Here is a 144,179-nt window from a genome sequence, read left to right as displayed (position 1 = left end):
TGAGAGAATGAAGGAAAGTGAGAGTGAAAAGTGTGAGGCCATGCGTTTATGTCACCGTGGATTCTTTCCTTTCTTTCAGTGCGCCGTCAGTGGTCCGACGCAATGATGGACACCTCCTTGGTTTTCCTTTACGTGTCCCGCTCTTCTTTTTCGGCGCTTCTTACTTTCCCTCTCCCCTCGCTTAAGCCTCGCCTAGGAAGGGAATGAGTGAGGCGAGAGATAGGTAGGGAAAGAGGGGGCAGGGAAAGCAGCGTGAATGGCAAAAGAATTCACGCGATGCTTCGTCCTAACCCCCCCCCCTCCTTTATCTTCTTTCTCCCGGTTCGCACATGGGATGTGGATTGTTTGTTGTCTGCTTTCAAAGACGTACCGCTACTGCCGCCATTTTGTCGCCTCGCGACGCTGACAGGATTTTGACGAAGCGCCTTCGATGTTTCTCCGTGGACGCTCGAGCCGAAAATGCGCGACAATCTTTACGGTAGCAAACTTATAGATAAGGCCGTAGTTATATTTTCGCCAGAAACGGTAATACGTTGGAGAGAAACCAAGAACAAAATACATTTTATTGCGGAGCCCCTGGAAAATGTAGGTTTGTCAAGCCGCCGAAGAAAAGACTAGAAACAAAATAGTATCCAGAAGAGAACGAGCAGGAACAGAAAAATAAAAATAAAACTTCGGTGGCTCCAAAGGAGGTTCCCTGTGCAGCCGTTGTCTTTATCAAATATGTACAGGTGCCGTCAAAAGTAAATGGAAGGAAATATTAACGAAAAAAAATTAATCATTGTCCCCCCAATTCATGGATCCTTGAATACACATGTGCAGCCTAATAGTGATTGGGCGAATTGCACTGTGCACCAACAAACATGCTTTAGAATTAAAGAAATTAATCTTTTTGACAAAGTCTCCTTCCATTTACTTTTGATGGCGAGTGTAAATGCACTGATTGATGGTTTATAACAAACTGATTCTGATTCTGACAGAGCAATGTATTGGACGTGGTTTTTTTTATTTATTGCTCTGGTTTTTCTTATTTCTTGCGTTTAGTTTTTGTTTTTTGCTCTAACTGCTTTTCCTTCGTAATACAATTCAGTTCGCAATGTCGGGCAGGTTGCGCCTCTTCTTTCGTGCTTGGTTCTCTCTATCTCTGCCCCGCCTGGAATGATGGAGAGAGTGAGGGAAGTCAGCCGGCGCGTCCTTGGGACAACGATTCTCCCCTGTTTTCGCGCTAGAACAATACAAAAGGACTGTTCACATACGCACCTACACATAGATTCTATAAGCCAACCAAAATGTTCTCACTGCAAAATTACAGGCGCACTTAAGGAACTTACGTGCGAGTAATGCAAGATCATTGCAGTTGTACATCAATTCTATTCCAGTTGTATTCAAGTTCTGTTAACATTCTATTCCAATTCTATCTCTTTGTAGTTGGTGCAGTTGTAAGTACTGGTCAAATGTTTAGGGGAATCCCCCAAGGTGGACCAACACTGTTCCCACTTCGAGTTATTGATCAGTTCGCTCTCGTCCTACCATAAGCTTGCCGTCCCGGTTAGCTCAGTTGGTAGAGCGACTTCTACGGTGAAGCGGTGGTCCCGGGTTCGAACGCCGGACCAGGACGAATTTTTCTTTAACTGCGAAGTTTCTGAGAAAGCTGTATAGCTTTCCTTTGGAGCCGTATGGCTGCGCTTAGGTGGATGCCAATGAGTAATTACTCTCTTATTAGTTGTAAGTACTATAGTACTGACTATTACTGGTAAGCACTTGGTATTTTCCCCCGCATTTGATGACGTCACAGCATTTTGACCAATCGCGAGTTTGGTAAACCGCTGCCATTACGGCGACGCCGCGGACTTCCTCTCAATGAGCCATCTATAATGCTTTCGCATTAATAAGTACCCGACTTTCGAGAATCCCGTCCAGGAATGTCGTTACGCGCAACGCTCGGTGAGTTCTTCATTCATCCATTCATCCCCTGGTGCGCTATAGAATAGACTCAATCGCCTCCTGCGCAGAATTTTCAGCACGAGAACATGATAATATTAAGGTGTTTCACCTAATTTTACGCAGTTTTTAAAAATCGGCTTTTTGTAGTCAGAAGAGCGCGTTTTTTGGCATAGCATTTCCAGTGGTGTAGCACATCAGAATACAGCTACGGCATTCTAACTAGCAGGCTGATACACTAATATTGAATAGTTAACTTTTTAAGTGTGTGTTTTTAACTGTGACCATTCTGTGTTTAAATCAGCTTTAACTACCCTCCTGGCAACATAGTACATGTAACTCTGGCGCACTGCCGTTTATTCTTTTCAGCTCATGTGGTAGTTCAAACAGACTTGGTCTTTTTTTTTTTCCTTCACAAATTCTGCTGTTTAAGGGCATGACAGAATGTGTGCACCACTGTTTTCCTGCCATTTTCAACAACTTGCTCCTTGTGTTTTTTTTTTCTGCGTGGTATGTTTTACTTTTATTCTTTGCTCATAATTTCGTGTTAATGACTGTTAAGTCGTTTGATTGTATTTGCTGTAACCTACTAATTTGCGCGAGCCATATTTTTGTTCACATTTTGTGTTGCTAGTGACTGCTGTTCTTTTCTCATTTTGTCTATTGTACCCTACTCCCCTCTGTAATGCCCTCGGGCCCTGAGGGTACTGAGATAAGTAAATAAATAAATAAACTGTTACTGTTAGGCTCCTTAATTATTCAGAGGAGTGTAGCCCACCGTAAATAATATCCCTATCAGACTTAACAATTTCGAAAACGCGGTTACCCTCGGCGCTGTGGCCCAACAAATCCTTGCTACATCGCGCCAAAATACATGCGCTTTTGTGAAGCTTGCAGGCAAAGCATCCTCTCCAGTGCGCGTAACTCTTCGAAATAGGCAAAATTTGTTGGTATACTGAGCCGAAGGTAATCTCGTTTTTTAAATTCTAAAACTTATATGGATATTACTTTCGGCGGGCTGCATGTCTCTCAATAATTAAGGAGCCTAACAGTAATCGTTAAAAAGTTGACTATTAAATATTAGTTAACCAGCCTTATAGTTTGCAGGCCTATTCTGATGACTTGCAGCGCCGAAAATGCTATGCTGAAAAAAGCGCTCCTCTAACTCAAGAAGCCTATTTTTGAAAATTGTGTGAAACATCCTGTATAGGAACCTAGTTTTCAACCAACGTGGGCCTGTTAAATAAATAGCGTTTAGCACCTGATGTTACCGTCGCCATTGACTGAAACACTGTTTTTACACCTCACACGCTCGAACGAATAAGCATAAAATTACGTAGTTTCACTGAAGCTGCGCTGTACGCATAACGGGATCATATACATTGCGAGTACCATACTGAAAACGAATTCAATTCTGCAGTTGGTTTAATGTTTTCTGTCCGTGCGACAGTAAGTTTTCCTTAAGAAGCGGTAAGAGACGCAGCCGGAGTTCTCTGACGTTGTTCTATTTTATAAATTGTGGTAAGTGGATATGACATGCTGTTCTCACTATCTAAAGGTAAAAATGATCAGAATAACCACACGGCTCTGGGACACGCTGGAGCTAGTATCTGACGAAGGGCATTCCGATCGCGCTCACTTGTTGGCCCACAACGAGGGGCGCGAATAGTATGGTAGTTTTGTTTGTTTTTGCTTTTGTTCAACACTCCGAAGAGGAAACAGCATCGAAGAAAAACGTATTGATCAGTGCCGAAGTTTCCATAATGACTCGACATTGGTAGACCTCGAAAGAACAGAAAATCGATATTAATTTCGGCGCCAGTCACCATGGCTGATTACCTTTCGGTGTAGCTATGCAGGAAGCAGTGAATAAGAATGCAATAATAATTACATTGAATTACTTTCACAAAAAAAAAACAGACATTTAGGAAAGAGGACACATTTTGTCAATGTCATGCAAGAGTATTATCGAAGTGATGTGTAAATAGCACTGCAAACGTTGTTCAACTGTGTTGAAGTGTGTTGTATATTGATTACTTTTATTTTATTATCGTTATTCGCTCATTCCTATTCCAAAATGATGCCTACTGATTTTGACCAAATCATTCGTGCTGTACAAGCCACTGCTCTGCAGTGCGTTAGAGCAAAGCAGAAAGCAGCTTTCTGTCATGCCATGTCTTTTAGTGGCGCAAAGTAAACGTCTGCATGGACGGGTTAATTAATTAATCGTTTGACTAATTAATTAATTGACTGTCTGACTGTGACTGATTGACTGACTGTGTGACTGACTGACTGACCGACTGACTGTGACTGACTGACTGTGACTGACTGTGACTGACTGACCGACTGACTGACTGCGACAGACCGACTGTCTGTGACTAGCTGTGACTGACTGACCGACTGTGACTGACTGGGACTGACTGACCGACCGACTGTGACTGACTGACCGACTGACTGTGACTGGCTGTGACTGGCTGTGACTGCCTGTGACCGAGTGACTGACTGACTGACCGACCGACCGACTGTGACTGGGGCTGTGACTGACTGACTGACTGACTGACTGACCGACCGACCGACCGACCGACCGACCGACCGACCGACCGACCGACCGACCGACCGACCGACCGACCGAATGCAGTGTGTGTATGTTTACAGCGCGTGCAGTAGTGTGCGAATGGCTGCAGCCGGCTGAACAAACATAATAAAAATATGATATAGAAAAGTAACAATTGCTGACAGCTAAATAGATTGCAAGGCATCACAAACAACTCTGACGAGAATAATTTGACCCCTCTTTTCGTGCTTGCAAACATTACGAGGGTGCGAGGAGGATTGAGTCGTATAAGTACGCCCAACTGCCCCACGTGGACATGAAACAAGAGAGAACGAGAAAAATGGACAATATTTGTGACCTCCTTGCGTGCTTAGTTAATTAAAAGACTAGCGCATAAAACTAGGACAAAGACAGAGAAGGAGACAGGACGAGCGCTAACGTCAACTAAAGGTTTACTACACCAAACATGTACTTAAAACAATTCAGTGGCACATGCGCACACTGCGTTACAAAAAACTAATCAAGAAGTGGCAAACTGTTTCGCAGATACATGGTTTCTTTCCTGGTCAGGGCAAGTGACGTAGTGCTTACACACTTGTCACCTTCCCTCATAATGTGATAAGCCTCACAAATCTCGCGACCTAACCTTGTGCCTCCCCTACCAAGCACACACGTGGCATCAAACGCCGGCACGCACCCGCACCGCTTACAATGCGTAGCCAAATGGCTGCCCCCCGCCAATGAATCCACCAGCGTGCGATGCTCTCGTAGCCGTTCATTTAGGCAGCGTCCAGACTGTCCCACGTAGCATCTACCGCATGAGAGGGGTATGCGGTATACAATGCCAGCAGTGCACGGAACGAACTTGCTATGTCAAACTATGAATTATCTATGAATTAACTATGTCAAACCAACTAGCCCAGCTTTCCGCCTTGATTCCTTGCGTGCGCCAAACCACCGAATTGCCGGTCACACGTGCGTAATTTATGGTCGCTCCATGTACGACCAGCGGCGTGGCCCCGGGTGTCGTTGTCGTTGCAGCGGCTGATTCAACGAGCGCGCGCTTCGACTCCATGGATCTCGCGGCTAATGGCTGGAGGAAGTGTTGTGTACGTGTGATGCGCTGTCCGTGCGCCGGTACAGCATGTGGAGCAAGGGCTTCGCGGGTATTTGCACAGTGGTATATATCGTCAGGCGTGAGGAGTGTTTCTTTCATTTTCGTTTCATCCACAAACCATATACTCCATCTCAGCATAGTTCCTTGCAGCAAAGCTGCCATAAATGCAGAGGCGACGTACTAACGCGGCGGAATGTAGTGCTGGCATCATGGAGGAAGGAAAGGTCATGAGTGGCCCTCGCTATCCGAGCTGCTCGCCAGAAAGTTTGCCAGAAGTCACGCGCTTTCGCGAGGACTGCTGGGAGTCTTTGGCAGACGGCGCAGACAGTAGTAACGCCGGACGCAGCGGTGTCGTCTGCTGCAATGCCTTCTGCGCATGCGCAAGCGCGCCGCGACGGCGGCCAAGCAAGGGGGGGGGGGGGGGGGGGGGGGCTTCTTCAAAAAATGTGACGTAACGGCCTCTCCCGAGTTCTTTCCTCCCTCCATGGCTGGCATAAAAGGGCATGTGGGCATATGGGCATATGGTCAAGGGCGTCCGCAGAATTTTTTGCAGGGGGGGGCCCCGTTGGTGCCCCGGGGGGGGGGGGGGGGGGGTATGTTCGTAGCAAAAAGGCGCTATTTGCGGAGTAAATTTATTTATTTATATATAAATAAAAATTAAACAAAATGCACACATGAAAGAAAAATTACAAACAGCAAATTAAAGCGCGGCTAGGAGAGGTACATTGGAGTTTATCAACTAAGAAACAACTAAAATTAATAAAAAATGCAAAAAGATGCTATATCACTTCGTGGAGAAGAGTGCTCAGTCTTCCTGCATACGGGTTCTCGACTCACCCGGATTGATGACCAGCACACAGCACAATATGTTCGCAAACACGCAACTACAGTCACTCAGTCAGTCTTCCTTGAACAGCAACTGTAGGCGCCTGGGATTTTTCTGGGCGAATTGCGTAATTACACGTGTGATAAATTCACTTCTGTGCTTCATTACACGCTCTCGGTGCACACTCATCATACACATTGATTGGAAAAACTGTTGAACGCGTACGTTGAAAACAAAAGATGACTATATATACAACGAAAACTTATTTACAAGATAAATGCACGCTCGCAGCTTCATACACCTCGCTCCATCTTGCTTGCGCATCCGCACAGTCGAGCAACCCCACACACACTGCTCGCCGCTCGTCATTTTCTCGTCCGCTGTCTTGGTTGTTCTCAGCTTCGCTGACAACCGGCCACTAAAAACACCCAAGCACAAACACAGAGGCGCGCACACGTGCGAGGGCTTACTTGCCGCAGTATCCCCGAATGCGCACTTTGGGGGTGAAAGGAACGCCGCGCAACTTCCGAGGGGAAGGGACACTCCCCACTCCGGTCGGAAAATTTGTTTTTGTGTTTTATGGGGTTCAGAGCCCCAAAACGACTCAGGCTATGAGGGATGGAGTAGTACAGAGTTCCGGGTAATGTCGACCACCTGGGTCTCTTTACCATGCACTGACACGCACAGTACATGGGCGCTGTTGTGATTTGAGGCCCAGCCAGAGGTGACAGGCGAGCCAGGCAGGCGCCATCGGGCTGCGTTGACCAAAGGCGCTGGTTTTCGCAGAAGACGCAAAGAACGCTGGTGTGGGGGCGCCTCGGGAGACTGCGTCGCCGTGAACAAAAGCAGCTAATCCCCTTTGCCGGAGATTCTGAAAGCGGCGCTTCTACCGAACTGCGCTACCCGTGGATCGGAGGAGACAGCGAGCGGCGGCGGCGCCAACTCATCGCCCGCTTGCCCCTGAGCAGCCCGACAAAGCGGGGGTGGACACGGCTGATTTGTCCTTCCCTCCTTAAGAATTCATCGGTGACCGGCGTAACGATAGGCGAAAACAAGATGCCCCGTGCACTGTCTGCCTCCGTGTCGCTATCTCTCTAGAGATCAAAGAAACAGACACCCATCTCAAGGCGGCTCGAAACACATGCTCGCCGGTGCCGCTGTATGTCTGGAACAGGTCGCCCTTCAGTAGAGCTAACGATGGCGTGGTTTGAAAACGGCGGAACGACGCACGCCCGGACGCGGCATTTCGCAGATGTGACCATGCGGGGCTGCTTTTACCCTTTTGACTGAGCGCACCACCGCCCCTGGCGTGCGGCCATCACTCACGATTCGAGTGAGTGATTTTCCAGGGGGGTGCAACCGCCCCCCCTTGCCCCCCCCTCCGGACGCCCATGCATATGGTATAGCGTTGTTTAAAGTGCGCATGCGCCAAAAAAAATCGAATTCAGCCTGAACGCACACTCCCGTTACGTATACGCTATTTTCCGAGTTAGCGTTAGTGATGCAAAACTATTGGAAAATTGACTATCGATAGTATCGATAGTTTTTTTGAAACTATCGATAGTATAAAAGAACTATCAATAGTAGGGGTGTGCGAATATCAAATTTTTCGAATACGAATCGAATACGAATACTTGGTTCCGAATATCGAATCGAATATCGAATAATCAAGGACAGACGCATTTAACCATCACAAAACATTTATTTGAGCACCCAATAACATCACAGTTCAACTGTCAGTGATAAAATTAGCACAAAGATGTGCGTGGCTGCACAAAAAGTATCAAAGTCTGGAACATGATTCTGAGCAGAGTGGATTTATCAGAGAAGATGGCTAGTACACAGCCTTGATTAAGGCTAGCTCGCCATAAGCACAAAACCGCGTTGCTGGGATGAACATATAGGGTTGTCGTGAAGGAAAACCGGCTTCTCCACGTAGTCAGGCAAAAGTAGTTCCCTTCTAGCTGAAACGACTTCTCCAGCCACAGAAAATGCCCTCTCAATTGGCACTGAACTGGCACGTATTGCGAGGTATTTCGTGCACAGCTCTGACTATACCAGCTTCGCAGGTATAGCCCCAAAGAAGCTCACCAGCGCAGTCAGCTACTGCATGGACGAACGTTACGCTATATTCTAGACACTATAGTTACGCATTGCTCTGGGCGCCGCCATGATGTTATGTCTCTGTCGATAGGACTTGCGGACCGAAATGAACACCGGTGCTCGCAATAGAATATTCGGCTAGATACGACTATTCGCGTCTGGTCGAATATCCGAAACAACACGAATACTTGGATTTCGAATCGAATACGAATACTAAAAATATAATATTCGAATTATATTCGAAAATTTCGAATATTCGCACACGCCTAATCAATAGTTCTACTATCGATAGACTGTCGATAGTATTATCGATAGTCTACTATCAATATTATTACTGTCGATAGTAGAATCGATAGTATTACTAGCGATAGTACCGCTATCGATAGCAAGAGTATCGATAGTGAAACTGTTCGGTGGTAAGACTATTGATAGTAACAATATTGATATTATCATTATTATGCATTTGCTGGCCTGCAATGTAACCAAAACATTTGCGATACAAAACATTTGTGATACTTTACGTAGGGAACGTCTGCAGAGCTCGGTGACGCGGCTAGTCCTGTCAGTTACTCATACCATCACCTCCATACCACACACTCGGGAAACCAAGTTTAGTATGCATTGGGTACACGTGGTTGATTTTATAGAATCGATAGTACTATATATAACTAGTAGTATCGATACGGCTATCGATAACACTATCAATAGAGCTATCGAAAGTACTATCGATAGTGCCCTATCGATAGCACTATTGGTAGTCTTTTCTACCATCGATAGTTCGATAGCGAATCATCTATCGATAGTATCGATAGCACTATCGATAGTTTTGCATCACTATAACTTAGCGTGCACGACTACTGCATTAGCCACATAGTTTCATAATGTTACCTACAATGACACTGCCCAAAGGAGAGCTGTAGAGGAATGCCTGGTAGAGGGGGCTTCGTATTTGGCTTGGCTATTGCTGGGTTTAAAACGTGGATTCAGCAGCCACTATACGAATTTCCTCGAGGCAAAGTTCGGAGAAATCCTGTGAAAGTTCTCATACCAGCCTGAAACTGAACTTTCACTTGCATTTAATTTACTGAAGAAGTGAAAAACGCGCTGTTGAAATAATTTCAACCGCGCACAGAGGAGAGCATAGCGGCGCAGCTACCGATTTCGAGCCAGAATCTACGTTTTCGGCCCTCCTCGAAATCGAGTTCACCCCCCCCCCCTTTCCGAGGTACAGTAAATTGCTTTGGGCCCATCCCGAAAAAAAAATTGTGGCTACTCACCTCTTTCTCTTTTTCTGCTTTCACTCCCACCTTCCTGCCTTTCCTTACAGCACGGTTCAAGTGTCCACTGAGATGTGAGATAGATACTGCGTCATTTCCTTTCCTCAAAACCCAATTTCAATTTTAATTGATTGGTTTGGTTTGGTTGGGGAAACATACGTGGTCGAAAAGTAGGCTTCAGCATGGTTTTGCCACGTAAAAAATTTCTCGCTTTGTAGAGGGAGAGGGGGGGGGGGCGGTGTCGAGTTACAAAATTCCCTCGCCATTCGTTAACCACTATATAGGCCAGTCTCAGAGTTGTTTAAATGAGCGACCAATGGAGCATGCGCGCCAAGTTGGGAACTGGCGAGTAGGATCGCTTGTCGGTCACCTTATTTCGTATGAGTGACGGAATTTTAAGCCTTTCTTTGAAAAATGTATTGTAATAATAAAAAGCAAAGCTGAAATTCATAACTTCCTCGAAAATGAACCAACAGGCCCCACAATAACATTATATTTATCACTCAATAGGGCTCCTTATATCACGCCAGTATCGTACGTCTCAGCGCACCGATCACTCGTTTCAAGTTTCCCGCCTGTGAAACACATATTAGAAACTTTGGCCGGCGAATGCGGAATGCGGCTCAATACGTCTGGCAACAAGCTAGCCGGCCAGATTTCAATCCAGATTCGAATCCAAATCCATATGTCCGCGCTGTGGCTGAAAATGGCAGCTGAAGGTATCATTCTTGCGCGGTGATATTTGTGTTACCAGTAAACATCGGTCGTCATGGCTGAGGACAGCGGTTGCAGCGTTTTCCCCACGCGCTGCTGCAGTCCTTCTATTGACGCTCAGCGTTACAACGATGATGGCCACCCGACAGCTTCTTCCGAAGAGCAGGTATCATTTACAAGTGACGCATTTGTTTTGCCGGGTATCGCCCGGTGTTGACGCCCGTTGCAATGTACTGCTGCCTGTCCTGCCTGTTTTGTTGCTATAATTTTACTCTCATACTTTTGGCATCGCTTACTGCGGCTGCCAGAGCGTCTAGAGAGCTAAGGACTGAGACGACGTATAATTATTTGGTTTCACTGACTATCTGGTTGTGCACGATTACATACCGCTCAGTGATTTGGTGTCGTTTCGCTTTCAGAAAAAAGTGGAGGCCTCCGTTGACTGTTTCTTCAAAGGTGCTCGGACCACAGCTAGGGTAGAAGAAGGGTAAGTCGTCTCCTGATGCGCCCGCACTGCTCCGTGTTTCGCTGATGTGTTAAAATCTCTCGGCACTGGCCCGTGATTGGCTACTTCGTTCGAAGAAGATCAACTCTCCCGCTTTTTCTTGTCTGGATTAGCAGGAACCTTGAGGTCCGTAAAATATCTCAGTCCACGCAGCTCGATTGAGCCAAACACCCAAAGCGGAAGCAATGAACGACAGTTTGCGCCTAGTACGACAAAAAGAGATAAGCTCAGCTCTGTCGACGTTGCAAAAAAGGATCGCCTAAGCTCCATTTATGTAGCACTGTAATGGTATGCAGGCCGCGCTGCAATGCTTCCAGCTATTGAACTCTCTTGCGAAGTTTCCTTACGCTTTAGTAATATTATCTGCCGTGAATAAGCTCCCAGGGGGCTGCGCTTAGTTCATGTTCAGCAAGCTTAAATTCAATTCAAGTTGCGATTTCGTCAATTTTGAAAGCTGGGTGATATTTGGCCGACATGCATTATGACTGCTACGAAAATATTGCACAGATACGACCCTTGCTTGCAGTAGCTTGTTGTACAAACAGCATTCTAGTTTCTTGCTGACACTGTAGTGCATGCTGCACAAACTTTGTTTGGAGCACTTTATTTGCTGAAAGAGGGCTGTGAGAGCATAAACTGTATGTGTGAGAGTGTGAAAAATCAGTCAGTCACTGCTGCTTTCATGGGAAAATATCACGTGACCTTCTGTAGCCAATCGGAGGCCACTGCGGGGAGAATTTCGCCGAGGAAATACTGCTGGCTGCTGACAGAATCGACAATGCTTTTACAGTATAGTGCTTCCGCCTTCCTTCTACAGTGGAGAACTGTTAGCTGACTCTCAGCGCAATTGTCGGTGCACATAAACTTGAGACTGAAGACTGCGCATGTTTCTGGGAAAACAAAAACAACCTCATGAATAGCGTTTCCAAGGGTTTCATTAGTGCTGCAACGTTAACTTCATTAATTAATGAAGTGTTTAACACACTACGGGCTTTATGTTTAAGCACCCTAGCCGGAAAGGATAAGTGGTTCATGTTTGATCATATGTAGCCTTTTATGAGCCTAATGAATTTCATTCTCAGTTGCGCCGCCGCGGTGGCTCAGTGGTTATGGTGCTCGGCTGCTGACCCAAAAGATGCGGGTTCGATCCCGGCCGTGGCGGTAGAATTTCTTTGGAGGAGAAATTCTAGAGGCTCGTGTACTGTGCGATGTCAGTGCACATTAAAGAACCCCAGGTGGTCGAAATTTCCGCAGCCCTTCACTGCGGCGTCTCTCATAGCCTGAGTCGCTTTGGGACGTTAAACCCCATAAACCAAACCAAACCTATTCTCAGTTGCACTTTATTTTTAAGCCTTTCTTTCGTTGTTTCTGAAGGTTTCGCTTATATAATTTTGGCTATGCACAGAGAACAACTTTACCTTGAGCAATGCTCCTTGAGTGAAAGACTTTAGGAATAAGTATGCCTGTAGTACAGACATAAGTAGGCTTGTCTAGAGCGTTGGAGTTGTTTTCTGTTGAAGAAAAAGAAGAGTGAGATCTCTTTCAGGAGCGTGGAACTTGTGCCTTTTGTTGTTCACATATCTGTGCCTCTACACTCAAGTGCAGAAGTTGAAGCCCTGCACCTGCCTTAACCCTTTCAGGCGCCATTTTTTGTTTTGACTGAAATGAATTATTTTTTCACCTAACTAGTATATTCTGGCCTGAAGAAAGGGAATTTGTTAGTTTTCAAACGTGAAAGACCAGCAGGTAAGTTTTTACAAGAATGTGGAGAATAGGGGATATTCAAAATTCCGCAAGTGCGCTTTCCCGCATAACAATGTTGCCCCTAACAAGATGGCCGACTTCGTTATAAAGGAACTACATGGGCTTCAGGACAGGCGCTAAAGGTGTGGATAGAATGTAAGAAACGTATTTTGGAAGAATCAAACAAAAAACCAGTCTTTCTTGCTTTGTTTCAGCTGGAAACGCATGGTCCGCCATCTTGTTGGGGGCAACATTGTTATGCGGAAAAGCGCACTTGCGGAATTTTGAATATCCCCTATTGCATACAAAGTGTCAGATTTGTTAGAAATAATAACATCAAAATGTTCTCATGAGTCAGGTAAACACCCCAGGCATCATGGAATCATTTTGTGTTTCGAAGATTCACATCACTCGAAATTGAGCAAAAACAATTGATGTTTTCACTCGCGGCAAAATCTGTCTGCACAAAAACGGCGGACAAAGTGCTACCTGGCTCACTCTTATGTGAAATATTATTTACTGCATTCACTACATGGTACAAAAAAGCATCTTATTTGCAACAAGAAGGGTGCTCAATTCGACTGAAATAATGAAATCACTGCTAGGTGCACCAGACTCTCAGAAAAAGCTGCAAGTTTGCCTCTTACACAATTGTGTACAAAGCGCCTGAAAGGGTTAAGAGTTAACTTCCTTAGCTTGAATTACTTGAATGCTGGAGACAAGTCTGTTGTTGTGTGTTGAAGGTCTAAGGTAGGGAATTCAAGATGTAGAGGCTACAGCAATGAAATTGGATTTGCCTCAAGTAATGGTTTAATCAGACAGAATGGATTTCAGTGATGTTATGCTTACCTTACTCTATATAGGGCCCGCTTATGTCACGCATACCTGTACATGATGCATCTTTCCCTTTTCAGATTTCCTCTTCTTCAAAGGGAACGACATGTTGCTTTTCTCATGAAAGGCCTAAATCATTTGCCACAAGGATACCAGGTGTGTAAGAAAGTGCAGTCAGCTCTTTATATGCCATTATACACCAATTTCTCTTGGGCGCCGCCATCTTGAAAAAATAGCGCCATCTAGTTTCTTGGTTGGTAATGACCGCCATGCCGGCTTGTAGGGCCGGTCACTGGTGCATTTGGTGACAATGACACTGGTGACAATGACACAGGTGACACTGGTGACAATGTGTTATACCACGTTTGTCTGCAGAGGTGACCCAATAGTTGGGCTTAGTTTCATGTCTTTATAATATATACTAAGTTAGTACTGCATTTTGCCACCCCATGAGCAATAAGGTGATGTTTACAGACATCATAAACAACTGAGAAGTTCATGCTGAACAGCTACCCTAAAGAAACTGCTGTGAACCCAGGCATAATGGGAGGGATTTGACTTACTTATTCGTTCTTTGAATATGTGTTCTTTTATGTTTGTTATGCATTGCACTACTGGCAGTTGTCGAAAATTTTCATAGATCATCACTTTTGTTCTTTAGCATTGTTGTTAATACTGCTACTTTCCGCCTGAATTCCCTGTGAGGGAGTGCAGTAATATGTGCAAATGAGTATATTCATAGGCTGCCATAAGCATCCGTTGATTCATCCATTTCAGGACCTCGATGCAAGCCGACCCTGGTTATGCTACTGGATCCTGCACGCCATAGAACTTTTAGATGTCCAGCTTTACTCAGAAATGAAACTAAGGTAATGACTTGTATAGTATTTATAGTTAGTAACCCTGCTACTTATTTTTTGAGGTCTCAGAAATATCCTTGTGGTCTTCGCATTGAAATCTATTTATGTTGTAAGTTCGCAACATTGGGGTTGAGTACACCAAACCTGCTTGCTGGACGTCCATACTTAGGATTCACGGAAGCTAAAGTCTCATTACTTGTAAGTATTGCCAGATAAGTGTGATGTCAGCTTTAAGAATTTTTGGTATGTCTTTTAACTAGCTTTGGTGTAATTGGCTCCATTTGTCACTCGTTTCATCAATTTTTTTTCATGGGTTGCACTCATTGCAGGGCATGTTCATTGCGTAGCAGTTTCAGGCAAAGTTGTATTGACTGCACAGTGCAAAACACACAACAACAGGATGCAAAGGAAGACAAGGGTTGGCGCCTACAATCAACTATCTTTATTCCAGCATACTTACAGTGATTTTTAGAAGGTCACCTCCTCAAGAGGACAGAGCAAACATGTTATGGCAAGAGGCTGAAGATAGCTTTTTTTTGTCAGCACTTAACGATCAACATGGTGTAAACTGCAGAGTATAAGATAAGACCAGAATGTGCAAAGGCGTGAAGGCAACCCTGACGTGGACTTGGAAATGAGCAGGGCAAAGCCACGGTGATGAAAGCCAGATTGGATTAGACTTGAATATACCAGAAAGAACACTTTACACAGGTAAATGTTAAACCAGAAAGAACACTTTACACATGTAAATGTTAAATCGAGTGAAGAGCTTTAAAAAACTGAACTGAGTTAAGCAGGGGAAAAATGTAAAGCCAGTGACAAAGCAGAAAAACACATATGGCTGAATAGCGACAGATTTGCAAGATAAGACAGATTTGCAAGATAAGACAGATTTGCAAGATAAGACAGATTTGCAAGATAAGACAGATTTGCAAGATAAGACAGATTTGCAAGATAAGACAGATTTGCAAGATAAGACAGATTTGCAAGATAAGACAGATTTGCAAGACAGATTTGCAAGACAAGACAGATTTGCAAGACAAGACAGATTTGCAAGACAAGACAGATTTGCAAGACAAGACAGATTTGCAAGATGAGACAGATTTGCAAGATAGATTTCTCAAGGTAAGGTAAGAAGCAGAGTCTAAATAACATCAACAACAAAATATAATACAACAGAAAGGTGGTAAGGGGACATAACGATAAACAAACTAGCCTAAACCAGTCTTCTATTCAGCTGTTGCTTCACCACTGGTTTTACTGTTTGCCCCTGCTTAGCTTAGTTCGGTTTGTTAAAGCTCTTGGCAGAGTTCAACACTCGTCTCTAAGGTGTTCTTTCTAGTTCGTTCAAGTTTAATCTGATCCGGTTTTCGTCACCCTGTCTTCGCCCTGCTTATTTTCGAGATCACGTCATGGCTGCCTTTTTGCTCTCTTGTGCTCTCGACTTATACTGCCTTTCTGCAGTCACCATTATGCAAAAAGGCAAAAGATTGCTCAGTAATGAAAACAATAAATCAGTCTTCAGCCCCTTGCCATATCATGTTTGCTCAGTTGTCATGACAAGATGGCCTTCAATAAATTACTGTGTGTATGCTTGAATGAAAGTAGTTGACAGTAGGCACCAGCCTTTGTCGTTCTTTGTATCTTGTCATTGTGTGTTTAGTGCTGTGCAATCAACATGTAGACTAAATCAAAGTAGACTAACTGGCCGAAACTAGAACTCTGATTAGGCAGAGGCACTTGCCATCTGCAGGGCAATCTGCAAGTATTTCCTATCAGTAGATAGCAAAGGCTAATTACCACGATGTTGTAGCAACATTTGGCTCATGATAACCGAACACAAGACCGAACACAAGGATAACCGAACACAAGGCAGCCTGCATGAGTGGTATCAACGATGAGTAAATGGGATTGAACCACGATTATGTCTCAACAGCCAGCACTCATCATCTGCATTACCTTGCGTGTAATCACCACTAATTTTTTTAATAGCAACAAATGAAAACTGGGCTTACAGATTCTCTCAGCTTTAACACCTGCCTATGTATTATACTGTTTCAGTGTTGCCAACTTTTTGGGGCGATGTCAGCACCCAGATGGAGGCTTTGGTGGTAAGTTTTGACACTGCATTCTTTTATCACTTCGCTGTATTGGCCTTTTTGCAGATTGGAATTAAGTGCAGAGTGTAGGTGTATAAAACTGACGTGTCAAACAGTTTAAGGGGGACGCGGCTTTCGGAACAAACTTTCTTATTTTGGGATGGATTTAGATGAAATCATTTGTTTCATCTCAGTAATGCTCCCAAGACTGAGTGGCCAAAATTTTAGTGTTATATCTCGAGGGCCTGTTTTTTCTTCTAAACCTTGTGGAAAGCCTGCAGACTTGACAAAATGTGATAGAAAGGTGGTTCATCCTTCGCTGGATTTCTGCATGTATGCTACGTGTCATGACGATCTTAGATTTTTTTTCGCAAACACAAATTTTGAGTAGCCGTTTTTTGCAGTTGTAGTTGCAATAGATTTATGTAGAGTGCAAACAAAATATCATACCGAGAATTCATCAAGCTCGAAAACTAAGATTGTCGCTGCAATTGGTGTGGTTCTGGGAGTGCTACAAAGCAAACGGGGTCAAAATAGGCAGAACAGTCTTGAAGGAATCATTTCCACAAGTTGAGCAACAGGCTAGAAAAGCAGTATTGAGAAAAAGGCATTTAGAAGCTCAGCGCCATGTTTACATCTGAGGGCGGCACTGTTGTAGCCCTTGGTGTTGTTTTAAATGCGCATTGCTTGACTACCTGGCATTTGGCCTGTTGCTCTTTTGATGACTCCTTTCTCCACGTGGCATGCTTTTGAGCTTCTTTTATTAGACTGTTGTGCAGTAGCAACAATGCCAAAAGAGCTCGGCTGTGCTTCCGCGACTTACACCACGCAGTTTCCCCCGCCAATCAAGCCACCTTCCGTGGATGCGCTACCAGCGGATCCTGAAGCACTCACATGTGCGGCTATGATGACCTCTGAGATAAATTTGCTTACAGTAGCCCACAGAGAGGTCTTCTTGCCATTCTTGGCCATTGATGGCTTTCGGCTGCCGTAACAGTGCACCATTGTACTTCTTTTTGATGAAGTGTCAGTTCGGAGTGTCGGTGAAGTTCAGACGCAGAGCAGTGTAACACAAGACGAGCTTCATAGCTAGTCAAGTGCAACAGCTCACACTGCACCATCGGCTGCAGCGTAAACTCCATTGCTTGCTAGTGGCAGCCACTGAGGAGACCAGTGCCAGCGTGGGGCACTCAAAGTGGCGAGACCTTAATACTGTTGCTTTTTATGTACTTGCTTGTGTGTGTGGATTCGAGCTGTGGCACCAGATTTGAAGGTGGAGAAACAAGCTTTCTATCGAGCAAAAGATAGAGCCACTCGGTCGCGGCATCGTAAAGATGCAGGAAGTTTTAAAAATGCCTATTTTTCGGCCGCCTCGCAATATGCAGCACCACTGCGGTTGATGAATCAGTTCTTTTGGAGTACTTTCTGGTAGATTTCAGCAATGAAACTTGGGACTGCGTTGAAGATGGGATACTTTGATTTTTAAGAAGCCGAATTTTTCGCCATTTTTTGCGATTTGAAAGCTCCGTTCCCCCTTAGCATCGTCTAAGAAAAACCAGGTAGCAGGACCTCTTAAAAAAGTGTAACAATGATACTGGATATTACAGCTGTAAAAACCAGTGTAGCATTGATCTCCTTTGTATAACATTAGATGGTACGAAGTTATGAAATACAGTGCATTTATTGCTCAGGACTACTCTCAGTGATGATATCACAGATTTTTTATTTTCTTCCTCGTTCTAGGTAGTCAAATCATCACAAATTTGATTCAAATGTCTTCACGATTGGCTAATAGTGTGGTGTACTGACATCTTTTCTATTTCAGAGCAGTACTTCCCACACGAAAGCAAGTTATTATGTTGGAATTTGTTACAGTCTCTCAAAGCTACCAATGTAACAGATTGAACTTTGTCGGGAAACTTAAGGCTGGAACCTAAGATGATAAGCAGGCATTTGGCTCTCTCTTTTTATCCTGCGACACGATTGCTTAATGGCATTCTCGCAACGTTTCATCACTGTGGCATTTGCAACCGTCTAGTTTAATTTGCTGAGCGAAATGAGCTTTTAGTTAAGCCTGTTATAGTTTAGCTGTTGACCTTGCTCCTTTCCATTCAGGTGGTCCTGACCAGCAAGCTCACCTGGCCCCTACGTACGCAGCTGTGAATGCACTCTGCATACTTGGCTGTGAAGAGGCTTATAAGGTCATTAATAGGTATGCCAGTGGAGCCATTACTCCTCATCTAAAGTATCCAGGCCAGTTAGCACTGTTATCTGGGTAATGTCGTGTTGTTCCCTAAAGTGTCAGCGTGCTAGATTGCCACTAACTGCACTTTTTATTCGAACGCATAGTGTATGAGATGCTGTACCACTAGGAATGTACAGTTAGTGTTGATGTACAGGACACCACAAGGGATGTGAGTAGGCAGTTGTAAGCAGAAGTTCCTCGATAATGGAGACAGCTTGATGAACACTAAGATCATGTGGACATATGTTGCATGAAGCCATGCATTTGCCATTAGTTTAATTTAGTTACATGCATGACGTGTTGGCTGCCAGTAACTGTTAATGTGCAGTCAAGACTACTTCGAAAGGCACCAGCTGATGTGTGTTTAGCTAAAGGTAATTTTTATAAAGCTACCTGTGTAACATGCTGAACACATAGCAGTGCACAGATTACTGCTGTATTAGCATTACATTGGGTGTTCGGGACTATTGATTGTTTGTATTAGTGCAGTTATTAATAGACGCTTGTGACTCCTCTGTTTGCGGCCCTTTGCTTTGCAATGCTGTAAAACACAGGCATTCTACTTTACATTTGGAAATCAGCTTTCTGTCGGATGTCTTTGGCTTCCTCATTCATGCTTACAGTCAAATCTTGCTCTCATGAAGTGGACAGAGACCAGGAAAACTTTCGTTGTATGAATAATTCCATTGCTTTTGAAAAAAAATGAGAAATTAGGTTGGCTTCATTTGACTGCCAAGGATCAGTTACATTTGGGTGGTTCTGCATTCTCATTACCAGCAGTGAGGTCTGCTGTTTGTAGTCGGCAAACACTGGCATTCTGATGTCATTGTCATGAGTTCTGATGAAGCAGCGTGCTGAGTCAGATGTATCCATGACCTAATTGCAGTCAGTGATGTCGATGTGTTCCACATGACATACTATGTCATCATCGGACTTTTTTACAAGATGACTCATCACTGAGTGGATTCAACTGTGCTTAAGCTTGGCTCAGTGTAGCTTACCTCCCATTTGATGGCTCTCACAAAATGCCCGACTGCATTGTCATCACCAACGAATGATGGCATTCTGCATATATTTTGTGGCTTTTAGATCAAGTTGGCAACCACAAAATAGATTACATTTTCACGAGTATCCGTACCTGAAACCATTAAAAGTAGTCATCATGCTTATTTCACTGAAAGCTAAGCTGCGCTCCAAGCACAATTAGCTGAATCGGACGAGTGTTCAAATTCTGAACGGCTCATTGCTGAAGGAATTTTGATTCATTAACATCTGTGATATGCAGGCAGAGATACTGAAGAGGTACCGTATATTGCCGCTCTAGGTCGACGCCATTGTCATTTGAAACATGCAGCGCCATCTATCCTGGCCGGAACGAACCGGCACAGAGCGTACTACCTGCAGCTTAGCTGAAGATACCTTAAACCCACCAATACGCTGACTCCGCATGTAGATCAATCCCCTTATTTCGGATGTTTTTTTTCTAAGAAAAGGTAGACTTATTCACCTTAATTAGTGTATTCACGAAGGCAGGGAGTAGATGGGATTAGGAAGTTTGGGCAGATAAGGGGACCACCGCTGGCACAGGACAGGGAGAGGCCTTTGTCCTGCTGTGAGTGTAGTCAGGCTGTTGATAATACACATCAGTATGCGGTAATATGCTGCCCTGTTGTAGCACTCTTTGTTGTAGTGTAGATATTCATTTGTGAATCTCACAAGAACATTTTTGTTTTGCTTGCAGGAAGACACTGTACAATTTTCTGAAGCGAATGAAGCAGCCTGATGGATCCTTCATTATGCATGAAGGGGGAGAATCTGATGTGAGGTGAGTGTGAAAAAAACAAAACAAATACATAAATATTCTGCTGAGTTTATCATACAGTTTGATTCGGCGTACTTTTCTGGCAATGTGTCACTTCAAAGGGGGTAGTTCACATTCTCAAACAATACGTCTTACGCTAGCGTTGGTTGCTTTAAAGCCCAACCTGTAAGTATTTCTTTCTTCTTTCTTTCTTTCTTTCTTTATTCAATACTGCAAACCATATACAGGTCCAAGCAGGGTGGGTAAAAGGGCAAACAAATTAATAATAACAAAGTTAGTAAGCATCAAAGTGTGGCGAAAGGCAATAAAGAATCATTCCAGTCCGTTACTGTGCGAGGAAAAAATTAAAACTTGAATAAATCTGTTCGTGCAAAATACGGCGTCAGAGCATTAGGATGATGGTGGCGTGTATACCTCGATGTTGAAAGCGACAGATATGGGGCAGGGTTAATAGCTAATTCTTGTTTCCAAAGCAAGTAAAGAAATTGCAAACGTAAATTTTTTTTTCGTTGTGCAAGGCATTGAATACCATTAACCTGCATTATTTCAGAGGGTGAGTCATACGGGGAAAATTTAGAGTAAATAAACCTTACAGCTTTTCTCTGTACCTTTTCTAGGCGAGTGATATTGTATTTAGTAAACGGGTCCCAGACAACGCATGCGTATTCGAGTTTCGGTCTAATTAGTGAATTGTAAGCAAGTAATTTTACGCTAGGGGGAGAAGTTTTAAGCTTATATCTTAAGAAGTATAGATTGCGGAGTGCGGAAGAGCAGATGTTATCTATATGTAGATTCCATGATAAAGTGTTAGTAAGTGTGACACCCAAATACTTATATTTAGTCTCTTCCAGCAAAGGCGACGAACCTAGCCTTATTATGGTGAAATAACGGTACTGTATTCCACTTAACTGACACTGCCTGATGATTTTCAGGGGTGCCTATTGCGCTCTCTCTGTGGCCAAGCTGACCAACGTTTTCACGCCGTCACTGTTCGAGGGAACAGCAGAGTGGGTCGTCAAGTAAGTACTTTTGGAAAAGAGCTAGCATGTCTGGTCTGTTGCAGTTCTCAGTTTGCAAGAACTTCATGCAGCTGGTCTTCCTGCCTGTTTCTTTTTCTCGCCCCGTAGGTGCCAAACGTATGAAGGGGGTTTTGGTGGTGTACCAGGCATGGAGGCCCATGGCGGCTACACGTTTTGCGGCTTTGCCGCCCTTGTTTTCCTCGAGAGGGAGATCCTTTGCGACCTGAAGAAGCTGTTGGTATGTGGTTGAAAATAGCGATTTGTCTTTTATCGGTGTCGGTGGCTCAGTGGTTATGGCACTCATCTGGTGACCCGAAAGACGCGGGTTTGATCCCGGCCGCGGCAGTCGAATTTCGATGGAGGCGAAATTCTAGAGGCCCATGTACTGTGCGATGTGAGTGCACGTTAAAGAACCCCAGGTGGTCGAAATTTCCGGAGCCCTTCACTACAGCGTCTCTCATAGCCTGACTCGCTTTGGGACGTTAAACTCTAATAAACCAAACCAAACCTTTTTCGGTGTCAGCTTACACTTTTATACCTACAATTCGAGTTTTTCTCTGCTTTTCGCAATATGTTGATCACAGATTTCGAGCCTAAGCCAGTGCTTCTCAAGTTGTTGCCTGAGTTCTTCGGGGTTCTTGAAAGTAGTTTCAAGGTTCATGAGGGTTTTGCTGTCAATGGAACCTTTTACTGGATGACTGAACTGGACAGTGCCTTGCGCGTTAATTTATGTCTGTGCATAAGTCAAATCATACCACTTCTGGAACTTGCATGATGCAGTGTGCAGTCTTGGTCAAAAGTCTTAAGGCCACATCGTTCAACTGCTGCAAAATGAATGTTCCTAGAATGCTCCGTGTAGCGGATCATTTGAAACACAAGTCAAACAGGAAGCCCCTCTACGCAAGAAGAAACCTGTTAGAATTTCAAGGTCATTCGTTCTTTAATAGTGCTGTAATGGCTGTGTTATGCGGTTTTAACAAAAAGCCTTCGGCCTTAAGACTTTTGACCAAGACTGTACTTTATTTTTCTGTTATGAATCGCACCAGCGCCTCTGTTAATGGCATCCCCCCCCCCGCCCCCACCCCCCCAAAAAAAGAAAACAAACATACTTAAGGGAGTAATTACTCATTGGCATCCACCCGAGCGCAGCCATACGGCTACAAAGGAAAGCTATACAGCTTTCTCAGAAACTTCGTAGTTAAAGAAAAATTCGTCCTGGTCCGGGGCTCGAACCCAGGACCACCGCTTGACCGGAGCAGTCGCTCTACCAATTGAGCTAACCAGGATGGCAAGCTTATGGTAGGGCGAGAGCGAATTGATCAATAACTCAAAGTGGGAACTGTGTTGGTCAAACGTTTAGGGAACTGTGTTGGTCAAATGTTTCCCCTAAACGTTTGACCAACACAGTTCCCACTTCTAGTTATTGATCAATTCGCTCTCGCCCTACCATAAGCTTGCTGTCCTGGTTAGCTCAATTGGTAGAGCGACTGCTCCGGTGAAGCGGTGGTCCCGGGTTCGAGCCCCGAACCAGGACGAATTTTTCTTTAACTACGAAGTTTCTGAGAAAGCTGTATAGCTTTCCTTTGTAGCCGTATGGCTGCGCTCGGGTGGATGCCAATGAGTAATTACTCCCTTATTACAAACATACTTAAGTTGCACCAGTGTATAAGACGTGCCTGTTCATTAGGTAAGCGCTGTAAAAATGCGCTGAGGATCCCTCCGGAGAGCCCGACGAAAGTGCGCGCTTGTGGCAGTTGTCACGGAAATGGACGATTCTCGTGCTTTGACGAGCGTTCTTTAAATTCTTCTTGCGACCTGCCTTTTTTGTTCACTTCATTGACCTCTATGCTCTTGCGGGTTTGAGCCAGTCAAAGGGGAAAACATTACACGCAAACATCACACGACACACAAATCCTGAATGAAAGAATTGGCAGGGACACCTAATGAGAACCTTAAATGTTGGCGGTGCAGTGGCATTAAAAGCTGTCGATGCCTTTACTGAGAGTGACATCACTTTAGGTCTGTTAATGTCACTTCTCTCCAGCCAATGGAAATTGTCTGCCTGGTGACATCACTTGCCTCCAGCCAATGGGCGAATTTTATGCCCAAGGACACATTTTTTCTTTAAAGGGCAACTGCAGCATTTTTTTTTAAATTTTTCCATATTCAAAGATTCAAATCTATATAGACTGTAGGTAAAGCATGCCAAGTGTTTTTGCACTAGCATTTAAAATAGTGACGTAATCGACGATCGAATTTTGCGCTTCTCCTCAATGCACCGGAGGTGTGCAGGGAAATTCAGCGTGACGTCACAGAAGGTATGATTTCAAATTACCGCTGTCGTCAGCCACACCCTGCCGTGACTCGTTAGACGCTGCCATACAACTCTCAGCAGGGTTTGCCTTCGATGGCGTCGGTTTTTTTTCTTCAAAGCAGGCGTTTGTGAGTTGGAAATGCACCGATACCTTCGATGACGTCATCATGCGCCCCCCACTTGGCGTTGTGCGCTGCGGAGAAGCTTGAAGGGCGTGCGACTTTTAATCGGCGATTACTTCACTATTTCAAATGCTAGCCCAAAAAGACTTCGCATACTTTACCTACAAGTTTCACACATTCGACCCTCTTAAGTTCGTTGATTTCTAAAACCTATGCAGTTGCCTTTTAAGGCTTCCAAATAGCAAGTTGAAATGATGGTTGCACCCAACGAAGAAGGCCAGTAGATAGTATGAAAACGCCAAAGTAGTACGACAAGCAAGTTTGAAGTTATTACTTGTAGTCGACCATCAAGTGTTTATTGAAATGTTTTGTAGAAGCATTCAATTCAAGATCAGAAACCACCAGCCCGCAAGTACATTCTGCCACAGCTGTGCTAGGGTTTTGCTATGACTTCTGTGGTCCTGGCAACCCCTTGTGAGCTTGTCTTTTGCTTCTCTTTTCCGACTCGCAGCGGTGGCTGGTGAACCGACAGATGCGGTTTGAGGGTGGCTTCCAGGGGCGCACCAACAAGCTGGTGGACGGCTGCTACTCTTTCTGGCAGGGGGGCGCCTTCCCCCTGCTGCACAAGGTCCTCTTCTCCCAGGGCAACGAGTCCCTCAGCATGGAGAGCTGGATGTTCGACCAGGCGGCCCTCCAGGAGTACATCCTCATCTGCTGCCAGGAGCCCAACGGCGGACTGGTCGACAAGCCTGGAAAGTGAGCACCGTCACCCCTGAGAGAGATTACTTGCACTTCCAGAGGACTTAAAGGTGCACTGAAGAGGAATCTGAACTCGTCTTTTTGCCGCGGGAACTCAATCTGCACGTTTCCAGAATTCTTAGAAACATCGATTTATTGCCCTGTGTGGCTGATTTTCCTAATTAAATCAAATTAACATCCCGCTTTTTAATTCTCCCTCGTACGGTGGGCGGAGTCGACCAACGCGTGGAGTGCCTTACAGCCAGCTCCGTGGAGGCTTTGCTTTCGCTTTATTTTGTTTTCTAGGTTTCCGTGAATAAACAGTTTCATCCACAGATAATATAGCCGCGAAATAAGCCCGCAGAAATAAAAATACGCGCGGACTATTTGCTTCTACGGACTACTACATATTACTCCGCCGATGGCAGAGCGGCAAGCCGCCGCGGGACTGGCTGAAAGGCACTCCACGCGTTGGTCGACTCCGCCCACCGTACGAGGAAGAATTAAAAAAAAAGGCGGGAGCCGGACGTTAATTCGATTTAATTAGGAAAATCAGCCACACAGGGCAATAAATCTTAGTTTTTAAGAATGCTCGGAGCGTGCAGATTGAGTTCCCGCGGCAAAAAGACGAGTTCAGATTCCTCTTCAGTGCACCTTTAACCTAGACTAGGGAATCTTTAATTCAAACCCCATTAATTCGAACTGCTGACGTGGTTCCGGCCAGCGCCATGTAAGTCTACGGCGTTGCACACTCGCTAATTGGGACGCTACGGATCTCGCACTGGTTAATTCGAATGGGCTGCCAAAGGGAGGCCATCTGGAGCTCGTGTCCAGATATGCTTGGCACGTCTATTGATAGTCCAAATAACCTCGTCAAACCTAAGTTCCATGCTGGAGAGTAACTCGAACACCTCTGATATACACGCAACAGCAGGCGTGACAACGGCGAATGGACGGCTCCGTCTTTAAGAACAGTCATACCGTATAGTTTCGGTTTCGCTCTCCTGAACTTCGCACCAGCCTGCATCAGCCAGTCGACCGAGCCCAGCCACACACTGATCGGGAACTGATTGGCGCATCTCTCGCTGGTCTTCTCTATCCCCATTTTTTTCTTTACATTTTGGGGCTGAGCATTTCTGCCCGCGTGGTTCTTCAGTTCTTCGACTGCACGAAAACTGCGCACTTGTTACGTGCCATTCGTACTTTGTGCTGTGAAGCCTCCTGTGTGACACGCCAGCAGTGGAGTTCCGCTGCTAAACATGGTCATTGTCATGCCATTCTCATATCTAAGGCAAACAACCATCGCTTAGTCTTCGCCAAATAAATTTACTGTGACACTAGCAGTTATTGTTAGCTATTTCGAGGTCATTCGATAATTTGAACTGTTGGATAATTAAAAGGGTTTTGGTCCCTCGAAGTTCGAATTAACGAGCTTTTACTGTACAATTGCACTAGTACGAAACAAAATGATGACAGTGGTGCTACAGAGCGGAGATGTTATTTCATGGTGGTTACGAATGGGTGGGCAGGCAGGCATGCAAGTGGCAGGCAGGCAGGTGGGCATAGAGTGACCACGAGGCACACGAAGTCCCTCTGAGAACCACATAGGCTTTCGCTGTCTCATTGTAGCCAACCCCTACCACAGTGGCTCAGCATCTTTGGCATTCAGCTGTTGACTTCAAGGTCGCGAGAATTCGGATCCCAGCTGCAGCGGCCACTTTTCACTGGAGGCGAAATGTAAAAACGGTCATGCAGTGTGTGATGGCAGTGCGCGTTAATGAGCCCCAGGTGGTCTCAATGAATCCACAGTCCTCCACTGCGGCATCCCTCAGGGTCTTTGTATCGCCTCGGGATATTAAATGGAAAGGGAAAAAAAATTTTAAAATATTGAGAAAGGACCTCATGTGCATTCTTAAGATATGATTACCCTAGTATGTGGTCATCGCTTCGGTTATTTTTGCGTGGATGGCTGTGTTTTTGACGTTTTGTTACCGGCCGCTAGGCCGCACTGTATTTGCTACTGTATTTGCTGAAGACTGTCGGCACTCAGGACAACTTGATATGTAGTTACTCCAGCCATATCAACTCTCAAAAGCATTGAACTCTCTGTGAGGCTGAGAGCTCTAAAGTGCAGTTCAGAGTTACTCATGAGGACTTTGTTGTCGTAATCAGGAACGGAATCCTTACTGATGCATAGTAATGCTGCACCGCAGCAGTGGCTTATTTGGTCGAGCATCTGCCTCGCATGCGAACAGTGCGGGGTTCGATCCTCAGTGCCGTCGGGTAACCGCCAGTGATACAATGGGTACAAGCTTTCCCCTGGCCTCGTGCTCGGTTTATTCATAGTGAAATCCTTGAGAAATGGGTCTTTGACCCCACCTTGAGCAAATGAAAATACCTTGTGCCATGGCACTCTTTGGCTGCAGATGCCCTTGCGCCATAAAATTCATAATCATCAACATGGTAATGCTAATGTGATTGGAGTAATTCTGCTGACAAAGATGCCTACTACTAAACGGCCAACTGTAGCTTTCATTTGTGGTGCTGCTAGAATGCACCCTAGCCTGCCAGAGATGACGAAGTCTACGTTTTTGTCATATTTTCAGTTAAAGGGACACTGAGGAGAAATTGAAGTTGGCTTGTATCGACAGAATACCAGCTCCTGATTACAAAAACGCCACTCATACTGACAACAAAGCTCTTGTAACGTAGAAAAGAGCAAGAACCAAAATACAGGTATCGCCGCCACAGGCCAAACTCGCAAGTACAAGCGTGATGAGATCATAGAACAAAGCAGTGTTGCTAGAACGAATGGTTCTAGCAACACCAGGAACCGAGATACCATGCATCACTGAGGCGCAGCCAATGCATGCGCAAATCTCCTTGACGTCGCCAGATGGCGCCACATGCCCAGCTGCTACCCGCACTCCTGAAGCATCGGGACAAATCAGCGCCTGTTTTCCGGCGGTAGGCGGGCTCCCGGTATTCCGCTAGCAGTAACAAGGTACACGGTATGCTAAAGGTGTCTATTTGCGAGAACTTCGTTGACGACTTCGAGAACGAGATCCATCGTAACGCTGGCAAAACGCCAGTGCAAACATAATCGAAGCGACTGTAGCGACGGCCGCAATAGCCGATAGATGCCTTCAACGTGCGGCCGGCGGTAGCTTTCTTTTCGGCTGCTGCTAGGCCGCACTGCTGGCCGCCAGAAATCACGGAGTCTGCGCTACGTCATGCGCACGTCATGTTCCACGTCTCTTAGTCCTGTGTCGTCATAGTAGAATCCCAAGTTTGAATCAGAGCGGCGGGAAAAACTTTTTCAACTTCGAATCCAAATTTCTTAGAAATAAATGCATCTTTCGCTGCCGGCCAAGTGTCAACAAAGCCATGACATGCCGAACTATCGGATTTTACTATAAAAAAAATATTAATAGTGCTCTCCTTAGTGTCCCTTTAAGACTTCACCAGAATATCTCTAGCTTGAATCAGAAGGCAATAAAAAACTGCCTCGACTTCGGACCCAATTTCTCAGCAATAAATGCGTTTTGTGGTGCCGGGCAAATGACAACAATGCCCTGAAATGCTGAACTATCGGATTTTGCTAGCAGCAAAGATTCAGTAGAGTTGTCCTTGTAGTTCATTTAAGAAAAGAAAATGAAAGTATTTTTGCTCTCTTTTTTCCTTTTCTTCCATGAAGGCCCCGAGACTACTACCACACCTGCTACTTGCTGAGTGGTCTGAGTGTTGCACAACACTTCGGTGGGGGAATTCTGGGCACCACCTGTATCCTGGGAGACCCCAAGAACGAGCTTGTGAGTTGGGAAGCACATCTACGTTTTTGATGCGAGTTGTATCTGCTAAACAAATCCAGTGTTTATTTCAGGATTTGTTCAGAAGGTAGCCTAAAGGGAGAGTTCTTAGTATATTGGTTCATTGGTGCTTAAAAAGTGGGCGGCAAAAAAAGCTTTTTTTTTTCTGTGTTTATCTAATTTCGATGGAGCCAAGATCGAAAAGGTCGCAAGGTGTCGCTTCGATATGCTAGACCCCACAATGAACAATTTCACTGTAAGATAGTAATCCCATCTGACTAAAGTTAACTGAAGTCATTCATAAATAGCAGTGGTAGTTTGGAAAGGTGGCAAGCATTTATGGTGATCCAGTGGCGTACATAAAAATTCTGTCAACAGCTGTCAAAAGTTATTGTTTCAAGTAAGTCATCCATTAAAAAAATTTAATTTAGTGATCGGATGGTGAGTTACGCAATGCCAAATAATTTTAGTTTTTAGCACGTCTTAAGTTTTGCATCTCCAGCAAGCACTTTTTTTGAAGGGTGGGAGAGGGGTTAGCATATAACATATAGCACGCCCACTTGTGTGGGTGTAACATCTGTGCCATGCAGATGTGCTGAAACTGCATTTAGGTTGAATGACATTTGAGACTGCAAATCACACTCAGACTCAGTGGAGTCCGTGGTGCTCTGCGAATTTCTTAACACACTTGAAAGCTTGAGAATTCACTGGCTGTTTCACAGGGACACCTGTACCAAATAGTTTCATTTGAACAACTATTAAAGCCATTTATTTGCATAGCAGAACTGTGCCATACAGCCATGTTTAACAGTTGTAAACAGTGGTTGTAAATGTAACAGAGCGTTTAATTGTCACTGAATGTTTCTATATTTGAAATTTTTCCTGCCAGCAAATACTTGTTTGTTTTTTGTTTTACTGTCTGGCCATTTTGTTTTTTTTCCACTGCTGTCATCGCATCACTGCAGTAATTTAACACGTTCACTGCGTCGTGGGTCACCAGTTGGTCACCTCGTTTATTAATGGGTCATACAATTACTGGGTCATATGATGGAGCTATGGGCAAGATTTTGTTTTGAGGCCTAAGAAGGAGGACCTCACAATAGAATTAGCAGTGGTTGACCGCGATTAAGCCAAGTTCGTCGAGCGATAGCTTGGTTTTGCTGGGTTTTTCAAAGGATGAGACGATTGGTTTGGTTTGCAGAGATTGTGCTTTTTTCTTCATAGGTAGACACTCGCTGTATAAGACGCCGAGCTCGCCGCAGTTCGCGCCGCTTGGCACGGGTGCGCCGGTTTCCGTGAGCCCGCATGCAGGTTCCAGCGCCATCTATTGAGAGGTGCTGTTCACTTCGCGAGACGTGCAAGGCACGCCATTGGCCGCACAATTTTCTTGCTCCTTCGTGCTTGCGCCTTTTACCTCGAGCGGGTGCCTGACCTTGACTGAGCTTGAAGATGAAATTGACGGAACCAGCTGTTCTCTGGGTTCGTACGTCAGGAAGAGAGCTTTGGCTCTAAAAATCTATTCCACAACTTCATGTAATCCGGTATTCATGACCGCATAGCATGAATAGGTGACTAGACCACCGCTGCCCCAGGACACAGTGAATATGCTATAGAAAACTATGCAGCACATGGTATGTACTGAAAATTTGTTAATTTAAAAACATGCATACTCATAAGCGCACTTATCGCATTCCTCTCCCTTTTTTTGTAACCTCCTTCTCTTCTGCTGCTGCAACTAAGTTTGCACTTTTCCAGCACTATGCCTGAACTTTTTGCATGTGACCCCATGCCGTCGAGTTCATTTGAAATGGATGGCAATTGGTTCCTCAAATCTTACACTTTTCACTGAAATAACTTTTGTCTTGTTTATTTCGTGTCTAAGGCTGCGGGCAGCTTTAGAAGGCAATTTTGCATGGAGCAGAGAAATTGTGCATGAAATTCTTTAAACCTTTAACCACCAACCCTGAGCTTTACTAATCATGGGAGATTGTTCCAATATCGCCAATGACTGGAGTCGCACTCATCCAGCCTGATGTTGCGCTGCTCCCATGGCTAAGGATGAGTTAGGTCGGCAATTGCGTTGGTTGCAATTTTCAACTCTAGAGGGCGGTAGTTGTCTGTAAAAAGTGTTTTGCACCTTCAGTGTGTGTTTAAGCCTGACAGCAGTTATTTTCATTAAATAATCACCGAAGAAAGTAATCAGTTTTTCAGGAGTTAGCGAATCCTGGAATTCTTGCACACGGGTGCGGTATGCCTCCTAATTTTCTCAAGGACATGCATCAGTACATTGGTATGTTATAAATGTGGCCTGCTCACTTCTGATGCCATTTTCTTGTGTTGAGGCCGTCATGCATCTCTTTTTTTCTTCTTTCCACACTACATCTTGAAAATTTTGGAAGTGCATATTTATTTTTTTTTACACTCCAGAGTTTTATGCTCAGTGTGCCAATATGTGCGACAACATATTCCTCATTATTTCAGTTTTTAAAGCCAAAATTTTGTACCGCTTAGCGATGCTCAAAGTAGTTTTAAGTCACATTTCAATAACTCTAGATTTGTGCTTTTGTCCTGTCACGTGCGCATGCTCAGTGTACGCCACTTAATTGCATTGAGTTGCAGGGCTTGTTAGGCTTGTGGAGACCTGCTCCAATGAGATTCCTGTGTATTTTGTTGCCTTTCTCTATATTTAATTTGAAAGTGAAATTCTCCACACCCTGCATCATGCAGTAAATTAAGCTGTCATGTAGTTGAGGGCGCTTCAGTCATCTGTCGTTTTTCTTTTCTTTTTCTGTCGTAGACCACAATCCATCCCCTGTACAACATTGGTATGGAGAACTCCGTCGCTGCACTCAAGTACTTTGGCTTGCAACCTGTGCCTGAAGGTGATGACGACAACTCCTGAGCTCCATTCGCGGCCCTAAGAAGGCTCTAGCCTGGTTACTTTTGCGGAGTTTGTACGAAAGGTGCTCAACCTGCGAGAGCCAGCCAGCATTTCGACAACCGCTCTCCTTTCCGTGTAGCAGTCTTTCAGAGGTGCTTACTCTGACCAGTGATGTGGGACCGTGTTCTCAGGTACACAGACTTGAGCCACTTTGGTGTGCGGAGATACAGCAGCCGGTGGACGCTTGGAGCTGCCTTCCAAAAGTGCCGTTTCCGGCTTGCACCTGATGTGCAATGCAGTTCGGCATGACCGGGAATGCCTCATTTGTAATTATCCAGCAGTTGCTCCCTAATAGGGGATATTCAAAATTCCGCAAGTGCGCTTTCCCACATAACTATGTTGCCCCAAACAAGATGGCCGACTTCGCTATAAAAGAACCACGTGGGCTACAGGACAGGCGCTAAAGGTGTGGATAGAATGTAAGGAACGTATTTTGGAAGAATCAAACAAAAAACCAGTCTTACTTGCTTTTTTTCAGCTGGAAACGCATGGTCAGCCATCTTGTTTGGGACAACATTGTTATGCGGGAAAGCGCACTTGCGGAATTTTGAATATCCCCTATTGTGACTGGCCATTGCTTGTTGATCTTTCCATCGTATTGGATTCATTTGGGAGAAGAGCAGCTATGGTCCTTATGGCTGATAGCTCCAATGGGAATGCTTGATGCAGTCTAAGTAGAAATCATTATGTGTTATTGTATGATGTTTTACTTTTTCAGAAGTGGAAAATATATAAACCTAACCTACACACTCGAGTACAGAGGCCAGAACGAACCATTATGCAATGGTACCTTCAGCATGCAAAATTTAAGCACTGATCAACTTTTGCGAAAAAAACGGTGGCAATATTGGTTACTACAATACCAGCTGATGGATGAAAAAACTTAATCAGTGCTCCTTTCTTTAAATGTAATTGCCAAGGTACTTATTCCTGATGACACAGAAGTTGTAACTTGTGAGTAACGAACGACTGACGTCCACTTATGTTTATGTGTGATTGGAGGGGTGGGGGGGGGGGGTGATTTGGTCGATACGCACTGTGTTAGTATTCATGCATCATTGTTGTGTCAGAGACATGCGTAATGATGTATTAAGTGGGCTTGCTTTTCATTTCTTTCATGTGTGTTTTATTCGAGAGCAACAGCGCATCTCAAATGTCTGCGCATGAGTCGTTAGCTCTTGAAGAGAGGGGCTGCGTTAAAGATGTTGCTTTTGTACTCTTCTGGTAATTACTGACCCTGAGAGGGCTGTGCCCATTATTCAAGCTGGTGACGTTTTTACGGCTCTTTTTTTTTGGGTACACTTCGCATCTTCATTGGCTGTATTTTTGTAGCCTTTTTGCGAGCATATTCAGGCTGTAAACTGTTGCTAAGGGGAGTTTTAAATGACAGCTAAATGCCATCCATCAAGAGGGAAACTCTCATTGTGGTCGGAAGCTCGCGGCATTACCCGGGAGTGGCTTAATTTTTTAGGTTCTTTTCATTGAATGGTATGGGTAAATCTGTGTTGCTAGTGATCATGCTAATCAATTTTTTCATTGGTTCACATAGGCGCTCTTCTGGTAAAACCACTCTTAGACCAGGCGACATGCAAATCTTGCAGTTTCCTAATTTACAAAAACCACTGAGCTCATGATTTCTTGAAATCATATGACATGTTATCATGACGGAATGTCTGTTGTGGGAGAAGAATTTTGTCAAGGCTACTGATAGCAGTTGGTTCAGTGTTTACAATAAACTTTGGAATTCCTGTAACTTCTTGAAGGTTTTACGTAGGCGTGAACAGCCTTCTCCTAATAACTGATTCATTCATCTGACGACTAGCTGTCAGCTTTGAACACTTTATATAGCATCTATCCATGCATGAGTTGTGTTCTCCAATGCCTTCATGCTGGGTTTTATTGTTGCTGTGGGTCATAATTTAAGAGGAGCAGTAGACATCTTATCAACGATGAGTAAGATGGATAGCACAGGTACCTACCTATTCACACACCGTTTCAGTGATGACCCATTTACACTAACTAGCTCTGTCAAATGTGCTAAAATTTGTACTAGTTTTTTGAGGCAGCTTCTGTAGAGTATGTACTTACTCTTAACAATCGGAATTTCTATTACACTTACGAGGTTCCTGCAGTACATTGCATTGGCAGCATGATACAATAGCCTGTCTTATCAAAAGCTGCCACTTACACAGTTTACAAACTTTAGCGGTGCACACAAGTGTTGTACATTTGCCAAAGATTTATGCTGCTTAGCAAAGTGCCTGTGAGTACGTCAACTTGTTTAGCCAACCTCCGCATGTGTTAGTAACTCTTGGGTGTTGCTTAATAGATTAATCAGCATGTACAATGGTAAGAAACGGTTTTATTTAGTAATTACTACTTGTTAGGGATACATTTTGTGGTTCCTAGATTCCCGCTGTTTTTTGTTGAAAGGTGTGCTATAGCCGGGTACAGCCTAATTCCGCAGTGAAGCAGTGCCCACATTCAGGATTGCCGCACAGAATTTCCTTTATGGCATAAAAGTAGTCCGTTATTAAACGTTTTTTCGTTACTGAAACAAAAAGCTAATCTAAAGATGAAATTAAAAAATGATTTTTTGATGCCTCTAGCTTGTTCAGTATGGCCAAGAAATTTTTTTTAAAAAGCTCATTTTGTTGACTGTAATGATTGGTCAGCGCAGTAATACGGGACGCCGTGGATTGTGGCCCACTGTTAGCATCTGTTGTTTTTGAGTTGTAGCCTACTACACATTTTTATTTCTGGCTCAAGTTATGTGGACAGTGCTTAAGTTGGTAATAATAGATCACCGCTTAAACTGACACTAACAGTTGTAACTGAAAATGATTTCAAAACTTTATAGCTCCACTTTGAGTTATTGAACACCAAAGGCGCTCTCATCCCGCAGTTCTGGAAACTGCGTGCATGTGATTTATTGTGTAAAAATGTTGTCATTGCCCTCAGGTCACTTCTAATCATTGCTTAATTGTCCCTCTTTTCCTCATTCTTGGGAGCCATGTTGTGATTTTTTTCAAGTTTTTTTGGTGCTTCTGTGGTGGCTTTCTGCAAGACTACAGTCTTCAAGCCTGTGAATTTTTTGCCAAGTGCAGTGCGGAGTGCTGTTGCTAGGTGACGACATATGTTCATTCAAGTCTTGTTTTCTCTCTCTTGAGAATAAATGTTTCTGCTAAAGCGTGCTAGTCATGTAGTCTTTTTTTTCTGATAGAAACAGCACACTCATTATAGACCTTTCCACTGACGGCTCCCTGGGCATAGCCACATTGCTCTCTGGGCTGTTGCATGCATCCCCCACTAGCGCATTGGAAGCGACAGCGGGACTGATTTGCAACAACCCAGAGAGGAGGCATTTTGACATCCTCCTCGCCCGATGGAAAGCAGGTGCCTTTCAATATAGACCCTGCAGCCAATAATATTGTTACGGTGCAGCCAGCAGAAGAATGAGGCATGATGAACGATGGACAAGAGATGATTTAATGGCCGCTGGCCTAGTGCAAGCGCTCCGTTCCGCGCCACTGCCAGCTTTGTCTTCTTCGTAACATTACCTGGGGCCACCGAGCGATTGCCCCGATCGTAAACTGAAGAAGACATGGATGAAGGGATGCATGATTTGGCGATGGCTTGCAGGGCAGAAAAGAAGTGGCAAAGTAGTGAAGTGCTGGCCGCCACGGTGAATGAGACGATCGAAGAATGAGTCCCGGTCCACGAAGCATCCGGGCTGTAAGGTGCCAGGAACTGACGGCCGAGGTCCTTGGACGCACCAAACGGCAGGGGCAGGGGGCGGTGTCTTCGCGTGTGGGTCTTGGGTCGGTTTTGAGTCGGTCGGGTCATTAAGGTCGCGGCAACGTCTTCAGTTCATCGTGTCCTGTGGTCTGGGCGGGGGACGGGGCGGGAGTGAGTGGCGAGGTCGAATCAGGTCCGGCGGGCTGGGGCACAGCCGGGCGGCGCGGACCACATACTCACGGCCAAAGTCCATGGCAGGCCCAGGACGCCAAAGGTACGGGACCAGGACATGGCGGCCAGCAGAAGAATGAGGCGTGATGAACAATGGACAAGAGATGATTTAATGGCCGCTGGCCTAGTGCGAGCGCTCCGTCCCGCGCCACTGCCAGCTTCATCTTCTTCGTAACAAAATCAGCCAGTTCTCATGACATCATAGTTAATTGCATTAGTATCCGCTAGTGTGAAATCAAAAGGTGTGATAGATGAGAGGGGATTAACGGCAGCTTAATCAGATTAACCAAAGGGACTGAAAATTGGTTAACACCAATGTTGGTAAATCTGTAGGACTTCCTTTGGGGGTTATCTGCCACTTCCTTCTTCAGCTCTATTCGACTGTAGTAAACTGCGTCATTCTCTGAGATGCTCTGTGCACATGTGAACTTACCAACCATTATTTTTTGCACCCTTTCATAAGTTGATTAAATCAGGAGAAAAAAGAAACCGTGCCTAACAAACCAAACCACCCTTTGTAACAATTTCAACCAAGATCTATATTTTTTTTCTGTTGCATTATTCCACTAATAATCTGGTTTTTATGCACTGTTAAACCTGAAGTGGTAGCAACACGCATGAAACCCATGACTAACAAGCTTTGTTTGACTGTAGAGCAAAATAAGATATTTTCTATATGAGCACTGTAATGTCATTTTACCTGCTCTGCTGTGCAATGATTCATGACTGAGAAAAATGAGATGCTGAAGTCTATTCCAGCACAATACTGGGTACAAAATATTTCATTTTATGGCCCTTTTATAGCAGGGTGCAAACGAGTTGCTTATATCACCATGGTATACGTGGTTCAGAAAAGCCAGTCATTTGTATCACCAGGAACATGGTATGCAGGATGCAGAAAAGCCATTCATTTGTATATTGAGGAACATGGTATGCGTGATGCAGGTAAGCCACTCATTTGTATCACCAGGAACATGCTATGCACGATGCTGAAAAGCCAGTCATTTGTATCGCCATTAACATGGTATGCGTGATGCAGGTAAGCCACTCATTTGTATCACCAGGAACATGCTATGCATGATGCTGAAAAGCAAGTCATTCGTATTGCTAGGAACGTGGTATGCGTGATGCAGGTAAGTAACTCATTTGTATCACCGCCCCGCCGCGGTGGCTCAGTAGTTACGACGCTCGGCTGCTGACCCGAAAGACACGGGTTCGATCCCGGCCGCGGCGGCCGAATTTCGTTGGAGGCGAAATTCTAGAGGCCCGTGTGCTGTGCGATGTCAGTGCACGTTAAAGAACCCCAGGTGGTCGAAATTTCCGGAGCCCTTCACTGCGGCGTCCCCATAGCCTTAGTCGCTTTGGGACGTTAAACATCATTAAACCAATTATTTGTATCACCTGGAACATGGTATGCATGATGCAGAAAAGCCACTCATTTGTATCGCCAGGAACATGGCATGGGTGATGCAGGTAAGCCACTCATTTGTATCAGCAGGAACATGGTATGCATGATGCTGAAAAGCCAGTCATTCGTATCGGCAGGAACATGGTATGTGTGATGCAGGTAAGCCACTCATTTGTATCACCAGGAACATTGCATACATGATGCAGAAAAGCCAGTCTTTGTATTACCCGTAACATGGTATGTGTGATGCAGAAAAGCCAGTAATTTGTATCGCCAGGAACATGGTATGCGTGATGCAGGTAAGCCACTCATTTGTATCAGCAGGAACATGGTAGCATAATGCCGAAAATCCAGTCGTTTGTATCACCAGGAACATGGTATGCGGGATGCAGGTAAGCCACTCATTTGTATCACCAGGAACATGCTATGCATGATGCTGAAAAGCCAGTCATTTGTATCGCCAGGAACATGGTATGCGTTTTGCAGGTAAGCCACTCATTTGTACCACCAGGAACATGATATGCATGATGCAGAAAAGCCAGTCATTTGTATCATGAGGAACATGGTATGCATGATGCAGAAAAGTTAGTCGTTTTTATCAGCACGAACATGGTATGTGTGATGCAGAAAAGCCAGTCATTCGTATCCGCAGGAACATGGTATGTGTGATGCAGGTAAGCCACTGATTTGTATCACCAGGAACATGCTATGCATGATGCTGAAAAGCCAGTCATTTGTATCGCCAGGAACATGGTATGCGTGATGCAGGTAAGCCAAGCATTTGCATCGGCAGGAATGTGGTATGCATGATGCAGAAAAGCCAGTTTGTATCGCCAGGAACATGGTATGCGTGATACAGGTAAGCCACTTATTTGTATCGCCAGGAGATGGTATGCATGATGCAGAAAAGCCAGTCGTTTGTATCACCAGGAAGATGGTATGCGTGATGCAGGTAAGCCACTCATTTGTATCACCAGGAACATGCTATGCATGATGCTGAAAATCCAGTCGTTTGTATCGCCAGGAACATGGTATGCGTGATGCAGGTAAGCTACTCATTTGCATCAGCAGGAACATGGTATGCATGATGCAGAAAAGCGAGTCGTTTGTGTTGCCAGGAACATGGTATGCGCGATGCAGGTAAGCTACTCATTTGCATCAGCAGGAACATGGTATGCATGATGCAGAAAAGCCAGTCGTTTGTGTCGCCAGGAACATGGTATGCATGATGCAGGTAAGCCACTCATTTGTATCACCAGGAGATGGTATGCATGATGCAGAAAAGCCAGTCATTTGTATCACCAGGAACATGGTATGCGTGATGCAGGTAAGCCACTCATTTGTATCACCTGGAAAATGCTATGCATGATGCTGAAAAGCAAGTCTCGTATCGGCAGGAACATGGTATGCGTGATGCAGGTAAGTCACCCATTTGTATCACCGGGAACATGGTATGCATGATGCAGAAAAGCCAGTCATTCGTATTGCCAGGAACATGGTATGCATGATGCAGAAAAGCCAGTCGTTTGTGTCGCCGGGAACATGGTATGCGTGATGCAGGTAAGCTACTCATTTGTATCACCTGGAACATGGCATGCATGATGCAGAAAAGCCAGTCATTTGTATCGCCAGGAACATGGCATGGGTGATGCAGGTAAGCCACTCATTTGTATCAGCAGGAACATGGTATGCATGATGCAGAAAAGCCAGTCATTTGTATCACCCAGAACATGGTATGCGTGATGCAGGTAAGCCACTCATTTGTATCACCTGGAACATGCTATGCATGATGCTGAAAAGCCAGTCATTTTTATCGCCAGGAACATGGTATGCGTGATGCAGGTAAGCCACTCAATTGTACCACCAGGAACATGGTATGCATGATGCAGAAAAGCCAGTCATTTGTATCATGAGGAACATGGTATGCGTGATGCAGAAAATCTAGTCGTTTTTATCACCGGGAACATGGTATGCATGATGCAGAAAAGCCAATCATTCGTATTGCCGTGTTAGCAAGAAGTGGCCGGATTCTTTTCGAATAAGGAAAACAGGTTTATTTTAAGACTTAACGATACAAGATTGAGATAACTGGATTACTGATACGTAGGAGGTTCGGCGGATCTGCAGAGTTGGGAGGGCCTTGCCGACGCGTCTCGTATCGTCGGCGCCTCCCGGTCATCTCTCCTCCCAAGCTGCAGCGGTGGGGCTTTTATAGCCTGAGGAACGGTGGCCCCTCCGAACTGGCCAATCCAAAGGCGGCACTCGACGGCAGTCCGAAAGGACCAACCAGCGACCGCGCGGCCAACCGCTTCAAATCTTGCCGCGCGCGCTGGCGTCCGGGAGAGAAGGAAACGGCGCCTCGCTGTCTGGCCTCTTGCGACAAGTCTAGGCGTGTTGGTTGAAGATACTTCTCCTTACGACTCCGCTGCCGTAAGGCGCGGCATCATGGCTTGTCAAGGGGGACGCTCGTAGGAGAAAGTTAGGATGCGGGGCGCCTCGTGGTCGCTGAGCAGGAGCGTTAAATGTCGTGTGCTGGCGTGTTGGGGCCGCGTGGCTCGTAAGAAATGTGAATGCTGACACGGCCTTTCCAAAATTTGTGCCTGTCCTCAGGCGCACGTTGTTGACAGCAATTCTTGGGCGAGCTGGGCGTTCTCCGCCGCGTACCTTGTGGCTTGCGTCCAGCCCGTTCTAATACGCCTTCGCTTCCATCTGGGGAGACGATGCGACTTGTGCGAAGTGCCGTGTTTGTCTCGTTCGTTTCGTTTCTTGGTCCAGGGAGTCGGGCTTGTACCGTGATGCTCACCGATACGACTGCGTCGTCGTTTCCACCTGGGGACCTGACACGACTTATGCGGACTGCCGTGTTTGTCTCGTTCGTAACGTTTCTTGGTCCAGGGAGTCGGGCTTGTTGGATCGTTCCGCATCCTGCCGTGCATTCGTCGCGGCTCTGGCTTTATGGATGAGCCAGCTCGTCTTGGCAATGGCTTCTGCATTGTAGTAGTAACTTTAGCAGATGCGAAAGGTGCGCCGTGTCGTTGGAAGCACGTCTCGTGGCCAACTCGTGTCGGTAGTGGCTGCTGCACCGTAATATCCGTGGCAGGGGCGCGGGGTCCGTCGTGTCGTTGGGAACCCTTTTCGTGGCCCGCTTGCGGCGGCACCGTGTGCTGCACCGAAGTGTCCTTGGCAGGGGCGCGGGGTCCGTCTAGACGTTGGGAGCCCTTTTCGTGGCCCGCTTGCGGCGACACCGTGTGCTGCACCGTAGTGTCCGTGGCTGGGGCGCGGGGTCCGTCGTGTCGTTGGGAGACCTTTTCGTGGCCCGCTCGCGGCGACACCGTGTGTTGCACCGTAGTGTCCGTGGCAGGGGCGCGGGGTCCGTCGTGTCGTTGGGAGCCCGTTTCGTGGCCCGCTTGCGGCGACACCGTGTGCTGCACCGTAGTGTCCGTGGCAGGGGCGCGGGGTCCGTCGTGTCGTTGGGAGCCCGTTTCGTGGCCCGCTTGCGGCGACACCGTGTGCTGCACCGTAGTGTCCGTGGCAGGGGCGCGGGGTCCGTCGTGTCGTTGGGAGCCCTTTTCGTGGCCCGCTTGCGGCGACACCGTGTGCTGCACCGTAGTGTCCGTGGCAGGGGCGCGGGGTCCGTCGTGTCGTTGGGAGCCCTTTTCGTGGCCCGCTTGCGGCGACACCGTGTGCTGCACCGTAGTGTCCGTGGCAGGGGCGCGGGGTCCGTCGTGTCGTTGGGAGCCCGTTTCGTTATCTGCTTGCGGTGACACCGGCTGCTGCACCGTAGTGTCCGTGGCAGGGGCGCGGGGTCCGTCGTGTCGTAGGCAGCCCGTTTCGTTGCCGACCTGTGTCGACAGTGGCTGCTGGTCCGTGCTGTCACTCGTATCGTGTGACACTTGTCGTTGAGCAAGAAGCCTCCGCAGATGGTCTCTCTCGGCCAGCAGTCTTTCGAATTCCGCCCTCTCGGCTTGGCGGCGAGCGTTGTCGTCCATGATCCGCGTCACGATGTCGTCCTTGCGGCCGCTGCACGAAAGTCCTCGGCATCGGAGCTCTTCCACCAGTTGCCGTTTCTTCAAGGTGGTCAGTGCGTTGCGTGCTGCCGATGCCAGAAGGGACAGAATGAGCGGGGACTCCAAGCTCACCGTCGGCGTTCTGCTGGGCTCCACGTTGTCGGCTCGGTCTTCGTTCAGGGGTGACGCCTCTGCAGATCCTGCCGACTGCGCCATGTTAGCAAGAAGTGGCCGGATTCTTTTCGAATAAAGAAAACAGGTTTAATTTAAGACTTAAGGATACAAGAATGAAATAACTGGATTACTGATACGTAGGAGGTTCGGCGGATCTGCAGAGTTGGGACGGCCTTGCCGACGCGTCTCGTATCGTCGGCGCCTCCCGGTCATCTCTCCTCCCAAGCTGCAGCGGTGGGGCTTTTATAGCCTGAGGAACGGTGGCCCCTCCGAACTGGCCAATCCAAAGGCGGCACTCGACGGCAGTCCGAAAGGACCAACCAGCGACCGCGCGGCCAACCGCTTCAAATCTTGCCGCGCGCGCTGGCGTCCGGGAGAGAAGGAAACGGCGCCTCGCTGTCTGGCCTCTTGCGACAAGTCCAGGCGTGTTGGTTGAAGATACTTCTCCTTACGACTCCGCTGCCGTAAGGCGCAGCATCATGGCTTGTCAAGGGGGACGCTCGTAGGAGAAAGTTAGGATGCGGGGCGCCTCGTGGTCGCTGAGCAGGAGCGTTAAATGTCGTGTGCTGGCGTGTTGGGGCCGCGTGGCTCGTAAGAAATGTGAATGCTGACAGCCGGAACATGGTATGCGTGATGCAGGTAACTCATTTGTATCACCTGGAACATGGTATGCATGATGCAGAATAGCCAGTCATTTGTATCGCCAGGAACATGGCATGGGTGATGCAGGTAAGCCACTCATTTGTATCAGCAGGAATGTGGTATGCATGATGCAGAAAAGCCAGTCATTTTTATCGCCAGGAACATTGTATGGTGATGCAGAAAAGCCAGTAATTTGTATCGCCAGGAACATGGTATGCGTGATGCAGGTAAGCCACTCATTTGTATCATCAGGAACATGATAGCATGATGCCGAAAAGCCAGTCGTTCGTATCACCAGGAACATGGTATGCATGATGCAGGTAAGCCACTCATTTGTATCACCAGGAACATGCTATGCATGATGCTGAAAAGCCAGTCATGTGTATCGCCAGGAACATGGTATGCGTTTTGCAGGTAAGCCACTCATTTGTACCACAGGAACATGCTATGCATGATGCTGAAAAGCCAGTCATTCGTATCGGCAGGAACATGGTATGTGTGATGCAGGTGAGCCACTCATTTGTATCACCAGGAACATGCCATACATGATGCAGAAAAGCCAGTCTTTTGTATTACCCGTAACATGGTATGTGTGAGGCAGAAAAACCAGTAATTTGTATCGCCAGGAACATGGTATGCGTGATGCAGGTAAGCCACTCATTTGTATCACTAGGATCATGCTATGCATGATGCTGAAAAGCCAGTCATTTGTATCGCCAGGAACATGGTATGCGTGATGGAGGTAAGCGACTCATTTGTACCACCAGGAACATGGTATGCATGATGCAGAGAAGCCAGTCATTTGTATCATTAGGCACATGGTATGCGTGATGCAGAAAAGCTAGTCGTTTTTATCAGCAGGAACATGGTATGCGTGATGCAGAAAAGCCAGTCATTCGTATCGGCAGGGACATGTTATTTGTGATGCAGGTAAGCCGCTAATTTGTATCACCAGGAACATGGCATACATGATGCAGAAAAGCCAGTCGTTTGTATCATCAGGAACATGGTATGCATGATGCAGAAAAGCCAGTCGTTTGTATCGCCAGGAACATGGTATGCGTGATGCAGGTAAGCCACTCATTTGCATCAGCAGGAACATGGTATGCATGATGATTGGTATGCATGATCATTTGTATCACCAGGAACATGGCATGCATGATGTAGAGAAGCCAGTCGTTTGTATCATCAGGAACATAGTATTCGTGGTGCAGAAAAGCCAGTGGTTTGTATCACCAGGAACATGGTGTGTGTGATGCAGAAAAGCCAGTCGTTTGTATCACCAGGAACATTGCATGCATGATGCAGAAAAGCCAGTCGTTTGTATCATGAGGAACATGGTATGTGTAATGTAGAAAAGCCTGTATCGCCAGAAACATGGTATATGCTTGATGGAGATGTTTACTTGTGCATCAGTAACAACAGAATGCATCATGAAGCGACTTATAAGAAATTAACTATATGACCGGTGACGCCGCCACCTGGCAGGACAAAGCAGCATTAATAAAATTGGTTTAAATTGGTTTTTGAGGAAAGGAAATGGCGCAGTATCTGTCTCACACATCTCGGCGGACACCTGAACTGCGCCGTAAGGGAAGGGGGAAGGTGGCAGTGAAAGAAGAAAGAGGTGCTGTAGTGGAGGTCTCGGGAATAACTTCGACCACCTGGGGATATCTAACGTGCACTGTCATCGCACAGCACACAGGCGTCTCTCGCGCTTCGCCTGTATAGAAATATGCCCGTTGGTGATTTCCGTGGTTCTTGTTTTGTCCTCTCTGGGTAGACGACGGTACCAGGTCACGAGCGCTGTTTTAAAGCGAAAGCTTTACTGCTTGCACTTTCAAGCCTTTGCCGTGCGACGGCGGTGCACATGAAATGACCTTTCGCATGACCTCTGTGTGACGTCACGCCGAAGAGCTGGGCGACCGTCTCGCGCCGTCTGCGAGTAGTGGCGGTGCCACCACCGGCGGCCTTAGATTAGATTGGATTAAATTAGATTACATTAGATTTGATTGGATTGGATTGGATTGAATTGGATTAGATTAAATTAGAATGCATTAGATTAGATTGGATTGGATTGTATAACCGATGCATCACCACAAGTCTAACCACGAGCACCACCACCAGCTACACTACCAGCTGAACCATGGCGTAGGTACGGATATTGCTTTCGCAATTACCGGGCTTAACCAAGCTAAGCCACGGCGAATTTTGTTCTTAATGCAAATAAACCAACGCAAAACTATTTAGAGATCGGACAGAGCGCTGTTCTGTTCACTAGGCGCATGTATGCCCATCTGTAATCTGTAATTGCTTGTCTCAATGTTTGCACGAAATAATCAAGCTGCCGCGGTGGCTGAGTGGTTATGGTGCTCGGCTGCTGACCCGAAGGAGGCGGGTTTCATCCCGGCCGCGGCGGTCGCATTTCGACCGAGGCGAATTGCTAGAGGACTGTGTACTGTGCGGTGGCAGTGCACGTTAAAGAACCCCAGGAGGTCAAAATTTCCGGAGCCCTTTCCTAGGGCGCCCCTCAATGCCTGAATCGTTTTGGGGCTTAAACAAAAGAAAAGTCCGCAGAGACATTTGAGGCTGCTTACGTGTGAGAATGCGGAATCACAAAGTGCTGAGTCATTCTACATTGCAGAATGACCATGAGGCACGACTATGCATACCTTGTAAAAACTCTATACACCTTACATTACGTTAATTGTGAAGTGTTGTGTCATGCGCGATGTATGACACCACCCGGAACACTACACGACGAACGGTTGCATCAGAATTTTGATGCGAAAGTCTGGGAAAGCATACAATTGAAAATGCACATGTCGTCGGTTCGAGTCTCTGTCGCAAGCTAGCTTCCAAACTGACTAGCACGTGACAGCTATATGGAACAAGAAATTGTATGACACCATCCGGAACGCTGAACGGCAAATGGTTGCGCCGCAATTGTGGAACGAACTTCAGGAAAACTGGCGCCACACGGAAGTTGGCCAGGGGCTTGTATACATGAACTCCATCCCATAACTAACTTGAGTTGGGGACGAATGGCGGCTACGGCCGCTTATCTGTCACCGTCCGCTTCGGCGGACGCGGTTGTTGCTGCGACGCGCGTCTTTTCTTTTCTCTTTCCCCTGATCTTTCAACACTCCTCTATCTGCACGTGGCAGTGGTGGTGGCTCGGCTCGAGCCATGTAGGCAGGCCCGTGCAATTTCCTTTTCATCCTTCTCTCAGTCGCAACAACATAACTTGTAGCTCTACCGCAGGCAGACACCTCCGCAGCCATCCTGAAGGGCGCGTTAAACGTGTTCCTCCGCGCCGTTATGGTCAGCGTGTCGTCTGCTAGCGGCGTACACAACAATTGTCATAAAAGAATATAAATTCACGCTCTTTACGTACGCTATATATGATAGATTATTCATGTTATCCATGTGGAGTAGGAAGAATGGGAAGCCATTGTTGTCGACGAAGGAGATAGCTTTCCGTTGGAAATAGATAAAAAAATGGCTGTGGCTTAGCTTGGTTAAGCCCGGTAATTGTGAAAGCAATATCTGTAGCTACGCCATGGTTCAGCTGGTAGTGTAGCTGGTGGTTACAGTGTTCTAGAACACTGTACTGGTGGTGGTGCTTGTGGTTAGACTTGTGGTGTTGCATCGGTTATACAATCCAATCCAATATGCTAATATGGTAGCTACCGGCCTCGCTACGCGACGGGCTGAAAGTGCAACTAGTATTGCTTTCGCAATAAAAGTGTGTTTCTGCCGCACTAGCACCCACCGTTTACAGGTTTACCTGCAATTGTTTTTTTTTTCTTTCAGCAAGCTATGCGCTGTGGCGTCGGCCAAGGCTGGGGTGCTCGACCCACGACCTTATAGATATTTATCGCTCTTAGAGCTCTCCGTCGCGCCAAGTCAGGATCAGGGCCGCGTGCCAAGGGAATATTGTTAGTCCTGTCAGACGCGTCTCGCTCTAAATATTGGCAGGAAATGCGCCCGGCCCTCTTGTATAATTTCGCGTTTATTCATTACCAACGATCCGCACGGTGGAGGCGGTGTGCGTAATTACGGGAGCAAGTAACAATCTCCGCCTCCGTGTGACGCCAACTAAGTGGTGTCATTTACGCCCACTCACAGACCGCCACGCCTGTTGACCACAGAGCAGCCTCGCGCGCCTGCGCAAGCGACATATCGCGATCGAGGTGTTTGTTTCGGTTTTTTCCACGCGCGCAAACTGCGCCATTTGCGCCCTTGCGAAAGTTCTCGCTAACGCCGATTTCCACAAGACGTATTGTTTCATACACGAACGGCTTTCTGCGGGGAGAACGGCTTTGGCGTTAGTGTAGTACGTCGAAAGTTAAATTTCTAGCGTTATAACTGCAAGTAATTTTTTTGTAATTTATCTGCATTTATGTGTTATGTTATATGTATCACCTCCACCCCCCCCCCCAACGCGCGCATACACACACACACACACACACACACACAGACGTACGCACACACCCACTCACGCGCGCACACACACGCACGCACACATTATATCTCTAAAAAAGTCGGTGTGATGCCTAATTAATGCGGAGCTTATCTGGCTTATCTCTTCGCAAAATTTTCGTATGTTTATTGATATGTTAGGGACTGTTTTTTATTGTTTGTTACCATCGCGTGACATGCGGTCTCTGCATACCACAGTGTTTGTACCGAAATCACTCTTCACGTTGGCCCGGCAAAGGAACACGTGATAAAGGAGGAGGTTAGGAAGGAACAGAAGTGAAGTAAAAAATATGAGGGGCCACTCAAGCTCCGTCTTAGGAGTACGACGCGATAGCGTTTTTTTTTTCCTCTGTGTCAATATATTACGGGTTTCTTCAAGTACGGTGTAATAATTGTTTGCAGTCCAATGTATTTAATATTTTTTTTACTTTTGTTCTTTCCACTTTGTACCATCTTTTGTCTGCTGAATATTGTAACCCCTCCCTCACACAACGTTCCAAGTGTGGAACCTGTGAGGTATTTGTATAAATAAACAAATAAATAAATAAAGAGTTAATTGCCATCTATGCAAAAGGTCATTGTCCACTTTGCATTCATACATCCTTGGGAGTCCTCGTGCCACTCCTAGGGCAGTGGTGCAGTGGTTAAGCGATGCGCCACTGCCCTGCGATGGCAGGTGCTCCCAGCGGTGGGCCTTGTGCGGCCCAGGTTGCTGTTCCCGGGGGACCAGTCATTATCTGCCGCCTGGATAGTGGGCAGTTTGCTCACTATCCTGCGAGCCTGTTGTGTGACGCCTCAAGGTCACGTGACCTAGGTACCCATGGCTCCTATATTGCTCTGTGGGCACGACCTGCCAGAGTCATGCTCGTGATTTTTCGCTCACAACGCCGACAGCGCCGACGCCGGGTTTTCTGGGCAACGGGGCCTGTAACAATACCGCGTTAATAAAACATAAAACAAATCAACCGTTTCGTAGTAGCGAAATTTTGATGCACACTCGCACTTCGACTACGATTTCTCATCAGCTTTGGCAAGGTGTTACCGAAGTGGCCAATTACGGCCGTACGCCTGCGACGCACAACGCCAGATTGAATACCGCGGGTGTCGAGGCGCGCGTGTGAACGATTTCAGTGGTTACGTGGGCGTGTCTGTGTGATTCAGCGAGACGGGGGAGACCCACGTCGCCAGCAGGCACCTGCGAACCGACCTTGGCCGGGCGTCGCCGCAGTCGCGTGGTTCGACTTCGCGACCCAGACAAGGTCGCCGCGCGTTCGACGCCCGTGTCTCGCGAATAATCGCTGTCCGGTCGCGGGACGTCCCACGCTCACACAGAAGTGCTCCCGATCCGCGCCTTGAAAGGCTAGCCGCTCCCGGCGTCCGCAACCGGCGAATACATAAACATGCGCGTAGACACAGCTTGAGAGACGCCAGCGTGGGCACTGCGCCCGAGCTGTTTTGGACCGTATCGCCGTATTTATGCGTGCCGTGAGTACGAAAGGGGACGACGACTGAAGAAATAGTTGTCCAGATACACCTGGAAAGATGTTGGGTACAGCTGCTGCATGTTTATTGGTACGGAATAAATGAATACATTTGTATAATGAAAAGGAGGTCCTGTGGTCACTGGTTGGGGTGGTGGTGTGACACTTTTTATTAACAGCCTTGATATTAGGCATTCAATAGGTCCTGGGCCAAGGTGAAGAGGGCGCGTTGCAGGTTCAGGTCCCGGGAGGCAAACCAGATGGGCCATGGTGGGGGTGGCGGGAAAGGATAGGCGGGGGACTGGAAGGCTACGGGGCACTGTGTAAGGCAGTGTTCTATGTCTGCATATGTGTGTGGACAGTTTGGGCACTGAGGTGTGGAAGTGTACCGGTATAGATAAAGTTTGGCTGGTGTACGTAGTAGATTAAAGTCTATTCGGCGAAGAATGCGAGCTTCACGGATCGATAAGGATGGGTGTGGTGGTGGTAAATCAGCTAAGTCCAATTTTTGCTGCATGGACGAGCCCACCGACGGAGCAGGCGGTCAGTGCTTACAGACACACTGTCGACGAATACTACACTGGTTGGGGAGACAGAAATCGAAAAAAAAAAAGAAAACAGCAACTGGTTTTTGCATGCAGCATCAACGGGAGTTAAGAGGAGGGGAGAGAGAAAGCTTTTATTCAGCGTTTATTTTGCTTACCCCTCAGGTTTCAACACGGACAAAAGTATGCACTCTAACAATAACCCCTTTGAACGCGCGAAATAACTGCTTTAAATATTCTTTTTTTCCGAGGACAATTACTGATTGGAACAAACTTAATAGTGAGACTGTTAATCATAATTCTTTACTGATGTTTGAGAAGTACCTGCAAATGCTATCAATTTGGGCGTGTTTATATGCTTGTATTTTGTTTTTTTCTCACCCTGCTATGATCTCTACTAGATCGCAGTATCTATAAATAAATAAATAAAAATTTGCAGGAGCTGGGTATTCGGTGCCCTATAGCCCAGGGCTCCGCTGACGGCAGCTGACTTGCGGTCCTCTGACCGGGATGAATTCTTTAACTACGAAGGTTCTGTGGAAGCTGTAGAGCTTTCCTTTGTAGCCGTATGGCTACGCTTGGGTGGATGTCAGTCAGTAATTACTCGCTTATCATAATTTAATATGATTTTGAATGAATGTTGTCCGACTAGCCGCTCGGCATTTCCATCCGAATCGAGAGACGTCAAGGAGCACTTGCCCAAATTATTGTGACGTCACCGAACACTGAGGTGGTTGTCAGGAGCAACCAGTGCTTGCCGGTGACGCCCACGTCATCAGTGGTGGTCCAGATTGGTCGGTCGACCGTGACGTCAATGCACACTGCAGCGCTGGCGCCAACCGAGACCAGAACTTCCGCTACAAAATCGTTTGTAATGAATTATTAACGCTGGTGCTTTGAGCTCATTTATATGATCACTATATACAACTCATGTCATGGCAATCGGTCGACGCCTTTGGCTGGAGGGCCTCCGTTAGGAGCGTTTGGCGCTTCGTTCTCGAGTTGTATCCGACTCCGGCCTCTAGACCTTTTTCAAGGCAAAAAAAAAAAAAACAAAAAAAACGGACACCCCACTTAAGAACTCTGCTTTAGTACCCCTTTAAAGATCTCTCTCCCCCCTGTCACTCCGTGCAGCTAACATGATTCCCACTCAGTTTTGCGTTCGGTCGTTTATTTTCCCTGGAACGACATATGTTTTCTTTTATCCTTATGGGTGACGGAAAAACTGTCATCTTTTTACCTATTTACGCATTTTTCAGGGTGTGTGGTGTCTTTTTTTTTGAATTTTTTCTTTATTTATTCTCAGAAACAGTACACAAACTGTTGTTTGGACCCATAGCCTTTACGGCTAGTGAGGGGTCCAAATACAAAACAAGTACAATATTACTGCAGAACGTGTAAAATAAAAAAACTTCAAGATTGACACACACAATTGAATTAATTCCTACATTTCCGTGGAAATTAAATAGTGTTTTAAAGATGCCGAAAAGTTATTTTTTTCTTTAACTTCATTAGGGATTTCATTCCACACATGGGCTCCGCTGTATTCTAGGAGTCTCCGGCCGTACATATTGTAACAAGGTGGTAAATTAAATAGATTGTTGGTTGCAGCTCTTGTTTGTTTCATTGGTAATCTAAATAAACTAAGGGGCAGGGGGTTAGATTTTATTACATTGTTTACTATTTCAGCTATCTTCAGTTTATATGCCAGTTTATATGCAGTTTATATGAAAATTTCTATGGGGCTTGGACTTCACGCAGCTATAGTAAATTTAGCAGACGAGCAAATTTTATCCCCCCCCCCCCCCTCCCTATCAAGCAAGCATTGAAAATACACGAATATTTAAAAAATGCGGGCGTGGGACCCCTGGACATGGGGCCTCTCATCGTTATGGGGATGCCCTGCAATGGAAAATGGCACAGACCTGCTGTGGGGGCTAGTTCAAGACACGTGCGGCGACATCCTAATGCTGAATAATGTCCTGTAAGAATGCTATTGGAAGCAGCAGACTGAGTTATTAAAGTAAAGAACAAATCGATTTCTGTAAAGTAGATGAGAAACTGAGGGACGAAAGAGGGTCTGAAAGAGAGAAAATGAAAATGTTTGAAAAGGTTTGGTTTATTGGTTTATTGGGGTTTAACGTCCCAAAGCGACTCAGGCTATGAGGGACGCCGTAGTGAAGGGCTCCGGAAATTTCGACCACCTGGGGTTCTTTAACGTGCACTGACATCGCACAGCACACCGGCCTCTAGAATTTCGCCTCCATCGAAATTCAACCTCCACGGCCGGGATCGAACCCGCGTCTTTCGGGCCAGCAGCCGAGCGCCATAACCACTGAGCCACCGCGGCGGGGTAAAATGTTTGAGAAGGAACGAATTGTGGGTATAAACCGTGAAAGCAACAGGAACGGAGGAAAAATTTAACAAGGGAGCCGCTCGATACAAAAACTGTTTTGCGTGGCGAAGCACACATTCCTCTTGCTGCATGTGTCCGAGAGTAGGAGCTCCGTTGGTAAGAACCACCCCAGCAGACAAACCCCTGGCCTAAATTTTTGAAAGTGCATTTCTAGGGTGCTGCCTCCATAGATAAGAGAATCAGCGAAGGGGTCTTTCATAACGCCTCTACAATCTGACACTTCTTTACAATTTCGAGCTGGTCAGATCAGAGCTTGACAATAGCATTGTTTCCTGCAGCAGCTTCGTATACTTTCTTGCAAATGGATTGCTTCTTTTATTTCTTTTTAATGCGATAGCATTAAAAGCCTCATCGGACAAAAAATGTGTCGTCGTCCGTAAAACTCTATTGGTAGGATGGAAGTGACGTCACCGGACCGCAAGGGGCGTCATTTCCAGTAACGGCATTAATAGCTTCAAATGTTTTAGCATTGCAAACACATAAGGCAATTATGTACCTCCGCTGGACTTTTTCCCATAGTATACCTTCTGGAAGATGTTTGTTCATGTATTTAGTTGGTTCTTTTTCTACCCTCCATGATCTCTTATGCATGCTGTTGTACAGGGTATTCATATATTTTTTAATAACCAACTAATAATTAGCGCCGCCAGCAGCCATTGGTGGGAGGGAAAGAAGATGACAAGTGTGCATGAGCGTGCTGCTCGCGCCGTTGGCGTTGCAAGCTTCCCAGTTGGACGTGCAAGTTCTGGGCTCCTGCTGGCCTCGCTGCATAGGGGGCTGTGACGGCCTCTGAAACCTTCTTGCGGAGTGCTTGTGTCCTCGGAGGAGCGCCTAGCGTCGTCGACGTCACCCCAGCACCGGGTCGCGGTCAAAGCTCCGGAGACCCGAGGTAAAGAATACGTTCACAGTTCAAATGGGATTGCGACTGAGGATATGCTCAGTGCAAGAGAGAGGAGTCTTGCGAAGAAAACAATCATAAGCGGCGACAGAGTTTGGAGGGAAGCGATTTGCGTTGAAGACAGTTATAATCCGAAGCGTCGGGCAATCGGATCTCTGCTTCGGTGAGCACCGACGGGTGACCGTTGTCCGTTAAGATTGCTGGTGATAGTCAAGCCGGCGACGACAACTGTCTTCCGGTGGGAACTGGTGCGCTCATGGCTTTTTGGCGCTGCCATTTAAAATGCCTACCTAGTTTTGTTTTGTTTTTGTTTTTCACTATCAGCGCATATCGTTCAATTTCCTTTTGCTTCGATGCCGTTACGCCTAATCGACCTCAAGGGACGCAGTCACCCGGTGGCAGCCACCGAAGTCGCTATGGCCTTTGTCGTTGACGATGCCTGTTCTTGTGATGACTGCGTTTTCGTTTGCAAGGGATGAACTTGTTCTTTTATTTTTTTGCTGGTATTACCTTCTTTGCTTTCTTGGCGTTCGCGTTAACTCGCACTGCAGGTTCTTACATCTGTGTGACCATTTTCCTGCTATTTTTTAAATGCCTTCTGCTACGGTGAGCAGTTTGCTCACAATAAGGTGGGCAGGTTGTGATGACGTCATTAAAGTCAGACGTCATAAGTTTCGCACGCTTTACGGAGGTCGTCATTTCCGCCTGCGCAGACGCTTTTAATGCTAACGCGTTATTAAAATGAAAAAAAAATCCTAAGCGATCCTTAGTGGATCGTTAGAAAGCGCTAGCTTCTTCTGTTGCTGCTGATTTTGTTGTAGCTCCGCGTTAAGGGTATGACGTAATTGCGTTAATGGGTTAATGGCCATACGTGTGGAATTGGTCACTCTCTATGTTACGTTAATAGATCGCTGGGATTCCTGGGATTCGCGTATAACAGCGGTCGCTCCTCCAGCTTGGACAGACCCTTCTAATGTTAACGCTTTAATAGGACTAAAACTTTTTACTTTTCCGGAGCCCTCCACTACGGCGTCTCTCATAGCCTGAGTCGCTTTGGGACGTTAAACCCCATAAACCAACCAACCAACCAGCATTCTTCGCCGTAAACGGAGTTGCCTTCCATAGAGACGCCGTTAAAGTACTATAGGCAGCAAATATTTGCTTGCATGTATAGCTTCTTTCAAACGATGCGTTAGACTTTGACACACATGGATAACCGCGTGATATTCGACTACTACAGATAAATAATTTGTAACTGATTTCTTCTTGACGCTGTTTCGGTTCCATCAACACAGCGATGGCTGTGAGGTGTAGTTGACCGTCAGGTCACGTGAGACATGAAAGAAAAACAGCACTATAACTGCTGATACCTCGTTTGATGTCATTACAACTCTTGAAAGGGGCCGGTCTAAGTGTTGTAGTGCATAAAACCATGCATTAGCGTTTATATTGCAGGTTTTTTTCGTGCTTCAAGCGAATTAAAGGTAAACTACACGTCACAGCCATTGTTCACTTGAAGAAACCGGAACCAAAACGCCCCGCCGTGGTGGCTCAGTGGTTATGGCGCTCGGCTACAGACCCGAAAGACGCGGGTTCGATCCCGGCCGCGGCAGCCGAATTTCGATGAAGGCGAAATTCTAGAGGTCCGTGTGCTGTGCGATGTCAGCGCACGTTAAAGAACCCCGGGTGGTCAAAATTTCCGGAGCCCTTCACTGCTGCGTCCCTCATAGCCTGAGTTGCTTTGGGACGTTAAACACCAATAAACCAAACCAGCCAACCAAAACAGCATTAAGGAAGAAATTAAGTTATAAATTCGTCGTATTATAAATAAGTCAGTCATAGGCGAATACCGTGCGGTGATCCATACGTTCTAATGTCTAATGTATTCTGATGTTGGTGTTATCAGCATATACAGGTGTTGTAAATGCTTGCTGGCGCTAATTTGCACTGAGGGAGTTGTTATGTAAATTACCTTCTCAATGTTTGGGTCAGTGCGGATTGATGGTACATGCTTTGACCATAGTGCCAAATGTATCGTGTATTTGGTTAAATTTTAGGCAATGTGAGCTCACGTTGCTGTTTATGACGTGGCTATATTTCTGCCTTGCATGGCTCACTAGGCACTTTCAAAGCTGTAAAAAAAAACAGCTTTTCGCCTGGCGCCCTTCAACCTCGAGTTTAAAATAGCTGAATTGAATTGGAATAATGCATGAACTAAAATTAGTAAGCGAATAATTATCCATTGGCATCCACCCAGGCGCAGCCATACGGCTACGAAGGAATGGCTGCGCTTTCGTGGATGCCAAAGAGTATTTACTCCCTTATTACAAATCTGCTCCACCTTGGGAGATCCCCCTAAACATTTGACCAACTAAAATTAAGTACCTATAGTTCTTTACAGTTATTGGTCTCTCTCATGCGCCTCGGAACGGGCCTAAAGGCGCGGTATTTTTTATCCTGCCTTTGCATGTGTTTCAGGTATACGTCTTGCTCCTGCCCGAAATGTCTGGTATTGCTTAGCACGCTCTTTCTGTTCATTTCAGGGTTCGAAACAACACGACCGGGCATTTGAAAGTAATCGCCTTGTTGTAAACCACATTCTGTTTGTGTGAAGACCGCTACGGCTTAGCTCAAACACAGGTGAGTTCGTCGTCCTTTGCGTAGCTCGTTTTAGAGTTACTGTATATGCGTAGTATACACTAGGCGCTCTGGTTTTAGCCACACGAACCATCACGATGATCATATGCCTTTTCTTCGTTTTTATTGCGCGTGTTTGTGCCTCATTTGCTCCAGTAGACATCTGAATAGAGAGCAACGCCGGCAGCAGCTATCCTCATTTCTACTTATAGTTCTCACACGAAGTCTAGCTTTCTTCGACAAAACTTTGGAATATTGGAATAGGTAGTGATGCACTGCTATGAAAATTTTGAAGTTAATGGTGGTAAAATTTACGGAGCCCTTCACTACGGCGTGCCTCATAGCCTGAGTCGCTTTGGAGCATTAAACTCCCCATAAACTAAACTCATTTAAAGTTTTTCGTCGTTTGCATCGAGTAGTTATTTAAGACTGCCATAGAAAATTAATGGGCAACGTTTTCAGCAATAGTATAGCCCGCTGAGACATCTGCGAATATATTGATTGTTATTGTGAAGTCTTACGATACTGTCTTACGATACACGAAAAAATTGCCGCCGCGGTGGCTCAGTGGTTATGGTACTCGGCTGCTGACTCGAAAGACGCGGGTTCGATTCCGGCTGCGGCGGTTGAATTTCTTTGGAGAAGAAATTCTAGAGGCCCGTGTGCTGCGCGATGTCAGTGCACGTTAAAGAACCCCAGGTGGTCGAAATTTCCGGAGCCCTCCACTACGGCGTCTCTCATAGCCTTAGTCGCTTTGGGACGTTAAACCCCATAAACCAAACCAAACCGAAAAAATTGCGTTTATAAGCTCAGGCACAAACACACTAAACTCAGACACACTAAACTGGGGAAATACTTAATGCGAACCTATATACGTTAAGTCCCTATTTGGAATGGCGTTTGGCGCATGCTGTTGGGACTGGGGCGTCCCACCGTAGTCATCACGGTTGGGACTGGAGCATCTCAGCCTGCTACCACTGTTGCGCAGAGCTGAGTCAAGAAACGGTCGAGGCGACGGTGAGTCAAGGACGTTTATGTACAGTATTTGCAAAGGCTTTACATGATAAGTACAAGGACCGAGAGCGTAGACGGGCTAGCACAAAGAAGTAGGGCGGCCCCGGAAGAGCGTAGCTCCGGCGTGATGGCTCGTCTGCTGCCCGTCTGCTGCTCGGGATCGTTGCTGTTGTTAGAAGCTGTAAAGAATAGGAAAGAGGAAAGGGCATGAGCCTGTGACTGGTATGGCTCAGCGCGGCTCCGTTTTTATAGCCGCCGTTGTCCGTTGCGGCAGCCAGACGTTCAAATCCTCCAATCAAGTCACGGCACTGGCCACCGTTCAACTTAGAAGAATGGTCGGGAGGGCTCAGCCGTTGAAGGTTTGCAGACTGGAAAGAGCGGCCGGCAAAGCGTTGTGGGAGTCTCGAGCCGATAGTGAGGAGGAGGAGGAAGGGTCTGCGCCGGCGGGCCAGGATGACTCATGCTGCAAGTCGCGACATGCCCGATGAGAGTCTTGGCTTGCTTTGCGCGACGGCGGGCGCACGGCGCTGGTTTCCAGAGAGGCCAGCAGAATGTGGGCTAGAACACAACAATGCCCACTTACGCATGCCCAGCACGTTATGCCGTATGCCCATTTTGTACTGTCATTACATTCCGCCTAGTCCTAACGTCGTCTATGCACTCATCGCAGTCTTGGTAATGCTGCAAGAAATAATCGAGATGGAATATAAAGGCGCAGTTTTCAGTGAAAGTGGATTCGTTGTGGTTAAGACGCGGCCGGTAACCAATCGATATAGTCTATAAACCTTTTCAGGATCCCCCCCCCCCCCCCAAAAAAAAAAAAACCGGTTTTCTGGGCTGTGCGCAGAACGTGGGGGAGCTTCGTGCCGAACTCTTTCCTGTACTACGAGCACAGCCCATCGCACAATATGGCGGCGCCCATGGACCTCTTTTTGAAAAGGTCGATAGCTTGAATGTACCGGCAGTGTCATTTGATACGCCCTTCTCGAAGCCTGCACATAATGCCGGCACGTCGACTTGCTAACGACTGCAGAACACCGGTTGCAACTCGTTTATTTTTATCTCCTTCAAGGAATGACCGAATTTTCGACGGTGTCCGGGTTTTCCCAGGTTTCCGGTATTGAGGACCAGTCGGGTAAGTTTCCTCAGGGACCAGTCCCCTTTCTCTTAATCAGACAGGTGTCCGCATTAGGCGGTCACAGGGAGACCTTGAGGCCGATATCTGAGGAGTCTTCGTATGCATGCACGGGACTTCATGCATGTCAGACGACTTTTGTTTGCGTTAGGACCGAACGCTGTTTTTCCGTAAGAGTAAGACCGGAATGATGTTGAACAGCATTCAGTTTGGAGTCGGTACAGCTGCTCATGCAGGATGCTAAAAAAAAAAATAAAAGCGAAAACTCTGCCGAAATCGTGTCGCTGATTCTCGCGGACATTCGAAATATATCTAGGCTCATCGCGGCGCTTCATGTATGCTCGGCGAAACCGAGAAGTGATTGCATAGCGCGCTATACGGCTTGCTATAACAACGCGCCTTAATAAAGAGATTTAGCATAGCGCGATCCGTGGTCCTCAAATACAACAAATTTTTGTCGTCCTGTTATTACGACAGATTTTTTGCAGTAGTATTGTTAAGTTAAGTTTGCAGTAGTATTGTTAAGTAGTATTGTTAAAATACTACAGTAATATCTGTCGTGACTACAAAAATTTTCTGTTGTGTTTCTCCAATCGCAATCGGAGGCCTTTAATTCTACCCAGCAGCTGTTTCGTCAAAAAAAGACGACCTCATGGGCTCGTTATCATGTGGGTGCTTCCTAGATGTCGGTATAGGTCGTGAAAAATGTGCATACAACGAAAGCGCGCATCATCCGGGATACACAGCGAGGTTAAACAGGGAGCGAAATGTGTGTTAAGATGCGTACGCTATTCTTATTCCAGGCTTTCAATCCGGAAGTAAGTATTCCATCATATGTTTTTTTTTCGCGTCTAGAGCAGCGGTGAAGCTCAATAATATCGTGCAGCTCTAGTGAAAGTTGGCCTAAGGCGAGTCACATATTTCCACATATTTCCGTATGGATTATATGGAGTTATTATGCAGTCTAAGGAGTCTGTGTGGATATTATGGTAAGCGCGTATGGACGCTTACGGAATCCATATGAGGTCATGAACATTTTATGAAAGTTATATGAAATTTTTATGGAAAGCTTACGGACTCCATACAAAATATATTGACGTGCATATATTTTTCCACGTCATATGGACTCCATATTCCCATAAATCCATAAACGAGTCGAAACGGAATGTTCCGGTGGGGAGAGAGCGTGCAGAATGGTTGCGCACTTTCCAGCACGTTTACGCGCTGCAAAGTTCAAGTGATGAAAGGCCAGTGCAATGCAGGATGAGTTGACTATATTCCCACGAGGAGTGACGACTATGCGACGAGCACGTTTTCTTGGCAGTGCTTCTTGAAGCGCTGGTAATAAATAACAATATGTGAATCGTAATGAGCGGATGAATACATTTATTGCAGGGGTAGAGCCCCTCCGATTATCTGTTTAATACCAACAGTTTCGAACGGAGGACCATCCTTCATCAGGGTATACGGTTGACACACGGTAGAAAAACAACAACTAGTTGTTGTTGTCTTTCTACCGTGTGTCAACCGAATTACGTTTATATATATATATATATATATATATATATATATATATATATATATATATATATATATATATATATAGTTTGTGCTCGATGCCCTTTCGCTTGTTGTATTGAACTATGTGGAACGCGGAATTTTCTTAGTGTACAAGAAACCATTGACTAATGAGTTTTTTTTTTCTCTTAAACCACAGTCTCATCAGGAGAGTAAGTACGGTGCTGTTGAAGTGTATTTTTATTCCAACTACAATCCCGTGTAGTATCTTCATCAAGTGTGTCTGTCCACCGGTGAAGAAAAACGAGGGAAAACAAAGGTTTCTTCATCCGTACTTATTAGCTGGCCACAAGAGCTTCATTTATTTTTATTTTGACTTTGGTATCTCGGTGTTCTCGAAAGTGGTCTATAAATAGACCATGAGCAATGTGCCATAACTAGAAGGGAATAGACGATATGCGAAATTGCTTGGCGGTCTGGCAACACCGCGCCCACAACTTCCGGTTTCCATCTTGGCACGGTCGAGCTCGTCGAGCTGGCGCATCGTTTGCTATGCGTACTTTCTTCTTGAGAGTGGATTTCAACAGGCAAGCTTCAGCTGCTGCGTTGTTTTCACAGCTGATCTTTGACCAAATGTAGGTGCTTTCAATAAGCGCCAGCTTACTCCTACCGCGTCCTCAGCTTCGCTTGAAGTCTGGCGCTGATGATCGCAATAATCGGCACTCGAAAGTGGGTTGGAAAGTCGAACCGTGACCGTGTGCTGTTGTCGTTTTAATGCTCGCATTAAAGCGCCAGTTCAAGCATCACGCATTATCATGGCTATTTTATTCCCAGGTGGACGCGAATTCATCTGGTAGGATAGCGAGCGAATATTTTGCGGTGAGTGCGCACGTGTGTTGACAAACTTCTGTGGCAGTGCGAACTTTCGTTCGCGCTGACGCCAGGAGCTTCGTGCATTGCAGTATAGTCACACAAGACCCTCGACCAGCTGCGTAATTCGATTCCTTTACTGTAATGTGCAATGCGCATCCGCGGTTTTCAACGTCACCGTTTCAGAGCCCGGCGTCGGTTGATTTTCGCCACAATTCGTTGAAACCGCGTCCTGCTTAAGACGCAGTCAGTCGACATTAACAAGAGGAAAGTAGGCATGCACATATAATTCAAAATATTTTAAGCGAAGACGCAGCTTTTTTTTTTTTTTCAGATAAGCACTGAGCCACCGCGGCGGCTTGATTAGAGAAAGATGCTACAGCTGTAGGTCCATGCACGGACTCGATACGCTGGTCAAGCTGTGTGTGCAGGGGCGAAATTAGCATGTTCGGTTGCTTCCGAAAGTTAATTAGCTTACTCCCAAACTTGGACAAATGGCTTTGTTGCGGAGCAAGCTGTTGGAGCTTGCCACAACGATAATAAAATCTGATGGCCTGAAGCGTTTTCAAAACACTGTTGCACGTACTTTCTAGCTTATAAATGCGTCCCTCCTTCATAATAAAGTAGCTATATTATTCGCTTCTTTCTTTTTAGATTTTTGTCGCCGCAGATATCGAAGGTATAGGAATCCTCAAGAAATAAAGCATTCGCACCTGAGTTTTTATACGTAGGGTGTATTGCTTCACAGACTCCTTAACGCGCATAACATATGCGCATGGTCCAGAGAGTTTGCTCGCCCTTCTAAAACTAATTCAACACGGGAAAAACTTAACTGAACACGTAGCAAACTAAGCAGTAATCGGCATATGGTTCTTCGAGTGAACTTATTTCGCCACGGCACGAGCGATTGGCCCGCTCAAAAAAATTACCTTCTCTATTACGTTGTTCAAGTATGCGTCTATATATATTCACGCCCGACCGGAGAGTTGATAAATGCACGAAATCGGCTTCTAATTTTGATCAGAGACAACAAAGGCTGTGGTCCTTATCTTAATTTAAACGCAAATCACCTCGAGAGATTTGGCAAAAATCAGCGCAGGAAGCGAAAGCTGCGCACTGATCCGCGTGCTGACACATGATACCTCGCATGGCGTTTTGTGTTACTAAAACGTTGGGACGGAGTAAAAAAAATAGAAAAGCGAAAATCTGGAACGCACCTAGTTCTGGCACGCATCGTAGTGTCTTTTCACAGTGGAGAGGGTAGCGCAACACTGCATCGGCATTTCATTTTCCAAACGAAGCGCAGCCGTTTTAACCCAACGCTGGGCAGCGGTTTCGTTTTATGTACCGTACCAATATGGAGGACTTAGTTCTCGGAGCGCCGAGAGATGGCGCTGCGCATTTCGCATATCGTCTGTTAAGGCGCTCATGGCAGAGTGATTCTGTTTCATTGTTCGCTAAAACCTGACGGCGGCCATTCAAGACAGTATACTATACCCCTTACAAAAATGGTGTATAAACACACTAGAGACTTCTTATAAACTCTACTGCCTTCCTATAGATATTTCTTCTTGTCTATTCATAGTCTGTAGACTTTCTATGGACAGAAATCTACTAACAGTGTATGACCATAAATCTATAGATTGTCTATAGACTGGCTAAAACATTTGTATTGTCTATAGACTGTTCTCTGGGATTTGTTTACAGAGCGTCTATAGACCTTATAGACAGAAGTCTATAGACTGTCTAAAATTTTTTTTCTGCGTCCCTATATGTCACCATATAGACGCTTCACAGCGGTGGCTCAGTGGTTATAGCGTTCGGCTGCTGACCCGAAAGACGCGGATTCGACCGCGACCGCAATGTCGAATTACGATGGAGGCGAAATTCTAGAGGCCCGCGTACTGTGCGATGTCAATGCACGTTAATGTACCGCAGGTGGTTTAAATTTCCAGAGCCTTTCACTACGGCGTCCCTCGTAGCCTGAGTCGCTATGGGACGTTAAACACCTGTAAACCAAACCAAACCAGGATGAGAGTTACGACTTGCGACCGCCGGACGATTGCGCGGGTATCACTTTATCCTCGGTTAACGTTCTGGCTTCGAAAGGTCGAACATTGACGTTGTTACTCAAAGGCCGCATCAGAAGCGCAGCAATGTTCGACTCCGCTCTCTTGCTAAGCAAGACTGAAAACTTCTCTGGATACCAGCACCCGCAGATGTAGCCAACCGGAATAAGCTTAAATATACAAAGTCCTGTTATGATAAATTTCACCACTGCCCAGTGCATTAGCGCACTTCTGTAGACCTTCCCATCGGGCGAGGACAGTCCTCTGAGGACTGTTGCAACAGGGCAGAAAACTGAGCTAGTTGGCATACGTTCATTATGAAAAATCAAGGCGCTAACAAACGACACAGAGGGGACACAATGATCGGCCGAGTCAGCGAGGAGGTTATTAGCTTGGTAAATGGCCAAGAAAAAAACGACAAGAAAGAAGAACACAGCAAACCCGTGGTAGTACCGTATGTGCATCGACTTTCACATGGGATTAAGAGAGTTGCTGGCAGGTATGGCATTCGTTTCATGTTTTCGGCTCCTAAAAAACTATCAACGTTATGCCATGCGATTGAAGCTAAGGCGAAGCAGGGCGGAAAGAAAAAAAAAATGGAGGATGGGCTGTTAGACATATATCACCGTACTTCGCGTGCAAAGTGGGCACAGTGTACAAAAACTCCCTGTCGTGCGGAAAAGTGTACTTAGGCCAGTGTGGTTGATGTTTGATTGGGGCGGTTGATAGAACATGCTCGAGACATAGAAAAAGGTGACACTTCAAACAGTATGCTTCTTCATTGCCGTAACTACAGCAAGCGCAAGAAGAAATGTTCTCCCCTCTTTTCCAAAGCGTGTGTTCTTTTTCGTCACCGAGGTCGTGTAACGCGAAAGATAGTTGAAGCCTATAATATCGCAGAAACGGGGCATACATGTGTTAGTGACTCTTCAGTTGGCTTGTCTAGTAGAGAGATAAATTTTTTGAAAGAGCGATTGAAAACCGCGTGTTAATCTTTCCCTGCACATCGGTCGGCATGTAGCGTGCGATTACTCTGGGTTTGTTTTGGTTTTCGTTGTATATATAGAAGCTTCTGAATAAAAATTCTATTTGCGAGTAAGCGCCCTGTCCCCTCTGTGTCGTTGTTTGCTAGCGCCTTGATTTTGCATAATGGACTGTTGCAAACCAGTTCCATTGCCGCTACCCCTGTGCTAGCGCACTGTGTCTGTCTGTCTGTCCGTCCGTCCGTCCGTCCGTCCGTCCGTCCGTCCGTCCGTCCGTCCGTCCGTCCGTCCGTCCGTCCGTCCGTCCGTCCGTCCGTCCGTCCGTCCGTCTGTCCGTCTGTCTGTCTGTCTGTCTGTCTGTCTGTCTGTCTGTCTGTCCGTCTGTCCGTCTGTCCGTCTGTCCGTCTGTCCGTCTGTCTGTCTGTCTGTCTGTCTGTCTGTCTGTCTGTCTGTCTGTCCGTCCGTCCGTCCGTCCGTCTGTCTGTCTGTCTGTCTGTCTGTCTGTCTGTCTGTCTGTCTGGTGCAGTGTCATTTTTTCTTGTGCAGAAGCGAGAAAGACAACACCATTGTGGCCATCATATTCTGCCTGATCTGCATTGGCCTCTTGGGAGTGATCGGCTTCTTTGTGATCGGCGCCCTTGGATGTGAGCATAACCCCTGCGCTTTTCACTCGCACACTCTGTTTGTAGCCCTGTGCAGTGCTTTCTCGCGCATTGTAGTCTGGCGAGCACGCTGCCTGAGAATTTTTCAGATGCAGCGCTTAGCAGCGCAGACACAAGCCAGGAGCGCATAGATGGAGCATAACTGGAGGTTTCTTCGTATGTTCCATTTGTCACTGTCTTAATTAATGCACAATTCTATGGAGGCCCTTGTACTGTGCGATGTCAGTGCACGTTAAAGAACCCCAGGTGGTCGAAATTTCCGGAGCCCTTCACTACGGCGTCTCTCATAGCCTCAGTCGCTTTGGGACGTTAAACCCCATAAACCAAACCAAACCTAATTCCATATGGCAGCGGCGCCAGAGCTCGGTGGCACGTCGTGCATATATATATATATATATATATATACTATACATAATGCCACGCGCCTAACGCGCCGCGCGGCCTCCGCGCTGAATCGAAGACGACGACGAAGCGGCGGTGGGCTCTCGCAGCGCGCTTGTTCTTTTCGGTGTCGTGGAAGCTGGCTCTATATTTAAAAGAAGGCTTCCGGACTTGGGTTCTTCACGACGCCTACGTTCACGGCTCCTCTGGTCGTGAAAATATATATATATTGCCAGAATTGTGCATTAATTAGGACAGTGACAAATGGAACATACGACGAAACCTCCAGTTATGCTCTATCTATATATATATCACGCCCTGTAAAGCAGGAGATCTGACAGCTGTCACCGTAGCTCAGAGGTAGAGCACCGGACGCGTAATTCGGAGATCGTGGGTTCGGTTCCCACCGGCGGTATGTGGTTATTTTTTCTTCTGCTTTTATAATGAATTATCTTTAACCGTTAACATATTCAGTAATATTCTCCATTGATCAACTGCCCGAAATAAATAAATAAAAATAAAAAGTCCCCTGTGTTCCTTGGCTTGTGTGGCTGTTGGCTTCTCTTAAATGTAAAACGAGCCCCTCATTCCCCTTCCCTTGTCTCCCACACACACACACACACACACACACACACACACACACACACACACACACACACACACACACACACACACACACACACACACACACACACACACACACACACACACACACACACACACACACACACACACACACACACACACACACACACACACACACACACACACACACACACACACACACACACACACACACACACACACACACACACACACACACACACACACACACACACACACACACACACACACACACACACACACACACACACACACACACACACACACACACACACACACACACACACACACACACACACACACACACACACACACACACACACACACACACACACACACACACACACACACACACACACACACACACACACACACACACACACACACACACACACACACACACACACACACACACACACACACACACACACACACACACACACACACACACACACACACACACACACACACACACACACACACACACACACACACACACACACACACACACACACACACACACACACACACACACACACACACACACACACACACACACACACACACACACACACACACACACACACACACACACACACACACACACACACACACACACACACACACACACACACACACACACACACACACACACACACACACACACACACACACACACACACACACACACACACACACACACACACACACACACACACACACACACACACACACACACACACACACACACACACACACACACACACACACACACACACACACACACACACACACACACACACACACACACACACACACACACACACACACACACACACACACACACACACACACACACACACACACACACACACACACACACACACACACACACACACACACACACACACACACACACACACACACACACACACACACACACACACACACACACACACACACACACACACACACACACACACACACACACACACACACACACACACACACACACACACACACACACACACACACACACACACACACACACACACACACACACACACACACACACACACACACACACACACACACACACACACACACACACACACACACACACACACACACACACACACACACACACACACACACACACACACACACACACACACACACACACATTTAGGTAAAAATTTATTACGAGTCGACGTATCGGACAGAGCCTGTCACTTTTGTGTGTGTGTGTGTGTGTGTGTGTGTGCTTGCGTGCGTGCGTGCGTGTGTGTGCGTGTGTATGTGTGCGTGTGCGTGCGTGCGTATGATGGAAGACAATAGTCAGCTAAACCAAGGAGAATAGGGGGTCTTTTTTGTAGTTTATCGATGGGAGATTAACAGAAGCAGATGAAGAAAAAGCACATTCCGCCGCTGGGATCCGAACCCATGACCTCCGAATTTCGCGCCCGGTGCTGAACTAAGCTGAGCTAGGGCGATGGCTGTCCATTCTTCTGCTGCTTTCGGGAGTATTTATATGCAGTGCAAGCGAATCTTGAGAGTGTTCACCAGCGCCACCTTCGTCCATAGCGGCGGTCGTAGTAAGTCCTGTCTTACCGCGAGTACGCGTAGGAACGTTGTCGAACGGTGAGGGCTTAAGCTGTGCGAGAATCCTACGGAATCAAGACTACCAGATTCGAGCCCCTCGATATACTATTCGGCAGACTCTACAGGAAAAGCATTCTCAGGGTATTCTTTTGACAGAATACCAAGAACTTCTTTGCGTTGCTGTCACCTGAATGTGAAATTATCGATGAGAGAAAAAGCGTCCTCCCATAAGAATAGAATACTGAACTATAAACTGTAAAATACTATTTCGTTGTGCGCATCGCTTAAAGCAACTTGGAATGATTGAGAAGACTTGTGAGTGCGTGTATTTGACGTGTGAGTGCTCTTAGAGTTAATGCTTACTTTCTTGTTGTCATGCGGTAGTGAAGCTAATATTTCGTGCTGCTGACATAAGATGGTGCCGCCATGGACTCAGTATGAAGAACAGTTGAGACGAAAAACTGTGGGTGGCGAAAGTTTTCAGGTATACTTATACCGCTGCAGTATCGATGTTACTGCAGGATCACCCCAGCTGGGCGAAATTTCCGGAGCCCTCCACTACGGTGTCTCTCATAGCCTTAGTCGCTTTGGAACGATAAACCCCAATAAACCAACCAACCAGAACTACTCGTGGTCATTGCTAATAAATGAAAATGTGAAAAGGACGAAAAATGTAGTAAGGCAACCGTGAAGACAAAGAATACTAACCTCAGAAGTAGAGCGTATAGTAAGAAAGTATTTTAACCGTCAAAAAGAAAGTAGCATAGCGCGTGCCGCTACTACGTACTGCTTACCGCGTACCGCCACTTCGCAAGCGCTGATTGGTGCCGACGTTCCAGACGTGCGCAGCGCTGGCCAACGCGTGGCGCCATCTGGCGCCATCAAAGCGATCCTCTAGCGCGTTCCCCTCGCTGCTACAGTCACAGGATTGCTTCGGAGCTCCCCCGCCGTGTGCCGCCACAGTCTTGTTGTCAACACGAGTTACCTTTGCTGGGCCATGTTTACTCAGCTGATGCGATTAAACGGACGTGTCCTTAATTCTGGCTAAGTCAACCGATCGCGCGTGACCACGGCACCTGCATTTTGTCGTGTTACACAACCCCGCAGGACCAAGCGGAGAGCGTACACTGACACTTAACTAGAATCTTCACTTCATCGGGAAAGAAGCAGCTTGCGTCTGCAGCTCTCAGGATCTACTCGAAAAACAGAGAGCACAGAATGGCGGGTGTGTGCCTCATACCCAACAAATCGGAATTATTAAGGTTTATTAAAACGAAATACAAATCAATCATAAGTGCATAAGAAATGTTGGTACAGTAAAAGGTCCCGAAGTAAAACTCTCTGGGGGACCTCCCATCAGAAATGCATGGATATAAGTACGCTACTTTGGCAGAGGAGCTGGAAAAAAGATTTAAATCAAATCGAAACCTATTAGTATAATTTCCGGCAATGGGGGGGGGGGGGGAGGGGAGTGGTCGAGTGTAAAGACTGGTGCGTTTGGAGTGGAATAACCCACCACGGATGACACTGGTACGTGTATATATACATATAGGCGGCATTGAGCGCTTTTAGAAACACGAAAACGCGTCCGTCTAAAGCCCAGCCCATTAAGAGACGTCCGCTCAGCGAGCACATCCAAAAATAAGCCTGCCCAGTAGCTCTCATCTGTTGTTGACTGGTCGAGCGAACTTGTTGCATAGACGAAACAGCAGAGCTGAGTCGCATTTGCTTCCACTGCTTTGTTCGCAGCGGACGATGTACTCGACGATGAGCCGCTCGACTTTGGCGGGGACGGTGGAGGCGGTGGAGGTGGCGGTGGAGGCGGAGGTGGCGGCGGCAGACCTCCAGCAAGAAGACAAACACCGTCACCACCTGAGATTCCGCTTCCCTCGCCGATAGTTATCGAAGCTCCCGACCGAACGCATAGGACGGGAGCACCACCGCCCCAACCGCCCGGAGCACCACCCATTACCTTCCCACCGGGACCGCCGGTGACCGGGGGACCGTTTCCGCAGCCACCTCCATATCCACCACCGGGTCCAATGACGCCACCACCATATCCACCACCGGGTCCGATGACGCCACCACCTTATCCACCACCGGGTCCGATGACGCCACCACCTTATCCACCACCGGGTCCGATGACGCCTCCACCGCCACCACCTCCGCCGCCTCCACCACCGCCGCCTCCACCACCGCCGCCGCCACCACCGCCGCCACCGCCGCCGCCTCCACCGCCGCCTCCACCACCAACGACGCGGAGGACATCTACTACAACAAGGACAACCACAAGGACGACCACCAGGACTACGACAACGAGGACAACCACAAGGACGACGACCAGGACTACGACAAGGACAACCACAAGGACGACTACAAGGACGACAACCACGACCATACCGCGTAAGGAACTGTCGCTGACATCAGAAAAACCGACACCACGCAAATTTAAGGATAGTGCAAGCCACATTCAGGTTCTTACCTGAGAGGCAAACCTAACTGGAACTATTAGCCAGAGAATAATACAGGCATGTAAGATTACAGGTTTACGGAGGAGGAGGAGGATGTGCGCACTGCTATAATGAAAAGTGAGAGTTAGGGTTAAAACTAAAAAAGAATGGCTGGGGTTCAACGTGGCTTGAACCTAGTTACACGAGCGAAAGCTCTGTTAAGTATGGTCTCCACTGTCTCAAATAAAATTTCAGGGGTCAAGGTCAGGTACCCAATGATCATATTATATGATCACGGGGTCATGCTACCGTAGCTTGGCCCATACTACCGCGCAGGTTAAGTTCGGCTTGACCTTGTGAGGCATTGAAGGTCATTGTCGATGTGGTGCACACTGTCTCAAATGTCAGCGGTCAAGGTCAGGTACCCAATGGTCATAGCCATATGATTACATGGTCGTACTACCATAGCTTGGGCCATACCACCGCGCAGTTAAAGGTAAACTAAAGAGGAATCTGAACTTGTCATTTTACCGCGGGAACTCTATCTACACGTTCCGACCTTTCTTGGAAACTTCGAATTATTTCCTGTGCGGCCGATTTCCCCAATTTAAAACGGTCTGAAGGATCCGGCTCCCGCCTTTTTTTTTTTTTTGAACTCACCTCTGAAGGTCTGACGAATCAACTAACTTTGGAGTGCCTTTCAAGCAGTCGTGTGGCTTCCGTGAATAAATAGATCCAGTCAGAGACTACATAGCTGCAAATTAGGCCAACGGAAATAAAAATACGCGTGGACTCATTGCCTTCGCCAATCGCTGTGTATTACTCCGCCGATGCAGAGCGGCAAGCCGCCACAGGACGTTCCGAAAGGTTGGTTTACTCCTCCCACCGTCAGCGGCGAGTTGAAAAAAAAAATGGCGAGAGTCGGGACGCTTAATCCGATTTAAATTGGGTAAACTGACCGCCCAGGATAATAATTTGGAGTTTCTAAGAATGCTCGGAACGTGTTGATCGAGTTCCCGCGGTAAAAAGACGAGTTCAGATTCCACTTTAGAGCACCTTTAAATTCAGTTTGACCTTGTGAGTCATTTAAGGTCACACCGTCTCATGCACGTCCACTCATCCACTTCGTTAGCGGCAATTGGCGTCCAGCAGCTTTGGAATGTCTGTGCTGAGGGGGAGGGGGGGGCCAACTATTACTATGTTACGCACCAAACACAGGGCTAAAAGCGTGCTTTAGTGGCTAAAATATGTTTGAAGCTCCAAATGCTTTAGTGTTTATTTTAAGTTATTGCATCGAACTAGCAAATTAGTCACTATTGCTGCTTTTCTCACAGGGAAAATAAGGTGCACAGGTATACCTTTTTTGTAAAACTGAGAAGTGCTCTATTGATACAGCTTAGAACTTTTTGCAGGAAATTGAAACATAGATTGCTGTGACGAGGTCTTCACGCAACATTCACATGTGCGTTTATATTGTGTTGTCTGCAAAAAGTTGCGTTAGAAGCGGCTGTGTCAGAGACAAAGTATTGCCTGTTTAAGTCACACTTGCCGCAGTTTCTTTCAGTGCAGTCATCGGTGCACTGGTCTCACTCAATTTCAGTTCAGTTTATTCGACAGTCCTTTCTTTCCGCTCTTAAGAGTTTGCTATACTCATATACAACTCAAGAAAGAAGCTGCTTTTCCCCGTCAAAGGTCCCTTCAAGCCAATGTCGTCAGCCGATTCTCGTGACCCTGCTAGCCTAACAATGCAGGGAGTGGCAGATGAAAGGGGACAGCCCCCTTCCTCCATGGTCGGGGATAGTCCTTTCTCTGCACTGTCGCACAGCTCCTTGTACTGTCAGGCTTATGACAATCGGCCGACGCCATTGGTTGGAAGGGGTCCCTTTGACGGGATAAACTCGCTTCGTTCTTGAGTTCTATCCGACTATAGTGTAATTTGCTTTGCTTTCATGACTTTATTTGGGCAGTTTAACTGCGTTTTGCTGGTAGGAGTTTGGCTATAGTATGATACAACTTAAAAAAAAAAAACAGCGTTTGCTAACACCGCGGCGTCCTGTATTACTCCGCTGGCCGATCGTGACAGTAAACGAAGCAAGCTTTCTAATGTCTGGCTGTCTTAAGCAAGCCAGGTATCAAAAATCTAGAGCTTATCACTTTTTTTCTTTTGATAAACTTCTTATTTAAGTATACAAGAAAAGTTTCAACAATGGACTACTTTTTCGTCGTGGTGGAATTCTGTACGGTGTTCATGAATGTGGGCGGAGCTTCACTGCAGACTTAAGCTGTATCCGACTAGAGTGTAATTCGCGTTGATTTCGTGAACTTCATTTGCGCAATTTCGCTCCGGCCCGCGTGACGTCATCTCGGAGGGATATAACGATGCCGCGCTTTTTTTCCCCCACACAGCCCTCAAAGAGCTCTACTGCACAGTGGGCGCTGCGGCCACCTTGGAACAATATTATCCGCCTGAAGGGGCGTGTAACTACCTGTTCTACACGCACGTCTTCATCCTCAAGCAGGAGATATGGGCGACCGATATCCAGGATAGCTTCACCGTCTTCAAGAAGGTGTTGACAAGTAGATACAATAAGACCGAAGGAGGCGTCTCATTCGACGTAAGGTGAGCGGTAATCAGGCCGAAATTACCGAAGACACTTTGGAAATTCTAAAGTGTGCTTGGCGAAAGCCTTGTGGTCAACCCACTGCCGCTTCCCCGAACCGCTGGGCGCGGAATCACTGGGCCGCTTCGGAGCCATGCGTCTCACTCACTCGACTGCAACGAGACGTCTGGCGAAGGAGCGGCGGTGCAGCTGCCACCACTAACGCGCGCGCGCTCGTTCTACCGCTACTGTGTGACGTCACGGCTGCTATGCACAGCTGCGCCCCCCACCGGCGCGCCGGTTGCTAAGGAGGGGAGGAGGTTGCGCCGCTGCGCGGAGGAGAGGCCACAGTTGGCACGATTCCAGCGCACGGACGGACACCGCGAGCATGAGCCATTAAAGGCCTTCGCCTTAATATTGGAAATGTGTGGCTTCACTCTTGTACGGTCGACCTTTACCAATAGAAATTTAATATAGGGCCGGCTATCCGTGCTGCTCAGTGTTGGTATTGCTAGCATGCAGAAAAGTTGTAGTACGACCGTATATCGAAGAAGGTCCGTATGATATAAACACAGAGAAGTATGTTAGAAAAACTGCGCTGCACTCTGAAGAAGAATGGCCTTTTTTTTCTGAATGGGGTACGTTCAGCTGTAGCGTGCACAATAGAGCGATGCTCGCACAGTGATTGCAATGCAGCAAATCGAAATGCAACTTGCCATTTGAATATAAAATTCGTACTGAATTATTTTCAGCAATTAGACACTTTTAGTTGGGCGCTTGCGCAGTTAGGTTTTGTGCGCAGGCACTGTAGCGAATGCGCCTGCGCAGGGCGCTACTTTTATCTCGCCGCGTCTTGCAGGCGTACGCATGTGATAAAACACAGCGTGCGCACCTTACGGACGCGTTATACGTTGACAACATGGCGGCGTGCTAGTCGCCTGCTTCGGACCAATGAATTCCGTCGCTGGGGACGCCGGAACAGAAGGGGAGGACAAGAGGAGTGGCCAACCCCCTTCCCCCCCCAAAAAAAAATGTTCACAGGAGGCAGCGGTCCCTCGTTCCCCAACTGTTTGCTCTCAAACCATTTCCGATGCTAATTGGCTTCATATAGTCAGTCTTAAAGGTTTTCGTTTCAGTAACCTGAAACAGTCATGTTCCAACAGAAGTCACTGACTGACTGACACCTGTTCTTGAGGATGATTAGCAGAATTAAACACAGTCCGCAAACTTTCTCAAGCAATTCCTGAAGCTGATTGGCTTCATATACTCAGTCTTAAAGGTTTTCGTTTCAATAACCTAAAACAATCATGTTCCGATAGAAGTCATTGACTGACCGACCCCTGTTCATGAGCGTGATTAGCAGAATTAAAACACAGCCCGCTAACTCTTTTAATGCGGTCAATCACTTGTAGCGTATGCATGTTTATACTGCCAATGTCATTACATGTTTTATATGCATTAAACAAATACCTTTCAACAGTACAAAATAAGGAAAATATATAGAAGATTGAAAATAAATAAAAATAGAAACTAACTTGGAAGACACCGCCTCTCTCCACTCAAAAAAAAAGTTCAGGTGTCAGGTGTCGCAGCTTCTGTTGCAACTTCTGCGTGTGTTTGCGTCAGTTTGTTTGAAATTTTCTTTACATTAACCACCATATTCGGACTCCTGGGGCAAACATTTACTTACATCACATTTATTTTTTTTTTCAAATTTTCACTTCGATTCGCTATCTAGGTTGCTGTCTAGAAATTAGGTCGCTCATAACCCGGAGAGAGAGTTGTAATGACGTCTTAAAGTCACTTGACTTCTATCGACTAATCAAAATCTAATTGCCCCCTAGCAGGGTGGGTATATTGCTCACAATCCGGTTCCAGGTTTCCACCTTCCACGGTGGGCAGATTGTGACTAGTAATAAGGTCACGTGGTCTTTCTCGGCCAGTGATTGAATTTTGCCGCGGACATCAGCACCGTTTTGGTAAGGCGATAGTTCTAATGCTATCGCAATAAAATGGCGTCTCCCGATCGAACAACGGGTGTCCCCTACCCGCCAAAGGAACGCTACACCGAAGCACCTATGCGGAGCGAGGAGCTGGCGGATTCCCGCTAGGAGTGACCCTACCTCTACGCCTCCTCGGAAGCGCCATATTAAATTTTTATTCGCCACTTTTTGTAGCGAAAGCTACATTGGCCACGAACTTGCGATTTCGCTGTGGCGGTGTTCCGAGGAGGCGGACGCCGCGCGCTCGCCACGCCATCTGGCATGACGTCACACAGCGCCTGCCGCGGAGCCACCGCCGCTGTTCGGTATGACGTCACATCGCTTGCCTCGTTGTTGCGCTCGTCTTAGCTTTCGCTATGTATATCCTGGAATAGCCGAGTTAAGCCACTGCCAATTTTTTGTTTCAGATACACGACGAAAGACGCCCTTACTAACAAAATCGAGTTTGACCTAGCTTCGGCGGCCATGCTCGAAAACATAAAACACTACGGCATCCTGAACGTCGTGGCTCGCGTTCAAAAAATGCAAGCCCTAATGGACAAGGCTAAGGTCCTGCTCAGCGTAAGCACGATCACGCGCTCTAAGAGCGTTTTGAATTATCTTGATGAGCGCATTCTCATTCCCTGGTCACACGGACGTCCACGGCTTGAATGATAAACTTGAGAAGTCATTAGTTGGGCTTCCAGTTCCCTTATAAAAATGGTCTATAGACAGTCTATAGACTTCTTATTGACTCTATTGACTTCCTATAGATATTGCTTTTTGTCTATTAGTAGTCTATAGACTGTCTATTGACAAAAATCTAAAAGTGTATGGCCATAAATCTATAGATTGTCTATAGACCGTCTATGGCATTTGTATTGCCTATAGACTTTTGTCTATAGACAGTCTATAGACTTTATAGACAGAAGTCTATAGACACTCTATAGACTGTCTAAAACTTTTTTTGTAAGGGTTATGCTCAGCTACACTCTGAACACGAAAGGAGTTAGTTTAGTTTAGTTTAGTTTAGTTTATGGGGTTTAACGTCCCAAAGCGACTAAGGCTATGTAGACGCCGTAGTGGAGGGCTCTGGAAATTTCGACCACCAGGGGAGTAAAACGGGAGTAAGGCGTCCTCTAACTCCCTCCCTTTAGGGACAGGGTATGTTACCCAAAATGCGCAATACTTAAGATAAAGAGGAGTGATTTTTTAAAAGTAAATTCTCTCTTCAAAACATGCAGTGGGAATTTGCCTCCGCAGCCAAGAGTAAGCATTCCGTATATTTAGTGATCGAAATCTACTCCGGAGCTTGGGCAGCATACCCTGCCCCTAAAAGTGAGGGCGCTATAGGACGGCCTACTCTCCTTTTTACTCCAATATAGGTTTATTCCTGTATAGAGAGTATAGTTCATCTCGCACGTCGTTCGCAGCACGTGCGAAAGGTGCTGCTCTCTCTCGTCAAGTCAGGGCCAAGGTAACAAATAGTGCCTCAAATAAATGGGCATTGCTGTAACTATTTTTTTTTACAGTTGGGGCAGTAATTGCAAAGCTATTTCAGGACGATGTTTTCAAAGTGCGCAGAGCTCAAAAAGGTGCCAATTGATTCTGCATGTTGCTTTATTGCGTGCTGCTACATGACACTATTGACGATGAGACAAAGACGCAGACAAGTACATACGAGATTCGAATAGTATCTTTTAGTAGCGCGCACTAAACCAAGTACAGCGAGCGTTTCATCCACTCGTTAAATCACAGAGAAAGTCCGCATGAACCAAACACTGCGGAGGCCTGCTGTGAGGTGATGCACCGCCATTCATAAACATGGCGTCCGCCGACTCTGCCCAGTCACCTATGGACAGCAGCTGGAGACTGTTGTTATTTTGTTCCGGGTGATGGAGCCACCAGTCGCGAGTTGAGGGGCGCAGAGGAACACGTTTTGCGGTGCGGGCCGTTCTGATTGGTTCAAACTGCCGCAGGCTTCACAGCACTGCGAACAACTTGTGAGATGGAGCATACGAGTACTTCTGTATTTATAAAACACAGTAACTACAATCTTCTAGTTATTCTGAGAAGTGAAATTTATTAGTGAAATTTGTTTTAACAATAAAATTTATTTGAGATTTATTTGAAATGAAATTTATTCTGAAATTTATTTTAAACAATGGCACTGTTTTGATTATTCCGCTGAAACGTCATGACAAACAGAGCTCTTAAAATCAGCTAGTATGAGCCCTGGCTCGTATTTTTTGTCATTTTGTCAGATTATCAACAATCTGAAAGGGTGCCATACTCATGGTTCAATCATATTCATTGATATGATTATCGCACTACATGTGATATAATGAATGTACGAATTATAGAATAGGATTACTCATTGCTAGTATTTCCAATTAAAAATAAAAGGTATTGCTTATGTGTCAAACAGTTCGAGACTTGCTATTTTTGTGCGAATCTATCTATCGTTCTGATCGTTTTCGTATTCTTCGCTAGTCTGAGAGAGACTGGGAGTGATTTTACGTACCATGCACGTTCTCGTTAAGTTCATCACCTCAGGGCCACTTTGAGTGCAGTTTGTTCTAATTATGCCAGGTTTTGTTTTCTTTTCACAAGACAGGAGTTTTAAATGGGCCGTGCCGTTTACAAATTTCGCATTGTCCCGGACACATGCGCTCCCTTCCGGACGGAAGGAGCCGAACAGTTTTCCGGCGCTTTGCCTATTCGATAAAAACTCGAAATATGCGCCTGCAGAAGACAAAAAGTGCAGTCTAATCCGGATATATCGAACTCGAAGTGGATCGCTTAATATTTCCATATATCGACAATTCGATATATAAAAACATTGGGCCTTCTTAACCTCATTCTTAAAAGTACTGCGATAGCATTTGGAAGTTGGCTCACCTCAAATATTCAAAAGGGCCCCTGATTATAGAGGTAGGCCCACCCCAGAAAACGGATTAATGTGGATAGGTGGATGAATTAAGGTGCCCTGATAGGGATTAATGTAGATTAATGAATGGAATAAAGTGGAATATTGGGTCGGGAGTATAATCCCTGCTATAATCGAATGGAAGGTACTGGAACATTGTAGTCCTCAGATCTTCAAATATGGCGGTGCTGATGACGTCACGACCTTCTCGACGAATCAGAGAATTTTGTTACGGAGAAAACAGGTGGTTTTTGCAAGACAACCTAAATGCTCTCGCATTAAAATTGCAATATATAACCTTATTTGTAACGTATAAGCGAGCAAACATTGAAATCACGCTAGTTACGCGTACCTTACAGCGACGCCCCGTCCGCCGGTGAGTTAGGGCGTACCGCTCGCTAAGCGTTGCTAGGCCTAACCTGTTTCGCACTGATGCCGCAGTGGAAGGTGCTTTGGAAATAGCAGCAGCCTCTTATAAGATGCCTAATCCTGTTACCAGTAAACTGTAAATGCAGTATACTCGCGCACAGTAGTCGTTCGGCATCGAAGCGAGCAAAGTACGCCTGGCTAGGGCCGCCGGTAGGTTTTGGTTACGCAGGCTGACTTCACCGCAGGACAGCGATTTTGAGTGAATAAGGAGTACGAGAGACAATAAGCCACTCTCTCGCACATCCACCTTCATCTAATCAAGCGTTTTCACGTTGAAAACGCGTGATTAGGTGAAGTTGGGTGTGCGAGAGAGTGGCTTACGGTCTCTCATACTCATTTTACACTCCAAATCGCAGTTCTGCGGTGAATCACGCGTTTGCAGATCTAGCAGGCGCCAAAGCCCGCGCAGCCGACCCGCCTCCGCGCGCAAGTGATCAGTGTTAGGAGAAGGGGCACTTTCAGGGTACCGGCGCGCCTTTCGCTGTATCGAATGACAGGCTGAATTCGAGTTCGATATATGGGTGACTTTCCTATAGAGAGTTTTCGCCGACGTCGCAGCGGCCGTCATTTTGATGTCTCCGACGCACTGCGAAAGGCCGCGCGCATGTTTACTGAGATTATCGCCTCCTGTTCCTGCCGGCTCTGCTGAAGCCGCACTTTAGGCAACAAAATGGCGCCATGACGTCACGTGAATACCGCCTATACTTTACAATTTTTTTTTCCTGCGTGTTCGCTATGCCCCATAATTCGAAATATCCGGGTTATATCCGGGCCCGATGGTAGCACATTCTTAATAGATGCGGCAGATGGCGCCACAGTCGCAGTTTGGCGCTTCATGCTCACATCCCGCGCGAACCAGCTGTGGCAGGGCGAATTTATTTCTTTCTCTTTTCCTCTGAAGCACCTCAAGTCGTTTACTGGTGGGTACGCAAAAAGAAAGATTGTCATAGCCCTCGGCTTGCTCGACTACAGTGAAAGCAACGCATGGAACCAGTACAAGAACTGGGTAAAGATGGCCGTCGAGTGAGTCCGGATTCTCTTTTTGTGTTGACTCTCAAGCGTTTTGCGAGTAATTACGCAATATTAACAGACGTGTTTTATTAATATTAGACACCTTTAGCATACCGCGTACCGTGTAACTGTTACCGGAGTACTGTGAGCCGGCCCACCGCTGGTGAGCATGCCCTGATTGGTCCCCATGCTGCAGACGTCAGTTCAGCTGCTAGGTACCTGGCGCCATCTATCGCCATCAAGGCGATTTAGCGCATGCGCATTGGCAGTGCGCTCGGGCTCACGGTACTGTGCTACCGGTAAAGGTAATGCGGTGCACCATATGCTAAAGGTGCCTAATAAACCGAGAAAGCGGTTTATTAAAAATGCAAGGGAGTTGCAAGGAGTTGTTACATGCGCAGTACAGCAGCATGTAACAACTGTCCAACAGCTTGCCTCAACTGAAGTTTCGCCTCACCTTTTGCAACCGACTAAACAATTCAGTATATTGGGAAGCGATTCTAACTGGGTTTGTTGGCATTGTACTCTCTATGCACGAATTAGCTGATATGGGAGTAAAACGAGAGTAAACTGTCCTCTAGCGCACTCCTTTTTAGGAGCAAGGCATAATGGAGGTGGAATGACGTCACGACCATGCAGACCAATGAGGAATTGTATAGTCACGTCATCATTGATGGGCAGTGTGATCATTGTGGGATATTTGAATTACCCGCGCGAGGTCATGTGATTGTGACTTCACCACCCTCTTGACCAATCACAACCCCGACGCCAAGTTTTCCTCTAACCGGGATTCCTAACTCCGTCGGGTAAACAGAGCCAACGTTAGCGTAACCAATCTTCAATGCTTCAACAATGCAAATGCTTCTACAAGCCCTTTGAAACGGGCGGTCGGCGGGAATAACGCCGATTATGCCAAAATGCAAGAAAGAAAACCTGATTGTGCTAGCTGGGGCTCAATTTGCCAGTGTACCAGCAGCATCGAAACCGTTGAAAGACCGGCACGTTGGCTACTTTTTGGCTACTTTTCTGATTTTTAAGGCGGAAGCCTTTAATGTCTCATCGTTGTAAGCAGCAGTTGTCGACAGAAAATGTCACGCTTTTCAATTGGTGGAAACGGTCGTGACGTCACAGTGCGCGAATTTCAAACGGGGCCAATTGCACTTTGGCTAGTAACCATACAACCAATTGAAGGGATCGTATAGTGATGCTCCAAATAAGTGGGACTGAGCTTAGTTAATTGCTTAATTACCCAATTAGCCTAATTAGCTTTACTAGTCAGGCCATATAAATAAATAAAAGCGATTAAGAAATTGGTCGAGCTCAGGAATCGAACCCCGGTCTTCGGCGTGAGAGACGAGCACGCTATCCACTCCGCCATGCCAGCTCGATGGTTTGGAATGAACAAAGGCGCGTCTAGTGAATACGGTGTCTTCACTCACTCTCATCCTCCTCCATTCCCTTCCGGCGAGGTTTAGGTGTCCACCGACAAATGAGAGAGATACATTTCCTTTCCTCAAAAACCAATTTACCGACGAGCGAGGCGTAGAACCAATACCTCCTAGTCTTTCTAGGAGGTATTGGTAGAACCGAATGGGCGATAGCGTTCTATGGACTCCTTGGCAGCGTTGCAAGACGCTGTCGCGTTCCACTCTTAGGGGCGAAGCTTAACATCTTAGCCACACATCAGTGACCACACTTTAGGTCAAAAAAGTGCCCCCCTGAATTTTGACGGGTGTCCACCGAGATATGTGAGACAGTTACTGCGTAATTTCCTTTCCTCAAATACAATTTTCATTTTCTTCATTACGGCTCCTCTATCTTTCACTCCCACCTCCCTTCCTCTACGGTGCGGTTCAGGTGTCCACCGAGATGACAGAGAATTACTGCGTCATTTCCTTTCCTCAAAAAGCGTTGCGTTCAAAGGGCAAGGCATCGCGCCGAACGGGTGGTGGCGTTCCGTGGACTCCCTGGCAGCGCTACAATGCGCTGTCGCGTTCCACTCCTAAAGGCGAAGCTTAAGCGTCATTAATTAGCAGTTAATTAGTATTCAGGCATTGATCAGCAATTAACAATTAATTAGTGATTTGCCATCACTTAGTAATTAGTACTGAAATATATGTGACGCCACCAGTGCCACAGAAACAGCGAAGGTGGTGCGGAAAACGCTTCCGCCTCTACCCACTTTAGACAGTCAAAGTGCTCCCTGAATTTTTTTTTACTCTTTTTCGAGCTCAGGACCTGGCAACCCTGGGCCCTGGCAATCACTGACCAGCGCCAACTGTTGGCCCCAGTAGGTTGCTTGCACGTGACGTCATCGATACCATGATGGAACCCCAGGCTTAGCTTCTGCAGTACCTGGTAGAAGCGATGACAGGGATTTGATTTTATGGACTCAAGGTATAAGTACCCTCGAAAGCAGACTGACAGCCGTCGCCGTAACTCAGTTGGTAGAGCACCGGGAGCTTAATTCGGAGGTCGTGGGTTCGGATCCAAGCGGTGGCACGTGGTTGTTTTCTCTTCTGCCTTTAATAATCTTTCATTGATGAAAGCAGGGAATTAAAAATTAAAAACAAAGACATTCCCTATGCTCCTTTCTTTCTGTGGCTGTTGGCTTCTTTCACGCGCACACACACACACACACACACACACACGTATATATGCATCACTCGCGGTGCCGGAGTCTCGCCTTCTTTGGCACATCCAAATGAATGCAGTCATCACCCCGTCCCGCCTCTTTCTCTATCGCTATCGGTCGCACTCTTCCTGTCCTTACTGCCCCTGTATCTATGCGGACCTGGCCCATTGCCTCTTCTTTTGCCCGGCTGCTCAGCAGTCGGGTTCCTACCCCCCACCCTCTCTGTCCATCACCACCTGGCTCGACTGGCTTGGCGCTGAAGGGGAAGAACAGCGACTCCTGGTCGCCCAGGCGGTCGACATGCTCGGCCTATAAATTTTGGTCGATTAAAAGTCTTTTACTACTTTTACTAATATATATATATATGAGCTTTGAAAAAGATCGTTGTGCCTAACAAGCGTTTTCGTCTGCCAACTTTGTTGTCTCCTTGGTGCAGCGGGTACGGCGTGGACACCGTCTTCGCCATCAGCACGTACTTGGGCACGGATGACATTAGCAAGTGCAAGGTGGTGCCTGCCGACGCGCTCAACATCAGCGACGCCAAGTACCCGTCCATTGTAAGGACCGCTGCTTTGATTACTCTCGATCCACGCACGCACGCAGAACTACCCGAATGATGGGGCGAGCGCACCAGCAGCTCGCATCTTGAGTAGGGACGTTGGAAGGCATATGCTATGCACTCTAAGTACAAGTACACCTACATAGGAGTAAAAGGGAGTAAGCTCCCTTTTTAGTCCTTTCTGTTTAGAGCATAGAGTTTCTTACTATTACCTAGAGGGAAAGCTGGCAAGCCGTCTATGGGAGTTTGCATGGAGACCCCACGTGACCACCTCAGCCACCATGGGCGCTCAAAGCATCATGGGGCGGTGAGCTACTTGTTGCGGAACTGTAACTTTTGGCCGAAAAATAATTAAAAAATAAAGCTGTTTGATAGCTACAAACGTCCTAACATTCAATATCTTGTCTAATGATTGCAACAACCGAGAAGAAAAGCATTTAAGTGCAAAGTTTGCCTAAAATAAGAGATGACTAGCTTTCCTATTGGCCAAGTGATGAACACTAAAAAAACTAATATTTCGTAGTTAACAGGCGCACTTTTAAAAGTAAATATTTTTTTCAAAAAAAATGTTGTTGTTTAGATACTTTAAGAGGTTTTTTAATGGCATTTCGGAAGAGTAAAACCTTTTATTGGCGTCGTGTGTCGTCGCGTTTTCACTACTATGGCTTTTGCACACTGAGTTCGCGCGAAAGTCGTCTGCGCACACACAAACTACGTTTTCGGAATGAAACGCCTTAGTACTGCCACTCTGTGTTCCCGAAATACTACGACTGTGCCGCAACAAGTAGCTCACCGCCCCATGATGCTTTGCGCGTCCATGGCGGCTGAAGTGCAGCGCCGCCAGCTTTCCCTCTAGGTAGTAGTAAGAAACTCTATGGCTATAGCATGGCAATGCAGGGAGGAGACTATCCTCTTTCATCTGCCACTCCCTGAATTATCGCTCTAGCAGGCTCATGAGAATCGGCCGACGCCATTAGCAGGAAGGGGGGTCCTTCGACGGAAAAAAGCCACTTCGTTCTAGAGTTGTATCTCCTGGAGCTCTACAGTTGCCAAGTCGGCGTGGTCAAAGCAGGCAGACAAAAGGAGGCAAGCAAGCGTTCGCGTCTTTAAAATGACTTCGAGTGGAACTTTTCGCTGGGCTGTGTGGTCGGCATTCTCAGGAGTTATGAGCGACTGCAGATCGCTATCGTATTTAAGCTGGGATACGCTGATGTGATCGCTATAATTGCTAGATATATAACAAGCGCAGCTTTTATTTGGATTTATCCAAGCATTTTAAATAAAGTATTTTTGATGAGCTGACCATATCAATGAGACGAGTTCCAACTTCGGACTATTAAATGTCGAATATATGAGTTTACGAACGCAGCTTGGCGAGTAGCGCAGATTTGAGCGCATGAAAAGCCTGATGACCTGGGAGCTTTGTTGCAGACAGTGGATATATGGCCTGACCATGAAACGGTTAGGTGTTGACCCAGTGGCTAGATATTTATACGACAGAGCTTGAAGTACGACGGTGTTAATATGGCCTAGAAAAAAAAGCCAGGTGTTGCATGGGAAGAGTCGAGGAAGGGCATTGCGCGGGAACACCAACCTGGGTTTCAGAAGCCCTACTACTCATGTCCAGCAAAGACAAACAGCTTCGAAGGCTATCACATTGTCAACAAATGATGTAATTAGGTGTTTCCGTGTTTTTTTTTTTTTTAGTGTAGGAAAAGGTTTAATTTGCATGCTTACGGCTAAAAGACTTATGCGTCGCCTTCATAGATTACGAGAAAGTTTGACTCAGTCGAAACCTCAGCAGTCGTGCAGGCTTTATGGAATCAGGGTGTAAAGAGGTAAAAAATATGTAAAATATATTGGAAGATATTTTGTAACGATTGCAAAGCTACCGTAGTCCTCCACAAAATTCCAATAAGGAAGAGTGTCAAGCAGAGAGACAAGATCTCTCCAATGCTATTCACCGCATGTTCACAGGAGCTGAATTGGGAACCGTTGGGGGTAAGAGTGACTAAGAGAGAGTAAATCTCCCTAGTGACTTTGGAGATGAACTGCAAAACATGATCAATGACTTAGGCAGGCAGAGCAGAATGGTGGGTGTAAAAATTAATGTGCAGAAAACTAAATTAATTTTCAGCAGTCTCAGAAGGGAACAGCAGTTTACAATGGGCAGCGTGCTGCTGAAAGTGATAAAAGGAATACGTCTACTTAGTGCAGGTAGGGCCCAAATAGGAGAATACGAATGGGGTGAAGCGCATATGGCAGGTTCCCTCAGATCATGAATGACAGTTTACTAATATCACCCAAGAGAAAAGTGTACATCAGCTGTATCTTACTGGTACTCACCTACGGGGCAGAAGCTTGGAAGCTTACAAAAAGGGTTCAACTTTAGGGCGACACATGCAGCGAGCCACAGAAAGGAAAATGATAGTTGTAACTTCAGAGACATGAAGAGGGCAGAGTGAGTGAGGGCACAAACGCGGGTTATTGACCTCCTAGTCGAAATAAAGTGGAATAAATGGGCTTGGGCAGGGCATGTGATGCGAAAGCAAGCTAACCGCCGGTCCTTAAGGGTAACGGAGTGGATTCCAAGAGAAGACAAGCGTAGCATGCAGGGGCTTGCAGAGAGTTAGGTGGTCGGATGGGATTAAGAAACAGGGCAGTATTAATTGGAGGGATACGGGAGAGGCCTTTGCCCTGCAGTGGACGTAGTCAGGCTGATGATGATGATGTAGCTAAAAGGTGTATGTCAGCAGGATCAGTGTCCAATGGGAGTGCATCAAAGGAAACTAAAACAAAATGAAACTCTACAGATGCGTCGCCTCATGGCAAGCAAATTTGCATTATAAGATGGCATTGTGGCAGTTACGAAGGAAGTGCTCGTTTTCGGGTTATGTATTCACACCGGAGACCCTATGCCTTCGGGCTAAAGAACTCTTCTGCTGCGCAACCAATAACTGCCGCGTTCACGCGTTGTCCGAACTAGTGCACTGCACGGGCTCGGGCCGGCCCAAAAGCCCGGGCCCGGCCCGGCCCGCGGGCAGGGCCGGGCCGGGACTTGATTTGTTTTGTCTGGCCTGGGCCGGGCCCGGGCCTGAAGTGGCGGGCCCGGGTCGGGCTCGGGCTTAAAGCTGGGAACCCTAGCCGAGCTTGGGTCCGCACAGAAACGGCTGGTGTCCAACTATTCATTCACTATTGCAGAGTGAAGAACACAACTGCGGCATTGGAGCAGTGACACGGATGACCTATGCGCTGAGAAAAAAACTAAGCTTGATTCATTCACTTATTTATGTCCTTATTTCCACGCCGCGGTGGCTTAGTGGTCAAGGCGCTTAATTACTGAGCCGGGGATTCAGGGTTTGCTCCTAGCTTCGGCGGCCGCGTTTCTGTTTAGGCGGCAAGCATGACAGCCATGTACTTTTTAGTATCATTGCTCGTTGAACAAACCTAGGTGGTCGAAATGATCCGGAGCCCTCTGCTTCGGTGTCTCTCACAGCCTGACTCACCTTTGGCCCTTAAGGCCCAAAAACATAGCTTTTATTTTATAGCTATATTTCTCTCATGTGAGAAAATTCACAAACTAAAGCGCGTTTGGTTTTCTTTTTGATCAGCTGACCGGAACGTCTCGTAAATGAAATAGCCACAAAAGCTCGCGAGAGTTTGTAAATCTCATCTCATAACCACATCTATCCCTCCTCGCTGCTTCACCCTTGTTGTCATGACAAATGTTCTGCCCTGTAAGTTATCACGTGGTTCTCGCGTTATCTTGTGCTCCACCAGTAAGAGTAAAATTCAACCGGTCTTAATGGGCCATTGATCGTCGTCATCCCAAAACATACCTATACATATTAGAAATGCATTCGGGAAGCGCATATAAGTTTAGGACGCTTATAGCCTTCAAAGACACACCATGAAATACTCAAGCCTTTTAGCTTTTCGTTTCTGCTGAAAGGCGACCAGTCCGGCTATGAGTTAAACCTGAGAGATCGCGTTCACTAAGAAAATGTCATCCCACTGCCTGCTAGGCAGCTGTAATGTTTGTACTTCGCGGGCGGCAAAATATAACTGATTAAAATCATGGGGGAATGAAAATTAGTCTATGACGCTCGTATGGAGCCCTTTTTATTTGGCTATCGGAACTTCCCAGTTTATCTTTGCGCACCTACATGAGATCACTGTCCAAAAGACGGGCCTGGCGAGCACTACTCTTATCACTTCCTGCTGGATTAAAAAGAACCAACTTTCTGCAAGCCAAGCTGAGGTTTCAGAACCTTTGTCGGCCAGTTCCTTAACGGTCTAGTAGCAGTCTACTTGCTCAGAGTGAGCAGTATACCTCAAGCGTTACTGTGAAATGGGCCGGGCCGGGCCCGGGCTGGGCCTCACTCCGGGATTCACGGGCCGGGCCGGGCTCGCTATAGCGATAATTTAGCGGGCCTGGGCCGGGCCCGGGCTTAAAGCCGCGGGCCTGGGCCGGGCTCGGGCTTCAAGTCTCGGGCCCGGGCCGGGCTTGGGCCTCAGATTGAGGCCCGTGCAGTGCACTAGTCCGAACACATCCTCGAAGCCGAAACGTGCGTCATGTTGAGAATGTTGACTGATGCCCAAGTGGGCGTCAGGGTTCTTTTCAGGTTAATTTTAAATTGAAGATGAAGCACAAGCATTGGCATTGTTATGGGGCGTAAAAATCATTTCCTTCTCAAAGGAAGCTACACAAGATATAGGTATTGGGCACTAAATGTGGGCGAACTCTCCTGCTTCTGCCGCCATACCATTACAGTTACCAGTAGTCAAGAGGAAAGTATATGACATTATTAACTTACGAGTCCTCTCCTTTAGGGAAGGAATTTGAAGCCTAGACAAGAAAGTTTGAAATTCAGTGGAAGGCAGTGCAGCGAGCTGTGGGCAGGAAGATGACATCGTTGGCGAAGAAACGCGAGCGTAGTTATATCTGAAATTAATGCACATGGCGAGAGCATGGGCTGTGGTGAAAAGAAAACCAGTGCTACTTCCCTCGCACTCTAAATAGAAACGAGTGAAAAGAGAATAGGCGTATTGTGTTTAGAGCAGGGGGGGGGGGGGGGGGGGGGGGCTACGCAGTGCTTTCCAAGCGGCGAGCGTACCGGGGAAAGTTTGGCATTGGCTGATAGCGGCTGGTGTAACGCGGGTTTAATTTCAAGTCAGCTTGAAAGGCCTTTGTTTTGCAGCGTACATAACTACTATGTTGATGATGATGATGCGTGCCCTTTCTATGCCTTTTCCATGTGGCAGAAGCACATAGTGTTTAGGGAAGCCTCGAAATATATTTTTCCCGGAAATGGTCCGCAACGCTAGGTTCAAAGAGTCACGGGCAATGGTTGTACACCTCGATTTTAATAGCGTCCATCTGGAGTCTAACTTCCTTTTCCTTGACCTCGCAGACGCGGCACTCGGAGCTGATAAAAGCATCGTTCCAATACCAGAAGCCGGACGCCGTGGTCGGCCTCACGCTCTTCATGGGGGCAAAGCTCTACTCCAACACCTTGGGTAAAACATTTATAAGGGACAGATACAAATTCCTGATGGCCGGATGTTCAGCCGAGGGTGTCACTAACATCGACGCGGTAAGCACCCTTGTTCCAGTCGAGTCATTTTGTTGTCCGCAGAACGCGGTGAGGGTCAGCACGTCTAATGGGCGTATCCGGAATGCAACATTGAAGCGTAAACGCTCTGGACAACGAAATGGCGCCCGTGACGTCACGTGAATAGCCCCCCCCCCCCCCCCCCCCTTACATAGTTTCCACCGACGTCATAGCGGCCGCCATCTCTCGGTCCCGAAAGCGCAGTGAATGCTTTCGAAGCGAAAAGCTTCACTGCTCCGTCAGAGCCAAGCTTCGCGTGAGCCGAACTGATGAGTTAAGCCTGGAACGCCTGTAAGCGAAAAAGAGAGCAACGCGACAAGCGGCGCGACGAAGGCGAACATGGTTCGCTCTGTCGCGTACAGGGGGAAGACGCATGCACGCGACGGCGCGAAACCGACGGCAACGCGAAACGGCGACAGCGCTCAGTGTTGCTGGCATAGCACACCGCAAATGTATTCGCACATGCAACAACAGTAAAAAAATTGCAAGAATTTAAACCGGCCGCCGTTAAACCCGCCACAAGATAAAAGCCTGTACCGTATTTCTGTGAAATAGTATAATTCTAGTTCTGCATGCAATGCTTTCCTTGTCAGGCAAATCTGCTACGCGGCAGCGCGCACATGCATGAAACATAAATGAGCGCATTCACTTCGTAAATGTCCAGTCTGCCTACTGAAGCAGTTAGCAGTCAATGAAACTAACTCAATGAAATTGTTTACAAAACTGGTGCACCGACGGCTTCTGCAACTCGGCGCCAAGCCGCATCAGAATGGCCGCGATGTTTATAGTACCTGTGCTGCAGGTCCCAAAAGACTTGCTCGCACTCGACGGTGTCAATAAGGCGCTCATTGAAGTTTTGGTTGGCCGTCGTTTTGTAGGAAGCGCGAATACGCGGCGATCGCATTGCAACGCTTCAAAAAAAAAAAAAGCACGCGAAATGACCGGCAGTGACGTACGCTGAGCGTTCATGCTATTGGCTGATCGCGCATGCACTTCCGGGCGAACGGGCGAAATTTTCTATTTCGGCAGATCCGAGCGACGAGCCAAGCGACACATACATTTCCGTTCGCGCGAAGCTTCGCGCGACGCGTGCCGCCGTCGCGTTCGCGTGAGTTTTCGCGTGCATGCAACTCAGCCTTTATGCGCATGCGCGAAACCGAGTGATGTCACGCGCCGCGCAGGTGGTCGCTCATCGCCGCTGCCGTCGCCTGACCTTTCGGCGCAGCCGCGCGCTACTGCGCATGTGCGTCGCCTCCTCGCTGTCGCTACAACTGCGCGCTTCGCCTCCTCGCCCCCCGTTGACCTTTCGTTGCAGCCTCGTGTTGCCCCGTCGCAGCCGGCAACCCTCCTCTCCGCATTCCTTCGGGCAGTTTTAACCGCGCCGATTTCCGTCTCCTCCTCCGCCTCCGTACAGGCAGTGTGTGGACGGCCAAACGCCTCCACCGTTATCGTGGGGCTCCCAGTGCATTGTTCGCGAACTGCGACAGTCATGACGTCAAACCAAGCATAAATGAAGCTTTTCGCTTGTATATAGCTGAGCCACTGCCTAATTTTTTTGAAGCGAAAAGCTTAACTAGGCTAGTCAATACCGGGTCTGGCGTATGCTCCGTGATCTGAATTAGCCACAGCTGCGCGTGCGCAGAACCGAGTGACGTCACAGAAGAGGCGCAAGTGGTCGGAGGGGCCGCCGCCGCCGCAACTGCCGCCTGACCTTTCGGCGCAGCCGCACGCTACTGCGCATGTGCGCCGCCGCCTCACCACCGCTACTACTGCGCGCGCACCTCCTCTCCACCGTTTGACCTTTCGTTGCAGCCGCGTGTTTACCACAGTTGCTACGCATGCGGAAGGAGGGCTATATAACGCGCTTACCTACACCGTTATCGTGGTGCTCCCAGTGCATTGTGCGCGAACCACGACAGCCAAGACGTCAAACCAAGCATAACTGAAGCTTTTCGCTTGTATATCCAGGCTTAACCAGAGCTAAGCCACTGCCAGTTTTTTCGCTCTACTCTCACACGAACGAAGAAATCTCTGCCGACACGTTTTGCGGACACGGAATCGTCGACATAGCCAAGTAATGCGTTCGCGTTAAAAGTGCTTTTTTATAAATTTACTCGGCACATGCATGCTGGTTTAGCAATTTTCAGGTGAGCTGTTTAGCCTATTCCACAAAGTAAAGCAACCGCCGGTCAGCCTGAGGCAACCATTGCACTATGCAGCATCGTGGTGAAGCACCAGTTAACTCGAAAAGTCGGCTCGGCCAATCCTGGCATCTTTAAGATAAGCATAGCATACTGAATATTGCAGCTCGCTTTCAAACGAACTGCTGAAAATTCAATTACCGACAGCGAGAGTTTTGCAACGACACACGTTGCGTTGCGTTTGGCGTCAAAAGCGGCCGAATCCGCTTCGCTCGCCGGATTTTTGGGCAAGTGTGAACGGTTCCCGTTCGGGCTGGACGATCGGGCTGGACCCATTTTCGCCGCGCGGCGACGGAAATGTCTTGTCCAATTTCATAATCGCATTTCTTGAAAAGCACAGTGTTTTAACGCGTTTCCAGCATGGATTTCGGAGAGGTCTTTCAACTGTTACTCAACTAGTAACTACCATTCACGAAGTGGCATCCTCACTTGATAGGGGCGAGCAAATTGACATGGTATTTCTTGACTTCAGTAAAGCGTTTGACCGCGTCTCACACAGCAAACTAATCTTAAAGCTCCAGAACACTGGTCTTCCTCTACCGATTGTGAAATGGATTCAAGCCTACCTTAATAACCGAAAACAGTTCGTCCACGTCAATGGCTGCTCATCTGGAATTCTACCGGTTGGCTCTGGGGTCCCCCAGGGAAGTGTCCTTGGCCCCATTTTATTCCTCATATACATTAATGACATCGTTGCCTCAGTTGACACCGCATCCGTTAGTATAAGGCTGTTTGCAGATGACTGTGTCCTATGCAAAACTATCCGTTGTACCAATGACCAAATCGTTTTGAACAATAACCTTAATGCTGTGAACCAGTGGTGTAATCTTTGGTCTATGGAATTAAACAGAGAAAAATCTGTCCTTCTTCGGGTAACTAACAAGAAATCTCCGGCTCAGTTTTTGTACAAAATCAACGAATATCCATTAGTTCAGGTCAACGAGTGTAAATACTTAGGTGTTACGATAACTAACAACTTGAACTGGACCAGCCACATTAATAAAATCTGTACATCAGCCCTTAGGAAACTAGGGTTTCTTCGTTTCAAATTAAGGTCGGCCCCTTCCAATGTTAAGCTGCTTGCATACAATACCCTTATCAGACCTCAACTGGAATATGGCTGTGCAGTATGGGACCCTCACTTGAAAAAAGACGTAAACTAGAAATGGTACAGAGAAAGGCAGTTCGTTTCATATTCAATTCATACCGCAGATTAGATTCTCCATCGTCTCTAATGAGTGCTAACAACATTTTGACCTTAGAAAGCAGAAGAAAGATTTCCAGGCTGCGGTTTCTGTATCGGCTCTGCAATCACCAACTTGGTATCAACGCGCAATTGTTCATTCATCCACGTGAGGGTCGTCAAACTCGGCACACCCATCTTTACAACCTGGAACCAATCTTTGCGCGTACTAACAGGTTTAAGAACTCATTTTTTCCGCGCACTGTCTCACAATGGAATGCACTCCCAATAGAAGTTTTTTCCGCGCATGATGTACATGTTTTCGAAGAACGAGTACGAAAAGCTCTGGGTTGATGTTACTCTTCGCTTTTTGCTGATTCATTTCTTTTTCTTTCTTTTTCTGTGTTTGCACTGCATGCTGCGCGTTTGATTGCTTTGACTGCTTTGACCTGTTGATTGCTTATGATTGCTTGTTTTTTTGTTTTTTTTTTGTGATTGCTTGCTAATGGTGGCGCTGAATTGCGTTTACTTATGACCTGTATTGCCCTCCTGCTTGGTCTTCAATGACTGCAGTATGTTTTAAATAAAAATAAATAAATAAATAAAATAAATAAAACATGGCGGCGCCCTTCGAAGCCGGACCCCCCGCTTCGGATTGAATTCTCGTTGTTGCTGCCTTTTTCAGTGCGTTCACTGGCCAGAAATGCGGCACAGGTCTCTCGCTTCGTCTCACCCTGCCTCCAAGAAAACGTATATATGATAAATTTGTTTTGTTTTTTTAATTCAGACTGACGATTCTGCAGCTTCTAGGCTTAACAGCAGATTCGGTTTGTTGGCAGTAATGGTTCCAGCCATGACAACCAGATGGCGCCACTATAGGCTGAGTATTTTTGCGTCTCTGCTAGCATACGCTGAACTAAATGTGAGAATGCGCCTGCGTTTAACGTACGTAAGCATGCATACGCTTATGGTACATAGACAGCGTAAATTTATGCTCTTTTCTCACTATCTGTGTATGCCACTAGCAGCGACGCGGTAGGGAAAAGCGAGAAACAGCAGCGGCGCGGCGGATCCGCCTCGCCCGCGCGTGAACAAGTGAGAACAGGTCCTTGTTTTTGCGGCGAGCGAATCCGCTTCACTCGTCGGATTTTTGAGCAAGTGTGAACGCGCCTTTAGACAAAGTGCCCCCTGAATTTTTTTGTGGAGGGGCGTTTCCGTTGCCAGCCGTAAGTATTCCGTACTTTTAGGGGGGCAGCATGCCCTTCCCATAAAGGGCCCGGGAGTCAACTCTAGTCGGATACAACTCAATAAGAAGCGGCAAATGCCTCTCAGAGAAGCCCCTTCGGTCAATAAAGTCGACCGATTCTCCGTCTCTCCCCCTTGACCGATCTCCTTGTACCAGTTAGTGCGAAGTCTTAAGGAGCGGCAGGTGAATGGGGAATGGCTTAATCGGATAAACCACAGGGTTGCGAAAATCGGTCGACGCCATTGGTTGCAAGGCCTCCTTTGAGGTGCATCTGTCGCTTCTTTCTTGAGTTGTACCCGGCTATAGACGACACCTTACGCGCTAGTTTCTCCTTTAGAGGTTAAAAAATTCAGGGGGCACTTTGTCTAAAGTGCGTAGAGGCCAAAGCGTTTTCCGCACCACTTTGACGGCCTCTATGGCACTGGTGACGTCACCACTGGATGACGTCACACATAATTAACGACTAATCACTAAGTAATGACAAATTACTAATTAATGTTTAATTACGGGTTAATTACTAAACACTAACTTCTAGTTGATGGCGCTTAACCTTCGCCTTTAGGAGTGGAACGCGACAGCGTGTTTCAGCGCTGCCAGGGAGTCCACGGAACCCACCAACCGTTCGGCGCAATGCCTTGCCCTTTGAACGCAACGCTTTTTGAGGAAAGGAAATGGCGCACTAATTCTCTGTCATCTCGGTGGACAGCTGAACCACACCGTACAGGAAGGGAGGAAGTCGGAGTGAAAGAAGAGAAAGAGGGGCCGTAATGAACAAAATGAAAATTGTATTTGAGGAAAGGAAATCACGCAGTAACTGTCTCACATATCACAGTGGACACCGGTCAAAAGCGTGACACCTCTGCTGACAAGCTTCTGGTGACAGCCTTCTGTGGACAACGATGAGGCCTTAAAGGCTTTCGCGTTAAAACGTGTTTAGAGCGTAGGAAAACGGAGGGATGATGATGATGATGATTATTACAAACATCTTTATTTCTTCAATATTCTCAGAACATGTGGGTGGGCCGCCTAGTCCGGTATAGTCCACTGGCTGCTGCTGCTGCGCTGGCCCTCCCCACCAGCCAGTGCTGACGGTCAGGATCATCGCTGAGCAGAATAGTCTCCCACTGCACCTCCGAAGGGTTGGGAATGGGGTCAACTAAGGGATTACATTGGCATGTCCACACCATATGGTAGAGGTTAGCTAGCTCTCCACAATGTGGACACTGCGGAGAGTATAGTGTAGGGTACCACTGGTGTAATTTAGCTGGTGTTGGGTGTGTTGGTTTATAGTCTCCTAAGGGTGTTTGTTCTCATCTAACTTACTGAGGGATTTGTGTGGTGTTGGGTACTCCTTTCTGGCTGTTCTGTGTGGCGCGAGATTGTCAGCCTACACTGCTAAACCTATTAGGTCGCGGCACCCTTCATGGTCATCAGGGGGAGACGCCCGGTATAGAAGAGCTCGGACATGCCTGTGGGCGGCTTCGTTTCCTCCTGGCAGTTCCAGGTGACCGGGGAACCAGATGACTGACTTGGTTGGGTGGATGCTTAGTCAGCACAGCATATGTCCAGGGGGAATGGGGGGGGGGGGGGGGGGGGGGGCTCTTGTCCTTGCTCCAGCGATGCTTATTTAAATGCGCCGTTTTCTTCCTTGCAGACCTGCGCAATCACTCCACCCGTAGAGCTTTCGGGCGTGTCAACTGCCGTCAACTTCGGACTGCACGCAGAGGGTTTGAGCATCTTTTGGGACACAAAGAAAACTCTGCTGGAGAAGGTAAGGAGAATTTTTAGCATGTGCCATTGTCTTGCCGATTTTACTGCTCGAGCGACACTGTCGACTCGGTATGACACAAAATAGACACTAGCGCCACAGCTAGCAAAAAAAAACTTGGTCGTTAGCAATGTACAGCGCCCGCGCTGAAATTTCCTCATCCGAAGTGACCGCACACACGCGCGTGCGCGCACACACACACACACACACACGCACACGCACACGCACGCACACGCACACACACACACACACGCACGCACACACATACACACACACTCACACACACTCGCACACACACACGCACACGCGCGCGCGCACGCATGCACGCACACATGCACACAAAGGCGCGCGCGCGCGTAAACGCACACAAGAGAAACTGAGGTATCGATTGTTGAGATCATTGTCCCGCTCAAGCTCAAAATGTCCTTTCCATCCCCGTTTGGCCAGCGCGGGCTTCCCATCTACACAAGCATGGGTGATTCTGACGCAGTTTGAAGGCAATCAGTTCTGGCTTAACCTTCTCGGATCAAAGTGACCTTACGTCGCTTATTTTTGCAAGATGGCTGAACGAAACGCATGAGCTTAGCTAACCTGCTGTCTTTACAGGCGTGTGAACTCCGTGACGGAACTCAGTGGCATATCTCCTCTTTTTCTAAAACAACGCCAACGCAGGTGGACTACGTAAAGAGAGTCGCTCGCCGCCGCTTCGCATGGCTGTATCTGGACGTGCATCTCGCCGACTTCAGTGGCAACTGCACGAAGCAATGGGAGAACCTCGACCAGCTGAAGAGAGCGTTCGGCATTCCGTGACTGGATACGCTCCTGTCGACGGTCCATCGGCTGACACACCCAGGAGGAGGCGCCGGCTGGGGAATCCGGCTAAACGCGTTGCGCAACACTTTTGTCGAGCGGAGGGGCAATAAATGGCGCATGTTCTCTGAAGCGAAGGCTCATTTCTGCATCATCTCTACATCCATGGCCAGTGCGATGCTTGCTTCTCCCCGGATTGTGTGTGTATACAGGGTGTTTCGCCTAAGATTTTATTGCGAAAGCTATATTGCTAGCACTTTTCTGCCGTCGGTGGAGGTCGTTCCTTCGCTCCGGCGAGGCTGCGGCGCACGACCACGTGACAGTGTGACGTCACGATCAGAGGAGCGCAGGGGCCCCAACTCGTCTCTCCGGCCGTAGTCGTTCCTTCGCTCGGCGCGGCGGCTACCACGTGACGGCCTCCTCGGCCCGCCGCGTGAGGGCGCTCGCTAGGAGAGGATAAACGGGGACCCGCAGGCGCGCTCCGCTTAGTTCTCGCTTCGGCGGGTGGAGTATCTGATTTCGCTTCGGCGAGCGCGGCTTCGGCCGCTTATCTGTTTCTTGAGCAGCGTCCGCTCCGGCGGACGCAGTTGTTGCTGCGACGCGCGTCTTTTCTTTCCTTTTTCTTTCCTCTGATCTTTTAACTCTTCTCTGTCTGCACGTGACAGCGGTGGTGGCTCGGATCGAGCCAGTAAGCAGGCCCGTGCAATTACCTTTTCATCCTTCTCTCAGTCACAACAACAACAACAGCTCCGCTTAGTCATATCTGAGGAGTTGTGCGAGGCGTCGCTGGAGCGACGTGCTGAGCGCAAACGCCGGCGCCGTGCCGAGGAGAGAGATGAAGAAAGGCAAGAGCGGTTGGCTAAAGAACGCGCCTATGCCGCAGAATGGCGAGCCCGGCGGCGTTCTACAAGTTCTCTTTCTTTCAGTCGCAACAACAAGACATCACAGGGCCGTTGCCCGCGGGATTCTTCACGGCTGCCGTAGTCCACCAGGGAATGAATGTCGATGGGCTATCTTTTCGAGCCCCAAATTCAACACGAGCGGAGGAAGTCGCAATAGCTCTCGCTGCCGCCGATCCAAAATCGAAAACGGTAATCACAGACTCTCGCCGGGCCTGTGAACATTATCTTGCAGGCGAAATATCACCTCTTGCCTCGCAAATTCTAAGACGCGCTCTCGCCGATCCAACTCGCACAAAAGTGATCTGGGCTCCTGGCCACCAGGGTCTACGAGGCAATGAGGCCGCTGATGCGGCCGCCCGAGCGCTCACACACCGGGCTCCTCATCCTAGCTCTCATGGCTCAGAAGCTCATAAACCGCTTCTGCGGTTCCGCGAAATCCTAATTTATTATTGCGACAGCCACCGTCTCTACCCGGCACCCGCCAAGGGGCTGAGTAAGGCGGAGGAGCGAACTCTGCGGCGCCTGCAGACAGGAACCCTTCTCTGTCCTGCAATAGCAAAACACTTCGATCCGAACACAGATGGTCGCTGCCCGCACTGTGGAGAGATCTGCGATATCTTTCACATGGTGTGGGCATGTACTCAGAATCCTCACCTTCCCCCCTCCCCCACCCCCACCCGAGAGGCATGGGTGGTGGTGGTGAAAACATTACGAATGAGCAGGAGGTATGTTTAGATCAGCCCGTAAGCGACCGATCCTTACAAACACTAGGTGGAGGTCCCTAGTATGGGACCCCAGTGGCGGTTGCCGCCGCCCGGGCGCGTCCGACTAAGGCTTGTTGGGCCTGTAAGTCGTGGCAGCCGAACAGGGTCGCCTCCCAGTCCTCCCGGGTTGGGTTGGGGATGGGGGGAATAGCGGGGTTGGAGGCGCAGGCCCACACCATGTGATAAGTGTCAGAAGACACTGCACTACAGTGTGGGCAGCTGCCGCTAAAGGAGGGGTCAAAATGTTTTAGCGCTGCCGGGCACAGCAATGTATTGGTGAGAAGGCGGAGAAGGAGCCGCTCATCCGCCTTCTTCAGGCCTTTACATGGGCTAGGGTAAAGGCGATGACAATTTTGATAATATGTTGTAATATCTCTGAATGTATAGACCGGATTAAAATCGGGTTCCTGATCGGACGGGGAGGAGAAAACAGCCCGGTGAGAGAGCGCGCGGGCGGCTGCGTCTGCTGCCTCGTTTCCTGCCAACCCCTGATGAGCAGGGGCCCATATGAGGTGACGGTGTGCGGGGTCCGTATCCCGTATGCAATTTTGGTATATTCGATAGGCTAGGAAGGGAGTGCTGCCTTGTTCGACGTTCCGACAGGCCCCTCGCGAGTCGGTGATTATGTATTTTGAATTGGAATGTGAGGCCGCGAGAGCAATCGCGACCTCTTCTGCTTGTGTTGCACTGCGGGCTCTGAAAGTTAGGCCGTTAACTGTGTTGCTGTTGTGAACTACCGCGGCCGTGTACCATCCCCCGTGGTGAGGGCCGGAGGCGTCCACGTAGTATACACCTGTTTTGTTGCCATAATATCGGGCTAGCGCTTCCGCTCGTGCCAGGCGCCGACCATTATGGTCTTCATGTGACATGTTTGCTGGAAGAGGCCGCACGTGGAGGGCACGTCTCCACAGTTCCGGGATGCGAAACCTGTCTTCCATTGGAGGGGTGTTGGATATGGAGTCGAGCAAGAAGGCGGCGACCCGACTCTGTTAGCGACAAGCGCGTGTACTGGTTTGTAAGGTGCGCCTCCCGGAGTTCCCGGAAAGTATTCACCACCCCAAGAGCCATAAGCCGGCTGTTTGAAGTAGTGATGGGGAGGTCAAGGGCACGTTTAACAATTTTGCGAAGGATGACCTCAAGGGCGTCCTGCTCTTGTTTCCGTAGGTGGAGATAAGGAGTCGAATAGAGAATTCGACTAGTTACGAAGGCGTTTGCCAGCCGCAAGGCATCCTTACTTCGTAACCCTCCGCGTTTGTTGGAAACCCGGCGGACCATGCGGCCCACCTGGTCCCCCACCTTACGGAGTTTGGCCAATGTAGTGTCTGGCCGCCTGTGTTTGTGGATGTAGAGTCCAAGTACCCGTATCTCATCACTTTCGCGTATGGGACCACTCTCAAGAGAGATAGATATTTTAGTTGTGCACTTCTGTGAGGGGCGGAGGTGCACAAATTCCGATTTTTGAGGGGAACATTGAAGACCGCAGCGGCGGGCGTAGCGGTCTACTATCGTCGCCGCTGTTTGCAGGCTGGTTTCAATGTCTCCTGTGCTGCCCTGCGTGGCCCACAGAGTGATGTCATCGGCGTACAGGGCGTGCTGCACGCCGGCGACACCACTCAGCTGGGCCGGCAGGTGCATCATGGCCAGATTGAAGAGCAGCGGGGAAAGTACCGCGCCTTGAGGGGTTCCCCGCGTGCCAAGTAGGTAAGGACCATGGTCTCTATCTTGAATTCGAATGTAGGATTGACGATCTATTAAAAATTAGCTTATGTATTGGAATGTATTGAGGCCACAGTCGGTGTGACTTAGGTTAGTGAGTATGATCTCATGTGTTACATTGTCAAATGCCCCTTTAAGAACCAAGGCGAGTACTACCCGGTCATTATGGGGGCATTCGACGGGGTCAAGGACTTCCCGATTGAGTTGCAGGAGGACATCCTGTGCGGATCTGTGTGGGCGGAATCCGAACATGGTGCTCGCAAAGACTTGTTTGTGTTCAAGATATGTAGATAACCGATCCCGCACCATCGTCTCCATTAGTTTGCCCACACATGAGGTGAGAGAGATGGGGCGGAGGTTATCTGTGTCAATTGGTTTGCCAGCTTTAGGAATAAAAGTGACCAAAGCCGTTTTCCATTCGATTGGCAGGGGGGTGTCCCCGCGCCAAATCGCATTGACGTATTCCAGGAGGGACTGGTATGCCAAGTCGGGCAGGTTCGTCAAAAGCTTGACGGTGACCTTATCCCGTCCTGGCGCAGTGCCCCGTTTCATTTTGGCGAGAGTCGCCCGCAGATCATGGAGCTGGAAAGGTTGATCCAGCTCCGTGTTCTCTCTGCCTGCATAAGAGTACGCAGATCCACGGGGGTCTTGGGCTGTACACAGATACTGGTCCCGAAGTTTCTGTGCCAGTTGAGTCGTGTTGCCAGAAAAAGCGTGCAGGGCTCGGTGCAAATGTTTTTGTGTTTCGGTTCGTGTTTGTGTTGGGTCGATTAGGGCTCGAAAGAGACGCCACGTGTTTCGGCTGGACATTTGTCGCGCGGCCGTGTTGCATCTATCTACCCAGTTGGAGTCGGCGAGTTGGGCCGCGTACTCTGCCGCTTTCTGGGTAAGCTCGGCAATTCGAGCTTTAAGCTTTCTATTGTGTTTCTGGCGTCGCCAACGGCGGACGAGGCTGCGACGGGCTTCCCAGAGGTGTAGAAGGTGGTTATCCACGTCCGTGACCGCCTCTGAGAGCTGGATGTGTGTTTCATGCGAGGAAAGGTGTGCCAGCAGCTGTTGGGACCATGCTGTGTAGCCTTGCGCGGAAATGGGTGTATTATCAAGTGAGTTAAAATTTTGCCTGAATTTCGTCCAATCTGGGATATGGGCTTGTGTTCTGGGACGCTTGAGGGGGCGTGTGCGTAGTGTAGTGTTAATGATGTAGTGGTCGCTACCGAGGGTCTCCTCGGTGTTGAGCCAGTCTGCGTGTCGTATGTTGCGAGTGAAGGTTAAGTCCGGACACGTATCCCGTGTCACGGAATTTCCTAGCCGGGTTGGGTGGACAGGGTCCGTGTGGAGGGTGAGGCCCAACGTGGACGCAAGCTCCGCCAGCTTACGCCCGCGCGACTCCTCCTTGCGATACCCCCACTGCTGACTGGGAGCGTTAAAGTCACCCACAATCAGCAGGGGATCGCGGCCCGCTACTCTTAGCGCGCGGCTAAAGAGGTCCGCAAAAGTCACTCGCTTTAGTTTGGGAGAGCAGTACACGTTGAGTATATGCAACGGTGGGTCCCTGCGGCGGACTGGTAGGAGGGTCACCATTACATAAGAGTACTCTAGTTGGAGGTCGAGATCCACTAGGTTGGCTGTGTAGTCTTTGTGAACGAGAAGACAAGACGCGGGATCCTGTTGGAACGTCGTGTAATTTGAAATTGTGGCGCCCAGGCCTGGCTCTTGGAGGGCAACCACGGCTGGTAAGGACTCGAAAGTTTCAAGGTAGAGGCGGAAATTGGCCCGCTTAGTGCGGTCCTTAAAGCCTCTACAGTTCCACTGTGTTATTGAAGTTGGAGACTGCCCTCCTCAACTGCTCCACACTGGAGTCCCAAAGGGCTCTGGTCAAGCGGGCGCGAGACGGGGCCTCGTCATGCGGTGTCCCGGACTAAGGATACCGACCATGCAGCAGGGCTTTTTAAGCATGAAATGCTTTTAGCTCCCGTTGTCGGCAGTGTGGTGACGTCACGCCGAGACCGAGAGCCATCATCCGGGCACTGAAATCCGCTCATCCGGGCTCTGAATAAAAGGGAAGTTTATTCAACAGTGCAAACAAACAACGCCACAAGTGACGCCAGTGCAAACTGAAATCCGCTCATCCGGGCTCTGAATAAAAGGGAAGTTTATTCAACAGTGCAAACAAACAAAGTGGGTGGCCACCACACCAGAACATCCGGGCACCGTACGAGACAACGAGATTTAACGAGACTCTCTAAGCCCTCCTACGCGACCGGCATGCAAGCGCCGGTTGGTCTCCAAACGAGTCACAAAAAATAACTGCTGCCAGTGCCTTCTCATGTTTATCAAGATATCAGTCGCGCTGTGAGTTTGATAATGCACGGAATTATAATTTCCGATTTCTAATAACGCGTGCAAAAATCACATAAATGCCACGATACACTTCGTTGTCATACGTGATCTCTTAGGGGCTTCGCGCATCGAAGCAAAGCCGCGCAGGCGCACAGGGGCCCGGGGGAGAAGCGCTGCGTTCAAAGGGCAAGGCATCGCGCCGAACGGGTGGCGGCGTTCCTCCCTTCCTTTACGGTGCGGTTCGGGTGTCCACCGAGATGGCAGAGAATTACTGCGCCATTTCCTTTCCTCAAAAAACCTTGCGTTCAAATGGCAAGGCATCTCACTGAACGGGTGGTGGCGTTCCTCCCTTCCTGTACGGTGCGGTTCGGGTGTCCACCGAGATGAGATTAGGCCCGTAAACATTTCATGCTTACTCTACTCTCGGTTACGGGAGAGGCAGAGATGTTTTTTTTTTACCCTCAAGCTCTCTTTGATTAAAGTTTTTCACCACCACCACCACCACCGAACGGGTGGTGGCGTTCCTCCCTTCCCTTACGGTGCGATTAGAGTGTCCACCGAGATGACAGAGAATTACTCTGCCATTTCCTTTCCTCAAAAAGCCGGCAGCCACGCGTGACCTGTGGACGCGGCGCACTGCGTTCCTTCAGTTGGAGGCGCTGCGCGCTTTCGCAACCTACCAGGCTTAACCAAAGCTAAGCCCCTGCCAATTTTTTACAGTTTTTTAAAACAGGTTTTTTTAAGGCGAAAGCCTTTAATGGCTCATTCTCGCGGTGTCCGTCCGTAGGCTGGAATCGTGCCAACTCTGGCCTCTCCTCCGCGCAGCGGCGCTACCTCCGCCCCTCCTTAGTTACCGGTGCGCGCGTGGGGGGCGCAACTGTGCATAGCAACCGTGACGTCACACAGTATCGGTAGAACGAGCGCGCACGCGTCGGCGGTGGCAGCTGCACAGCCGCTCCTTCGCCAGACGTCTCGTTGCAGTCGAGTGAGAAGCATGGCTCCGAAGCGGCCCAGTGATTCCGCGCCAAGCGGTTCGGGGAAGCGGCAGTGGGTTGTCCATAAGGCTTTCGCCAAGCACACTTTAGAATTTCCAAAGTGCCTTCGGTAATTTTTTTAGTTAGAAGAACGCTTTTTTTCGGCATAGCATTGTCAGTGGTGTGGTACATCGGAATACGGCTAAGACGTGGTAACTAGCAGGCTGGCTAACTAATACTGAATATTTAACTTCTGTGAGTATTACTGTTAGGCTCCTTAATTACTGACAGCCGTGTCATCTCATCATCACCTTGTCTCTCCAATTAACCCTGTCCTTCGCCAGCCGCGGCCACCATATTCCCGCAAATTTCTTAATCTCATCCGCCCACCTAATTTTCTGCCGCCCCCTGCTACGTTTGCCTTCTCTTGGAATCCACTCCGTTACCCTTAAGGACCATCGGTTATCTTGCCTTCGCATTACATGCCCTGCCCAAGCCCACTTCTTCCTCTTGATTTCAACTAGGATATCATTAACGCGCGTTTGTTCTCTCACCCACTCCGCCCGCTTCCGATCTCTTAACGTTACTATAACGTTACACCTATAATTTTTCTTTCCATAGCTGGCTGCGTTGTCCTTAACTTAAGTTGAACCCTCTTTGTTAGCCTCCACGTTTCTGCCCCATAGGTGAGTACCGGTAAGATACACCTGTTGTATACTTTTCTCTTGAGGGATATTGGTAAGCTGCCATTCATGATCTGAGATAACCTGCCATATGCGCTCCACCCCATTCTTATTCTTCTAGTTATTTCCCTCTCATGATCTGGATCAGCTGTCACTACCTGCCCTAAATAGACATATTCTCTTACTACTTCCAGCACCTGGCTACCAACTGCGAACTGCTGTTCCCTTGCTAGGCTGTTGAACATTACTTTGGTTTTCTCCATGTTAACTTTTAGCCCCACCGTTCTGCTCTGCCTGTCTAATTCATTGATCATGCTTTGCAGTTCATGTCCTGAGTGACTTAGCAAGGCAACGTCATCAACGAATCGCAAATTACTTAGGTATTCTCCATTAACTCTTCTCCCCAACTGTTCCCAAGCCGTGTAGCCAACCGTAAATAACATTCGTACAAGCTTCTATAATTTAGAAATTGCTGTTACTCTCGGCGCAGTGGCCTAACAAATTTTGGCTATTTCGACGAGTGCTTGCCTGCAGGCTCCTCGAAAGCGCATGTGTTTTGACGCGATGTAGCCAAAATTTGATGGGCCACAGCTGCGAGGGTAAACGCGATTTTGAAATTTTAAAAACTGGTAACGACTTGCGGTGGGCTACACGCCTGTATATAACTAAGCAGCATAATAGTAATAGTTAAAAGTTAACTTATTCAATATTATTTAGCCTTCCTCATAGCTCGTCTTAGCTGTATTCTGACGTACTATACCGCTGACAATGATATGCCAAAAAACGTGGTCTTCTAACTCAAAGTCTACTTTTAAAAATCTTGTGAAGTCTTAGGTGAAACACCCTGTATACAGCAGCTGGTATTATACTGTTCTCTGAGAGACATGACGGCACGAGATACGCAATTAGTAGCACTCCTTTCTTATCGAGTGGTGTGTGGGGGGCGGTGTTTGGAGGAAGAAATTGGCTTGGGCAGGGCATGTAATGCGAAGGCAAGATTACCGCTCGTCCTTAGGGGTAAGGGAGTGGATTCCAAGAGAAGGCAAGCGTAGCAGGGGGCGGCAGAACGAATGAGATTGAGAAGTTTGGAAGGATAGGGTGGCCGCAGATGGTAAAGGACAGGGTTAGATGGAGATACATAAAAGAAGCGCACGTGTCTGTCTCGTCTTCTTCCGTCCCGTCCGTCAGCGCTGTTTAGTCGTACAATTCAACATGAACCAACCAGCCCGACTCAGCCCTCTGCTTGGATAAAAGAAGCCTTTGCCCTGCAGTGGGCGAAGTCTGGCTAAAGATGATGATGATGAGGAGGAGGATGAATAGTAATGTATCAATTCCTGACATGTTACCTTCCATGATATTTTACTGTGCCCATTCTAATCGGCCCCAATCGTCTTTCGGGTCAGCAGCCGAGCGCCATAATCACTGAGCCACCGCGGTGGGGCTAAACGTGAATTATAGAGCACTCTAAGGGGGCGCTGTCCTGTCATCGACATTAGTACTCGTGACCACGCATCTATACTCCCTCAACTCCTCGCCACCGCCAACAAGGTATGGATAGAAGGCGTCGTACCAGAAACTTGGAAATCGGCTATTGTGATCCCCATCCCAAAGCCGGGAAAGCCGCCGACAGACCTTGGTAATTTCCGGCCTATTTCGCTTACGCCCACTTTGTGCAAGCTCACCGAAAAAGTGCTTGCCAGACGACTGTCGTGGTGACTTGAGCACCACGGTTTCTATCACCCCGCCCAAATCGGCTTTCGGACGTCCATAGGTACAGAAGATGGATTGGCTGTCTTGGCGTCATCAGTTCTAGCCGCAACTCGCAGCCACAGTGTACGTACCGTACTGGCCATGGACGTTGAAAAGGCGTACAACAATATCAGTCATGCTGCTATCCTGAAATCGCTTGACATGCTGCATTTCCCCGTTAGAGTGAGAAATTTTGTAAAATCCTACCTAGAAGGCCGACACTTTGCCATACGCCTCAGTGGTGAGGCCGTCGGATCCTTTGTGCCTCTTCGCGGCGTACCCCAGGGATCGGTATTATCACCCACATTATATAATATTACTTTTATCCCCCTTGCTTGGCGTTTACATGATATGACTGATATTAAGTTTTTATTGTACGATGATGACATCACTGTGTGGAGCACCCACAACGGCCTGTTGACTCAAGCCTCCGCCCTAAAATCAGCCCTAGATATTACGTCCACTTATGCCTCTTCAATTGGTCTTCAGCTTTCAGTGAGCAAAACTACGTATGTGTCTGTTGCCAACCGCTGAGGATGCCATAAAATCGCTGCGACACCAGTTCGTCTCCATCTATCCGGAACTCCACTTCAAGAAAGTTCGACCTTCAAAATATTGGGCTTGACAATACACGAGTCAGGACAGGGACTGCTTGGCTTCCTCGAGCTAAAAAGCAAGTGATTCAGGCGTTAGGTCTGATTAGACGCATTGCTCCTAAAACAGGCGGCGCCCGCTCTCATGTTGCAAGGCAGTTGGTGCGGGCGGTTGTGCAACCGCGCCTCGTGTACCAAGCCCAATTTCAGCATTTGACGAGGGCTCAGTGGGATCGTCTTGAATCCGTTAATCGAGAGGCAATGAGGGTCATCACTTGCCTTCCCCGCATCACCCCGATCGTGGTGCTCCAAGAACATGCGCAGCTGAATACTCTAGATGAGCTGGTGCAGCAAAGACGTGATGCTCGCCGGCTTAAGTCTAATCTTACACACGCAACGTGTGCACTCATGGCTTATGCTTCCTCGCACTCCATTCTACAGCCGTCTCCTCCAGTTCTCCCTCCCCGGCATATTGTGCAGCTAAGCGATAACAAACCAACTGATCTACGTCGGCCATCATCTACCCTCGCGGCGGCGTCGTTTCGCGAACGAATTACACAAGAAGACGCCCATCTGCCGCATGGCTCCATCGTTTTATACGTTGACGCAGGCATCCTTGCGAAACCACTACTGCAATTTAGTACCCTTGCAATCCTGCCCTGAACAAAACGTCCAGGTTTCACTTCCCAGAACCTCCTTCCTCCTTCTGTGCGGAGATGCTTGCCGTTCAAGAGGCACTTTGCTCAGTGGCCGCCGTTCCCCTACTACCTGCGGCTCGCATTGTCATCCGCACCGACGCCCTTCACGACATACGCCTACTACGACGCGTCAGTCGCACCCCAGGCATTTGTTAGGACATCCATCGTCTCGCGGCACGCATCCCGCAGCCAATCCCAATTGAGTGGGTCCCACGAGACCTCCTGGGTTCCCAAAGCCGTGCAGATTCTGCGACCCATCTTGTGACCCCAACTCCGTCATCGCCTCGAGTCCTAACACTGGATGACACCACCCTCCTTTTAACAAAAAAGGAACACCTCCGGCGCCGCACACGTGCTCTAATCCCTCCGTGTGCGGTAACCCTCCCCCGTGGTCTTACCCTTGCAGAGGGGGTTGCGCTTCGGAGGATCCGGTTCGGGGTTGCATGCCCTTACTCCAGCCGTTACACGAAAGTGGCCACAATTCGAAGCTGTATATCCCCGCCCCGGGTGTCCAGTCTGCAAGAACCGAAATCTTGAAGCCGACATTCACCACCTGCTGTGGGTTTGCCCGGCGTTGAAGCCGACAAGAATTCGGCAACTGGCGGCAGCAGGTCTTTCGCCCGACAATAGTGCTTCATACGCCGCTTGGACACAAGGACCTCATCATCGTTCACTGCTCGATTTCATTAGATCAACAAACCTTTACTCATTTATTTAGGCATCCACATCTATCATTACATACTGTTTTATGCCCTGAGGCAATCAACACTGTATTAAAAAAAATCTCGTCAGTATAATTGTGTCGCGAAATTTTGTACTGTTTGTTCATTCATTCTTCAAACATGCATGCCGACGCGCGGCTTTATCGCTTTGTTTGTGATGCAAGACGCGACCAGATTTATCGATTGATCGCATCCGGGCGGAACCGATTGTGGGTTGTTCCAAACTGTTGTAGTAACTTTTCACGCCGTATCTCGAAAGTTCGCTATCAGCTTTAAATCGAGCACGGCCGAGAGCTGCGGACATTCTGTTAGACGACCGCCGACGAACGCGCTTGTTGCTACTCCGCCGCCGAGTTTTTTGGGCTCAAGTTAGCCTGATGAAAAGTTTCGTTCGGAAGCCATTTTCGCTGCTTTCCTGCACGATGGTCTGCCGTCACCATTACGTGACAATCGGTTCGGTAAGAAAAATTTGATATTTATTGAAAGGTCCAGTTTTTATGAACAAATTTTAATATTTAATTCGTATATATGCATTAATATTTCTACCTTAAGCTTTTCCCCTCCCGTGTTTTAATTTGAAGCCCAATATCAGTCATTTCAATGACGCAGCGCTGGAGCCGTTATGGGGATAGGTGAGAAGTGAAGGAAGCTGAAGTTTGTCTCGCGCAGGCATCTCGTTGCGAGCGTTCAAGTCGGCTGTGCCTTGCCTGCTGCTGACGACCTTCCGTCTGGAGCTCCCGTGTCTACCTGTGCCTATCCCTACAGCGGTACTGCGGACTGCTCGAGCTCTCGGAAGAGCGTCGCTGGACAGTCGACGTTAGGTGAGGACCAGCCAGCTACCGAGGTCGCCATCATCGCGGGTGTCACCGCTGGTGAACGTAAACCACAGGTAAGGGATTCGTTCACGCTTGGTGCGGGATAGCGGATGAAAGTTCGTTCACCCCAGCAAGTGTACTGCTTCATGGACGACAGCTATAGATCGCTCAATCCAGGTCGCTGCTGTGTTGGCGCAAGTCACGGCACGTCATTTGACGTGACGTCACGGATGCCAGCTATGGGTACTGTGGCTAGCTTTCGCAACGCTTCCTTGATCCAAAGATGACGGCCGCTTTGATGTCGGTTCCAGCTATGCATATTTCGTGACCTGCTACTGCCCACCATGCTGGTACTTCTGCCTTTGCGGGATACGCACCCAAAAAGATACGAGTACAGTATATAGTTACTTTTTGGGTGGGGCTGTAGAAGCTTCTCGATTGACATAACATCGAAATTGCCGGAGATAAAAAGCATGACGGGGTAAGGAGGCACTGCCATCGTCATGTGGATTATTTAAATATGAACACCCATTTTACGGAACCTATTACGAAACTTATGAGGTGGAAAGCGTTGTCGCACCACAGGCTATTATCGCAATGAAGTCAGCGATGGCGATCGACAGTCATGCTACTCATTATGATATTTCGAAGAGCTGTGGAGATAAGTCACTAAGGTAACCAGTAACAAATGTAGGCTAGCAAATTTATTCAAGTATATGTTTTCACTACCGCTTAGTTGCTGTATCGTCAGTGCACTCCGTAATTTTTCGGCTGCAACGAAATGGCGAACACGCTATAAATCGCACCGCTTGTCTCCATTGCGGAACTTCTTTGAGCTCGGAAATGTTTTTTTGTTGCGAAAGCAACACTACGCGATTCGCCGAGCCATTTCGCGGAGCTCTGGAAAGGCCATACTGCGCATGCGCTAGGAGCAGTGACGTCACACGGCGCACAGCTGGCGCGTCACCGCCGTCGCTGCGCGGGTGACTCAGAGGTGCCGCCGCCGCGCTCGCCAGTTGCGCATGCGCAGTAGCGGCGCATAGCTAGCGTGCCGGGGCCGCCGCCACTGCCGCGCGCTCTCCATCGCCTCTCTCTCTCTCTCTCTCTCTTTCTCTCTTCGTTGCTTTCACAATTCTCTAGGTTCAACCAGAGCTAAACTACTGCCAATTTTTTTCTTGCTTTCCAGCGCACAAAATCGGACTCACTCATTTCTCTGTCCTCCTAGGTATGGGCGAGTACGCGTCAGGATTCCAGAGTTCCGCCATCGAGGGACCGTCCAGTAAGTTTCTTGGGGACAACCGTATAAATATTAGTCCAACCTCGTTATAACGAAATAATGAATATAACGAATGAATGACTATCCCCCTTGGAACCTCAGCCAACACTGGCTATAACGAAGCTACGTCTATAACGAAGTACTCCACAGGCCCCTTCAACTTCGTTATAACGAGGTGCAACTGTAGTAATTGTTGCTCCTCTTCTTATACATGTTCGTTTATTAGACGTATTAGACATTTATTAGACGTTTATTGCTCGTATAAATGTGCTCCGAAAATAGTTTAAATAACACGATCTGGCGGGCTAGTTGGTGGGAATCCATACGATTTCAGCAGCGCGAACACGGTTAGGAAAAGACAGAAGGCGGACAGCGCTCTGTCCAGTCCGCCTTCTGTCTTTTCCTAACCGTGTTCGCGCTGCTGAAATCGTATGAAAATAGTTTACAGGCGTGAAACCTGATCTCCTAAAATGTTTCCTTGTGGAAGCATCGACCTGGATTTCTAGGCGGCGTAGGCGTTAAAGCCGGAACAAGCGCAACTTGCCATGCTTCAGTGCGAGACAAATGTGACCAGAACGCACCGCTGAGTTGGGCACTGATAAGCGACTCGCCCTAGATTTCGCGAGACGGCGGTTTTACGCACACCGTATCTAACACGCCATGCAGTGATGCTGACTTTTGATGCAACAGCGCGCAAAAGTGTACAAATCCTCTGGCAAGTGGTTATCGGATCTCGTTGTAGCGTGTAAAAATTGTTATACGCCGGTCACTGCGGTGCTGGCAGACGTTAATTAAACTCCGATGATCGCCTCAAAGAGCATATACGTATACCGTAGAAGAAGCTACCGGTATTTCTAAACGCGCCCTCAATAAGTACCCTTATATGATAGCTACTTCTTTTGTTTGTTGACTTTAGTTCTTTGCGATCTGAGCCTGTTTACGTCATGAAAGATGTAGCAAGTTTACTTTTTAATTTGAGCTTACTGATATAGAGGATAAAGAACTGCTACCCTGTAGTCCGATACAAGTCAAGAAAAGAACGGCTTCTCCCCGTCAAAGGACACCCTCGTCTGCCGGTCCTCGTGAGCCTGAGCGTGACAATGCAGGGAACAGCGTGACAAAGCATGTAGGCTACTATCTACAACAATGCAGGGAGGAGACTATACCTTTCATGTACCCTTTCGTGTACTGTGCGATGTCAGTGCACGTTAAACAACCCAAGGTGGTCGAAATTTCAGGAGTCCCTCACTATGGCGTCTCTCATAGCCTGTGTCGCTTTGGGACGTTAAACCCCATACACCAAATCAAGCCAAACCTTTCATGCCACTCCCTGCATTGGCACATGAGCAGATTCAAGAGAATCGGCCCAAGGTATTGGCTGAGCTGGGGTCCTTCGACGACTAAAAGCCGATGTTTACTTGACCTGTATTCGACTATAGCGCTTTATTACGAGAACTCCAGTATTTAAACCAATTAATATTTATATGTAGCGCGTGATTGTTGCTGAAAGAAACTGAGTGCATCGTTTTGTGGCAACACGGTCCCAAGTGTTGGCTCGTCGGTATGAGCCCGCCGTATAAATGTGGATAGTGCGTACTACAGGGGAAATGTTAGTCCAACGTGACCCCAACAGCTAAGGCAGGAGGCTTGAACAATCAGTGAAAGGTTGACTAAGACACTCATAACTTTCTTTATTTCAGTCCTTGAGTCGCAGGGTAAGTATGCGGTCACGTTTTCACTCGAACCCAGACCACTATGGTGTTTTCGCACTCAGTTCGAAGATGCAGTGCAGAACTAATTTGCCGAAAAGGCAGGCAACTCGCAAACACGCTGTTGCTCTTAACGATCAACCTTTATTGCAATATTTACATGGAAAAACAGTTAAAATCGGTGCTACGCAACAGAGAAGCAGCTTAGCTATGTTTAACTATTTATGCTGATGAAGAGGATTGACCTCTTTATTGTACGGGGCTTACACAAGGCCGCATGTGGTTGTGTGAAGTAGGAAGGGTTAATAGGCATCTTTTAGCATACCGTGTTACCGTTACCGTTGCCGGACTACCGAGAGCCCGCGCACCGCCAGTGCGCATGCGCTGATTGGTCGCGATGCATAAGGGTATGCACAGATTCCGGGTGAGTGGCGCCATCTGTCGCCACCAAGGCGATCTACGCACGCGCACTGACGGCGCGTAGGTTCCTGTTGCTCCGGTAACGGCAATGGTGTGCTAAGCGTGCATACAGGCCTCCGAATTGAAGCCCGCCCGCGAGGCTAAGATCTCTTTGTTCTGATTCCACTGTTTACACTGACTGCTCAAACGTTGGCTGCCGGTAGTCTTAAGAGCGTCTGTTTCATTCCTTGTTCCATTTTCTCACTTATTCTATGCCGCTAAACGAAAATGGGCCAATTAAACGGATTTCTCTCGCAAGATGACACGATGCACGCCTTGGCCGCATCTCTCTAGAGATTAAGTAAAAAAAAAAATTGTTTCCTTCCTGCGTAAATATGAGGCAACCAGTAAAAGAGAACACTATTAACTGTCATCTTGTGAAATCTGCCCGTCTGGTTTAGTGTGAAGCCGCTCGGTGCAAGTTGGAGAGGAGAGTGGGGAGAGTGGAGAGAAGGCGCTGCGGCCAGTCAGAGAAGCCGAGAGGGGATGGAAAGGGAAGGCGGAGAGAAGAAAATCGCTGTCGGGGCACACTGGACAAGGTGGGGGAGATAGTGGTAAGTAAAGTGGAGATTTGAGAGGGTAAACAATCTGGAGTGAGGGGGAAGTAAGAGCAAGACAGTGACCTCCAGCGCCAAGTGCGTGGGTCCCGGAAATTATGCGGTGCTTGGAGAACATGCGCAAACGACATTACACGTGCTGGCGCATACTTTTTCGCATGAATCGCATTGATAATCTGTGAATTTCTTTTCTTTAACCACAGCTATAGATGGGTAAGTACTGCGCCAAACGTCGCCACTTTATTTTTAAACTGTAGCTTCGGGCCTACAATATCGACTCACGAAGCCAAACGTGCATGCGGCTTTCATCTGAGTGTGCAATGCTGGCTCAGGCCCTTTAGAGTATAGCTCTTAGGCTCCCGTTCCTGGCTTTTGCGTCGTAGTGGTCGGCGTAACCGGTTGTCGAGGTGACCGAGCGAAACGCAACCTGTGACGATATGCCAAAACTTTCGATTTTCCTGCCTGACACAGCTTTCTTTTTTTCCATCTCCCTTCCCCAAAATGAAAAGTTGCAGGCCGTATAATCAAATCAAGCCCTACTTTATGCTTCTCTTTGTGAATAATCATCTTGCTTTGCCTCATTTCGTAGTCCGACAGACGATCCGTCTCTCTCACGCGGCTGCTCTGCGCATGCGCGCCTCCCCTTCTCCAGCTACACTGGCTGAAAACCGTTAAATACAGTCCGCCAGCTGCTACTGCGCATGCGCAGTTCTTGTTAGTGACAGGAACATGCGATAGATGGTGGCAGGTGTCAAGCATACACCTGCCACTTTGCAGACGCAGTTGACACCTCGATGAACGGTATCACGGCTGCGTCTCCCACGTGTTTGTTTTAAACCGGCAGCATAAGTATTTTCTCCATCCTCCAGAGGGCGCGACATCTTGTGAAAAAGGCGGATTCATGGGCGCAGCTGCGCACTTGTTTCCGTTGCAGCGGCGGCGGAAGCAGCAGCGACATCACGGGGCTGGTCATGTGCTTGATCCTCCTCGGGGTTCTCGGAGTGGTTGCCTTCTTCGTGATCGGCGCCATTCAAAGTGAGCACTCGTTGCACTTGCTACACGGGTAGCTTCAAAGATGTGCATTCCTGCACAGCACCCGCATTGGAACTGGTTAAGCGAGCAGGTAGCGTAAAGGTGCTTGATATCCAGCGCTTAAAGGGCAACTGCAGCACTTTTATGAGAATTTCGCGATATTCAAGGATTAAAATATATATAGGCTGTAGGTAAAGCATGCCAAGTGTTTTTGCACTAGCATTTAAAGCAGTGATGTAATCGACGATTGAATTTTGCACTTCTCTTCAATGCACCCGAGGAGTGCAGGGAAATTCAGTGTGACGTCACAGAAGGTATGATTTCAAATTACCACTATCGTCAGCCACACTCTGCCCAGACTCGTTGGACGCTGCCAAACAACTCTCGGCAGGGTTTCCCTTCGGTGGCGTTGGTTTTTTTTCTTCAAAGCAGGCGTTTGTGAGTTGGAAATGTACCGATGCCTTCAATGACGTCATCATACCCCCCCCCCCACTTGGCGTTTTGCGCTGCGGAGAAGCTTGAATGGTGTCCGGATTTTAATCGGTGATTCCAGCCCAAAAAGACTTCACATGCTGTACCAGCAAGTTTCACACATTCGACCCTCTTATAAGCTTGTTGATTTCAAAAACTTATGCAGTTTCCCTTTAAAGAGACACTGGGACAAATTCAATTCCGCCTATGCTAATAGAGAACCGCGTTTTATCGGCAAAAAAGCTGCTTTCATTGAATTCAGTTCTTTATTTACCAAAATACGGGACAGTCTCGAGGGATGAAAGTTGCCATGTCGAACATTCCCGGGCAAAAACTTTGAAAATTTGAAAAATTGTGAGACACTGTCATGGAAATATTGCAGGTAATGGTTCATTATTCTGATAGGTAACAAATATTTCTTTTAGAGTGTTTTCATCGATCGCATCGAACAGTTAAGACTGCCATAGAAAACCAATTGGAAACGCTTTTGACGACAGCAAAAATGTTAACAGAAAAAAAAATTCATGACTGCCATTGGGTGGTTTGCGGATATGTTGATTGTTATTGTGCAATCTTAAATTATATGAAAAAATTGCGTTCATAACTGGGTTCCTGCTCAAAAAATGCTTTTATCCAGAGTTGTTGGGTATGTTGCAGAGTACTGTAACAAAATAAATACGACACTATGTAGAAAAAGGTACCAGGAAATAGAGACCGGCCTGACGATTTATTGTTGCAATGTTACTTCTCATTTTACAATTCTGAAAAGTTTATTTCAAACTGTTTTGCCGATTTAGAGGTGTTTTAATGATTGCAGTTGGTACTGAGTGCCAAAGTATGGAATGAACCAGGGTTCGGAAATTCGAGTTTAAGGTGTAGTAGTTTTAGGCTGCAGCAACGCCATGGAACGAAGGAAATTTTGACTGTCATGCTGAGAAAAGAATAAAACATGCAACAAGCCAGACTCATCAACTTTGGTAAGCTATATATAGAAATTATTGAAAATTAAAATTAAGGTATCGCAGCCGCTGATTTTTGAAAGTGATCGGTGTGTAGCAACAGCACATACATCCTCAACACACTTTACCGTCGTACACACCACAATGCGTTCACTTCGTGCCTCTCTAACACGCCTGAATCGACGACCCTTCGTGTTGTATGCGTTGCAAGCCCGCCTGGAACACGGAGGGCGTGGGTTCGAACCGCAATGACTGCGAATTTCTTTTCCGAATGTTCATTTTCGTGCGGACACGCTTTGCCGACGCCCTCTTCCGACAGGTCCTGTACACGCTACTCATGAGACAAGAAATGCTTTCGCATTAATATTATTGTTCGAATAACCTCACCAAGTTGTTTACGGCTGACCTTGAAGCACGCGTGATATATGTCCAATATGTGCAAAGATTCCAAAACACCTTTCTTGTGCCGTCTGCTTGTTCTTGCCTCTATAACTCAAATGCATCTACACTCCAGCCAAATCTTAATAACTACGGCATGAAGAAGGACTGAAAAGTGATTCGAATTATGCGTTGTTCGATGAAAGGAAACCATGGTAATAGTTGTGACGTTGAGCAGCACCTAAGCTTCTGTTCAAGTAAACCGGGAGATCGAATCACGCGAGTTCGGATTAGCGAGATTCAACTTCATCATCTGTGTTGTTGCCGCGTCGAGTCAATAGATAATCGGTAACACGCTCAGAAATAAAAAAAAAATTTCGAGGCCACTTCGGCAACTCAAGTGTTGGTAGGCGAAAGCCGAGGACACTATGCCGTGACCACTTCCGGTGGATGTGGTGTCACACCGTTCCCGTCGCTATATCGATATCCAAATTATACATCTTTCGGGGATCTTAAGTGTTAATTACGCTTGATTACACATTTTTCGATCTAATTTGACACAAATCCGATGTTTTTCCGACCACTCTAGGACAATTTTTCACTATGCCGTGACGACTTCCGGTGGATGTGACGTCACATCGTTCCCGTGGCTATATCGACGTCCGCGCTACTTCGACGCGATTCCGACATTTTTGCCTATAATTAATTAACTAATTAATATACAGTCATCAAACGTGGCTTCTAGGTTCATTTTTCCTCCTCTATCTGAAGCAAACATTGGTTTTCTTCTGTCTTTTTTAGTTCCCGAGTTAAACGCGTGTGACACGCTTTGTTAACAGACGACAGTATGAGCCATTAAAGCCATAGAGTTTCTTACTATTACATACTATTACCTAGAGGGAAAGCTGGCGACCCGTCTATGGGAGTTTGCATGGAGACCCCTCGAGACCACTTCAGCCACCATGGGTGCTCAAAGCATCATGGGGCGGTGAGCTACCCACTGCAGAACTACAACTTTTGGCCAAAAAATAATAGAAAAATAAAGCTGTTCGATAATCAAGAATGTCCTAACATTCAATATCCTGTCTCTAAATTGCAACAAACGAGAAGAAAAACATGTAAATGAAAAGTTGCCCAAACAGGTGGATAGCTTTCCTATTGGCTAAGATATGAACACTACAAAAACTAATATTTCGTAATTAGCAGGCGCACTTTTAAAAGTAAATATATTTACATAAAAAATGTTGTTGCTTAGATACTTTAAGAGGTTTTTTAATGGCATTTCGAAAAAAGAAACCTTTTATTGGCGTTGTGTGCTGTGGCGGTTTTGCTACTATGGCTTTTGCACACTGCGTTCGCGCGAAAGTCGTCTGCGCACATACAAACAGCGTTTTTAGAATTAAACATCTTAGTAATGACACTCCGTGTTCCTGAAAAACTACGACTATCTCGCAACAAGTAGCTCACCGGCCCATGATGCTTTGAGCGTCCATGGCGGCTGAAGAGCAGCGACGCCAGCTTTCCCTCTATTTAATAGTAAGAAACTCTATGATTAAAGCCATTAAAAGAGACTGCAGAGCTGAGAGTCGCCTGTGTCGCTGCCCGCAGTGAGCGAAGTGGACGACGATGCACCTGTCGTGGCCGATGACGGCGGTGGCAGCGGAGGAGGAGGTGGCGGTGGAGGAGGTGGAGCACCACCGGCTCCCCAGGAGGTTGTCATCGTGCGCGGAGACCAAACGACCAGGCAGAAGCCGACAGCGAGGACACTGCCGCCACCAGCGGGTGGACCACCAGGCGGACCACCAGGTGGACCACCAGGTGGTCCATCAGGCGGACCACCAGGCGGACCACCAGGCGGACCACCAGGCGGGCCGCCAGGTGGACCACCAGCGCCGCCACCGGCGATCACGGTATCCACCCCCGGGCCGACGGGGACTGCACCACGTAAGAGGCACCTCTGCCACAAGAAAGAATAGATTTTACACAATACGCGGCCTTTTCTAATAGCGTTTGGGGGCTAATTATTAGCCCTGCATCCCTTCTACCCCCCCCCCCCCCCTCCCGACTACCTTGTCAAGTACACTAGTTACTCTGGGCCGAAACATTTGAAAACCAGGTCCTTTGACCTCACTTTGTGCAGGCCCCACTTTAGCCAAGGCACTATTTTGCCACTCATTCTTTTGTGTTTAAAATGAAAGAATATTAATCATCCGTAATTGCATAAACAATAAAGTACAGTCAGGCCGGAATGAAACGCGAACAGAGCATGTCAAGAAAACAAAATATTTTACCTGCCTACTTTCAGCTGAAGTGTACAACTAGCCTGATTCATGTGTCTGGGTAAAGGGCCTACTGAAATGCATAATCGAAAATAGGTTGTAAAGGAATATCTCGCTGCAAAGCAGAAATGTATGACATATGCGTGTTTGCGTTTCATTCCGGCCTGACTGTACTCTCAGTTATCCGGCCTGCGGTTGCGCCTGCTGATAGAACAATGACAGCGCTGGTCCTGTTTTCTTCTTTCTTTGTCCCTCGCCTCAGCGCTGTTTTTTTTTTTCCAGCAGTATGTACGAACTAGCTAAACTCCCCGTTTTATAGAACAGTGGAGCAAGCGGTAGTTCGTACCAGGGTTTACACTTGCAGCTGAATGACGGACATTCTCCGTCGGAAGCGGCGTCAGCAGTGGCGTCGGCGAACTACGCGATAGTAAAGGAAACGTCTAGTTGATCTCCCGCCGAGCACAGTAGTGCCCAGACAGCTTTGAGTCACACAAGTTATGTGGGCCGTGCTGAATTGGGAGAGCTTTTCGACATTATTATGAACTGCGAAACTCCCCACTTCATCCGCGTCAGACAGCTTTGAGTCACAACAGTTATGTGGGCCGTGCTGAATTGCGAGAGCTTTTCGACATTATTATGAACTGCGAAACTCCCCACTTCATCCGCGTATCAAAATCTCGCGATCTGATCGGGCCAAAATGCGTATGTCAGCCGACTGTCTCGCCACCTGCTGCTTGCAGAAGAACTATACCCAGCGCTACCTACTATATTCATATGGGAAACAAAAGTGACACGATGCCACGAATAGCTGGCTTCTTAATTTACAGGGGGCGCCACCATTTGTTAGCAGCCGCAAAGAGGGTACGGGGAAAAGCCAGGTTTCGAAGCGGAGTTTCTCAACTGGCACGATCAAAAAGCTCTAGTAATATACGCACCGTAATGAATGTGTCGTCTGTGGTCATGTTATACAGGTAACACGCGCTAAGGCGCGCTTGTCGGTGTCGGGGCGGTGCGACGCATGTAATGCTGCGAGTTCGATGTGGAACAGAATTGCGTGGCACACGCTTGCATATTGGGCAAAACTTTACAGCTCAACTTTCTAGCGAGGAAAGGAAGACAATGTCGAAAAGCATCGTTCTCCTAATGTTTTTCTCTGTCGTCGCCTGCTAGGCCCCCAGCTGCAAATATTCACTTTCAGTCTTTAGTTGTGGACGAGGGTAAATGGGTAGTAGCTATTTTGTTACTGCTATAATGCTATAAAAGCGTCTGCCTTTATAGCATCTCGTTGTCATCGTTCGGGCAAACTGACGTCATCGCAAAGCAGTCTCACATGACCCTCACCTGACCGATGGCTTATATGAATCTTTCAAATTTCAGTTTACCAATGTAACCGATCTGTCAGATTAATGGAAGAGCCGACGTTTTAGCTGTGACTTTTACAGTTGGTTAAGCTATTAACTGAACCTTCAAAAAAAATTGCGAGGCCACTTTGACGACTAAAGTGTTAAGAGGGGAAAGCCGAGGACACTATGCGGTGACGACTTCCGGTGGATGTAACGTCACACCGTCCCGTGGCTATATCGATACCCAAATTATACATCTTTCGAGGATCGGGGATAATTACGCTTAATTACACATTTTTCCATCTAATTTGACACAAATCCGGCGTTTTCCCGACCGTTCTGTGACAATTTTCACTATGCCGTGACGACTTCCGGGGGATGTGACGTCACACCGTTGCCGTGATTATATCGACGTCTGCGTTATTTCGACGCAGTTTTGACATTTTTGACTATAATTAATTGATTAATTACTTTACAGTCATGAAACGTGGCGTCTAGGTTCATTTTTCCTCCTCTATCTGAAGCAGCCATTCGTTTTCTCCTATCTTTTTTAGTTCCCGAGTTAACATGCTGCCAAAGCTGTGACACTCTCTGCTAACGGACGACAGTATCAGCCATTAAAGGCTTTCGCCTTAAAATTCTCTCATCGCATTGTTTCTTCCACATCCCACTGGACACTCAGGTGACACAGGGACGCATGACGCTAATCCCGGGACCTTAAACTTTTTTTCCTTTTCCATTCTTCCTTTTAACTGAAAGTTTGCAAAACTAAACTTCACTCGCTTCCACGAGTTCTTCCCTCTGTTCCCCTTTCTCTCTCGTCCGTGACGTCAGCGCCACGCCGCGGTGCCGCCTTTCGTTACAGCCCGCAAGGAGCTCGTGTGCACGGTGCAGCGGGCAGCCACCGCACCTCTGCTTTACCCGCCGGAAGGACTGTGTCACTACCTCTACTATACCTACGTGTATGTCCACAAGGACGAGATTGTGGCCGTCGAAATCCAGGACAGCTTCGAGGCCTTCAAGGTCCAGGTTTCGAAGGTGTACAACAGAACCGAAGGAGGCCTCGCATTCGACATTAGGTGAGCGGCGGTCAGCCAACCACTTGCATGGGTGCAATGCGAAGAGCCGTGCTAGCCGAATGATCAACGCAGGCTCAGCTAAGTTGAGAGAGATGGGTGGCGCGTTTTTACTGTTCGGTGCCCAGAGATGCAGCCCCTTAAGTATAATGTGGACGCTACACACATACACACACGTGCAAATACACACGCACTCACAAAAACAAGCACGCGCGCATAAACATGCACATCCGCGCACGCACATACATACACGCGCACACACGCAAACACACGCACACACGTGCGTACACATGCGTGGACACAAACACGCACGCATGCACGCGCACACACAAACACACGCGCAAACACATGCACGGACACAAACACGCGCGCACGCACACACAAAACACAAACACGCACGCACGTACACACGTGCACACACATGCACGGACACAAACGCGCGCACGCACACACACACTCGCACACACATGCACGGTAACCCCGGCATCAGAAATTTCCGGAGCCCTCCACTACGGCGTCTCTCATAGCCTTAGTCGCTTTGGGACGTTAAACCCCATAAACCAACCAACCAACACACATGCACGGACACAAAGACGAGCGCACCCACACGCATACAAAACACAAACACACACGTGCACACACATGCACGGACACAAACACGCACGCACGCACACAGAACACAAACGCATGCACGCACATACTTCATTCCAGATCTTGTCTGGCCGTCGTAGTACCTTAGTGGTTCTGGCGTTCGGCTGTCAAGTTCAAGGATGTGGGAGCGAATCCCGGCCGCGGCGATTGTATTTCGATGGAACTGAAATGCAAAAACGCGCCTGTGCCATGCGATGCATAACTGCACTATAAAGAACGCCGCGGGTGGCCGAAAATAATTCTAAGCCCTCCACCACTACGTCTCTCACATCCAGGTGCCATGCGGTTTGGGACGTGGAGCCCAACATACCGTACCAGACTTTTTTTTTTCACTCAGCTGAGGCGTTTATATTCCCGTCTTACAGTTTATGGCTATGGCGTGCGAACGTAACAACGAACCTTTCTCGGGCGTTGGAGGCTGCGCGTGAGAAAGAAACAAATAAAGATAGTTGCTCTTAGAAGCTCGTTTCTACTGCACCCCTATTACGTAAACTCGGCACGACCTACTGTCTCCCCTTACTAAGCTCCGATTCATTTTTATGCAAGAATTGGTTTATACAAGCCACATAACTGCGTGATTGCGATTCTGATTTGTTCTCACGCTCTGAACACAGATTACCCAATAAGGGAGCAAAGAGGGAGTAAGCGGTCCTCTAGCGCACTCCCTAATATGGGTAGGGTATGGTTTCCAAGCCCTGGAGTAGATTTCCATTGCTAAAAAATTAGCGAAGACACTTTGGAAATTACGAAGACCTTGTGGTCAACCCACTGCCGCTTCCCCGAACCAGTTGGCGCGGAATCACTGGGCCGCTTCGGAGCCGTGCGTCTCACTCTCTCGACTGCTACAAGACGTCTGGCGAAGGAGCGGCGGTGCAGCTGCCACCGCCGACGCGCGCGCGCTAGTTCTACCGCTACTGTGTGACGTCATGGTTGCTATGCACAGCTGCGCCCCCCACCGGCACACCGGTTGCTAACGAGGGGAGAAGGTTGCACCGCTGCGCGGAGTAGAGGCCACAGTTGGCACGATTCCAACGCACGGACTGACACCGCGAGCATGAGCCATTAAAGGCTTTCGCCTTAAAAATGCAAATACTTGCAGATAGGGACGGAAACAGATTGCGCCACTGTTAAGAACATTCAGGGGAGCGTTTCACCATAGCATAGCATAGAACCTTAGCACCATTGCTGCGAGTGGAGAAGGCCTGACGTGGCGGAAGTTGCTTGTACTTCCGGCGGGTCTAAACGTGTCTGTCGCGGATGTGATGGATCGTGCCAAAAGAGTGTGGCTGTTCGTGTGTGCGGTGTGTATGGTGGGGAGGGGGGTGGGGCAAAAGGGATATAATATGCGGTAGCATAAGGAGCTCGTTACACCTGGGTTCCAGGTGCATATAAATGTACGGTGTGCGTGTGTGTTGGAGTTGGTCATGTCGCGTGACTAGGCCTAATATGTGGTTACGAGGAGTCAGGGTCATGACTAAGCGGAAAGACAGCAAGAGGAAGTGACGTTACCGTAACGCAAGCGTTCCGACGTGTCATCTGGGTTGCGTATGTCTAAGTAACGCTGTTAAGCGATGTTGAAGTGATCCTTGTGCTATCGCAAATGCATTCCCGTAGCAGACGTATTCCCTTACCCTTCCAGCATCTCCCTGCCAATTGTGAACTGCTGTTCCCTTGCGAGACCGTTAGCTTGCACTTAGTCTTTGAAATCTTGAAAACCAGCGTTTTGATTTTTCTCGGTCCTTTTTATTTCCAGATACACGTCGAAAGACGACTTAACGCCGAAAACTGAACAACAATTGATCGAGCTGGCCGGGACAAATATCAAGCACTACGGCGTATTGAACATCTTTGCTCGAGCGGAAAAGATAAAACCCCTCATGGACAAAGCCAAGGACTTGCTCAGCGTAAGCAGCACAAGTGTTAGCTCCTTGGGCGCAAGTACGCGTAGACGGATTGCGAAAACATTAGATGGCTCATCTACACTAAAACCCGGCGTCGCCTGAAAAGTGACGGCGTAACAAAACTAAACTCGCAATTGGTCGAAATGGTGTGACGTCATCGAAGGCGGCAAAAATACGAAATGCTAACCACTAATAGTCACTACTAATACTCACAACTGAACCAACTACTTTGGAATAGACTAGAATTAGAATAGAATTGGATTACAATCGGAACAAAATTAGAATGCAATTGAAACGGAACTGAAACAATTGAAATAGAATTTCAGTGAAATGAAATATTTTATTTGCTATCAAATACAGATGGGGGGACTGTAGAAAAAAGTGGTCCTTGGGCAGCTTGAAGGGTCCACAGTACCTTATTTGGGCAGAGTGACAGCATCACATATACAAATATATTCTTTATAACCAAACATATACATATATATTTAATATGATGCAGATGTAGTACTAATAGTACAAATGTGAACGAAAACAGCGGAGCTCACTGCTACATATGCAAAATAAGACAACAGCAAGGCTAGACAACATTACATAGCAACCAAATACATCTGCCGGAGGTCTTTGTAGGATGACGTGAAGAGATCAAAACGGACCGAATTATAATAATTTAAAAGCGTTGGTATAGTGTACTTAAGGCACTGTTCCCGTAATTTGAACGTGACCTCGGTACTGACCAATCCTCGAAGTGTTTGTATTGTAACTTGAAGTTCTGTCCTGTAATTGGGATAGGTTACGTATATTGTTGATATTCCAGCGGATTTCCTGTTTATATACATGAATTGTAAGCTGGAATTACACGAGTATTTAGAGAAAGTTGATGTGGAAGCAGTATAAGAAGCATTATATGTGTGTCGGAGATATTTTTTCTGCAACAGGTGGATGTGTTATATATTAGTGGATGTTGTGTTTCCCCATACTAAATGACAATAGTTCAAGTGTGATTGAAAGAGTGAATGATAAACCAAACTTTTGATGCCTGTGGGAAGGATATATAGGATATATGCAGCTATCAGCGGCAGCGTCGCGAACCGCGGTAGCCACGCGATCTCGTGTTCCCTTTTATATTGAGCAACCCTGCAGAAGCGTTGATACTTGTGGTATCCCCATGAGACCTAAGTGATGCTCAAAATGAATTTAAAAACAAAATATTATAATATTAAATTTATAACCAAATTTATAAATGACTATCTTACTGCATTTTTTGCGATAGTGTAATGCAAGCTTAACTCGGGATTAGCCTTACAGATTTTGCATGCATGCATGCATTTATGTATGTGTGGAGGGACATGCATATATGCAGGTATGTATGCAGGAAACGTACGCAGAACGAAACGTGTACCAAATCACCCCACACGTATCCTAAATCGGCCCCTTATACACCTTGCGCTATAATATATGGGCTTCAGTCGGAGCCCACCTCACCAGTACAGCTCACCTCAATAATAGAGGAGTACCTGCATACGTACAGGGTAGCCAAATATTAAAGGGAACACGACGGCACATGGCCTCAGCGCTTCGCGAAACCCAGCGGCAAAGGCGCATGCGCACAGCCGGCTCCTCTTTCCGCGCATGCGCGTGGGGCGGCCCATTCTCACCGGCTGTCACCGGCAGCGCTTCGCGAAGCGCGGAAGCCACGCGATCTCGTGTTCCCTTTTATATTGAGCAACGCTGCAGAACCGTTGATACACGTGGTATCTCCATGAGACCTAAGTGAAGCGCAAAATGAAGGTATGCACCAAATTTAAAAATGACTATCCATCTTTCTTCATGTTTTGCAGTTGTGTAATGCAAGCTTAACGCAGGATTAGCCTTAAAGCTTTTGTTTTTCACTTATATTTTTTTTCCTGCAGGCTTTCAAGAGAATTCAAGGCACCAACAACGATAGGAAGACGATTATAGCCATCGGCTTTACCGACTACAACGGAACCGATGCGTGGGACCAGTACAGAGATTGGATAAAGAAGGCTGTTGAGTGAGTTTGACTTTTTTTTTTCTCGTTAGCGTCAAGAGTTGTCAAAGTAACGACGCCACGGCAATAAAGCAGCAATAAACAGATGCACGAGACTTTTCTGCCAACGAGCGCAGCTTTTGTAGACCGTATGCACTGTCCTAGAAATTCTCGATTAACACATTTTTGAACGGAAAGTTGTTTATGAACGCATTTTCACGCACATCGGGAGACTGCACCATAACAATCAATAAATCCGCAGATCGTTTTTCGATAATGCGAGCGTAGAGCAAAGTTTAAATGTAACATTTTGCTACATATCGTATTATTAGACCATTGCCATCAATATGCTCATAACGCCGCCGCGGTGGCTCAGTGGCTATGGTGCTCGGCTGCTGACCCAAAAGACGCGGGTTCGATCCCGGCCGCGGCGGCTGGAATTTCTTTGGAGGAGAAATTCTAGAGGCCCGTGTACTGTGCGATGTCAGTGCACGTTAAAGAACCCCAGGTGGTCGAAATTTCCGGAGCCCTCCACTACGGCGTCTCTCATAGCCTTAGTCGCTTTGGGACGTTAAACCCCATAAACCAAACCAAACCAATATGCTCATAACAGTGTCTTGCAATATTCCACACATTCCTCGGAATTAAAATTGATGCCCCGAAAAAAGCAGGACTTGGCCATTATTGTCATAGCTAGGGGTTGGATTTTGCGGTTTGAACCGAAAAGCACCGGTAAAATCAAGCAGATATCACTTTTGTTGCGAAAGCAACACTACGCGAGTCACCGAGCCATTTCGCGGAGCTGACGAAAGGTCATGCTGCGCATGCGCGAGGAGCAGTGACGTCACACGGCGCACAGCTGGCGCGCCGCCGCCGTCGCTGCACGGGTGACTCAGAGGTGCCGCCGCCGCGATCGCCAGTTCTGCATGCGCAGTAGCAGCGCATAGCTAGCGTGCCGGGGCCGCCATCGCTGCCGTGCGCTCTCCATCGCCTCTCTCTCTCCTCGCTGCTTTCGCAAACCTCCAGGTTTAACCAGAGCTAAACCACTGCCAATTTTCTAAAATTGCATTTTAATCGCATCCATGTCACAGCTAGCTGGTTATTGAGTATCAATTACAGTAGGTCACAGGAGAAAATTAAGTGCTGGAATAAGTGCGGCGCTAAGACAGCGGTGTCTTTCGAACTTAGAACCCGAGGTTAAAGTTTGGAAGCATTGATCCGCGAACTAGACCCGCCATTGCAGGTCGGGAGGCTCCACGTCCTAGCCAAGAGCTGTCTGCGAGCGTAGCGCTGTCTTTCCTGTCCGCCATGTTTGCTGCCTTACAGGTTGTCAAAAATACGCATGCGTTTAAGTTTGTAACTGGCAAAATGCGCGGAACTTAGTCCGTAAACCATTCGGGAGCCGAACGCACTATTTCTTGAGAGCCTCTATAGAAAAAGCCCGGCATTTCTGGACATTCAGAAGCTAGCGCCTTCTATTGGCTTCCTTTAGCGAACACCGCGTAACTCATCATCATCATCATCAGCCTGACTACGCCCACTGCAGGCCAAAGGCCTCTCCCATGTCTCTCCAATTCGATGTCAGTGCACGTTAAAGAACCCCAGGTGGTCGAAATTTCCGGAGCCCTCATAGCCTTACGCTTTATGACGTTAAACCCCATAAAACCAAAACCAAACTATGTTTTAAACTTGCAACTCTGAGCAACGTACAGAATCCTGAGAGATTATGCGCTAACATGGCGCCGGCTCTTCCTCCGCTCTGCTAAATCTGATCTCCCCGCGCTCACACCAAATGCTTCCGACGGCCAAAAAAAATCGATGCGATGTGCCGAGAATTGGAAATTCCCGCGATAATTTTCACTGGTCAGCGCCACGGGACGCATGGTGGCAGCAGTTCAAACTAGAAGCGTTCGTTCGTGGCCTCCGCGATCAAGCGCGAGCAACGGCGCGCTGCCGGAGCCGATCGCGGAGGCCACGGTTCGTCCATGTTTCCTCGACTTTCGACTGATAGTGCTGTTAGACGCGCATATGTTAAGTACTTGAGACTCGCAGATACTTCTTGCGTACATTCTGTGAGCTCCAATGATCCAATCCATTGTTAATCTCGGCAAATCGCTGCCGCATAAGACTGTTTTTCATGAAAGCAAAACGCTCGCGATTCATACCGCCGCGGTTTTAAGATTTTAAGGCCTTGAATGGCTCATACCGTTATCGGTTAACAAAGCGTATCACACGTGTTTAACTCGGCAACTGAAAAAGATAGAAGAAAACCAATGGTTGCTTCAGATAGAGGAGGAAAGGAAAAAATGAACCTAGAAGCCAAGTTTGATGACGTGAATTAATTAGTTAATTATAGTAAAAAATGTCGAAATTTCGTTGAAATAGCGCGGATGTCGATATAGCGACGGGAATGATGGGACGTCACATCCTCCGGAAGTCGTCACGGCATAGTGAAAATTGTCACAGAATAGTCGGAAAACGGATTTGTGTCAAATTAGATGGAGAAATGTGTAATTATGTGTAATTTACACTTCAGGTCCCCGCAAGATGTACAATTTGGGTATCGATATAGCCACGGGAGGGAACGGCGTGACGTCACATCCACCGGAAGTCGTCACGACATAGTGTCCTCGGCTTTCGCCTCTCAACACTTGCCAAAGTGTCCTCGCAATTTTTTGCGCAGCGGCGGCAGGACTCGCGAGCGTTTTCGCTTGCATGTGAAACAGGCTTTACATTGCGCTCAGCTGAGCAATTGATGAAACTATCAGGTGAATAACTGCACGCCGCGGAAAATGTTTTCGAAGCAGTTTCATGGCATACGGCGTTTTAAAGGGTAGCAATTAGTGAGTGGGGTAAATGGCCTCCTGTTACATGATGCACTGTGATATCGAGAGACCTGCTGTGACTCATATCCATCTCTATTTTCATTTCTGTTTGCAGGGAGTACGAAGCGGACACCGTCATCGCATTAAGCTCGTACCTGGGCACGGACGACCCCCTGACGTGCAGAATCATTCCTCCCGACTCGCTCGACATCAATGACGATGCTGCCCCGTCCATTGTAATAACCACTTGTTCTGATTGCGTGAGGAATGGGACAAGCAGATTGGCGCGGAGATACCACAAGGCAATCTCGCTGCTCTAACAAGAGGGTAAACGAGCGATGGAAAAAAGAGTGGTGGCAGACAGGCAGGCAGGTGGGCGAGCGGGCGGACGGACAAGCGGGCGAATAGGCGGGCGGACGGACGGACAAGGAGGCGGGCGGGCGGGCGGAGCAGAGTTCTCGGATAAGGGGCAAAAGGCAGATGTGCTCTGCCTGACAGGGCCCAAGCACCCGATACACTGCTAGCATGCAGCAAAGGAAACAAGAACATCGTACATATCTCAATATACAGATTAGGCATAAGGCTCTTCAGCTTATTTTTATTTATTTATTTATCGCAAGTACTTGTAGCGCCCAACAGCATTATTGTAAGGCGATCCTTTCGGAATGGTATTCCCAGCAATGTAGCGGACATGTAAAAACTTGTGGAGACGTTTGAGTCACCTTAAGAGTAGTTCTCGATACATCATCCGCCATATTCGTACTGCTAGCTGCAGTAGCAGTTATCCTCTGTGTTGTGACGGTGCCGAAATTTGTATATATAAGGTATTTTTTCAGTTTCTTGGTTTAGATTATCTATCTAGGTTGCTGTCCAGAAACAAGATAGCTGACAACCGAGTAGGCAGGTTTGGAATGACGCCACAAGGTCACGTGACATCTCTCGACCAATCATCTTCAGAGGACTTCGATTGTGCTATGGAAACGGAAACGATAGGGCTTTAAGAGGCGAGAAGCAGAGTGGATGAGAGAACAAAAGATTCAGTGAAATTCTACGGAAAACTAAGAGAGGGGAGTAGACGCAGGCTAGACATGTAATGCAGGTAATGTAATGCGCGCAGATGTAATGCAGAAAATGTAGGGGATCCCAAAGGAAGAAAAACATAGCAAAGCCCGGTTGATAATGGAGAGAAAGTAACCTGTGTGTTGATTATGATTATAGCCCAGAAAGTACGATGCATTCCGTGAGGTTTAACGCGCCGAACAGGCACCAGCTGAACTCCTTGCTTTTGGCTCACTCAGCTGCTTTACTTCAGATACACTCTTGGTCAGAAGTCTTCAGGCCAACCCTGTCGAAAACCGCAACACAATGAATGAACAAAGATTTATTTTCTATTGTCACAACATATATTTTATGGTAATTTTGACATTGAAGTTGTAGTAACAACAAATTTTGGTCATAACGTAATTTTCTGTAGTATTGGGCTGTACCTTGTCGTGGCGACAGACAAGGTTCGTTTTAACTGATTTGCTCTTGAGCCGTGCATTTCGGCAGCCAAGCAACACGGAAAGTTGAAGGGCGAAGAAGATTCTTCCCTTCTAACCTCTCCGGACTATTCGGGCTTCGGGATGAATGGATGGAAACATTATTACACACAAAAAAAAAAAATCTTCCAGGGTGGTCCCCTACTGGTCCAGGAGTCCACGGGCTTGTGCTTCACGTAAAGCCCGATCCACCAGCAATTTCTGGCCGTTGGGCTGAGCGGTCCGTAAAGTAGCCTCCCAGGAAGAATGAGTGGGATTGGGGATGGGGGGTACTGCCTTTGGAGAAGGACATTCCCGAAGGTAGTGAAAAAGTGTGGATTTGGGCACGCCACAAGTGTTACAATCAGGAGGAAAGAGCCCCAAAGCGTTTTATCGGGCTTCGGGAGCACTATAACAAGTCCCCTAGTATATGCCGCTCAGGAACCAACCGTATGGCCTGAAGACTTATGACCAAGGCTAGTCTGATGCGATTTCTTCAGGCTTTACCTACTCGGATTGAATCGTTATAACTTAGTTTTTTTTTTCTGGAAAGAAGGCAAAATAGAAATATTTGTGCTTAGCTAGCCGCTTGATTTTTCTATTTGGCACCGCGTCATTTTTTTTTTGTTGTTGTTGGAGAATCAGTGACCAACAAACCGCGAAAAAAAACTGGTCTCGTCCTGCGGGGATGACCGCGACAACCTCCGAATCCTGTTAACCTTATGTTAAAATTAAAGAGCCCCAAAGCGTTTTATCTGGCCCATGCTGTGTGTGTCCCTATGATCGCTTGAACTCTCGTGTAGGTAAGATGAACTGTCGTGCTCGCCCCACTGAAGCTTCGATCGTTCAACGATGACACACGAATAGACCCCCCCCCCCCCCCCCCCTTTGCGCGGCTTAGAAGTTAATACCCTGGCCTCCAAGCTTTTGACGAAAGGCTCTACATCAGTAGATGCTTTTAGCATAGCCCGTACCGTTACCGCGTATACCACGTTGCCTCTGCGCGCGCGCTGATTGGTTTCGATGTGGCAGACGAGCGCGCTGTGGACTAGGGTGCCTCGGTACGCGCGCCCCCTCATTCGGAGCGGCGGAGCGGGGCGCGTGCGTCAAGGCACACTACTGTGGACTAGAAAAGCTGATAAAGGGACTTTACTGTAGACTACTGTCGACGGGAACGTGGCGCCATCTACCGCCTTCAGGGCGATCTATGCATACGCAGTGACGGATCACGCTGTGCGGTAGTGGTAGCGGTACGCGCTATGCTAAAAGTGTCTAATGTTCTTTAGTCATCATTGATAATCAACACTATCTCCACAGCAGTACCTTGCACTGCACGAGCTGCGGTGTCGCCTTATCTCCGCAACCTACCCAATCTCATCCGCACACCATACTCTCTGCCACTGCCTGCTCTACGTTTGTCACCTCTTGAAATCTACCCCATTACGCTAAGTGACAATCGGTCATCTTCACTTCACATTAGCTACCCTGTTCTCCCTGTGTTCAGATAGGTTCTACCCTGTTTTCAGATAGGTTATCATTAATGTCATCTGATGGTATCTCCGAAGCCTATTATATTAACCAACAAATGGCCACGATCGGTCGCCTGCTTTCACTGTGTCCATCCCATATTTCGATATGGCGCGTGCAGAGAGAGCGAAAGGGTGGCACTAATTGATCTCGCAGATGAAGCACGCGGAGCTGGTGACGTCATCGGTCCCGTATCTAAAGGTGGACGCCGTGGTCGGCCTCTCGCTTTACATGGGGGCGCGGGTGTACACGACTACCCTGCCGGACTCGGAAAAGAACACCACCTCACGCCTCCTGTACTCCGGCTGCGCTGCAGAGGCGACCACGAATATTGACGCCGTGAGCACCTTGACTCTCTCCACCCTGAAACGGATCTTCCCTGGCGGTACACTGGACTGGCGGTGTGCGATCCGTTACCGTGAACCGCTTCCGCGATGCGCCACTGCGCGCGCGCAGTAGGCCATGCGGGCGCAAGATGGCGCCACGCTCCTGTCAGCTGTAGAGTTCCTGTATATGCTACCAAAGGTAACATATACAGGAACTCTACAGCTGACAGGAACTCTAGTCAGCTGGGTGCTCGCCTGCTGCGTCAGGACCAATCAACGCGGGCTCAGTGGTGCATCGCGGAAGCGGATCACAGTAGCGGATTCTATTGACTTGTATGCGCTCCGAGGAGAACACGATGATGATGATGATACGTTGAGTTTTACTGGCATAATGGGCAGCTTGACCGAAGAGCGCCATTGCTAGTGCATAGATCTATGCAAAATTTTGAATACTGGAAAAGTGTAAGGTACTGATACGGAAATATTGAAGATAATGGTCCATTCTTTCGATAAGTACCAACATCTTTCTTTTGTAATGCTTCTATTGCTCGCATCGAGCACTTAAGACTACCATATGAAAAAAAAACAGTGAAGAACGGTTTGACGATAGCAAAGACATTAATAGCAAAAAATTACAAGCCTGCCGACAGGTGATCAGAGGACATATTGATTATTATAGTCATATCTTACAATATATGAAAAAAATGGCAGTCGTGAACTCTTTCGCATTCAAAAACGCTTTTGTCCAAAGCATGTGAAAATTTTGTTTTAAAAGATACTATAGGCACAAATTGAAGGGGACCTGTATTGATTTATTACCTCGCTGAATGCGAACAGGCATATACACTTTAAACACGGCTTTTATAAGCTAGAAAAAAATGCGACGTAGGTACTGCTGCCACCTGCCACATTCGCAAACTGCGTTGACGTTAATGCTTCATTTTTGGTTGCAAATCTCTGGTTCTATGGCCCACACTGCCATTCCGCTTTAAATTATAATCACGGCGTCCTTTTCACCACTGATGTCCCGAGTTCGAATCTAGTAGCAGGAAAATAAAATTTCCTCCTCTAAATCCAATATGCTTACCCTTAAACACGTCTTGTGCTGCATAACAGGTGTCACCACAGACACAAGAGACAAGCAATCGATTTTTACTAACGAAATTCGAATGTAATTATCTTTAGTGTGCATTTAAAATTTCACATTACTGTGTTCTATGGAGGATGGAAAGACTGGGAGAGGCCCTTACTATCCTAGCTGCATGAAAAAAAAAATGTACCGGAAGTCATGCGTTTTCGCAAGGACTTCTGGGATTGTTTGGCTCATCACGCAACACAGTCGTCTGCATCACCCTTCTTTTAGCTACCAGCCTCCTGGCGCGACGCAGGATCGTCTGCTCGCCTTGGTCTTCGCGGCGCATGCGAAAGCGCGCTTGAGATGACGAGCTATCATGGCGGAACCCTCACTTCCGGTTTCAAAAAATGCGAAGTAACAGCCTCTCCCAAATTCTCTCCATCGAGGAAAGAAATAATTCAGGACAGGCTGTTGCGTCACATTTTTTGAAGCCGGACGTGAAGTCCGCCCCGCTCCCACCGCCCCCCAACTTGGCCGCCGTCTGCTGCAGCAGACAATGCAGCAGACGACGCCGATGCAGCCAACGTTACTATTGGTTGCGCCCAACGTTTATCTATAAACGTTGGCTGCGCTGGCGGCCCAAGACTCCCAGTAGTCATTGCGAAAGCACGTGACTTCCGGCATGCTTTTTGGCGTGCAGCTCAAACCACTGTTTATAAAGCTTTTGGCTCGAATAGCGAGGGTCTTTCCCGAGCCTTCCTCTTTCCATGCCTGTTCTGCGTCTCCCATTATGGAGCGATGGGCAGGCGGAACTTGGCGGAAGTACGTCATCTTGGGTGTCCGTCCCAACCATGGTCCCAGCGCACTCTGCTTGCTATGCTCAGCTCTTCCTTTCGCACTGTCGATTAGCACTGCGCGTAACGTAAGCGGGGATCCGCCATTTTATTCCTCCCAGACCTGCGAAGGGAACAGATTCAATCAGATCCGGAAAGTGGAAACCAACGTCAACCTCGGCTTCCACGGGTTCGGGTTGTCCTTGTTCTGGGACACGAAGAGGACACTACTGCCAAAGGTAATGACGACAAAGCGCCCCACACAATTGAATGCTTACTTGTAACTTTAGTAGGAACTTCTTAAGTCATGTCCGGTTGCTTTGAATTCCTGCATTATATTTACTGGTTTAACCCTGCAATCCCGCTCTTTGTCAATGCCTGTATTATGTTTACCGTTTTTTATCCGCTCTCCAGTGCATGTAACCTATTCATTGTTTGTCCCTCACCGTATGCTGTAGTGTTGTGTATATTGAGAGAATGACACTCGTCAGGCATTCGTGCCTTTTTGTCAGCCTCTTAGACAGACTTGTAGTTTTGGGCTTTGTCTGCCTGAAATAAACATTCAACTCAATTCAAATCATATGCGCTGCCCGCTAGGCCCGATTCTTCAGTATACAGGGTGTTCTATTCTATTCAAATTTAAAAATTATTTCTGTTTTAACGTGGTAATACGAGTCTATAATATGCAGGTTTTAATTCAAAGCAGATTTGTTTTTCTGAATTAGCTTTAATTCCTGCTGAACACTGGTTTCAATGTGGGACCGTCTGGCCAAGTGAAAATCTTGTTAAAATGTATTTGTAAGGATAAAGTGTAGTAATAAGTACAGAAATGTCCTACTTAATTGTTCACTTTTATAGAGCGGTAAGAAACAGTGCGCATATAACGAAGCGAAGTACGACACCAGCTGTGCTGCTCCCTGCAGAACTTGTTCGTCGCTCGTTAGAGAGTGTAAGTCGAGCACCGGTGCTAAAACTTTCCACGGGGTAACCACACAGCAACGCAAAACCTTTCGCAAACGAAAGAGGCTATTTACAGTAGTGTTCGTAAAGCTGTATATGTTCGGCCTTTCAGAACAGAGACACGTTTCCCTTAGGGCTGTCGCCAGTTAATGTCACAGTGTAGACTGCTTGCCCGGTTTTCTGGGAGGAATGCGAAGCTTTTAAAATTCCCAGGTGAAAAAAATTGACAGTGGCTTAGCTCGGCTATGCCAGGATGTATGTAGCGAAAGTAGGCATGCGACACAGCTGGCGAAGCGAGCAGAGGCGTGCGCAACGACGAGGCAAGCGCTGTGACGTCATACCAAACGGCGGCGGCGGCTCCGCGGCGTGGCGCTCGGTGTGACGTCATGCCAGATGGCGCGGCGAGCGCGCGGTGTTCGCCAGCTGCGGCGGTTGCTGGGCAACGGCTCAAGGTCGGTCTCTGTGCCTCCTCGGAGCACCGCCACAACGAAATCGCAAGTTCGTGGGCAGTGTAGCTTTCGCTACAAAAAAAAAAAGCTAGTGAGAAAAGTAAAGGCGCATAACTGCCTCAGAAGTTGCAGGATGGCTCCCACGCAGTGCAGCCGTAACAAACATAGGCAGTCGTCATCTTCGTCGACAGGTGGAGCTGTCGGCGCGGTGGCGTCGAGCGCTGCTCCGTCGTCAGTCGGTGTGTGGCAGCTAGTGGAGAAGGATGGCTCCCAAACGGTGCAGCCGTAACAAACATAGGCAGTCATTGGCAGTCGAAGTAGCGCGACAAAGGCTTTCGCCTAGCGCGCTTTAGGCTGCCAAAGTGCCCCCATAGTTTTTAACCATATATGTGCTCAAGAGCAAAGTGTTTAAGCTCAGGGTCAGGGTTGTTTGTTTTTCTGTTATTACCGGGGACTGGGTCTTGATTTGTTGTGCCTGCGTACCTCCAAGGTGGGGAAGAGGTTGTGACAGGGCCCTGGTACTGTTATGGGAGAATGTCCGAAACTTCCTCTATGCAGTGGATGGTTAGGTACACGAGCCACAGACCACACCTGGGCACAGAGCAGCTCTTGGGTTAACGTAACGAAGCAGATAGACATCTGTTCTCTACTAGAGTGCCCACTGTGGAGGTGTTCTTGGGAAGGCCGAGGCAGAATCGCAAGGCTTTAGCTTGCATAGCTTCAAGAATTTTGATATCTGTTTGCGAGATACCCTGCAGAGCTGGGAGACTAGCGCAGAAGGCCTTCACAGAGCGCTCCACACAGCCGTTGTAATGAAGGTGTCGAGCAGTCTCTTCGGGTTATGGAGAGCATACGAAAGGCTTAAGAGCACAGATCGATTGTCAGCTGTTGCACATGTGGGGACAATGGCAATGACCTGTCAAACGTCACCACCAGGAATTTATGGCTTGTTGAGGGGTTCCTTTAACGGGAAAATGCCGATTCCTTCTTGCGTTGTGTCCGACTGTGGAACCAATTGCTCAGTAGACTTCCCTACTGCATCAGTGAGCCACCGTGCGCGAACACCATACGTGGGTACATAGTAGCGTGCGCTAGCATTGCGTGCATACATTTGCAGTCAACTCGGCACTGATACGACGCTTGTATAGAGTACTATTTTTTTTCCTCATGCGTGCATGTTATTGTGTGCAGTCGTGAGCAAAATGGGAGAGAACAATCTTTTTGAGCAAGATTGCGAATTTTCTGGTTATTTCTGCAGTAAATTTGAGAGTTATTTCTTTACATTATACGCCAAGAGTGAAACTAGTTCGAAATCAGAAGAGAAAAAAAACTGCAATTGTCACGCATGATTATGGAGTGGCCCGTTAATGAATGCTCAAGCTTTGTTCCCTCTAATATTGCTCACGACTGTACATGTCGTTCGCCGTTCTGCAGGTATAATATCTTTTGCTTCTCTCGCCTCCAAATTTCTCTTTTTTTCCTTTATTTCTATCCCTTTCATACCTGCCGGTCGCAGACTAGGTGCCGGCCTGAATCCCGCAGGTTCTATAGCAGGCAATGCTCCGCTCTGTTTTGCTCCCCTGTCAAAACACCCTATAGGCAGCATCGCCCCTTCAGCTTAGAGAACGAAAGACACAGTTGCTCAAAGTACGGGCTGCCAGGTTCGTTCCGAAGCCTCCCATGGCATTAGCCGATGCTCCAGCGTTCGCGTTTTGTAGCGTGAGCTACATTGGCCACAGTCTCGCCGATTCGCGTGCTCCCTTCGTCGACCATACTGCGCATGCGCGAGGAGGGAGTGATGTCACTGCGCACAGCTGGCGCGCCTCGCCGCGCGCGCTCGCCGCTGCCGCCGGCGCAGAGCCACGTGACGTCACTGCTCACGCTACGTATATCCTGGCATAGCAGAGCTAAGCCACTGCCAACTTTTTTCTTTATCGATTCACTTCCTTGCGTGGCGAACACAGGTGAACTACGTCAAAAGCATTGCTCGTGACCGCTTCGCCTGGCTGTACCTGGACGTAAACCTCGCCGACCCCTACAGCGCCTGTAAGCAGCCGCAGTGGGAGAAAATTCAAGAACTGAGAAAGGTGTTCGGAATCGGCAACACGCCGTGACAACGCCATGATTTCCAGGTTGATGCCCAGAACGGAGTCGCTTGATGACAATAAATGGCGTACGTTTTCGACAGCGTATTTCAAAGCCATACCCTGTGCAGACGGAAGCAGACGACACCTGTAGAAGCGCCATCTGGTGACGTGATTTTTGATGAAAAGCGTCGAAGGGTGCAACTTAAGTGGAAGTACACTCCCAGGTGAAATTCTAAGTTACAGCTAAGTTACTTGCGTGCCAGTAATTGCTGCTTTAAGAAAAATGCTGTAAAAATAATTCATTTCGAGCGCGAGGTTTAAACTGCGATTTTGGTGGCTTCAGGCGGTCTGGGAATGAAACCTGCAAGTAACACATCGCCATCCCGCCAAGGGCCTGGATAAAGCGGGAGAGCGAACGATTTCGATGCTGTGTCCAAACAAACACGTTGCTCTGCTACCTGGCTATATTAAAGCGAAAGCATTTCTTAGCTCATCGGTGGGGTTCGTCCGACGAGACAGATCCACAGCCAATCCAGCACTAGCCGCATAATAATCCGTACATTGGCTAAACTGGCTAAACAGTCCTTTCTTGGCAAAAAAGATGCTGAAATAAGAAACAATAATAATAAAAAATAGCATAAAATGAAAAAGTCAAATTTCTTTAAAAGGACAAAAATAAGAATAACTGAATAAAGAAGCCAAAGAAAATAACAATAGCAAGTAATAAAAATAATGACCAAAAACAAAATTTGAGAGGGGAAGAGGACAGGGTAAGACTTTCGCATTTACGCTCTTACGCAGATTTAAGTGCAATCCTGTATTACAATACTTTCACTCCGCGGTCGCAACCAAGCTTCCTGTAGCCGTACAGTCTTTGTCAAAAGTTTAGAGCCCAGGGGGTTTATTTCTTAGCCTTGCAGTGGGACTCCTGAAGCATTGTGGGAAATTCTGCCCATTGAAGGAGGCAGAACCAGAAATCTTACCCAGAGGAAATTTGGAGCGCTGGAGATGCATTACGAACCACACAGTGAGGCTCAGAAGCAAACCTCCTGGGCTTCAAACTTTTGACAAAGGCTGTACATGAACAACCTGCTAGTGCTCTTAAGTGTCTGCCTCTTCCTGCAGTAAAATCTTGGCCTGTACTCCTTTTAACGTACCTAGCGACTCCGAGAAAACGTATGCAAATTCCTTGACAAGGATTTTGACGTAAGAGACTGCATTAAGCTCCTTCGGTTTCGTTATGGTAATCATTTTCATCATTTTATTCCAACATCAACATTACAGATGCTGAGGAGCGTGAACAAAAAGCCTCTAACTGGGCTTGACGAAGTTCACGGCCCCTAAAACATGGCATTGGCAACCAAACTAGGATACAAACACAGCGCATCAGACATGGAAGGATGTGATACAAAATCAAGAGATAAGCAAATACAAATACAAGATTAGGAGAGTGTTTAATGAAGGACACAATGTACGGTGCAATGCAGAAAAAGGTAGAAAGTGGAATTATTGTGGCTATGATATATTTACAAAAAACAGTATTATGGCTACGAAACAACTCATTTGTTTAGAAGCGACGGAAGCATATTACGTAGCATCTGGTAACCATAGTTAGTGCGTGCTCGGGGTATTTCCCACAGGGGTATTTCCCTCGAACGCTTGCATCTAGTCTCTCCCCAACAACGTCGGACATGGTCATTTCGCACCCAACAGTGGTAGCGTTGCCTCGCGGGCTCCTAACTTTGCAACGGCCGTAATTTTCCCCAAGACTGCCGAGAGCTGCCCTGAATACCTTTTCAATTCGACGTCAGAGTGCTCTAACTGTGCTTCAGGAAACATGACCAACTTATCCTCACCTATGATGGATACGCTGGCTCCGGTGTCCGATTCCGTATACCAGTGGTACACCATTAGCGAAGACTTGGACCTGCATGGGCTCTGATGCTCCCGAGACCACGCTGTGCCTGGACTCAGCAGGTGATTGAGCGGGTGAAGTACTGTTGAAAGCTGGGGAATGAATTTCCTGCAGAAATTAATGAGGCCGATGTAGCTTTGGAGCGTAACATAGAATCGACGCATGAGTGCTTAGTAAGTGTGCGCGGTTTTGGCCTGCAGCTCATCTCAGACTCGGATAAAGCCAGCGGCAAACAGACATGTATTGACTTCAACATTGTTGGCCCACTCAATCCGAAGTCCTCTCAAGGCAATCGATACATTCTGACCATTGTGGACTATGCCGCTCGTAGTCTTTCACACTCGCGGCGTTGTACGAGACAATGAACTGATGAGCACGCACTTTAGCGACCAGAAAGCCGTATTTGTACGCCGTGGAAAGCAATAAAGGCAAGAAAGAAGTTACAAGATACCGCCTGTCTTTTTTGTGTGTGTGTGTGTGTGTGTGTATATATATATATATATATATATATATATATATATATATATATATATAGCGAAGTATACGCTTCGTTAAAGGAAACATATTTATTCAACTCGACGTTTCGATCGGAAGACCGATCTTCTTCAGGAGTGATTTTACATTGTGAATGCATCCCCTTTTATAGGGGCGGGCACAGAACAGGAAAGTGGGAAACACAAAGCACATAGCAGAAAAATACGCATAAATTATTAGAGGCGGTGCGACCCACACACACATAAAAAAAAAGAAGAGTGCGAGGAACAGGTACTCAGTCAGAAAATACAACGTCCAGACGCGGCCTCTGCTTTGTTAAGCACCACAGGCTTGCTTATTGACAGTCGTGTCCAGCTGGGAGGTGCTCGACAGGTGCGTGGCCGTGCAACAACTTTCGTAGAAAAATGCGAAAACTTGTTCCTTCTCCTGGCCGCGAGAGCAAAAAAAAAAATATATATATATATATAACAGCATAGCGTGACAGACATGGAACTGATCAGTACGCACTATATAGTGGCCACAAAGCCCTATTTGTGCGCCATGAAAAGCAATAAAGGCAAGAAAGAAGTTTCAAAATTGCCCGTCTTTTTGTACTTATATTTATCACAGTAAGCGCGTCTGTTTTTACTGTCGCCATTCTGTACTGTGTTCTCAAAAAAACCAAAGCAACGTCACGCAGTGTGCAGTAAATGGGCACTCGCAGGAAGTTTATGCGCTGCGCAAAGAAGTTTAGCACTGCCTTAGACGGTTTACAAAAGTAGGTCTGGCAACAGTGACAGGCGCGCTGACCTCGCCTGACCCCGCGGTGGCGGCCATCTTTGGATCGCTTCGTCCGTCCGCTCCGTGTCCGTCCGTCAGTGCCCGCCGTTGTGTCCGTGCTTGTAACGTTGTCGCCAAGTGCACTGTGCGTGGAACGGATTTTCAATGTCAAGCGAAGTCCTTTCCTGGTCTAGGGACCTCTCTGTTGTCCCTGACGGTTTCTGCCAGCGACGGCTAGAGGCATATTTTGAGAGCCGCGGCGTGGCGGGGCCCTCCGGCCGTGCTGCCGAGCGCAGTTACAAACTGCTCGGCGGACCATGTCTTCATGTTCTCGCCGTTATCACCGGGGTTCAAAAATTCCAAAATTGTTTTAAAAATTGTGTATGATGGCAAGCATGTATAGAAGCGCATGTCGTCATCATTGTTCATGAACCGTTGGACAGAAAACTGCTTCCCAATTTTTTTCTCTAGCTGCTGGGATTTTTCTCTGGCCAGCTCAAGCTCCCTGCTGACTCGGAACAATGTTTCTTTCACGAGCTTCTGTTCTTTTTCTTGTTCTTTGGCCTGCTGTAGCTGCATTTCAACACTGGCATTTTTTTCTTTTGATGAATTCAGCTCTTCCTGTACTGAAGAGAGTTGTAGCTCAAGCTCGTTGATCTTCTTTTCATACACCTCAGCTTTTCTCTGGCTTACGCAATCAAGGCTGCAGGCAGTCGACCTGTGCTGCGGCGTGCACTCTTCCGTATGAGCAGCACTAGCCCTCTGAGCGCCACTAGGCTCAAGAGTTTTTTCAGGGTCATTCTGTGATGCTGTATCACACTGCAAGTCTGGTACATCCGGCTCCACTTGCTCTTCTAAGTGGGTTTTTGAGGCCATGGTATGCCGCTCTTTTGGTGCCTTCCTTTGTTTCCTGGCAGCTTTTGCTGGAAAGTTAAATAAACTTGGCACAGCATGCTCCTTTAGCCGTTTCATACCTGATGCATACTTCGGGTAGAAATCATCTCGCTTGAAGTGCTTGGAATACACTTTGGTGTGATGCGTTATAGTGAAGTCTTTCCCCACATCTCTGCGTATTGCAATAATCCACTTCTTTCTCAAAGCCGGGTTGCTTGGGAAACCATGGAAGGAGACCTGCACAAATAATAAACAGGTTTTGTCAACAAGCACCACATTATAGCTGTGGATGCTATACTTTATAGCAATACTGGAAAATCTGATCACACGAACTCTTGCGCGAAGCAGGCATGGCGCGTTGATAGCTGATTTCTAAAATTTCTTATCATTTCAGCACAGTTCCCTTTTCTCGAGGCCGCCCATTTCAGCTCTTGCATATGAGGTTAAAGCTTGAAATGTCTACTAAAAGAGGAAATCAACAAGAAATCGTCATCTTAACAAAAACAACTGACTTTTCAGGTGGCTGTCAACTAATGGTGTCTTCGACTGGTCGTTTCAGATCGCTCTAGAGCGCTCTGAGATGCAGCCGCACGTTCGGCTGGTCGAAATCAAGCGCTCTGACTACATTCGGATGGTTCTTTCAGAGCGCCCGCCTCCAGCTCAGAGCGCTCTGAGGCGCTCCGAGAAAAAAGTCGGAGCGGCCCCGAGATGTGTTCACGTGACAGAGCCACTTCCGCCGTTTCGCGGAGACGCGGATGCGAAGCCAGGGTAGCCAGGGCACATCACGACCGGTCTGGCGAGGCATTCTTAGAAGCAAGTTTTGGCGCTTTAGGTATTAGACGCAGTTAAAACGTCCCTGCTGTGTGGCTCTGTGAGGGGAAATGTCGAAAAGAAGACGAATCATTAAGCTGGGTACGCCGTCTGTGTTGCTGTCACATCTGGGGGCTGCCGCGGCATATCCAGAGTGGTACAACGGGACACTAATTTTTTATTTTTTTTTTTCGACGCGAGCCGGAGACGAAGAACTGCTGGGGCAGCGATACAGGTTCAGCGGCGACGGCGGCGTGAGCGGTGCAGGCTGTGTGATTGCTGCCGTTGACACCAGCCGCAGCGGCAGCGCCACTGCGGTGTGGCGATTCCGGAAGTTAGGTCCTTTCCCTCCTTCTTGCGTTTTCGCTCTGAAAACTTGCTGACCATTCGGCTTGACCGGTCTCGCTGTGCGCTCGGAGCTAGAGCGGCTCTCACGTTGCCAAATCCGAACCGGATCGTGGGGGCGACCAGTCGAAGACACCATAAGAAACGATCATGGGATTCGAGAAAACCCACTAGAGTGAAACGCAAGCTTCGTTATTTTGTGGATCGCGCTGGCAAGTATTCATAGGCACAGGCTACAAACCTGAGCTGCGCGCTCTGGACGAGTACCGGACTTCGCACGCGTCATCAGGCGATAACATCTTTTGAAACGGGCTGGATGTGAGCATGACGCTACACGTGTGATGCCTCATCTTTTCCTGCTTTACAGGACGCCGCGGCTTTGGCAGGCGCTTTTGTAGCGTGAAACAGGCAGCTTGGGCGCCCTAGGCAACCATTTTGCCATCTGCACAATGCACTGCCATTTCACACAATGGTTTGAAAACTAGCTTCGGTAATCATGCCCTTGTAATAAGTCAAATAGAGAATGGCGAATGCAATCTACGTACAAAAGACTCCAACGGATCTATTCGAGCTTTAGCGTTCGTTACACATGTATTGCTCCTTCTCCAGTGCCATTTTCCATCTCAGCACAAGGTTTCGTGAAGTTCACAAGGCACCATTGCACGCAAAACAACCTCACTGTTTCAGGTGATCGCGATCGCGTTCTATGAGCTATCTCCCAGTCAGAGGCACATGCCGCAATGCCTGACATGCTGCAAGTGACACTTGTAAAGCCGATTAAGAATGCAAACGAACGGTCGTATACACACCTTGTTTCCGTGAGCGTCTACGACGCTGCGCTGGCTGCAGAAAGGCACGCAGCAACATGCTGGCACTCCGAATGGAGCTTGGTGCTAGCACCGACTGTTGTGATGCCAACAAATGACGCAATCGCTTGCGGGAATTCCAATGAAACTCGCTGTGCGTGCACGAGTTCCACGAGGTCTCACGTTGGCGCGTACTCTCCGGGTACAGTGAACTGTCCTCCGAGTACACCGGGAGGCGCGGACGGACTGAACCAAACATGGCCGCCGTGCGCTGTTCATATTTTTCTCACTAGATGGCGCTAACTTTTGTAAAGGGTCTATAGAGGCAGCGTCAGGAGCGCGTGCGGGATTCGTTAGGGGTGCTTTGTGTGGCAGCACCGAATGGCACGCTCGGCACCGAGGGCTGCATTCGGCGCTTTGTTGATGTGCTGTCTGTTCCCGTCGAGTGCGGTGACGTCGCGTTGCACGTCCGCGTTAAGCGTTAACGAAGGGAACGCCTTGAGAAACGTCTACCTGTAGCTGGAAACATGTCAGCGCGACTAATCGGCGCTAATACGCGCAGTCGTTCACTGAGACGCTTACCTCGACCAACGGAACTTTTTTCTGGAATGGTATGCCAAATAAAACAAGACAAAACTTGTTTTCTGTGAGATGCTTCGACTTTTTGCTTTGACATACATGCTTTGACATACGAGTTTACTTTCCGTTCCAAAAATATAGGAATTTACGCACAGAACCATAAATTAAAAAAAAAAATACAGGATTCCACTTGTCTGCTTATGAGCGGAAATGCGAAAGCCTTTCCCTGTCTTGTTTTTAACCCTCCATTTTTTTTAGTATTTTTGTCTTTTACTTCTTTTCATTTCCTTTTTTTTCTCAGATCACTGCGGCGACCCACATTAGAGCTGTGTGAAAGCAAAACGTCCACATACTATATCGACGTCCATGGCTATCGCGACGTCTAAATGTGTTTTTCGCTTTCAATTAACTGATTACTCCACATCAACTCAATTTGGAATTTAGCGAGATTTTTTCACACACTACCTAATGCAATCAAACTTTTTCTATATATCTTTATAGAACGACATAAACGCTTTTGACGACGCGGGCATAGTCATATAATGCTCTCGCATTAATAAATTAAAATGTATAGTTTCAAGCGTATATTTTTTAATATCCTGGAACGTACCCAAATGAAACAAAAATACGAGAGTCCTCATCCAAAACAAGCTGTGTTGGCTACGCATGTGCTATCATGCGATGACGTTTTCCCGCATATTTGTGCTCAGCCGAGTGGGCTATATTATTTTCGTACAATGCCCTGCATTGTGCTGTCACCTAAAAACAGCTGCTTATCTCCAACAGCGGGCGAAGTTGATCTCTGGGGTGAGCTGCAGGAGTACGTATGACCTCTCGTGCTCTGACAGATGTGACGTCACGGCTGCCTGCGTTGTGCATAACTTGTTTTTGTACTGTTTTATCCGAGTGAGAGCTAAGTGTAACAGGCGTGACTTACACGTGTAAGCTGGCACATTACGTCATAGACAGATGAGCTAGGTTGAAGAGGAGCTCAAGTGAAGGCATGTTTTGTATATGCGTTACAGGGGACATGAATTGGGGCCTAGGGAAACAAAATTTCGGACAAATTTTATCAATTTTTAGCGTTTTATTGTCATTCGCCCATGAAGTTGCGCAAACGTAAATTAAAAAAAGAAACGTTTATTACGAAAACTTAGTACTTGCGCAATTACAATTAGGAAATTGTAAGATTTTTCTCGATGTCTAAGAATGATAAAAATGGGCGCAGACACTCTGGACGAAAGAAGAAATCAGTGACAATGCTTAAAAAACTACAGCATTGCACTTAAGTCTGCTTAAGAGCGTAAATGCGAAAGCCTTTCCCTTTCCTCTCTTTCGTTCTCCCTTTCCGATTTTGCATTTGTTTATTTTATTTTTAATTTCATGTTTATTTCTTATTTTTAGATTTTTATTTATTATTATTTTATTGCTATGATCATCATCATAGCTAACACCAACTATCACTATATATCACTATTTTTTAGCGTCTACTTACTGTCAATACTATAATTACACATATGTTGCTTATCAAGTGTTGCTTAATCAACTTTTACATTTTATTTCAATTACTGTACAACTTTTGATTCACAGTTCGTGCCGACACTTTTACGGACAGCCTCTGTCTCCGTCCACGCCACACTTGCGGAAAACCCGTCCGCGCCAAGAAAGGCTTTCGCCTTAAAATTATTTCTTAATCTACAGAAATTATGCGTAGTCTTGACTGTGTACGTGGTTGCGATTCAAGTCTATTGTATCTCTTACAACAGACACATCGACATATTTGCTTTGACATATATTTTGCGCAATGTGGCGTGTGCCTTACTTGAGCATTTTGATATACTACAACCACCGGAAAAGAAAACTATTCACATTTCTGCAGATTGCATCGCAGGTGATACAGCGAGAATTCAAGGATATACGTGTTTTAAACTGAAGCTCCGAACACATCCATAACCGCTACCCATGGCCCTTCCATGATGTGAAAAGATTCCGTTGTTGAAGGTCTTACTTGTTACTTAAGAAGAAAGGTGATCACAAAACGAAATTTCAAGCGAGATGAACTTGAGGCCCTAAGTTGTTCAGAGGATTCCATCCAATTATTGCTCTCAGTAAAAATTGATTATCTGGATCGTTCTGGGTGTGTTAACTGTTGTGCGGCAGCGAAAAGCAGAAGAAAAAAAAAAAACTAGAGGGAACGCTTAAGCTTCACCTTAAGGTCAAGACACGATAGCTTAAATAGGTTAATTCCAATATATGCGGAATTGGTCACTCTCAACTTAACGTTCTTAGATCTCTGGGAGTCCTCATACCCCTCCTGTCGCAGTGGAGCAGCGATTAAGTGATGCGCCACTGCCCTGCGATGGCAGGTGCTGCCACCTGTGGGGGATTGTGTTACCTAGGTTTCCTTTCCCAAGCGACCTCTCGCGATCAATGTAACTTAACTGCCACCTGCCCGACGGTGGGCATACTTGTTCACTATCCGGTGGGCAGGTTGTGACGACGCTTCAAGGTCACGTGGCCTATGTGTGCCACACCTAGGTCACAAGGACGACGACGACACCGGATGTTCGGCAGAACTGGAGCCTTAAAAAGCGCATACTCGGTCATAAAATTCGCTGATTGGCTGGAGGAAAGCAAGGTCACCTGATCGGGTAATTTCCATTGGTTAGAAGGAAATGACGTCACTTCCGGTAAAGACATCAGTGGGTTCTAATGCTATCGCATTGACAACTCACTGTGTAATTAGATGCCCCTGTGAATTTTTAATTAAGACTATTAAGTTTGGCTTGCAAGCCATTACAGGGAGGCAATACAACAGTAGCAAATCTGACACCTCTGGCATCAAGTTAGGCGTCCATGATACAAAATGTCAAACGAGCAATGCACATTGCGATCATTTGTTTGAGCAACGCCACCGGGCAGTGAGTAAAGGGTGAGCTATGCATATACACTGGGGCGCTGTTTCGCGGAATGCAGCCCTGCCATACGCTGGCAAGGTCAACAGCACTAGAGGTTAGTGAAATGAAATGATAACGTGATGAAAAACAGCGCATTTTTGTTGTTCCTTCCTTGTCCTGTATCTACACACTGTTTTTCATTGTTCCCGTATCATCAGCTAGCCCAATTACAGACCATTATCGATTAATTGACGTTATTCGCTATGGGATTAGCGCATGCGCAGCGATCTACTGAAGCCAGGAGGCAGCAGCGTACGAGTGAAAATAAATGAATGGCATTCCGGAGGGTGTTGGGTGTCACACGTCATGCGTGGAGATGGAAGGGCGGTTTTGTGAATGCTTTTTTCTTCCGTCTGTGCCGCTGCAGCTCGCAGTTTCAAAACAAAGCTTTCAAGGTCTTCCTCCGCGCCTCAGATTCAGATACTAGCCATCGCGGTGGCTCAGTTGCTATGGTGTCAGGCTGCTGACCCGAAAGACGTGAGTTCGATCCCGGCCTCGGCGGTAGAATTTCGATGGAGGCGAAATGGTAGAGGCCCGTGTATTGTGCGATATCAGTGCACGTTAAAGAACCCCAGGTGGTCGAAATTATACAGAGCCCTTCACTAAAGCGTTCCTCATGGCCTGAGTTGTTTTGGGACGCTAACCCCCATGAACCAATCAGATGCACACTAGAAGCCAGGTTCGCGTTACAAGCTACTACAAACCCGCCGCGGTGGCTCAATGGTCATGATGCTGAGCTGCTGACCCGAAAGACGCGGGTTCGATACCGGCCGCGGCGGTTGAATTTCGACGGATGTGAAATATTAGGAGCCCATGTATTAAATTATGCGGAACCCTTCACTACGGCGTCCCTCATGGCCTGAGTCGCTTTGGGACGTTAAACCCCATAAACCAAACTAAACAAGCGACTACGCACTTTTCTTCTTTCAAAAACATTAGCGTGTATATAGTCCTATATTTAGTTTATTTTCTTGTGTCTTTTTTCCGCTTCTCTCATCGCCTTAGTCGCTTTGTGACGTTAAACCCCATAAACCAAACCATCTTTTTTCCAACCAAAGAAATACGCATATTCATATCCGAGCTTTCCACCAGACATATGAGCTGACGTGAAAGACAAACCGCCAACAACACTTTCTCGACGCTTCAACCCGACGGTACACATCTGCCAGTAAACGAGCAACGCGTTTTGTCACCGTTAACACACACCCTACACCGGCACCATTTTTGTTTCCAAACGTGAGAGCAGTCAGGTTGGCACGCCGCCGCCTCGTCTTTCCGGGCGCTCGTTACAGCCGGACAGGCCTGTATAGCTGGCCGGGGTTCTTCTCGTGTTTAACCAAACCGCCGCGAGGCTCGGGTTTTACACAAACAGCGCCCCCGCCGGGCCGGCTCCTCCGCGAGACACTTCCGTGTTCTCGCCCATCAGCCACGGCTTCTGAGCCAAGCGAAATAAGCAACTCTCCTCCTCTTTTTTTCCTCCTTTCCTTCCCTCTCAGTCACACATCCACCTTGCCCGGTTCGCTTGCTCGCTTTAAATGCAGCAAAGTTGCCGCTGTGCGTTCAATGAAGAAGGATAAAAAAATTTGCCGCGCGGCTGGATGCGACGGTTTGGAGAACGAGACGGCATCTGCGTTTTCTTTTTGTTTTCGCATTTTTCCGCCCCTGCTTTTAATTCCTCCCCCCCCCCCCCTCTTCGAGACAGGGGCAGAAGGTTTCCAGTGCGAGCTCTCTCCCTCCTCAGTTTTTTTTTCCTTTCCTTCGGTTGATTCTCTTTGTAGTATTGTTTCCTTTTCTATAGTTTCGCATTCTCTTTTCTTTTGGTTTTAAAACGGGTACGTCGTCTAGAGAGGAAGGCGGCGGCTCTTTGAGGTACGTTCCCCGCCACCCCCGGGGCTTGCGGGGTGTGTGCAGCCCAGTTTAGAACGGACGCGTGTTCTCTTGGCACGGGTTCCCCCAACAACCGCAGCGCGCCCGGGTCGCCGAGTCGGTGTCTACGTGAACCCACCTCGCAGGTCGTTCACTCCACCTCTCACGCCGTGCTGGCGTAGCCTGCTGTTTTTGATTTGTTTTGTTGTTTTTTGGCGGGAAAACAAATGAAGAGGATATGTTTAACGCGCAGGTATTATACACGGGGCCCTGAACCTCCATGTATAATAAACACGTGCTCTATACGTGTTATATACCGGGGCTGGATATGCCTTACGAAACTAGCGCTTTGGACCTTCGCAGCGGGGGTTTACGTGTTTATACACTGCTTGGAGCTCCTGTATGCGCTCCCGTCAGGTGCACGTAGAGTTCCTGTGTGTGGTCCCACAGAGACTTTCCCTATCCGTTGCCGTAAGGTTTCCTGAGTGTATATATGGGCATTATAATAGCGCTGGATCTCCGGTTATTGACCGCCGCGACTTGCATCGAAGCTCTTCTTTTTGTTCTTTGTTGTG

The 144,179-nt window shown here is 47.5% G+C and overlaps 3 protein-coding genes across 4 annotated transcripts; all 3 read left to right on the top strand.

Annotated features, from left to right (window-relative positions):
• Positions 1-10,506: 10,506 nt before the first annotated feature.
• Fntb (Farnesyl transferase beta subunit) lies at positions 10,507-32,608 on the top strand. The gene is made up of 12 exons (XM_089556824.1): positions 10,507-10,698; positions 10,952-11,019; positions 13,695-13,770; positions 14,392-14,483; positions 16,536-16,585; positions 18,689-18,785; positions 20,560-20,643; positions 21,573-21,659; positions 21,768-21,897; positions 24,607-24,851; positions 28,531-28,645; positions 31,440-32,608. Exons 1-12 carry the CDS (start codon positions 10,588-10,590, stop codon positions 31,542-31,544), a joined length of 1,260 nt encoding a protein of 419 aa, XP_089412950.1. The 5' UTR covers positions 10,507-10,587; the 3' UTR covers positions 31,545-32,608.
• Positions 32,609-60,814: 28,206 nt separating this feature from the next.
• On the top strand, positions 60,815-92,653 carry LOC149331692 (uncharacterized). Of its 2 annotated transcripts, XM_089556822.1 has the most exons (10): positions 60,816-61,350; positions 62,381-62,478; positions 66,853-67,506; positions 69,960-70,173; positions 72,564-72,717; positions 76,395-76,516; positions 79,576-79,696; positions 85,113-85,295; positions 91,598-91,714; positions 92,384-92,653. In XM_089556822.1, exons 1-10 carry the CDS (start codon positions 61,169-61,171, stop codon positions 92,519-92,521), a joined length of 1,983 nt encoding a protein of 660 aa, XP_089412948.1. In that variant the 5' UTR covers positions 60,816-61,168; the 3' UTR covers positions 92,522-92,653. The 2 variants fall into 2 exon arrangements, with proteins under 2 accessions (XP_089412949.1, XP_089412948.1); XM_089556823.1 differs by lacking the exons at positions 72,564-72,717; positions 76,395-76,516 and having other exon boundaries at positions 60,815-61,350.
• A 20,330-nt stretch (positions 92,654-112,983) lies between these two features.
• On the top strand, positions 112,984-132,253 carry LOC149331691 (uncharacterized). The gene is made up of 8 exons (XM_089555552.1): positions 112,984-113,262; positions 115,806-116,019; positions 118,421-118,571; positions 120,479-120,600; positions 123,517-123,637; positions 126,605-126,787; positions 128,805-128,921; positions 132,056-132,253. Exons 3-8 carry the CDS (start codon positions 118,545-118,547, stop codon positions 132,203-132,205), a joined length of 720 nt encoding a protein of 239 aa, XP_089411678.1. The 5' UTR covers positions 112,984-113,262; positions 115,806-116,019; positions 118,421-118,544; the 3' UTR covers positions 132,206-132,253.
• The last annotated feature ends 11,926 nt before the right edge of the window (positions 132,254-144,179 follow it).

Source organism: Amblyomma mixtum, chromosome 8, assembly GCF_055824585.1.
Source record: "Amblyomma mixtum isolate Tamu chromosome 8, ASM5582458v1, whole genome shotgun sequence".
Lineage (NCBI taxonomy): Eukaryota > Metazoa > Arthropoda > Arachnida > Ixodida > Ixodidae > Amblyomma > Amblyomma mixtum.
Note: the sequence above shows the minus strand (reverse complement) of the source record. Positions and strands in the feature narration are given on the sequence as shown.

Excerpts from the sequence above, each read along its gene's own strand:
- LOC149331692 (XM_089556822.1), top strand. The coding sequence starts at position 61,169 with ATGAAAAATCAAGGCGCTAACAAACGACACAGAGGGGACACAATGATC. Across the intron at positions 85,296-91,597 it reads GTGTCACTAACATCGACGCG|ACCTGCGCAATCACTCCACC; the intron begins GTAAGCACCCTT and ends TCTTCCTTGCAG. Across the intron at positions 91,715-92,383 it reads AGAAAACTCTGCTGGAGAAG|GTGGACTACGTAAAGAGAGT; the intron begins GTAAGGAGAATT and ends ACGCCAACGCAG.
- Fntb (XM_089556824.1), top strand. The coding sequence starts at position 10,588 with ATGGCTGAGGACAGCGGTTGCAGCGTTTTCCCCACGCGCTGCTGCAGT. Across the intron at positions 21,898-24,606 it reads GCGACCTGAAGAAGCTGTTG|CGGTGGCTGGTGAACCGACA; the intron begins GTATGTGGTTGA and ends TCCGACTCGCAG. Across the intron at positions 24,852-28,530 it reads CTGGTCGACAAGCCTGGAAA|GCCCCGAGACTACTACCACA; the intron begins GTGAGCACCGTC and ends TCTTCCATGAAG.
- LOC149331691 (XM_089555552.1), top strand. The coding sequence starts at position 118,545 with ATGGACAAAGCCAAGGACTTGCTCAGC. Across the intron at positions 123,638-126,604 it reads ACGATGCTGCCCCGTCCATT|ATGAAGCACGCGGAGCTGGT; the intron begins GTAATAACCACT and ends TTGATCTCGCAG. Across the intron at positions 126,788-128,804 it reads CGACCACGAATATTGACGCC|ACCTGCGAAGGGAACAGATT; the intron begins GTGAGCACCTTG and ends TATTCCTCCCAG.